Source organism: Chiloscyllium plagiosum, unplaced genomic scaffold (genome assembly GCF_037043375.1).
Source record: "Chiloscyllium plagiosum isolate Xiang-an unplaced genomic scaffold, Cpla_swu_hap1 HiC_scaffold_33, whole genome shotgun sequence".
NCBI lineage: Eukaryota > Metazoa > Chordata > Chondrichthyes > Orectolobiformes > Hemiscylliidae > Chiloscyllium > Chiloscyllium plagiosum.
The window spans coordinates 44,925,050-45,069,228 of record NW_028270171.1 but is presented as its reverse complement, the minus strand read 5'-3'; positions in this window follow the sequence as shown (position 1 = coordinate 45,069,228).

Here is a 144,179-nt window from a genome sequence, read left to right as displayed (position 1 = left end):
CCACTTCCCGCTCCTCCGCCCTTGAGCCCCGCCCCTCCAACCGCCACCAGGACAGAACCCCACTGGTCCTCACCTACCACCCCACCAATCTCCATGTACAGCGCATCATCCGCCGTCACTTCCGCCACCTCCAAACGGACCCCACCACCAAGGATATATTTCCCTCCCCTCCTCTATCAGCTTTCCGTAGAGACCACTCCCTCCGCGACTCCCTTGTCAGATCCATACCCCCCACCAACCCAACCTCCACTCCCGGCACCTTCCCTTGCAACCGCAGGAGGTGCAACACTTGCGCCCACACCTCCCCCCTCACTTCTCTCCAAGGCCCCAAAGGAAACTTCCATATCCGCCACAGATTCACCTGCACCTCCACCCACATTATCTACTGCATTCGGTGCAGCCGGTGTGGCCTCCTCTATATTGGGGAGACAGGCCGCCTACTTGCGGAGCGATTCAGAGAGCACCTCTGGGCCACCCGGACGAACCAACCCAATCACCCTGTAGCACAGCATTTCAACTCCCCCTCCCACTCCACCGAGGATATGCAGGTCATTGGACTCATCCACCGCCAAACCACAACAACGCGACGGTCGGAGGAGGAGCGTCTTATCTTCCGACTGGGAACCCTCCAACCACAGGGGATGAACTTGGACTTCACCAGTTTCTTCATCCCCCCTCCCCCCACCTTGTCTCAGCCGAATCCCTCCAGCCCGGCACCGCCTTCCTGACCTGCAGTCTTCTTCTTGACCTCTCCGCCTCCACCCTACTCCGACCGATCACCTTCACCTTGACCTCTTTCCACCTATCACATTTCCAACGCCCCTCCTCCAAGTCCCTCCTCCCTACCTTTTATCTTCTCCTGCTGAACACTCTCTGCTCATTCCTGAAGAAGGGCATGTGCCCGAAACGTCGAATCTTCTGTTCCCTAGATGCTGCCTGACCTGCTGTGCTGTTTCAGCAATAAAGTTTCAGCTTTGATCTCCAGCGTCTGCAGACCTCACTTTCTCCTCAAACCTGTGCTGTACCGGGCAGGAAGATCGCTGAGAGTCTCGCACTCCTCAGGGATACGATTGCCTACGTGCAGGACAGGGGGGTGGACACCTGCCTCATCAACCTCGACCAGGAGAAAGCCTTTGACAGGATATCGCATACATATATGAGGGATGTCCTCTCCAAAATGGGCTTCGGGGAGGGAATCGCTAATTGGATCAGACTGCTCTACACCAACATTGTCAGTGCAGTCTCAATCAATGGGTGGGAATCAGATAGCTTCCCAGTCAGATCTGGAGTCAGGCAGGGCTGCCCTCTCTCTCCTGCCTTGTTTGTGTGTTGCATAGAGCCATTTGCCGAGTCCATCAGGAAGGATGCGAGCCTGAAAGGGGTGACTATTCCTGGCAGCGGGGGTCTGCAGGTTAAGGCCTCCCTGTACACGGATGACGTCGCCGTTTTCTGCTCGGATCCGCTGTCCGTGCACAGACTCATGTGCATTTGTGACCAGTTCGAACGGGTCTCGGGGGCCAAGGTAAACCGAGGCAAGAGCGAAGCCATGCTCTTCGGGAACTGGGCCGACCAATCCTCGATCCCCTTCACCGTCAGGACTGACCACCTGAAGGTGCTGGGTATTTGGTTCGGGGGGGGCTGGGGCGTGCGCCAAGACCTGGGAGGAGCGGATCAGGAAGGTGAGACAGAAACTAGGCAGATGGGAGCAACGGTCGCTCTCCATCGCGGGTAAGAACCTGGTCATCAGGTGTGAGGTACTCTCAGTATTGTTATACGTGGCACAGGTCTGTCATATCCCCAGAACCTGTGCCGCCGCAGTCACCCGGGCCATCTTCCACTTCGTGTGGAGATCAAAGATGGACCGGGTCCGAAGAGATGTAATGTACAAAGACCGGTGCAATGGGGGAAAAAACACACCCAATGCCACCCTCAACCTGATGGCCACCTTTGTGTGTGGCTGCATCAAGCTGTGCGTGGATCCCCGGTACGCAAACACCAAGTGTCACTACGTACTGAGGTTCTACCTGTCCCCGGTGTTGCGAAGGATGGGCCTGGCTTCGCTGCCGCGGAACGCTCCGAGTAGTTGGACCGTTCCGTACCACCTGTCCTTCGTGGAGAAATTTATCAAGAAAAACACCTTTGACCACAAGTCCATCAGGAAGTGGTCAGCACGTAGTGTCCTTGAGACCCTTCGGGAAAAGGAGAGGGCGGATCCTGTCGAGCGGTTCCCTGAGCAGACTGTCAAAGCCATTTGGCAGAATGCCTCATCGCCAGAACTTTCCAACAAGCACCAAGATATGGCTTGGCTGGTGGTGAGAAGGGCTCTGCCTGTGAGATCATTTATGCACGCCCGGACTCTCTGCCGCACCGCACGCTGCCCTCGAAGCGGCTGCGGGGGGGACGAGACTGTCACACACCTCCTTCTGGAATGTGCCTATGCAGAGGAAGTCTGGAGAGGAATGCAATGGTGTCTGTCGAGGTTCGTCCCGAGCAGCGCCGTGACGCGGGACTCCGTGCTCTACGGCCTGTTCCCCGGGACGCACACCGAGACGAACATCAACTGCGCCTGGAGGATCATCAACTCGGTGAAGGACGCTCTCTGGGTGGTCCGTAACCTGCTGATCTTCCAGCTGAAGGAGTTGACCCCGACTGAGTGTTGCAGACTGGCACATTCCATGGTCCAGGACTACGTGTTGAGGGACGCGCTGAAGCTTGGGGCAGCTGCCGCCAAGGCGCAGTGGGGAAAGACCACCGTCTAACATCTGCCTGCCTAATGAAGAACAGGGGGCCCACGCAGTCATTTGGGCTCTGCTGGCGACTGAGCTCAATGTAATCGCACTAACCTGTGAATATGAATGATTACCCTGTTTCGATACGTAAAGAAATGGAATGTTTACAGAATGAAGACATGTCCAATTGTATAGATTAAATATATATAATTAAGTATATTTTTGAAATAAAAAAAAAATGATCTGGAGTTTACCCATGCAGTCATTTGGGCTTTGCTGACGGCTCAGCTAATTACATGGGCATATGATCAAAAAATGTACAGACCTGTATAAAAATGATAAGTTTTGATCTCTGTTTGTACATGTTTACATATGTATGGCATGATCAATTGTACAGACCATCAAATTATTTTATGAATAAAGTATATTTTTTGAAATAAAACAAAATCTGGAGTTTAAGTGAATCCATGAGGAAAGGCATCATCACCCTCGTCTAAAAGCGGAAGGGGTGGGGGAGAGGGAGGAACTCAAAAATTGGAGACCAATCTCACTGTTGAATGCAGATTACAAAATTCTGTCAAAGGTAATCGCCAACCGGGTCAGGTCTGCTCTAGGGTCGGTGATTCACCCTGACCAAACCTGTGCTGTGCCGGGCAGGAAGATCGCTGAGAGTCTCGCACTCCTCAGGGATACGATCGCCTACGTGCAGGACAGAGGGTTGGACACCTGCCTGATCAGCCTGGACCAGGAGAAAGCCTTTGACAGGATATCACACACGTATATGAGAGATGTTCTCTCCAAAATGGGCTTTGGGGAGGGAATCTGCAATTGGATCAGACTGCTCTACACCAACATTGTCAGTGCAGTCTCAATCAACGGGTGGGAATCAGATAGCTTCCCAGTCAGATCTGGAGTCAGGCAGGGCTGCCCCCTCTCTCCTGCCTTGTTTGTGTGCTGCATAGAGCCATTTGCCGAGTCCATCAGGAAGGATGCGAGCCTGAGAGGGGTGACTATTCCTGGCAGCGGGGGCCTGCAGGTTCCGGCCTCCCTGTACACGGATGACGTTGCCGTTTTCTGCTCAGATCCACTGTTCGTGCGCAGACTCATGCGCATTTGTGACCAGTTCGAACGGGCCTCGGGGGCCAAGGTAAACCGAGGCAAGAGCGAGGCCATGCTCTTCGGGAACTGGGCCGACCAATCCTCGATCCCCTTCACCGTCAGGACCGACCACCTGAAGGTGCTGGGTATTTGGTTCGGAGGGGCTGGGGCGTGCGCCAAGTCTTGGAGGAGCGTATCAGCAAAGTGAGGCAGAAACTGGGCAGATGGAAGCTACGGTCGCTCTCCATCGCTGGAAAGAACCTGGTCTTCAGGTGTGAGGCACTGTCATTGCTGTTATATGTGGCACAGGTCTGACCTGTGCCGCTGCAGTCACCCGGGCCATCTTCCAGTTTATATGGAGGTCAAAGATGGACCGGGTCCGAAGGGACTCACTGTATAAAGATCTGGGCAACGGGGGAAAAAATACACCCAATGCCACCCTCACCCTGATGGCCATCTTTGTGTGTGGCTGCATCAAGTTGTGCGTGGATCACCGGTACGCAAACACCAAGTGTCACTACGTGCTGAGGTTCTACCTGTCCCCAGTGTTGCGAAGGATGGGCCTGGCCTCGCTGCCGCGGAATGCTCCGAGTAGTTGGACCGTTCCGTATCACCTGTCCTTCGTGGAGAAATTTATGAAGAAAAACACCTTTGATCACAAGTCCATTAGGAAGTGGTCAGCACGTAGTGTCCTTGAGACCCTTCGGGAAAAGGAGAGGGCGGATCCTATCGAGCAGTTCCCTGAGCAGACTGTCAAAGCCATTTGGCAGAATGCCTCATCGCCAGAACTTTCCAACAAGCACCAAGACATGGCTTGGCTGGTGGTGAGAAGGGCTCTGCCTGTGAGATCCTTTATGCATGCCCGGACTCTCAGCCGCACCGCACGCTGCCCTCGAAGCGGCTGCGGGGGGGACGACACTGTCACACACCTCCTTCTGGAATGTGCCTATGCAGAGGAAGTCTGGAGAGGAATGCAGTGGTGTTTGTCGAGGTTCGTCCCGAGCAGCGCCGTGACGCAATACTCCGTGCTCTACGGTCTGGTCCCCGGGACGCACACCGAGACGAACATCAACTGTGCCTGGAGGATCATCAACTCAGTGAAGGACGCTCTCTGGGTGGTCCGAAACCTGCTGATCTTCCAGCTGCAGGAGTTGACGCCGACTGAGTGTTGCAGACTGGCACATTCCATGGTCCAAGACTACGTGTTGAGGGACGCGCTGAAGCTTGGGGCAGCTGCCGCCAAGGCGCGGTGGGGAAAGACCACCGTGTAACATCTGCCTGCCTAACGAAGAACAGGGGGCCCATGCAGTTATTTGGACTCTGCTGATGCCTCAGCTAATTATATGGGCATATGATCAAAAAATGTACAGACCTGTATAAAAATGATAAGTTTTGATCTCTGTATGTACATGTTTACATATGTATGGCATGGCCAACTGTACAGACCATCAAATTATTTTATGAATTAAGTATATTTTTGAAATAAAAAAAAATCTGGAGTTTAAGCTTCAAACATTGCAAGGCATCAGGGAGGGGGAGGGTTCTCTGGATTCTGTGATTCAGGAGACAGTTACACTCCTTAGATCAACTGACTCAAATTCAGTCAGTGGTTAGAAAGCGAAGGGTATGGTTATGAATGAGGCTGATAGAGGGATCCAGGAGGTAGAGTTGCAGGAGCCTCAGCGCTTGTCCGTGTCTAACAGGTTCAAGAGTTTTGTTCCCTGTGTGGATGGGAATGGAGACTGCAGGGAGGATGAGCTGATTGCCACAGTACCGACTTGAGGGAAGCTTTCAAGGGGGCAAGAGAAGAGAGATGTTCTTGTAATTGGGGATAGTATAGTTAGCGGTATAGACGCTATTCTCTGTGATCTGGATTGAGAGTCCTGGAAGTTGCGTTACTTACTGGTGTTTGGATAAGGGATATCTCATCTGGGCTGAAGAACGTGGAGTGGGAGGGTAAAGATCCATTGGTCGTAGTCTGTGTAGGTACCAGCGACAGAGATAAAACTAGGGCAGAGGTCCTGCTAAGGGATATGAACAGCTCGGAGCTAAATTAGCACAGGGTCAGCAGGAAAATGCGTGGCTCAAAGTTTGGTGTGGGAGAAGTGGGTTTGTATCATGGGACATTGACGCCAGTACTGGCGAAAGAGGGCACTGTTCTGATCGGACGGTCTTCATCTAAAATGTGTTGGGACCAGAGTCCTGGCAAATCGCACTGTTGGAATATTGCGTGCAATTCTGGTCTCCTTCCTATCGGAAAGATGTTGTGAAACTTGAAAGGTTTCAGAAAAGATTTACAAGGATGTTGCCAGGGTTGGAGGATTTGAGCTATAGGGAGATGCTGAACAGGCTGGAGCTGTATTCCCTGGAGTGTTGGAGGCTGAGAGGTGACCTTATAGAGGTTTACAAAATTATGAGGGGTATGGATAGGATAAATGGACAAAGTCTTTTCACTGGTGTCGGGGAGTCCAGAACTAGAGGGCATATTTTTAGAGTGAGAGGGGAAAGATATAAAAGAGACCTAAGGGCAACTTTTTCACGCAGAGGGTGGCACGTATATGGAATGAGCTGCCAGAGGATGTGGTGGAGGCTGGTACAATTGCAACATTTAAGAGGCATTTGGATGGGTATATGAATAGGAAGGGATTGGAGGGATATGGGCCCGGTGCTGGCAGATGGGACTAGATTGGGTTGGTATATGCGGTCGACATGGATGGGTTGGACCGAAGTGTCTGATTCCATGCTGTACATCTCTATGACTCTATGGCTCTAAGTTATTGAAATCTCCAGCACAGACGCAGAGAGTATGGAAAGTGTTAGCAATCAAACTTCAAACACACAGAACAAACAAATAACAATGAGAAGAGGGATGGTTATTACAGGGCTGAATTGTTGTATTGGAATGCATGCAGTGTAAGGAATAAGGTAAATAAGCTTGTGACACATACACAAATTGGCAGGTCGCCATCACGGAGACATCGCTGCAAGAGGATCAGGATTGGGAGCTGAATATTAGATTAGATTACTGTACAGTGTGGAAACAGACCCTTCGGCCAAACAAGTCCACACCAACCCGCCGAAGCGTAACCTACCCATACCCCTAACCTACCCCTATCCTCCAAACAGTCAGTCACCTGAGGCGGGAATTGAACCCGGGTCTCTGGTGGTGTGAGGCAGCAGTGCTAACCACTGTGCCACCGTGCTGCCCACAAAGGATATGCATCCTATCAAAAAGATAGGCAGTTGGATCGAGGGGATAGGATTGTCTTATTAGGAAGAAATGACATTAAATCAATAATAAGAAATGAAGTAAGGTCAAATGGTGTAGAGTCTGTGTCAGTAGAATTGAGGAATCAAAAAGGTTAAAAAAATGTAGAAGGAGTTCTGTTCAGGCCTCCAAACAGTAGTCAGGAGCTGGGGTGCAAGATATACCAGGAGCTAGAAAGGCGTGCAAGAAATACAAAGTGACAGTGATCATGTAGGATTACATTACGGAGGTGCGCTGGGAATTCAGGTTGGTAGTGGTTTGCAGGAAAAGGAATTTGTGGAATGTCGATGAGTTGCTTTTTTGGAGCAGCTTGTACAGGCAGACTAGATAAGGGAGCTTAAGGTGAAGGAAATCATAGGAGGCAGTGATCATAATATGATTGAATTTACTCTGCAATTTCAGATGGCAAAGTCAGAATCAGTGGTGACGGTACTAAAGCTGAATAAAGGCAATTAAGAGGCATGAGAGACGAGCTGGATAGAATTAAATGGTAGAAGGGCCCAGCAGGAAAGACAGTGGAGCAGCAATGGCAGTAGAATTTTGGAGTAATTCAGGATGCAGCAGAGATTTACCCCGAGTTAAAAGAGGCATGGTACACGGAGAATGAGGTAACCATGACTGACGAGGGAAGTCAGGTATAGCAGTAAAGCAAAAGCGACAGGATACAATGTGGAAACGTGCAGTGGAAACCAGAGAGTTGGGAAACTTACAAAGACAAAACAGAATTTAAACAAAATAAAATAAGGAGGGAGATTATTAAATATGGGGGTAACGCTGGCCAGAAATATAAAGGAAGCCTGTAAGAGTTTCTTTCGATGTATAAAGTACAAAAGAGAGGCAAAAGAGGGCATTGGATTGCTGGAAAATGACACGAGAGAGATAGTAGTGGGGTCAAAGAAAATGGCGTGGGATTTCGATAATTATTTGCATCAGTTTCATGATGGAAGACACTAATAATGTCTCAAATTATTCAGGAGAGTGAGGGGCTAGAACTGAGTGTGGTCACCACCACCATGGAGGACATGCTAGGAAATGTTGAATGGCTTAAAGTTGGTTAAATAAACTGAACCAGAGGGATTAAATCTCTGTGTTATAAGAAAGTTGGCTGAAGAGTTAGTTGAAGCGATGGCGGTGAGTTTTCAGGCATCGCTCGAGAAAGGATCGATTCCAGACCATTGGAAACCCACTGGCGTGACATCTGTTATTACCCAGGGTGTAAGGAAGATAAGACAAAAAATACTGAACCTTTGTCGTGGGTAAGATCCTGGAATCACTTGTGAAGGATGAGATTTCTGAATACTTGGAAGTGTTTGGTAAAATAGGGCAAAGTCAGCATGGTTCCATCAAGGCAAGGTCTTGCCTGACAAATGTGTTGGAAATCTTTGATGAATAAATGAGCAGGATCGATCAAGTACAGCCAATCATGTTATCCACCTGGACGTCAAGAAGGCCTTTGGCAAGGTGTCACACAGGAGATTATTGAGTATGAAATGGGTCCATGGTGTGCGAGGCATGGTAGAGGCATGAACAGAAGATTGTCCGTCTGACAGAAAGCAGAGAGTGGGGAAAAAGTGGTCCTTCTAAGGATGGCAGCAGGTGACAAGTAGTGGTCTGCAAGGCACAGTGTTGGTACCATAACTTCTTACCTTATACATTAACAATCTAGATGATGGAACTGCGGGCACTCCAGCTAAGTTTGCAGACGAAACAAAGATACATAGAGGGTCAGGTCGGAGAGAGGAGGCGGAGAGGCTGAAGAGGAATTGGCCAGGTAAAAGGGTTGGAAGATGTATTCCAACGTCTGAAATTGTGAGGTCTGAAGAATAGAGGCATGTGCTATTTCCTAAATGGGGAGAAAATTCAGAAATGCAAAGGGATTTGGGAGTTATAGTGCAGGGTTTTCTTAAGGGGAGCTTGCAGTTTGAGGTAGTAGTTCGGAGGGTAATTGCAGTTATTATTGATGGCATTTAGATTAGATTACTTACAGTGTTGAAACAGGCCCTTCGGACCAACAAGTTCACACCGACCCGCTGAAACGCAACCCACCCAGACCCGCTCTCCTACATTTACCCTTTCACCTAACACTACGGGCAATTTGGCATGGCCAATCCACCTAACCTGCACTTTTTTGGACTGTGGGAGGAAACCGGAGCATCCGGAGGAAACTCACGCAGACACGGGGAGAATGTGCAAACTCCACACAGTCAGTCGCCTGAGGCGGGAATTGAACCCGGGTCTCTGGCGCTAAAAAAAACTGTGCCACTGTGCCACCGTGCCGTCCACAACGTTGCAATGTATTACAAGAGAGATTGAATATAAGAACAGGCTGTATACATCTTTGGTCAGACTACACTTGTAGTATTTCGCGCACTGTTGAGCCCCCTATGTCCCTGTTGTGTGTTCAGAAGATGTTCACGGGAATAGCCATAGGAGTGAAAAGTTTATTGTATGAGGAATGTTTGAGTCTTTGGATCTATACTTGATAAAGTTTAGAAGGAAGAGAGGAAATGTAATTGAAACATACAGAATACTGAATGATCTGAACAGAGTGGATGTTCATAAGATTTTTCCATTGGTTTCCATTGAGAGTAGGATGAAAGGATACAGCCTTAGCTTAAAAGGAATGCCTTTTAGAACGTTGATAAAGAGACTTCTTTAACCAGGGAATGGTGAATCTTTGCAATATATTGCCAGAGAAGGCTGTGGGAGCAGGTCATTGAGTATATTTGAGACGGAGATAGTCTTTTGATTATCCAGGGGATCTATGGTTACGGGGAGAAGGTTGGAGAATGGGTTTGAGAAACGTATCCGCGATGATTGAATAGCGGATTAGACTCGATGGGCAAACTGGCCTGATTTCTGCTCCTATGTCCTGTAGTCTTATGGTCTAAACCTTAAGGGGCATCTTGTATCGCTGACAATATAGATTCATGCTCTTCATGAAGTTCAGAAGCTGGTGGAAATAGTTTTCAAATGAAGGTATTGTGGCTGCTGTCGGGTGGTGGATAATATGACATTTAGTGCAGGATCACACACCAACTGCACTGTAATAGTGTGGGGACAGTTTATTCAAAACCTGGACTTCTCTATATCTCTCAATCGCCGAAGGGAGTAGGGTTGGGGTGGGTAGGCATAACGTCCTCAGAGGCATTTAAACTATCCAGCATCATCCATTATGAGTGAAACAACAGTCATGGAATTTATCACCTTCTCATTGTCTGTTAGAACATAAGGAGTGACTGTCCATCCCCCTCAAGGATCAAGGCAATCATCTATTATTATCTCATAGTGCGACAGATCAACCTTTATTCACTCCTCATGGTGCCATCATATCAGGGATTAATCCGGTAGAATTCCGGTTTATTCTTTCTGTGATAAGGAGATCACTCCTTTTAAGGAAGATAAAATCTGTCCACAATACCCCAAACACTGCCTCAACAACGCTCTCAGAGTTGATCGCAATAATTCCTTTTCCTCACTTAGTTGGCTCCATTTCCTTCATGTGACACAGGAAACCATTCATTTACAATGCACTGCCGCTGATGTGGAATTTAAAACATCCTTACATCTGTAGGTTAGCATCAACAAAGCCAGCACCAGAGGTGCCTGTCGAGATAGACATCACTCTTAGGGAGAGTCTCAATCACAAAGAATGCATCTAAAATAGGGAATGGCCGCCTACCTGAAAGGAATTCAGCTGCAGGAATATGGGATACATGCAGAGGAAGGGAGTTATCATTCCTTTTGATCTGCCCTCACGGGATGTGTACAGCCCTGGTCAGGCCAGACTGTTATGCCGACCTTGAACTGAGTGACTGATTCAGCTGCCCCACAGGACAGTAAAGAGTAAAACACAGTGCTGGGGGTTTGCAGTTACACAGAAACCTGACCAGGGAAGTTTGACCCATTGCCTTCTTGAATGGGCATGAGGCAAGCCAATATCAACAGAGTATTATTTTGTGCCTCTTGATTATGATTACACGGTCTTCCCATCTTTCTAATTCTATGCAGAGAACAACATAAACATCTCAAGTGCAATTATTTTGCGATGGACACGTGGTAAGAAGGGACTTGAAACAGCTATATGCGGAGATGAACAAAGGCACAATCGATGGTTTATTCAGGAGTTGTACTGAGGCTGAGAGGGAGACTGGGATGTCACGATTTTGGTACTGGACAGGATTGGTGAGTGGGAAGGGTATGGACATGTAAGCTTGTGCAGGCGAAAATGAATCAAGGAGAACAGTCTGTTTCACCCTCCCATATTGATGGGTAATTTGTAAACAACCATTTGCTAGTTATAAATTGTACAGAATGGAATATTTGAATGGAACTGAAAACATTGACTTGCACCTTTCCAACGTTTCCATATCATGGCCATCAATTCAGTTCAGACCGTTTCACTAGGCAGATAGAGTGACTTACCAGGAACACCAACTATCGCAAGGATAGGATAGTAACCAGCTTGAATAACCATCAGTACATCTTCAATCCGCGATGCTAATGATATCCAAGGCTGGGAAAGCCAGAAAAGATCCAAGGATAAACTCCTGTCCATTGCTGGAAATTTTCATTCGAACGTTCTCAGATCCTGATCCATTGTTGGAACACTCCAGTGTAATGTTCCGAGATTCTGATCTCTCCTCCCTCTCTGTGTGAAGCTGCTAGTCCCTGTTACTGGTGTGGGTGATGCTCCCGCTCAGACTATGGGATAACACATTGAATGCGTTCCCTTACTGATAGAAGAGGGAAACTCTCTGCGCACCCATAGGATCCATGGAGATTCATATAATCACAATCGCTGAACAAGTAGCTCCAGCTTACCACTTTCAATTTGATACTGTTTTACTAAAATTCAAAATGACTTTGAACATTTATGCATTCTGGATTTGATACGTAAGTGTGACTGAAGGAAGGAATGTTGGAGATTGCAGATTGTTTATGTGTAATCATTCAGCCTGCCTTGGATAGAGAAGGAATGCCAGAGGTTTAACTGAACATAAACATGCTTCTCTGCTCGCAAATGGAGAAATAAATCCGATAATTACTGATCAGTCATTGCAAAATCAGTAAAACATTGAGAGAACATCTTCTGTCCATGATGTGATGGCAACATGTGCCTAAGACAATGTTGGTTTTTAACAATGAAACGGCATGGATATGTTGACAGAGAATTGTACGTGACAAATACAATTCAGATTGTTTTTCCAGAATCAGAGAGGGCAGGTCTGGGTGTTGATGTTATCAATGTTAAGGAACTGTGATGAAGTATCATTTACTGACTTCAATTACATTGTGATTATGACATTGGGGAAAAGACAGAAGATGGAGAGGACTGGGGGACGTGGCTGTTCAAACTGGGAAGAGGTACATTGATGTTCCCTAGTTATCAGTATTGGAACGTTAGTTTTTATAAGTCATCTGAAGAACAAATTCAAGGATACAACTACATTGTGAAATGAGTAGTGACAATATTAATGAAATACATTTATGTAATAAAAAATACAGCGACAAAATGATTTTCTATACAGACCAAAATATGCAAAGTATAAGAAGATAAGGTTGTTAAAATGCATTCATAATATTGAGTTATATAAATTGAAATGTGGATTAGAAAACTGGGAAAGTGGTGTGCAAACTTTATCAATCATTATTTGATCCAGAGCAGAGATGTTGATTTCCCCTCTGTCAGTGATCTCCCTCACTGATGTCCTCTGGCCCAGTCTGTCACACAGTATCTGGAGGTGGGGTGGGAGTGGTGGGTGGGGTTATCATTTTCTGCTGCTCATGGCACAGTTTATTTTTAAAAATCTACCATCGCCATGTAACTAACCTACTGGTCTATTGGGTCCTGTTTAGCGGTCAGTAACATAGCTCTGTGATATTATAGGAAATAAATGATCTGGGATGACAGCCAGTATCAGCAGAGTGGTCACAGGGTATGTGACCCAGACAAAGGGCTTGCAGTTCAGAGGAATTTCTAATTAAAACTTCTAACCTCTGTCTGTCCGTATTTATCTATCCTCATGCTGTCTTCTGATCTATCTGACTTCACCCTCATCTAACACTCTTCCTCTCCCACTCAATGTGTCGCTCCCCTTTCTATCCTCTCTCAGTTTATCTCCGTTCACTTTCTTTTCCTCTGTTTATTTCTCTCTCACACCATCTATCTCCAAACTCTCTCTCTATCTCCAATTGTGCAGTTGAAGTGCTTGTGACCCCATAATGGGTTGACTGACCTCCACCGGCGTTATAATAATTCGGCAGTTCTCTGACCAAAAATAAATACTTTAGGTGCCTGGACAGATAAGCTGGTCCGGTGACAGGTACAGTGCGCAATCACCCATTACCTCTTCCTGTTCTTCTCTGATCTTCAGCTGCCTTGAAATGTCTGTGCAAACAAAATAGACTGAATGAAATTGGAGCAGTCCAGGAGACATTCCTGAGTGTGTATTTCAATCAGGATTTAATAGAGGATGAGATTCCAGAATAACCTAAACAATGAATGAAAAACAGGGCAACACAAGAAATAGCACCTGAGTACCACATGTGGCACCATGTAGGCCTCATGGTATTATCGCTAAATTATCAATCCAGAAATTCAGAGTTTGTTTTGTGGTGCCAGGTTCGAATCCCACCACTGCAGATGGTGGAAATTCAACTCAATAATTAAAAGAAAAGCTGGAATTCAGAATCTACTGATGAGAATGAAATCATTGCCAATTGTCAGAAAAGAAAAACCATTTGGCTCACTAATATCCTCCAATGTACTAATCTTCCATCCTCATGCCAGACCCAAAGCAATGTGATGACTCTCAATCGACCTCTGAAATGATCTAGCGTGTCATTCAGATATACCAATCGCTACAAAATCTCAAAGAAATGAAACCGGGTGGACCAACAGTTATCGATCTGACAACCGGAAAAAGTCAGTTGCAAACATCACTGTCGAACCTGCAAAATCTTCCTTTACTAACATCTGAGGGCTAGTGCCAATATTGGGACAACTGCCTTACAGAAAAGTCAAGCAACAGCCTGACATAGTCATGCTCATGAAATTATACCTGAGAGAAATACCCCAGACACCACCATCATCATCATTGGACATGTCCTAGCCCAATGTCAGGACCGAACCAGCAGAGGGGGCAGCTCAGTGCGATACAGTCTGGAGGTAGTTGTTCTGCGAGTCCCAAAATTAACTCCAAACCCAATTAGGTTTTATTGCTTTAGATTAAACGTGGGTAAAGCAGCCCTACTGATTACTATGTAACATCATTCCTCAGCTGGATCAGGACTCCTCCATGTTGAACAACACTTGAAGAAATCACTGACTGTGAAAACGGCACAAAGTGTATTCTGGCTGAGGAATTTCAAAGTCAGCCACCAGCAGTGGTTTGGCAGCAGTACTACTGATCACGCTGGTCGGGTCATAAAGGACATATCTACTTGACTGGGTCTGCAGAAGGTACTGAGGGAATGAACGAGAGGTAAAAAAAACATACCTGACCTCATCCTTACCAATCTACCAACTGCAGATGCATCTGTCCGTGACAGCATCGGTAAAACTGACCACCGCACTGTGTTTGAGTAGACAAAGTCACACGGTCATATTGAGAATACACTCTATTGTGTTGTGTGGCACTATCACCATGCTAAATGGCACAGACTTCAAACAGATCTAGCAACTCAAGACTGAGCACCCATAAGACGCTGTGGACCATCAATAGCAGAAGAACAATACTCCAGCACAATCTGTAATCTCATGGCACAACATATAAACCACTCGATAATTACCATCAAGCCAGAGGATTAACCCTCGTGCAATAGACAGTTGAACAATTGGAAAAAGCTGCTCAAATCTATTATGTACATAAAACGCATGACAAATTCTTCACAGCCAAATACCACCTCATCAGTCTACTCTCCATCATCAATAAAGTGATTGAAGGGCTCATCAACAGTGCTATCAAGCAGCACCTTCTCAGCAATAACCTGGTCAGTGACGCACAGTTTGGGTTCCACGGGTCCACTCAGCTCCTGACCTCAACACAGCTTTTGCTCAAAAATAGACAAATGAACTGAATTCCAGCACTTGGAAATCAAGGCTAAATTCATTCAAATGTGGCATCAAGGAACCCAAGCAAAAAGGATATTGCGAGCAAGTACTTCATTATTGGAGTTATACCTGAAAGAAAGGAAAACGGTCATTGTTGTTGGCGGTCAGTTATCACACTTCCAGAATATCTCTGCAGTAGTCCCTCAGGAAAATGTGGACGTAGGTTTGCTCCATGAGCTGGAATGGTCATATTCAGATGTTTCATCACCATACTAGGTAATATCTTCAGTTGCCCTCCGGATGAAACCTAGGTCCAAACATTTTCTGCTGTTTCAAGAATGGCCTTCTCTCTATCATAAGGTCAGAAGTGGGGATTTTCGACGATGACTGCACAATGTTCAGCACCATTCACAAATGCTCAGGTACGGAAGCAGTCCATGCCAAAATACAACAAGATCTGGACAATATCCAGGCTTGGGCTAATAAGTGACAAGTAACACTCGCACCACACAAATGCCAGACTCACCAATAAGAAACAATATAACCACTTGGTATTCAGCAGCATATTTCTCAATAAATTCCCCTCCCCACCACCCTATCAATACACTTGGGGTTACCATTGACCAGAAACTCAACTGGACTCGCCACATAAATATAAGAGCAGATCAAAGACTAGGAATACTGCGCGAATAACTCACCTCCTGTCTTCCCAAAGCATGTTCACCATCTACAAGGCACAAGTCAGGAATGAGATGGAATACTCCCCAATTGCCTGAATGAGTGTAGCCACAACGACACTGAAGAAGCTTGACACCATCCAAGACAAAATAGCATAATTGATTAGCACCACATCCACTCCATTCACCACCAACGCTGAGTAGCAGCAGTGTGTACAATCTACAAAACAGCACCTTCCAATCCTACGAGCACATCCATCTTGAATTACAAGGGCAGCGGGCTTTTGCGAACACCTTCACCTTCAAACTCCCCTCCAAACCAGTCAACATCCTGAGTTGGAAATATATCACTATTATTTCACTGTTGGTACTCCGGTATAAATAGGCAGCTCAGCACCACCTTCCCAAGGGGGCAACTTGGGATGGACAAGAAATGGTTGGCCCATCCAGCAATTCGCATAAACAAGAGTTAAGTTTTAAAAGTTCCAAGTTGAACACCTCGATGGGACAGGTTTTCTGATTTGAACATGAACAGGAAAGCAGTGTTTCTGATACTGAACATTTTAGACCTTTCTATTATTAGAAAGGTGTACAGTGTTCCATGACATATTGTTGCTGAGTGCGGTGATAAATTGCACCTATTTTATTAAATGAAACAATATTAGTGTAACAGGATCAATCCTTCAAAAATACCAGACTGAAAATGACAATCATTGTCGAGACAATGTACTCCCGCCAGATGAGACTCACAGATAGCAGCTTATATTCAACATATTACGGCGCTACTGGTTAACACTGAATCCTGCCACTGTCCAAATTACAGGGGTTACCATTGACCAGAAGGTGAAGTCAAATCAACGTACAGAAAGAATGGTTACAAGAGCAGGTCTGAGATTTACAATTCTGCACTGAATAATAGACTGCATGACAATACGGGCATGTGATATAGCAATAGATTTAGGCCATTCAGCCTATCGCTTCATTCTGAAACTGTACCATTTTGTCATGGTCTCTAAAAGTAGTGAAAATATCTTCTATACTCAAACTATATCAATCTTTGCAGTAATCAGTCAGTTTCAATCAGATGCATCACCCCCATTCTTCTAAATTCCATTGAGTACAGACATAGAGCCCTCAACTGCCGCTCATATAACAAGCCATCATTCCCAGGACAGATCATGTCCAACACCCATTGATCCTTCCCCAGAACAGCTCATAATAATCTAAATGCCGTCTGACATTAGCCCATTACATTCGCAGCAATATGTCTCCGCTCTTGGATTCTAACTCTCTTGAAATAAATGTTAGCATCGCATTTGCTTTCACACCTGCCAACTGCACCTGTGCATTAACCGTAAGAGAGGACGAGGACTCCAAACTCGTTTCGTGCTTCAGATTTCAAGAAGCCTTTTAGAACATAGTGTCTGCCTGTATTCCGCCTACTGAAGTGCAGCATCTCACATGTTCCCATATTGTGCTCCATCAGCCATGTGTTTTCCCAGAGTCTTAAACTGTCCAAGTCTTTCCGCCGCCTCCCCACTTCCTCAATGTCACCTGCCCATCCAATCACCAGTCCTTAGGTAGTCAGGAAGTGCCAATTACGTAAACCATCTTATCTGTAAACCTAGGAAAACTGCCGTCAGATGAGATGGTTTACGTAAATGGCACTTCCTGACTACCTAAGGACTGTCCACCATTGAAAAGGCACAACGCTCAAGATGCTTGACTCCATTTAGGTTTAAGCAGTGGCTTGACTGGAATTACACCTGCAAAGTCTTCACTCCTTGCACCACTGGCACTGACACTCTGCCCACCATTTTATTGTGAATTTATCCCCTTGTGGTGACAATGAACTTGATGATGCACGATCCCAGTCTATTAATGGCAATCTGTCTCAATGCTAACTGTGTGGTGCTTACATCAACCAATGTAATTGTGTGTTGAAGAGGGAGGTGGGGTGAGGAGATGTCGATCATGAATGACTGTGTGACTGTCACTGAGGGCTGACATCGGCCGCGAAAGCCCCAGATGTATCTGCGTCTGTTGTCACCGCTGAAGACATGGTCAGTCTTTCAGTGAGTCAAATCAAAGAAAGTGATGGGCCGGGAGAGTGTTCCTGGCTGAGCACTCAGATCCTGTTTGTACCAACTAGCAGAGGTATTCACATACAACTTCAGCCTCTCCCTCCTGAAGACAAAGTCCCAATGTGATTCAAGGAGGCCATCATCATCCTCGTAAGTGAGAAAGCACATGGAACGTGCCCTTATAGACTACCACCCAGTGGCTCTGACCTCAATAATCATGAAGTGCTGTGAGAGGCTGGTGATGGTCTACACCAACTCCAGTCTCTCAGCCTGACCTGCTGCCCTATAATTTGTCGACTGATGTAACGGTTTCACAACAGATGCTGTATCCGAGCCTGCACGCATCCCTGGAACATCTGGGCAACAAGGACACCTACACCACACTCCTGCTCATTGACTAAAATCATTATTCCTTACAGACTTATCACAAAACTCCTCGACGTTGGTCTCGGTTTGACCCTCTCCAACTGGATCCTCAGGTTTCTGAGCCACAGACCGCAATCGTGAAGATCGGTAAAATCACATCCTCCACAATGGCACTCAACACTCAAGCTGCGGAAGGATGTGTTCTCAACACCCGAAAATACTCCCTGTACACCCACGGCTGTACCCTCAGCCCACTACTGTCCTCCCTGTACACCCACGGCTGTGCACTCAGCAGCTTCCTCTACTCCCAGTACACCCACGGATGTGCCCTCAGCCCCTTACTGTACTCCCTGTACACCCACGGATGTGCCCTGAGCCCTTTACTGCCCTCCCTGTACACCCACGGCTGTGTCCTCAGCCCCCCACTATTCTCCATGCACACCCCCGTCTGTGCCCACAGCCCGTTACTGTATTCCATGTACAACGACGTCTCAGCCCTCAGCCCCTTACAGTACTCCAGGTACACCCACGGCTGTGACCTCAGCCCCTTCGTGTGTTCCCTGTACATCCACGGCTGTGCCTGCAGCCAACTACTGTACTCACTGTACACCCACGGTTGTTTCTGCAGCCCCTACTGTTCTCCCTGTACTCCCACTGTTGTGTCCTCAGCCCCCTAATGTCCTCCCTGTGCACCCATGGCTGTGTCCTCAGCCCCCTACGTACTCCCTGTACAGCCACGGCTGAGTTTAAAATTCCAAACAACGCCAGCTACATGTTGGCTGATAACAACACTACAGCAGTACGGATATCAAACAACAACGCGTCAGAATGTAGAAAAGCGATAGAGAGCTTGGTGGCATGGTGTGTTGATATTGACCTCTCTCATCCGGCAAACGTAGAGGACTGATCATTGACTTTATGAAGAAAGGAGGGGAACACACGTCTTCCACATCAACCGTTTGAGGGAGTGCAGAGCATCAGGTCCCTCGGAGTGATGGTAACTCACAACCTGTCCTGAACTTCTCACATAGATCCGACGGTAGGGAAGGTTCAACAATGCCTCTCCTTCCTCAGGTTGTTCAGGAAATTCAGCATGTGTTCCATCTCCAGATGCACCAATGAGAGCGTACTGTCCCGGTGCACAAGAGCCTGGTACGGCAACTGCTCTACTCAGGACCCTGAGAAACGACAGAAGGTTGGATGCACAGCCCTGGCCAACACGAACTCTAACATCACAACCATTGATTCAATTTACATGGCTCGTTGCCGCAAAAAGATTGCCAACATCTAACCTAGATTACTGAGGGAAGGGAGACAGGAAATAGCTGGGGCAATATCAGATATCTTTGTAACATCCTTGAACATGGCTGAGGTCCCGGAAGTATGGGCAGTTGTTAATCCCCTTGTTTAAGAAAGGTAGTAGGGACAATCCAGTCAATTATAGACCGGTGAGACTGATGTCAGGGGTAGGGAACCTGCTAGAGAAGATACTGAGGGATAGGATCTATTCTCATTTGGATGAAAATAGTCTTATCAGTGATCGGCAATATGGTTTTGTGCAGGGAAGATCATGTCTTACCAACTCAATAGAATTATTTGAGGAAAAGACAAAGTTGATTGATGAGGGAGAGACTGTAGATGTCATGTACATAGACTTCAGGAAGGCGTTTGGTATGTTTCCCCACGGTCGGGCTATGGAGAAAGTGGAGTCACATGGTGCGCTAGCTACGTTGATAAAGACTGGCTGGGCAACAGGAGGCAGGGGAAGGGAGTTTCTCAAAATGGAAAACTGTGACCAGTGGTTTAACTTAATATGTTTCTGGAAAAATATATGCATGATCAGGGAGCAAAGAGTTACAGACCCTCAGAAAATAGGCGATAGGTTTAGATAGAGGATTTGGATCGGCGCAGGCTTGGACCACCGAATGGCCTGTTTCTGTGCTGGGATGCTCTTTGTTCTAACATTATCAAAGACCCATCAGACCCCAGTAATGGTGTGCTCCAATCTCTTCTATCAGGCTAAAAAGTACAGAAGCTTGAAAACACAGAGCAGCAAGTTCAGGAACAGCTTCTTCCTGACTATTATTAGACTGTTGAATGTACTCTCTAATCTCAGATAATGCTGACTTGTTCATGTTGATCTCGCCAAGTACACTCCCTGTGCAGCGTAACCTACATGTCTCTCAGACATGATTTACAGCCATTGTTCTGTACATCCTTGCTTACTATGATCTGCCTGTACATCTTGGTACAGGTCAAAGTAAATCCACACCTCCCTCCCCACAGCTCCCTCCAGTGCTCACTCCGAGAGAGCACTGGTCCTCATCCCGAGGTCCTTCCATTCCCCATCCCTCGCTCACCGTGACTCCATCCCCAGCTCACCGTGTGCTTTGTATCTCACTATTTCTCTCACACTGTCTTTTTCCCTGTGTTTTTCTTTTCTCTGTCTTCTGTTTCTTTCCCTGAACTTCCTATCTCCACTTCTGCCTGTCCATGTGACTGTTTGTTTCTTGTTTTGTTTCCTTTCTCTGTTTAACTCACTGTCGTTTTGTTTCCCTCGCTATGTTTCTCTTTCTCCTTCTACGTGTCTGTCTCTTTCTCCCTGGTTGTGATGGTGATGGCTTCTCTATTCTTTTGAAGCATGTGATGGCTCTTTGGTTGGATATTGGTGATACAATAAATTCACTTGTGTTTTGGTATCTTGGACATAATTTAAATTTATTGGTTAAATTTCAATTGTTGTCAAAACAGCGAACAGAAATTAGCTATCAATTTAACAGCCAATTATTACATCTAAATATTTTGGAACTGTCTTATCCCAATACTGGCAACTGAAAGCATTCTATTCACATGCATAATAGTGTGGCGGTAACTGCTCTTCCCAGGACCAGAAGAAACTACAGACGGTTGTGTGCACAGCCTAGATTATCACGGAAGACAACCTTACATCCATTTATACTTCTCCTTGTCAGCGAAAGGCTGGCAACACCAAATATCTCTCCAAAACCGATAATGATCTCCTACAAACTCTTCCAAAAGGGAAGAGATACACAGGTTTGAAAACATGGGCCAGCATGCTCAGGAACATCTTCTTCCCTACCGTAATTAGCCTGACGAATTGATATCTCTAACTTTTCAAATAATATTAATCTTGCTAACGCCGATCTTGCTTTGCACAGCTCCTGTGCAGCTGTCACCTTGTGAGCCTCACTCTGTCTAAGTGCCCTGTGAGGCTCAAGGTCTTCTCAAGGGCAATCAAAAAGTGCAATAATGCTGGCCCAGCCAGCGATACCAATATCCCATTAATAAATATAAGAAGATGACGACACTCAGGGAAGACAGACAGTTGGGATCAAATCACATTTAACATGATCTTAGATATATACAGGTTTCCCTCGGTAATTGAAAGTAGAATGTTCCGACAAAACCTTTGTATAAGCTGATATGGCGTAAAGCGACGTAGCATTGATTTATGTGGGAAGGAAAAATCACTTTTCTTGGTAAAAGTGAAAACCCTCTTCGGATATCTTTTGGTTCGCGAAATCAGGACCTAATGGAGGTTTTTCGGAAAGGGAAGTGGCAAAACGCGGGGGATACATGTACTGGCATGGGCAAGACATTCAGGAAGATGGGAAAAGTTAAAAATAAATGAGGTGAATCTCACATTTTATTTCCATCCGAGCTGATCATCATTCCCTTTGTTTGCTCTTTTTTTCTTCTATCTCTATCTTTATCGATTAAACTCACTCCTCCTCCTCTTCTAAGCAGACTTTCCTGTCGCCAGCATTATTCACACGATTTTCCAGCTGCTTTCAGGTCAGAAAAGCTCCCCACCACTTTGTGTTCTTTTCTTGGCATTTTTAATGCAATTTCAGACCTCCAGCATCTTCCTTTATTTGGTTTAACCTTCAAATTTGTTATTCCATGGGAAGTCGACATCTCTGTCCAGGGCAGTATTTGTTAATCATCACTAATTACCCTGACTGTGAGGCCATTCCACAAGCCAATAAAGTCAAGCGCGTTGATATCGGTCTGAAGTCACACTTAACCCAGACTGGGTCGGAACATTAGATTTCTCTCCCAAAGCTCATTAGTGAAACAGGAAGATTTTCAGACAAAACGTGGGTTTTATGGTTGTTTTTCGTGAAATTCACTTTTATTCCAATTCTTATCATTTTTATTTAAGTTCTGCCATCAGCTGTGGTAGGACGTGAAACAAATTGCTTGAAAAAATGTCTTTCATTTAATAAGCGTTGCTCCTGAATTGCATCCATGGAAATTCCCACTATGATACATTGTTCTAATCATGAAGTAACGTCCGAGACAAGAACCATTTTGTGATTGAAATACTTGTAACTGGAAAAGTTGCCAGAAGAGAGCTTGAAAATAAAGTCTAAATTTTACCAACGTGCAGACAATGGTTTGTTCAGCCACAGCACTGACGCAGAGACGGAGATTGGGGATATTATGAGCTGGGAGAGGACAGGGTTGGTGACAGAGAGAAAACGAGACATAAATCAGTTCAGGGCAAAACGGGATATCGAGGTTGTGCACAGTTTTGTTCTCAGATGTCTGTAAGGGAATGGTCTGCAATTCAGATGAATGGAAACTGCAACTGAAATTGAAGATAAAAGTTTCTTTCTTTGACCAATATTGAAAACAGAAATTGCAATGAAGTTCAAAATTGTTTATGGGATTAATGAATGGACAGAAGTAGAAACCATCAACAATAGCGAGAACAGGTTAGTAACACACCCTCCACCCCGCCCAAAATAATAATCAGCACTGCTAATATCCGATATGGTAGAAATTCCCAAGAGAGTAAAATGTTGAAAAGACCCAAGGAAAGCGTCCTCCCCATTTGTGTAATTATCCAGTCCATTATTCTCAGATTCAGATCTGTCCTCTCCACGTCTGTGCAGCTGCTGATCTCTGTTACTGTTCGAGCTGATGCATCTGTTCCTACACTGGGATAGCGCAGAGTGAAGCCCCTCACCAATGGAGAGGGAAGCCCTCAGTGACACAGTTGTAATGCATGGAGACTGCCATCAATCACAGTCGCTGAGAAAACAGTTCAATACAACACATTCAGTTCACAATATAAATGGACTGGACTAGATGCTGACATCGCTGGCTATTGGTCACATCTCCAATCATCAATTCCTCTAGTGAAGTCAGTTGTGAGGGCGAATGATGGATATTTTCTTATGGCAGGCTGGATGACTCTGCCCTGTTGTACGTTTGCAATGCTGTCACCATCATTCCCAGTTTTTCTGCCACTCCAAAAAAAAGAGAAATACAATCAGGATGTTGTTACTGTGCTGATCTCTCCTCCACGGGAACAAAAGCGAGCGAACAGACTGTCACTGGGTGCAGTTGCCCTGAACATAGACAGGAAGTGTCGACTTCTCTGAATGTTCCTCTCCCTGCTCTAATACGGAAACGTTGGAACTTGCATACAGAATATGCTTCAGTAAATTATTTATACAAATTGACAAACAGCTTAATGCAGTTTTATTTGCTGTGAAGCAATATTTTTTACGCTTTTTCCCCTCAGTCCAAAACCAAAAGTGATAAGCACAATGAACTTATTCATTAAGAATTATGAATTAATGAGTTGGATCAGGGAGGAATGGGGACAATAGCTGTGGAGACTACATGGGGAGTACAATGATATTCTCCAGTCATCATCACTCTTTCTGACATATAAAATTAAATATAATGCACAACAAGGAACCATCCAACGTTGGGAGATGCAATGCTGAATGACAATGTGAGCTGAACATGATAATTTTAAATGCGATAAAGTGAACTATATTTTATATGCACAATTTAATCATTTGGAATACAGATTGAGTCGGGTCACCGCACCTGAAACATTAACATTGATTTCTCTTCACAGATACTACCAGACCTGCTGAGATTTCCCTCCAACGTCTGCTTTTGTTTGAGATTGATCATACTGTTCATATCTGGCAGGAAACTTACAATTAAAAGCAGATACTTATAACAAAATGTGCAGGGCTATGGGGACAATAATAGTAGAGAAATTAGATCACTTTCAGTGTGGAGACAGGCCCTTCGGCCCAATAAGTCCACACCGACCCGCCACCCAGACCCATTCCCTTGCATCTAACACTACGGGCAATTTAGCATGGCCAGTTCACCTAACCTGCACATTTTTGTGACTGTGGGAGGAAATTGGAGCACCCAGAGGAAACCCACGCAGGCACCAGGGGAAAGTGCAAACTCCACACAGACAGTCGCCTGAGGCAGGGATTGAACAGAGGGCTTTGGTGCAGTAAGGCAGAAGTTCTAACCACTGTGCCACCATGCCGCATCAGTCCGCCTGCATTGAAAGACACAATATGCTGCGTTTTGATCACCTTTGCTGTAATAATTTTATGTTATGCATTGAAAGCTTTTGGAGAGTGGGGAGACAAGCTTGTTCAGTGAAGGACACAGAGTGTCCCATCATCAATAATCTATTCCTATTATTTCATGCAGTTCAGCTGCCTCTAAAATGTATTTTCAAACAAAATACATTTCCTGAGATTTACGGGATGTTCAGATTTTTTTTTACTTTGTATCTTCAAGAAGAAACAGGTTTCGGCTGTAATTCAGGTGTCACAGACACACCAACTGTAATAGGAATAGGAAATGACCACATTGTCCAAATATTACCAAGTGCAACATGTAGACCTGTCAAGCAACATGAAATAGAGAGATAAGGGAAACATGAAATACAAACAGAAAATGCTGGAGAAACGAAAAAGATGAGGAAGCATCTGCAGAGATCAATATAATTAACATATGTGATATGAGGTGACACTGTTCTGGAAAGTCCTATTAGAATCAAAGGTTATTTTTTTGCATCTCTGCTCAGATGTTGCCAGATCAACTGAGTTTCACTCCAGCTCTTTTGATTTCATTCTTCTTTCTGAACTGTGACAAAGTGTCTGATCTGAATGATAGCAGCAAGCTGTTATCTCAGTTGAATCTCGATTAATTTGTTATGGACACTAAATGCGAAATTACGACTTTCCTATGTTTGACAGGGCTCTAAATATCGATGACGTATTGCATTGTGGGAACTTGTCATGAAAATGATGAAACAAAAGTTGCTGCAAATGCTCAGCAGGTCTGGCAGCAACTGTGCAGAGAAATCAGAGTTAAAGTTTCAGATCCAGTGACCCTTCCTCAGAACTGATGGTAACACGGAAAATGTTGGCTTATATGCAGAAGAGATGGATAGCTCTTAATGGAGACTGTTAGGAGCTAACAATAGGGAGTGAGTAATGGAAGGCTATGTGACAACTCGGCCCGGTGTATTGGTCGGGGGCTAGTACATTGGGGAGTTCAGGCCCGAAAATTATTGAACTTGATTTTGAATCCAAAGGGCTGCAGGGTCCGCAAATGGAAAATGAGGTGTAGTTCTTGCGTAGAACACTGCAGCAATCCTGACACAGAGATATTGGCCAGGGAACAGGATGGGCTGTTAAACTGGCAGGCAACTGAAAGCACAGAGTCATTTGCAGTGGCCCAACTTGGATGTTCTGTGAAGCGTTCACCCAGTCTATCCTTCATTTCCCCGATGTAGAGGAGACCACATTGTGAGCAGCGAATGTAGTAGATTGGATTGTGCTGCTTCACCTGGAAGTTATAGTTGGGCCCTTTGATACTGATGAGGAGGGAGGTAAATGAGAAAGTGTCACACCTCCGGCAGGGGAAAGTGAAGTGGACTTGAATAAAGAGTGTGTCCTGGAGGAAATGATGCCTCCAGAAGGTGGACAAGGGAGGAGAGGTGAATATGTGCAGGTGGGGCATCTCGCTGGAGGTGGGGGAAATGCGGGCTGATGATCCTCTGCATGTGAATGCTGGTGGGATAGCAGGTAAAGACAAGAGAAACTGAGTTTCGAGAGGGAAGGAAACGGGGACGCTAAAAGAGCAGGAGATTGGTCAGACTCGGTTGAGGACCCTGTTGACAACAGTGATGGGGAATCCCTTGATTGAGGAACAAGGTGGACATTTCAAAGGCTTCCTTGTTGAATTTAGCATCATCAGAATCAATGCGATGGAGATGGAGGAACTGGGGGAATGGAATTGAGTCTATGCAGGAAACCAGGTGTGAGGATGTATACTCCAGGTAGCTATGGGAGTCGGTGGGTGAATACTGGATATCAGTGGCCCCAGAAATGGAAGCAGAGATGTTGAGGAAAGGAAGGAAGGAATCGGAGATCGACCAGATGAAAGTGATAGAGTGGTTCAAATTCCAGGTGAAATCGATTAACTTATCCAATTCCGGACAAGAGAGAGAAGCAGCAGCGATGATATCATCTATGTATCAGACAAAGAGTTGTGGATGGGTGCTGGAATAGAACTGGAACAGGGAATGGTTGACGTACCACAAGAAGAAACAGGCATACCTGGGGCACACGTGTGTATCCATGGACTTTCTCTGTGTGGCACGAGCAGGCTGAAGCAATGGTAGTTCTGTTTGTGAATTTTTTGGGGGAGATAGAAGCGAGGTCTGCTATCAGAGGACCATCAGCTCTGGGGCAGTTTGGGGGAGGGGGCGAGTGGGACAGAAATCTCAAGATGAAATGTGGTCAGTTATTGTAGTTGATACAATGGCCTGATGTACCATGGTAGGGTCATTGTGCAGGGGGAGATTAGAGGAGGTATCCGAGAGTGGGCGTTCAACCTCTACAATGTCGAAATCAGTCCATCAGACTAGAGCAGCACGACCCGTATCGGCACAATCTTAATAACACAGTCAGTGTTGGATCTAAGCACACGGAATGGAGGCTGTTCAGACAGTGATAGGTTGGATTTGGTGAGGGGAGTGCAGAGAAATTAAGACAACCAATGTCATGTTGGGATTTCTCAATGAACCGATTTAGTTCAGGTAAAGGCCAGAGAGTGGCGTCCAAGCGGAAGTGTTGCAGCTGGGTAACGGGGTCTATGGTGCAGGGAGAGGAATCTTGTCGAAATAAATGGGTACTAAGTTGGAGACAGCGGACGATCTCAACTGAATGTCATGCATAAAATTCATAAAAGTGGAGGCACAGAGAGGTAATGCTCAGATATTTGCTGAGTACAGAATATTCAGCATCAGAGAGAGGAAGTTCAGGAGGGATGGTGAATAAACGACAGGAGGTGGAGTTGGGGAGGGCATGGAGTCAGAGGACAGTGTATGGGAGGGGAGGAAGGTTCCAGAGGGTCAAGAGCTTCTCCACGTTGTTGCAAATTGTGTGCCCAGTACATCTGGTTAGCACGACGAATGAGCTGGTGAATAGATTAGAATTGTGGAGTAGTGCAGCCTTGAGCCAACGTGATGTGACGCTGCTGGACAGAGAAAACGTTGATCTCAGTGGTACTGACATCGCATGATCAGTCCTCAGAAAGTAACTAATTGAAAATAATTGGGAAGGTAGTCTTAATGTAACGTCCTGATTTCACTGGAGTGACACTGAAGCAGCAAGGTCTTACTTTTCGGAGACTTTAGACCAAACTGTGAAAACATAATATGTCTTGATGCGATAAGCAGGACAAATTTATCCATGGTTTTGGAAGGAACTAGCAAGGGCAGAGTTTATTTGTCACTCCCAATAGCTCTGGGGAAAGTGTCATTGTTCGGTGAGGAAATTACCAGCGCAGAATTTCCTGCGATTCCCATTGACCACAGTTTAATCAGGATCCCTGATGTCACACGAGTCAAATACTACTTTCATGCAACGCAAGTTACTCTGATCTCACCACAACTGACATTGGAAAATCAGTTAAATGAAAAACGAACAAAAAAAAAGTACACGGCCTGTTTGAACAATGTGCTCACCCTACTCACAATATTTCAGGGAAAACATGCATGGATTTCTGATTCTGAGGAGAGGTTTGTCCTATTTGTGATGAGGCTGTTTGGTTAAGCGCTGTGACAGAGACAGAAAGACACTCCACTCTGATCCATGAGGAACACAACTAGCCTGTTCACCGTGCATCAGACAGTGACAGAAACACACTATTATCTGTTCCTATTGGACATTGATCATCTCAACCTCATCATTTTCTGATGGCAAATTGCACCACAGAAGCCAGCGGCTCCCGTCATCCCAGTTGGAAAGCCAAAAGGGGAAGGGATGGCCAGAGAAACTGGGAGTAACTGGGGAATTGATGTATCTAACAGGGCGATATTCAGAAATGACGAATGTGGGAAGCAGTGGAATCATGACCAATATTGTAGATGGTGTAAAAATGAGCTGGGTGGATCACAGTCAGGAGGAAAGTTTTAGGTCACAGGAGCATATAAAAAGATTATTCCGATAGCGAGATCAATGGCTGATGAACTTTAACACCGATAAATTGGGAAGATGAAAGTTAGAAGTAACAAGACAAGTGAGTACTCAAACGTGAGTATGAAAGAGGAGGGCTAAATTTGATTGTTTTTTGTTCCTTTTCAGCAGGGGAGGTTGAGGAGGGAACCAGGTACAGGTGTACAAGAGCATAAGGAGTATGGAGAGGATGAACAGACAGCAGCTATTTTCCTCAGTCAAAGGATAAAAAAAACAAAGGGACACGCTTTTAAAGTGAAAGGCAGGGGTTTGAGAGAGGATTTGTGGAATGCGTTTCGAACTGAGAGGGTGGTATGAATCTGGAATGCGTTGTCTTGGAGGGTGGTTGAGGCGGGTAACCTAACAAACGTTTAAAAAGCCTTTGGATGTGCACTTGCTGGCACAGACGTTATAGGCCTGTTTTTCATTGCATGATTGTGTGCAGTGGCAGCCATGAACACTCTGATATATTCTGAAGCAATAAGCAACGGAGTTGCTGCTTTGTTCCTTTGACTGGACTCAGTAAGTGGCTTCATCACAAAATAGCATCATCTCACGGAGCTTCAGCACTTACTCAATCACAGGCAGTCCAGCCATCTCAGGGAACATCCAGGGTAATTCATATGCTCAGTCCAAGCATTGTCCAATAATAACACTGATACTATTCTAGCTTTTTGCCACCATTATTATAGCTACAGCCATAGCATGAACACAGCTTTCCCCTCATTGTAATACAGACCTTTAGCAAAAAGAGTCTTATTTCTCTGAAGCATAATAAATTCTATCCCAGGTATTCACTTTGACAAACTGCAATTTTTCCTATTTTTGCTGCCAGTTGTTTATCACAGAATTCCCCAACCCACTCCACCTCAAACTCTTTCCCCTTTAATATTTTCTTTTGCATTATCTCCCTGATCTCACATCCGACACATTCTCCATCCTTAATTTGTTAATCCCTGAAAAACCTGTGCCTCGTCTCGATCATTTATTCCAACTCTCAACTCACATTTTGGACTGATTTAAGATGCAACCTGTCTTTTTTATACAGGTACCATCTGTCATAGAACATAGAACATAGAAGAATACAGCGCAGTACAGGCCATTCGGCCCTCGATGTTGCGCCGATCCAAGCCCACCTAACCTACACTAGCCCACTATCCTCCATATGCCTATCCAATGCCTGCTTAAATGCCCATAATGAGGGAGAGTCCACCACTGCTACTGGCAGGGCATTCCATGAACTCACGACTCGCTGAGTAAAGAACCTACCCCTAACATCTGTCCTATACCTACCCTCCCTTAATTTAAAGCTATGCCCCCTTGTAATAGCTGGAAGATATCTCAAAAATCCAAAAATCTGAAACCATCAATCCTGAACTAGCTTTTTAACAGCATGTTAAGCTATACTGTCTTCCTCATCCTTCCCTCTTTTCCACATGGCACGAGGAGTAATCCAGAGATTACAGAGGATTGCTCTCTCTCTCTCTCTCTCTCCCTCTCGCAATCTCTCCCTTGCTCTATCTCACACACACACATTCTTACACAAACAGACAGACAGACAGACATTACTTTGCAGAAGAATACAAATAACCTTAGAGTAATCAGAATGATAACTGGAATGTAGGATACAGATAAAGTGCGGATTAGAGAAATTGCGCTTCTTCTGGATGTCAGTTTGCTCGCTGAGCTGGAGAGTTCATTTTGAGATGGTGCATCACTATACTAGGGAACATTATCAGTGAGCTTCTGGTGAAGTGCTGGTATTATGTCCCACTTGATATATAAGAGTTTAGGTTTCCTTGAGTCAGTGATGTAACTTCCAGTATTGGTGTATTTATGTCCGGTTCATTTTCTCAGAGAGTGTTAGATGGAATCAAAATCGATGTTTGTTGATGGAGTTTCGTTTGGAATGCTATGCTGCTAGAAATCATCGTGCGTGTCTATGTTTGGTTTGTCCTAGATGGATGTGCAGACGCAGCATAAATGGTGTACTTCCTCATCTGTATGTAAAGAAAAGTAGTGATCGTGGGTCATGTCTTTCTTCTGGCTAGTTGTTGTTCATGTATCCAGGTGGCTAGTATTCTGACTGTTTTTCCAATGTAGTGCTTATTACAGTTCTTGCAAGGCTTATTCTTCCTGGAGGAGAACAGACAAAGATGAGAACGTATTGCGGTGCTCAAAAGTATGAAATAAAGTTGTAGAGTAAAACAGGAATACTCTGTTTCCGTTAGTTGGCATTCCAGCACCAAGGAATTCTAATTTCAAGATTGTCAGCAAAAGAGCCAGGAGTGAGATAAGGAAAACTTCTTTATTGAGAAAGTTGTTTGGATTTCGAATAGACGACCTGGGAGAGTTTCGGATGAAGATTAAAATGAGAACCGGTAATGTATTTGGAAATATGAATTCAACAGGCTGCTGAGATAGGGTTGGCAAACGTAAGGGGCTTGGGAGACATTCTTGGAGCTGATGTCAGCACAGTGGTCAATGGCATACTTTAAAGTTTTGCTCTCTATCATGTGTCTGATGCAGAAAAAGTCAGTACCAGATTATTTCCCATTGTAAATGCTCGCAAATATCTGATTATTTAATGCAGCATAAGCATTTAAAATGCATGTATTGCAAGACCAGCTTCATTAGAAAGTCTAATTATTGCTCAGAACATGAATATTTTAATTGTTGTATTCCAATTACTAAAACAAATCTGTCATTGCTTTGGCACAAATCTCTTTGAAAAGGTCTGACTTTTCACTCACACGATAATATGTTCATCGTTTTTGTTAACTGTCCACATTTCATATTAAATAACATTCTTTCTAAAAATTAATTTTTTTCAAATTATTGTTCATTAAAATTTGATAGCACAAATCATTTATTTAGTTGAATATTCACAGTGCATGTTGAATTATAGCCATTTCTAATTCGCTGGCAAACAGCTGAAGCTTGTACATTTCAGTGAGAAATTAAACTGATTGATTATATATAAATGTATAAGAACGCTAATTCTATTTGATTGTTCATTCGTTTGCTCACCCTGAACATGTAATCATTCAGAAGCCAACTACTTTCAAAATGTTGGAGTGACAATGCATTATTTTGAATCCTGACATTGTGTATGTTATTCTGATCTCCACAAGAGTTACATCCACGTTGTTTGTTCGATACAAAATAAAATGTACATTCTTTATTTCTGTGTTAGAAGATCTTCACAGGTGTTTATATTTTTGTTCCATAAATATAGAATCAATCTAATGCTTTTCAGAGATTATAGTTCAGTCGAATAATCATAGTTGACATCTTATTTTTGCCCAATTCATGAAACTTCGCACATATCTGATTAGTACATGAGTCACCTAACAGATTGTATCTGAAGAAAGCAGCAGCAAATGACATGTCAAGAATCACGTTAATAACTGAACTTGGCGGGGCCTGCCTGGTGTAGGACACCACACATACTGTACTGGCATTCAGTTGAATGTTGCAATGAACAACATAACTAGAAGTTTTGAGCTAACGCTTCTCCCTCGCGTCCTAATTTCACACACATCACTCCCTCACACATTCAACAATTGATAAGAGTCCACAGGCTGCGTGAAAAACAAAACACAGAACAGTACAGTACAATCCAGACCCTTAGACCCTTGACGTCCCGCCGAATCTTTATCCGACTCGAAGATCAGGCTAACTGACATATCCTTCATGTGCCTATCCAATAGTCACTTAAATATACCTAATGCAGCTGACTCTACTAACGCTGCTGGCACTGCATTCCAAGCACCCACCACTCTCTGTGTAATGAACCTACCTCTGACATCTCCTGAAACCTTCTTCCAATCATCTTAAAATTATGCCCGCTTGCGACAGCCATTTCCACTCTGCGAGAACGACTCTGGCTACCCATTACACCTATGCCTCTCATCATCTTATACATCTCTATCAAGTCACCTCCCATTCTTCATTGCTCCAAGGTGAAAAGCCCTAGCGACCTCAACCTTTCTTTGTAAGGCATGCCCTCCAGTCAAGGTGTTGCAGGCAGGATTGGCAGAGCATTTCAGGACCACTGACCGTGACTCAAGCATTTTTGGCTTATTAAGGAAAAGACGAAAAGAAAAAAAGGCTTGAAAAATAAAAATAATTTGGATGATAGAGGCAGATTTTATCAAACGTAAGACAGAATCTGGCCACCGTACAGTTACTTCTGGGTGAAACTGTTGCAGAACAGCGTGGGGGTGGTGGGGATCACATGCTCAAAATGAAATTGATGAGGGAGTCACCACAACATGTTACAACAAAGATAAAAATTAGGAAAACAAGCCCAGAAAGTATGGGATGTCTACAAGTATTCAGAACAGAATTGAAAATGAAAGAGAAGCTTAAAGCACGCATAAAGTGAGCAGGTCAATGGAGGTCGCAGAAGAGTAGAGAACGTGTAGGGCTAAACTCAAGAAAATAAGTAGAAGAGCAAAAAGCGGGGTGATTAAATCATTATTGGGCAGTATTATCAAGAATTCAAAGACATTTTTTGGTTTATTAAGGGTAAGAGGGTAACAAGAGAAAGAATAGGGAGAATTAGGGACCGAGGAGGCAACCTGTGCATTGAGCCTGAGAATATCAAACACGTCCTGGATATTGGTCTCCACTTTGGAGAAGCAGTTCCTGGACAGAAGCTGAAGGATAATTGGAAGTTGATGCAGTATAAAAAGTAGGCAAATCTCTAGATCTGGATGACCTGTATCTCAGACTGATGTGGAAGATGATGGAGGAGATTACAGGCTCTTAAATGTTGTGCTTTATTTTGTTTTGCCTCGGGCCACAGAGGTGGTGTAATCGAACAGGACAACATCTAATGTAGGTTCAACTTCCACACAGAGTGCTACAAAAAAAAAGCCATGGGATTAAAGACCACCAAGTCTCACATCAGTGGGAGGGAAACAATTGCAGAAAATTGTGAAGGCTGTTGAGGAATGATCACGAAATATCTTCAAGGCTAAACAAGGGTTACAGGGAAAACGCAGGAAAATGGAATGGAATGTTATCAGAATAAATGTACCCTAATTGAAAGCAAAAGCAGAGTCAGAGAGCGGATGGGCATACTGTCGCTCGTATGTCTAATGGCAAACTTTTTTTAATAGACTGTATTCACTGGAACATCAACATCTCTCCCTCCGGAGTGAGAAACAGTTTCGAATGCAATCAATAGTTACAAGGAGTTCATAAATGCAGTACTAGTAGACCGAAAAGACCAGAGGACGGCGACAACGCGGATGGGCTGTCAGGGTGAATATTTGCATCAGCGCAGTCACCATTACTAGGAGGAAGACCTCAGCAAGGCACCCCCCCCTCAAACCCAAGCATAGGCCTGGTGTTTAGGAGTGCCTAAGGTCCAAACAATACATCACTGTCGTGTCTCCATCCTTCCCGGAAGTGGTCAGCACGTAGTGTCCTTGAGATCCTTTGGGAAAAGGAGAGGGCGGATGCTGTCGAGTGGTTCCCTGAGCAGACTGTCAAAGCCGTTTGGCAGAATGCCTCATCGCCAGAACTTTCCAACAAGCACCAAGACATGGCTTGGCTGGTCGTGAGAAGGGCTCTGCCTGTGAGATCCTTTATGCATGCCCGGACTCTCAGCCGCACCGCATGCTGCCCTCGAAGCGGCTGTGGGGGGGACGAGACTGTCACACACCTCCTTCTGGAATGTGCCTCCGCAGAGGAAGTCTGGAGAGGAATGCAGTGGTGTTTGTCAAGGTTCATCCCGAGCAGCGCCGTGACCCGGGACTCCGTGCTCTACGGTCTGTTCCCCGGGACGTGCACCGAGACGAACATCAACCGTGCCTGGAGGATCATCAACTCGGTGAAGGACGCTCTCTGGGTGGTCCGAAACCTGCTGATCTTCCAGCTGAAGGAGTTGACCCCGACTGAGTGTTGCAGACTGGCACATTCCATGGTCCAGGACTATGTGTTGAGGGACACGCTGAAGCTTGGGGCAGCTGCCGCAAAGGCGCGGTGGGGAAAGACCACTGTGTAAAGTCTGCCTGCCTAACGAAGAACAGGGGACCCATGCAGTCATTTGGGCTCTGCTGACGCCTCAGCTAATTATATGGGCGTATGATCAAAAAATGTACAGACCTGTATAAAAATGATAAGGTTTGATCTCTGTATGTACATGTTTGCATATGTATGGCATGACCAACTGTACAGACCATCAAATTATTTTATGAATAAAGTATATTTTTGAAATAAAAAAAAGTGTCTCCATCCTTCCCTAACCAAACCTAAATGTGGAGTGGTCTATTAACGTACTGTGAGTGGTAGAATAGGTAGTAATGCTTTGGTTCCAGAGACATCGGTGAGCAGCGGTTCAGCAAAAGGTAAAGGTAAGCTCCGGTAAACTCTTTTTAACGCTAGTCTGACAGCAATGGAGATGGCAGTTAGGGCAGTTGCATGTTCCTCCTGCGGTTTGTGGGAGCTCGGGGAGATTTCCACTGTCCCTGATGACTACACGCGTGGGCAGTGCACACTGCTGCAGCTCCTGGAAGACCGTGTTCAGGAGCACTCTGGATCATCCGAGATACGGAACAGTTCATACATAAAAGCTTTAGTGAGGTGATCACACCCAAGTCCCTCCCTTCGCCATGTTTCTGTAAGGACTATAATGTTCCAGTCTCATGTAAAGATCCACGCCCTGAGTTCATCTGCCTTACCTGTCAGTCCAGTTCCATTTAATTAAAAGCAATTTAATCCAACAGGCTTTTCTTGCTTCCTGTCGTGTTCCAAGCAGAGAATAGCTGGGCGACCACCAGGAATGGCGAAGTGAGTAGGCAGAAAGTTCAGGAATCCCCTGTGGTTATTCCTCTCGAAACCAAGTATACCATTCTGGATACTGGTTTTGTGTATGTTGGGAGATGGGCGATAGGTGTCAGGGAATGACTGGTCAAGGGAAAGCAGCAGTAGCCAAGATGGTTGCACTGAATCTGGGGAGCAGCAGGAAAGGATGAAGGTAAACAGGGTCTTAGAGATAGGAGATTTGATTGTTAGGGGGGACAGATCGGAGATTCTGTGGCCTCAAACGGGCAACTCAGATGGTGTGTTGGCTCTCAGGTTTCAGGATCCAGGATGTTTCTGTGTGGCTGCTGAAAGTTCTCAAGGTGAGCAGCCAGAAGTCATTGTGCACGATTGTGCAAATGACACGGTTAGATATAGGAATGTGTTTCTATAGAATGATTAACTGAGAACTAGGAGAAAAGTTAAAAACCAGGACCTCGACAGTGATAATCTCCAGATTACTTCCAGTGTCATGAGCTTGTGAAGGTAAGAATAGGAGGATATCAACATAAATATATGACTAAAGAATTGGTGCAGTGGGAGGGATTCATATTTTTAGACCATTGGGAGCTTTTCTGTGACAGAGTTGACCTGTTCAGGACGGACTGATGGCACATTCACTGGAGGGCGAACCAATATTTTCGCAGCCAGTTTTACTAGTGCAACAGGGGAGTGTTTAAACCAGATTGGCATTCTATGCAGTTTTGGAGCAAAGTACATTGTGACCCTGCAAGTACAATTTCACCCCACAAAATCTATGTGTGCATGTGGGTCTTTGTCTGTGTTTGTTTGTCTGTCTGGGTTTGGGGTTGTGAGTGTGAGAAAATGTATGTATGTGTGTGGTGTGTTAAGTCTGAGAAGGGGTGCATGTGGGAGTGTGTGTGTCTGTAAGAGTGTGTGTGGGTGCCTGTGTGCACATCTGTGTGTAGCTTTGTCCGTGTGTATGTGAGAGTGCGTGTGTGTAGGAGTATCTGGGTGTGTGTAGCGCAATGGTGGTCACCTGCAATGTGACATGAACCCAAGGTCCCCGTTGAGGTCCCGGTTCTGTACCCATAGGGAGGGCCTCAACCGGGACATTGGTCCTACCAACACCACACTTTTCAACTCTGGTCTCTGGCATCTGCAGTCCTCACTTTTTCCATTACTGAGGGCTGACTCCTCTGCACACTGAGCAGGGAATTAATCTGCAGAAATTCATTGTGCGTGGAGCTGACTGTTCAGTTCTGGAACCTTGAATTTGATTAATTAAAAAAGAGATTACAACTCAACAATTATTCATTCAGTCGCAGAGTTACAGTTTTAGTTCATGAAAATGCAGCTTGATAACAAATAGTAAATGACAGAACAACTCTGAGGTACAGAGTATTCCAGTGCTATATTCCAGACTGGATGTCCTTTACCGTAATGGTGGGAATGTTATCGGGACCGACTGATGTGAAAAGGGTGACCTGGAGAAGTGGATATTTTTGCCATCACATAGATGTGTTTGAGGGAGGTCAGAGCGGACAACTCAATATTCTGTGGTACAAGAACTATAGGCAGCACAGGAGAGGAGTAAAAGAGGTGGTGTTGCATTGTTAGTTATGGAGTCAATGAGTTCAGTAAGGACGGATGATATCTTGGAAGTGTATTCAAATGACGCTTTGTGGGTTGAGGTTAGGATCAAAGCAATGACAGGCGTACTGCTACGAAAATATTATAGACACCCAGATAAAAGAAAATACAGCAGCAGGTATATAACCAATTCGCTGAGGTGTGTAAATACAATAATAGGATCATTGTAATCAGGCATTTCAATTCCAAACATTCATTCAGGCAGTGATAATTTGTAAAAAGATGGGACAGATGTCTTGACATTTATTCCAGAGAGCCTCTCATATAAATATGGAATAGATACAACAATGGGCGGCGCTGTGCCGGGCCTCACTGTGGGGAACGAAGCCAGTCAGAATTGGGAGATCATTGTCGGATCAATGACGTGACCCATGTACTTTAGCTTGTTAAAGAAAAGACCAAAAGAAAACATTTGAAAAATAAGAATAGCTTGGATGAGCGAGGCAGATTTTATCAAATAATAAGACAGGATCTGGCCACAGTACAGTTCCTTCTGGGTGTAACTGTAGCAGAACAGCGTGTAGATGGGGTGGTGATGGGTGTGGTGGGGATCACATGTTCAAAATGGAATTGATGAGAATGTCACGGCAACATGTTATACCGGGGTGAAAATTAGGAAAACCAGCTTAGTGAAGCTTGGATGTCTACAAATATTCAGAACGGAATTAAGAATGAAAGAGAAGCTTAAAGGAGAAATAAAGTGAGCAGGACAATGGGGGGTCCCAGAAGAGTAGAGACAATATAGGGCTAAACTCAAGAAAGTAAGTAGAAGAGCAAAAAGCGGGAAGGGGGGTGATAAAAAAAACATTAGTGGGCGATACTTTAAAGAATCCAAATACATTTTATCGGTTTGTTAGGGGTAAGAGGGTAACAAGAGAAAGAATAGCCAGTATTAGGGACCGAGGAGGCAACCTGTCCACAGAGCCAGATAATATGTAGTAACTTACTACATATTGGTCTTCACTTTGGAGAATCAGTTCCTGGATTCACTGTCTGTTCCTGCCAGAGTGACCTAAAGCAAATTGACACAGAAGCTAAGGAAGAGCTGGAGGTTGATGCAGGATAAAAAGTGGGCAAATCCCTCGATCTGGATGAACTGTATCTTAGAATGATGTGTAAAATGAGGGAGGAGACTACAGGCTGTTAAAATTTGTGTTGTTTTTTTGTTTTGCCTCTGGCCAGAGGGGTGGTGTGTTCGAACAGGACAACATCTAATGTAGGTTCAACTGCCACACAGAGTGCCAGAACAAAAGTCATGGGATTCAAGACCACCAAGTCTCACATCAGTGGGAGGGAACAATTGTCCAAAATTGTGAAGATTTTTGAGGCTGGGTCACTAAATGTCTTCAAGGCTGAGATGGACAGATTTTTAAACAAGGGTTATGGGGAAAGCGCAGGAAAATGGAATGGAAGGTTACCAGAATAAATGTACGCTAATTGAGAGGAAAAGCAGACTCAGTGAGCGGATGGGTATACTGTCGCTCACATGTCTAATGGTCAACTCTTTGTAATAGCTTGTATTCACTGGACCATCAACCGGTCTCCCTCCGGAGTGGGACACAATTTGGAGTTCAATAAATAGATTCGAGGAATTAATAAATGCAGTACTCATCGGCAGAAAAGACCAGAGGACTATGACAACGCGGATTGGCTGTCAGGATGAATATTTGCATCAGCGCAGTCACCACTATTAGAAGGCAGACCTCAGCAAGACACGCTTCAAGTCCAAGCATGGGCCTGTTGTTAAGGAGTGCATAAGCCCAAATGCTCCATTGGTTTAGTGTCTTCAGCGAGGCCAGGCCCATCCTTCGCAACACTGGGGGCAGGTAGAACCTCAGTACGTAGTGACACTTGGTGTTGGCGTACTGGGGATCCACGCACAGCTTGATGCAGCCACACACAAAGGTGGCCATCAGGGTGAGGGTGGCATTGGGTGTATTTTTTCCTCCGTTGCCCAGATCTTTATGCAGTGAGTCCCTTCGGACCCGGTCCATCTTTGACCTCCATATAAACTGGAAGATGGCCCGGGTGACTGCGGCGGCACAGGTTCTGGGGATAGGCCAGACCTGTGCCACGTATAATAGCAATGACAGTGCCTCACACCTGATGACCAGGTTTTTTCCCGTGATGCAGAGCGACTGTAGCTTCCATCTGCCCAGTTTCTGCCTCACTTTGCTGATACGCTCCTCCCAAGACTTGGCGCACGCCCCAGCCCCTCCGAACCAAATACCCAGCACCTTCAGGTGGTCGGTCCTGACAGTGAAGGGGATCGAGGATTGGTCGGCCCAGTTCCCGAAGAGCATGGCCTCGCTCTTGCCTCGGTTTACCTTGGCCCCCGAGGCCCGTTCGAACTGGTCACAAATGTACATAAGTTTGCGCACGGACAGCGGATCCGAGCAGAAAACGGCGACGTCATCCATGCACAGTGAGGCCTTAACCAGCAGGCCCCCGCTGCCAGGAATAGTCACCCCTCTCAGGCTCGCATCCTTCCTGATGGACTCGGCAAATGGCTCTATGCAGCACACAAACAAGGCAGGAGAGAGGGGGCAGCCCTGCCTGACTCCAGATCTGACTGGGAAGCTATCTGATTCCCACCCGTTGATTGAGACTGCACTGACAATGTTGGTATAGAGCAGTCTGATCCAATTGCAGATTCCTTACCCAAAGCCCATTTTGGAGTGAACATCTCTCAAAAACGTGTGTGATATCCTGTCAAAGGCTTTCTCCTGGTCCAGGCTGACCAGGCAGGTGTCCAACCCTCTGTCCTGCACGTAGGCGATCGTATCCCTGAGGAGTGCGAGACTCTCAGCGATCTGCTTGCCCGGCACAGCACAGGTTTGGTCAGGGTGAATCACCGACCCTAGAGCAGACCTGACCCGGTTGGCGATTACCTTTGACAGACGTTTGTAATCTGCATTCAACAGTGAGATTGGTCTCCAATTTTTGAGTTCCTCCCTATCCCCCTTCCGCTTGTAGACGAGGGTGATGATGTCTTTCCTCATGGATTCACTCATGGTACCTGCCCGAAGCATACTGACATACACCTCCAGCAGGTCCTGGCCAATCAAGTCCCACAGAGCGGAATAGAGCTCGACCGGTAAGCCGTCGCTACCGGGAGTTGTATTCTTTTCGAAGGACTCGAGGGCCTTGGTCAGCTCGTCCAGAGATAGCGGCTGGTCCAGCTTCTCCCGTGTTCTGTCGTCTAAGACCTCCGTGATAGATAACAGGAACGACTGGGAGGCCGTGCTGTCGGTCGGCTTCGCGTCGTACAGACTAGCATAGAAGGATTTACTGATCCTCATGATGTCAGCCTGAGATGACGTTGGCGAGCCATCTTCTTCCTTCAGGCTGCTGAGCACAGAGCTCTCTTTGTGCACCTTCTGGAAGAAGAAACGTGAGCACGTCTCGTCCTGCTCCACCGGGCGGACCCTGGACCGGAAGATTATCTTGGAGGCCTCCGAAGCAAAGACCGAGGCTTGCTGGCCCTTCACCTCCTTGAGGTCCTCCGTGACATCCACCCCCATCGTCTACAGCAGGTGCAGGTTCTGCATACTTTCCTGGAGCTGGGACAGTTTTCCCTGCCTCTCTCTCGCCTCCTGAACACCTTTGAGAATGAAGAACCTCTTGATGTTTGCTTTTCCTGTTTCCCACCAGTCCGCTGGGGACTCAAAGACGGACTTCACGGTTCTCCAACCTGCGTAGTCCCTCTTGAACTCCTCAATGTTTCCCGGGGTCAACAGCTTGGTGTTCCGCTTCCACATTCCCTTACCAGCCCGCTGCTCGTCCTGTAGGTGACAGACGGCCAGCAGGAGGCAGTGGTCGGAGATGAACACCGGCTTGACGTCGGTGGATCTGACCGAGAGGATGGAGACACTACAGTGATGTATTATTTGGACCTTAAGCACTCCTAAACACCAGGCCCATGCTTGGATTTGAGGGGGTGTGCCTTGCTGTGGTCTTCCTCCTAGTAATGGGGACTGCGCTGATGCAAATATTCACCCTGACATCCCATCCGCGTTGTCGCCGTCCTCTGGTCTTTTCTGTCTACTAGTACTGCATTTATGAACTCCTTGTAACTATTGATTGTATTTGAAACTGTTTCTCACTCCGGAGGGAGAGATGTTGATGTTCCAGTGAATACAGTCTATTAAAAAAGGTTTGCCATTAGACATACGAGCGACAGTATGCCCATCCGCTCTCTGACTCTGCTTTTACTTTCAATTAGGGTACATTTATTCTGATAATATTCCATTCCATTTTCCTGTGTTTTCCCTGTAACCCTTGTTTAAAAATCTGTGCATCTTAGCCTTGAAGATATTTCTTGATCATTCCTCAACAGCCTTCACAATTTTCTGCAATTGTTTCCCTCCCACTGATGTGAGACTTGGTGGTCTTTAATCCCATGGCTTTTTTTTCCAGCACTCTGTGTGGAAGTTGAACCTACATTAGATGTTGTCCTGTTCGATCACACCCCTCTGTGGCCCGAGGCAAAACAAAATAAAGCACAACATTTAAGAGCCTGTAATCTCCTCCCTCATCTTCCACATCAGTCTGAGATACAGGTCATCCAGATCTAGAGATGTGCCTACTTTTTATACTGCATCAACTTCTAATTATCCTTCAGCTTCTGTCCAGGAACTGCTTCTCCAAAGTGAAGACCAATATCCAGGACGTGTTTGATATTCTCAGGCTCAATGCACAGGTTGCCTCCTCGGTCCCTACTACTCCCTATTCTTTCTCTTGTTACCCTCCTACCCTTAATAAACCAAAAAATGTCTTTGATTTCTTGATAATACTGCCCAATAATGATTTAATCACCCCGCTTTTTGCTCTTCTACTTATTTTCTTGAGTTTAGCCCTACACGTTCTCTACTCTTCTGCGACCTCCATTGTCCTGCTCACTTTATGCGTGCTTTAAGCTTCTCTTTCATTTTCAATTCTGTTCTGAATATTTGTAGACATCCCATACTCTCTGGGCTTGTTTTCATAATTTTTATCTTTGTTGTAACATGTTGTGGTGACACCCTCATCAATTTCATTTTGAGCATGTGATCCCCACCATCCCCACGCTGATATGCTACAGTTTCACCCAGAAGTAACTGTACGGTGGCCAGATTCTGTCTTACTTTTGATAAAATCTGCCTCTATCATCCAAATTATTTTTATTTTTCAAGTCTTTTTTTCTTTTCGTCTTTTCCTTAATAAGCTAAAAATGCTTGACTCACGGTCACTGGTCCTGAAATGCTCAGCCAATCCTGCCTACAACACCTTGACTGGAGGGCATGCCTTACAATGAAAACTTGAGGGCGTTAGGGCTTTTCACCTTGGAGCAATGAAGAATGGGAGGTGACTTGATAGAGATGTATAAGATGATGAGAGGCATAGGTGTAATGGGTAGCCAGAGTCGTTCTCGCAGAGTGGAAATGGCTGTCGCAAGCGGGCATAATTTTAAGATGATTGGAAGAAGGTTTCAGGAGATGTCAGAGGTAGGTTCATTACACAGAGAGTGGTGGGTGCTTGGAATGCAGCGTTAGGAGAGTCAGCTGCATTAGGGTTATTTAAGTGACTATTGGATAGGCACATGAAGGATATGTCAGTTAGCCTGATCTTCGAGTCGGATAAAGATTCGGCAGGACGTCAAGGGTCTAAGGGTTTGTTTGTACTGTACTTCTGTGTTTTGTTTTTCACGCAGCCTGTGGACTCTTATCAATTGTTGAATGTGTGAGGGAGTGATGTGTGTGAAATTAGGACGCTAGGGAGGAGCGTTAGCTCAAAACTTCCAGTTATGTTGTTCATTGCAACAGTCAACTGAATGCCAGTACAGTATGTGTGGTGTCCTACACCAGGCAGGCTCCGCCAAGTTCAGTTATTAACGTGAATCTTGACATGTCATTTGCTGCTGCTTTCTTCAGATACAATCTGTTCGGTGACTCATGTATTAATCAGATATGTGCGAAGTTTCATGAATTGGGCAAAAATAAGATGTCAACTATGATTATTCGACTGAACTATAATCTCTGAAAAGCATTAGGTTGATTCTATATTTATGGAACAAAAATATAAACACCTGTGAAGATCTTCTAACACAGAAATAAAGAATGTACATTTTATTTTGTATCGAACAAACAACGTGGATGTAACTCTTGTGGCGATCAGAATAACATACACAATGTCAGGATTCAAAATAATGCATTGTCACTCCAACATTTTGAAAGTAGTTGGCTTCTCAATGATTACATGTTCAGGGTGAGCAAACGATTGAACAATCAAATAGAATTAGCGTTCTTATACATTTATATATAATCAATCAGTTTAATTTCTCACTGAAATGTACAAGGTTCAGCTATTTGCCAGCGAATTAGAAATGGCTATAATTCAACATGCACTGTGAATATTCAACTAAATAAATGATTTGTGCTATCAAATTTTAATGAACAATAATTTGAAAAAAAAATTGTAGAAAGAATGTTATTTAATATGAAATGTGGACAGTTAACAAAAACGATGAACATATTATCGTGTGAGTGAAAAGTCAGACCTTTTCAAAGAGATTTGTGCCAAAGCAATGACAGATTTGTTTTAGTAATTGGAATACAACAATTAAAATATTCATGTTCTGAGCAATAATTAGGCTATATAATGAAGCTGGTCTTGCAATACTTGCATTTTAAATGCTTATGTTGCATTAAATAATCAGATATTTGCTAGCATTGACAATGGGAAATAATCTGGTACTGACTTTTTCTGCATCAGACACATGATAGAGAGCAAAACTTTAAAGTATGCCATTGACCACTGTGCTTACATCAGCTCCACGAATGTCTCCCAAGCCCCTCACGTTTGCCAACCCTATCTCAGCAGCCTGTTGAATTCATATTTCCAAATACATTACCGGTTCTCTTTTTAATCTTCATCCGAAACTCTCCCAGGTAGTCCATTCTAAATCTAAACAACTTTCTCAATAAAGAAGTTTTCCTTATCTCACTCCTGGCTCTTTTGCTGACAATCTTGAAATTAGAATTCCTTGGTGCTGGAATGCCAACTAACGGAAACAGAGTATTCCTGTTTTACTCTACAACTTTATTTCATACTTTTGAGCACCGCAATACGTTCTCATCTTTGTCTGTTCTCCTCCAGGAAGAATAAGCCTTGCAAGAACTGTAATAAGCACTACATTGGAAAAACAGTCAGAATACTAGCCACCTGGATACATGAACAACAACTGGCCAGAAGAAAGACATGACCCACGATCACTATTTTCTTTACATACAGATGAGGAAGTACACCATTTATGCTGCATCTGCACGTCCATCGAGGACAAACCAAACATAGACACCCACGATGATTCCTAGAAGCATAGCATTCCAAACGAAACTCCATCAACAAACATCGATTTTGATTCCATCTAACACTCTCTGAGAAAATGAACCGGACATAAATACACCAATACTGGAAGTTACATCACTGACTCAAGGAAACCTAATATCTTAAATATCAAGTGGGACATAATACCAGCGCTTCACCAGAAGCTCACTGATAATGTTCCCTAGTATAGTGATGCACCATCTGAAAATGAACTCTCCAGCTCAGCGAGCAAACTGACATCCAGAAGAAGCGCAATTTCTCTAATCCGCACTTTATCTGAATCCTTCATTCCAGTTATCATTCTGATTGCTCTAAAGTTATTTGTATTCTTCTGCAAAGTAATGTCTGTCTGTCTGTCTGTTTGTGTAAGAATGTGTGTGTGTGAGATAGAGCGAGGGAGAGATTGCGAGAGGGAGAGAGAGAGAGCAATCCTCTGTAATCTCTGGATTACTCCTCGTGCCATGTGGAAAAGAGGGGAGGATGAGGAAGACAGTATAGCTTAACATGCTGTTAAAAAGCTAATTCAGGATTGATGGTTTCAGATTTTTGGATTTTTGAGATATCTTCCAGCTATTACAAGGGGGCATAGCTTTAAATTAAGGGGGGGTAGGTATAGGACAGATGTTAGGGGTAGGTTCTTTACTCAGCAAGTCGTGAGTTCATGGAATGCCCTGCCAGTAGCAGTGGTGGACTCTCCCTCATTATGGGCATTTAAGCGGGCATTGGATAGGCATATGGAGGATAGTGGGCTAGTGTAGGTTAGGTGGGCTTGGATCGGCGCAACATCGAGGGCCGAAGGGCCTGTACTGCGCTGTATTCTTCTATGTTCTATGTTCTATGACAGATGGTACCTGTATAAAAAAGACAGGTTGCATCTTAAATCAGTCCAAAATGTGAGTTGAGAGTTGGAATAAATGATCGAGACGAGGCACAGGTTTTTCAGGGATTAACAAATTAAAGATGGAGAATGTGGGGGATGTGAGATCAGGGAGACAATGCAAAAGAAAATATTAAAGGGGAAAGAGTTTGAGGTGGAGTGGGTTGGGGAATTCTGTGATAAACAACTGGCAGCAAAAATAGGAAAAATTGCAGTTTGTCAAAGTGAATACCTGGGATAGAATTTATTATGCTTCAGAGAAATAAGACTCTTTTTGCTAAAGGTCTGTATTACAATGAGGGGAAAGCTGTGTTCATGCTATGGCTGTAGCTATAATAATGGTGGCAAAAAACTAGAATAGTATCAGTGTTATTATTGGACAATGCTTGTACTGAGCATATGAATTACCCTGGATGTTCCCTGAGATGGCTGGACTGCCTGTGGTTGAGTAAGTGCTGAAGCTCCGTGAGATGATGCTGTTTTGTGATGTAGCCACTTACTGAGTCCAGTCAAAGGAACGAAGCAGCAACTCCGTTGCTTATTGCTTCAGAATATATCAGAGTGTTCATGGCTGCCACTGCACACAATCATGCCATGAAAAACAGGCCTATCACGTCTGTGCCAGCAAGTGCACATCCAAAGGCTTTTTAAACGTTTGTGAGGTTACCCGCCTCAACCACCCTCCAAGACAATGCATTCCAGATTCATACTACCCTCTCAGTTCGAAACGCATTCCACAAATCCTCTCTCAAACCCCTGCCTTTCACTTTAAAAGCGTGTCCCTTTGTTTTTTTTATCCTTTGAGGAAAACAGCTGCTGTCTGTTCATGCTCTCCATATTCCTTATGCTCTTGTACACCTGTACCTGGTTCCCTCCTCAACCTCCCCTGCTGAAAAGGAAAAAAAAAATCAAATTTAGCCCTCCTCTTTCATACTCACGTTTGAGTACTCACTTGTCTTGTTACTTCTAACTTTCATCTTCCCAATTTATCGGTGTTAAAGTTCATCAGCCATTGAACTCGCTATCGGAATAATCTTTTTATATGCTCCTGTGACCTGAAACTTTCCTCCTGACTGTGATCCACCCAGCTCATTTTTACACCATCTACAATATTGGTCATGATTCCACTGCTTCCCACATTCGTCATTTCTGAATATCGCAAACAAACCGTGATTTCCTTCCTGTTCTCCAGATGTTGGTTAAAGGGTGATTTGACAATTCTATTCTCTTGCTTTTCCTATTTGGTGAATTTATGAGTGATGTAATTAACACATTTTATGAGGGAGCCACAAATAGCATTTTTGACACAGAGTTGAATTCAGCATTTACACTCTGCCTATCTGCATGTTTTATTTAGAAGCATTGTAAATAATTTAGGATAAACTAGGGTTTGGCACCTTGCGCTGGAACATTAGCAATTTGCGTGGCACCGTTCTTTGTAACATTCCCTGCAATATCCAGAGCTGAAGAAATTTTTCATCTGCAGGATGGACATGGACTCATTCATTGTATGTTTTAATCAGCGAGCGTGATGAGGATAAATGTTCAAATAAATTCTATATTATGGGAAAACTGCAGAAGATCAAATCAAATTCTCATATCCACCTTGAATTGGAAGCAAATATATACTGTAAAAAAATCAAAAATATTGAAATACCACAGTAGGGGAGAAAAAGAACATGTCGCCTGCTCTTGATGGAGATATAGAAATATACAGTGCATGTACAACTTGAACTAGAATCAAGTGATAGAAGAGAGAGTAGAAGAAATCCTTTCTTAATTTTGAATGGAAACCAGATTCCGATTTTCTTGAACAGTGATGATTTCTCATCCAATCTCACTTCCTTAAAACCAAGCTTTTCCCTGACACTAAAACTTCATCTGCCATTCTTCCTCCTCCGTCCTACTCTTTTCTTACACTCCTACTTCCCTTGCATTGCCCCTCCTGCTGCTACATACTCTCCACTGATGATCTCCCTTCACACTTCTTCTACCACTTCCCCTGTTAGTTACATCAATTCCCCAGTTACTCCCAATTTCTCTGGCCATCCCTTCCCCTTTTTGCTTTCCAACTGGGATGACGGGAGCCACTGGCTTCTGTGTAGCAATTTGTCATCAGAAAATGATGAGGTTGAGATAATCAATGTCCAATAGGAACAGACAATAGTGTGTTTCTGTCACTGTCTGATGCACGGTGAACAGGCTAGTTGTATTCCTCATGAAACAGAGTGGAGTGTCTTTCTGTCTCTGTCACAGCGCTTAACCAAACAGCCTCATCACAAATAGGACAAACCTCTCCTCAGAATCAGAAATCCATGCATCAGTTTTCCCTGAAATATTGTGAGTAGGGTGAGCACATTGTTCATACAGGCCGTGTACTTTTTTTTTGTTCGTTTTTCATTTAACTGATTTTCCAATGTCAGTTGTGGTGAGATCAGAGTAACTTGCGTTGCATGAAAGTAGTATTTGACTCGTGTGACATCAGGGATCCTGATTAAACTGTGGTCAATGGGAATCGCAGGAAATTCTGCGCTGGTAATTTCCTCACCGAACAATGACACTTTCCCCAGAGCTATTGGGAGTGACAAATAAACTCTGCCCTTGCTAGTTCCTTCCGAAACCATGGATAAATTTGTCCTGTTCATAGCATCAAGACATATTATGTTTTCACAGTTTGGTCTAAAGTCTCCGAAAAGTAAGACCTTGCTGCTTCAGTGTCACTCCAGTGAAATCAGGACGTTACATTAAGACTACCTTCCCAATTATTTTCAATTAGTTACTTTCTGAGGACTGATCATGCGATGTCAGTACCACTGAGATCAACGTTTTCTCTGTCCAGCAGCGTCACATCACGTTGACTCAAGGCTGCACTACTCCTCAATTCTAATTTATTCACCAGCTCATTCGTCGTGCTAACCAGATGTACTGGGCACACAATTTGCAACAACGTGGAGAAGCTCTTGACCCTCTGGAACCTTCCTCCCCTCCCATACACTGTCCTCTGACTCCATGCCCTCCCTAACTCCACCTCCTGTCGTTTATTCACCATCCCTCCTGAACTTCCACTCTCTGATGCTGAATATTCTGTACTCAGCAAATATCTGAGCATTACCTCTCTGTGCCTCCACTTTAATGAATTTTAGGCATGATATTCAGTTGAGATCTTCCGCTGTCTTCAACTTAGTGCCCATTTCTTTCGACAAGATTCCTCTCCCTGCACCATAGACCCCGTTACCCAGCTGCAACACTTCCGCTTGGACGCCACTCTCTGGCCTTTACCTGAACTAAATCGGTTCATTGAGAAATCCCAACATGACATTGGTTGTCTTAATTTCTCTGCACTCCCCTCACCAAATCCAACCTATCACTGTCCGAACAGCCTACATTCCGTGTGCTTAGATCCAACACTGACTGTGTTATTAAGATTGTGCCGATACGGGTCGTGCTGCTCTAGTCTGATGGACTGATTTCGACATTGTAGAGGTTGAACGCCCACTCTCAGATACCTCCTCTAATCTCCCCCTGACAATGACCCTACCATGGTACATCAGGCCATTGTATCAACTACAATAACTGACCACATTTCATCTTGAGATTTCTGTCCCACTCGCCCCCTCCCCTCAACTGCCCCAGAGCTGATGGTCCTCTGATAGCAGACCTCGCTTCTATCTCCCCCAAAAAATTCACAAACAGAACTGCCATTGCTTCAGCCTGCTCGTGCCACACAGAGGAAGTCCATGGATACACACGTGTGCCCCAGGTATGCCTGTTTCTTCTTGTGGTACGTCGGCCATTCCCTGTTCCAGTTCTATTCCAGCACCCATCCACAACTCTTTGTCTGATACATAGATGATATCATCGCTGCTGCTTCTCTCTCTTGTCCGGAATTGGATAAGTTAATCGATTTCACTTGGAATTTGAACCACTCTATCACTTTCATCTGGTCGATCTCCGATTCCTTCCTTCCTTTCCTCAACATCTCTGCTTCCATTTCTGGGGCCACTGATATCCAGTATTCACCCACCGACTCCCATAGCTACCTGGAGTATACGTCCTCACACCTGGTTTCCTGCATAGACTCAATTCCATTCCCCCAGTTCCTCCGTCTCCACCACATTGATTCTGATGATGCTAAATTCAACAAGGAAGCCTTTGAAATGTCCACCTTGTTCCTCAATCAAGGGATTCCCCATCACTGTTGTCAACAGGTTCCTCAACCGAGTCTGACCCATCTCCTGCACTTCTAGCGTCCCCCTTTCCTTCCCTCTCGAAACACAGTTTCTCTTGTCTTTACCTACTATCCCACCAGCATTCACATGCAGAGGATCATCAGCCGCATTTCCCTCACCTCCAGCGAGATGCCCCACCTGCACATATTCACCTCTCCTCCCTTGTCCACCTTCTGGAGGCATCATTTCCTCCAGGACACACTCTTTATTCAAGTCCACTTCACTTTCCCCTGCCGGAGATGTGACACTTTCTCATTTACCTCCCTCCTCATCAGTATCAAAGGGCCCAACTATACCTTCCAGGTGAAACAGCACCATCCAATCTACTACATTCGCTGCTCACAATGTGGTCTCCTCTACATCGGGGAAATGAAGGGTAGACTGGGTGACCGCTTCACAGAACATCCAAGTTGGACCGCAGCAAATGACTCTGAGCTTTCAGTTGCCTGCCAGTTTAACAGCCCATCCTGTTCCCTGGCCAATATCTCTGTTTCAGGATTGCTGCAGTGTTCTACGCAAGAACTGCACCTCATTTTCCATGTGCGGACCCTGCAGCCCTTTGGATTCAAAATCAACTTCAATAATTTTCGGGCCTGAACTCCCCAATGTACTAGCCCCCGACCAATACACCGGGCCGAGTTGTCACATAGCCTTCCATTACTCACTCCCTATTGTTAGCTCCTAACAGTCTCCATTAAGAGCTATCCATCTCTTCTGCATATAAGCCAACATTTTCCGTGTTACCATCAGTTCTGAGGAAGGGTCACTGGATCTGAAACTTTAACTCTGATTTCTCTGCACAGTTGCTGCCAGACCTGCTGAGCATTTGCAGCAACTTTTGTTTCATCATTTTCATGACAAGTTCCCACAATGCAATACGTCATCGATATTTAGAGCCCTGTCAAACATAGAAACGTCGTAATTTCGCATTTAGTGTCCATAACAAATTAATCGAGATTCAACTGAGATAACAGCTTGCTGCTATCATTCAGATCAGACACTTTGTCACAGTTCAGAAAGAAGAATGAAATCAAAAGACCTGGAGTGAAACTCAGTTGATCTGGCAACATCTGAGCAGAGATGCAAAAAATTAACCTTTGATTCTAATAGGACTTTCCAGAACAGTGTCACCTCATATCACATATGTTAATTATATTGATCTCTGCAGATGCTTCCTCATCTTTTTCGTTTCTCCAGCATTTTCTGTTTGTATTTCATGTTTCCCTTATCTCTATATTTCATGTTGATTGACAGGTCTACATGTTGCACTTGGTTATATTTGGACAATGTGGTCATTTCCTATTTCTATTACAGTTGGTGTGTCTGTGACACCTGAATTACAGCCGAAACCTGTTTCTTCTTGAAAATACAAAGTTAAAAAAAAATCTGAACATCCCGTAAATCTCAGGAAATGTATTTTGTTTGAAAATACATTTTAGAGGCAGCTGAACTGCATGAAATAATAGGAATAGATTGTTGATGATGGGACACTCTGTGTCCTTCACTGAACAAGCTTGTCTCCCCACTCTCCAAAAGCTTTCAATGCGTAACATAGAATTCTTACAGCAAAGGTGATCAAAACGCAGCATATTGTGTCTTTCAATGCAGGCAGAGTGATGCGGCATGGTGGCACAGTGGTTAGAACTTCTGCCTGACTGCACCAAAGCCCTCTGTTCAATCCCTGCCTCAGGCGACTGTCTGTGAGGAGTTTGCACTTTCCCCTGGTACCTGCGTGGGTTTCCTCTGGGTGCTCCAATTTCCTCCCACAGTCACAAAAATGTGCAGGTTAGATGAACTGGCCATGCTAAATTGCCCGTAGTGTTAGATGCAAGGGAAGTGGTCTGCATGGCGGGTCGGTGTGGACTTATTGGGCCGAAGGGCCTGTCTCGACACTGTAAGTGATCTAATTTCTCTACTATTATTGTCCCCATAGCCCTGCACATTTTGTTATAAGTATCTGCTTTTAATAGTTTCCTGCCAGATATGAACAGTATGATCAATCTCAAACAAAGGCAGACGTTGGAGGGAAATCTCAGCAGGTCTGGTAGTATCTGTGAAGAGAAATCAATGTTAATGTTTCAGGTGCGGTGACCCTACTCAATCTGTATTCCAAATGATTAAATTGTGCATATAAAATATAGTTCACTTTATCGCATTTAAAATTATCATGTTCAGCTCACATTGCAATTTAGCATTGCATCTCCCAACGTTGGCTGGTTCCTTGTTGTGCATTATATTTAATTCTATATGTCAGAAAGAGTGGTGATGACTGGAGAATATCATTGTACTCCCCATGTAGTCTCCACAGCTATTGTCCCCATTCCTCCCTGATCCAACTCATTAATTCATAATTCTTAATGAATAAGTTCATTGTGCTTATCACTTTTGGTTTTGAACTGAGGGGAAAAAGCGTAAAAAATATTGCTTCACAGCAAATAAAACTGCATTAAGCTGTTTGTCAATTTGTATAAATAATTTACTGAAGCATATTCTGTATGCAAGTTCCAAGGTTTCCGTATTAGTGCATTGAGAGGAACATTCAGAGAAGTTCACACTTCCTATCTATGTTCAGGGCAACTGCGCCCAGTGACAGTCTGTTCGCTCGCGTTTGTTCCCGTGGAGGAGAGATCAGCACAGTAACAACATCCTGATTGTATTTCTCTTTTTTTGGAGGGGCAGAAAAACTGGGAATGATGGTGACAGCATTGCAAACGTACAACAGGGCAGAGTCATCCAGCCTGCCATAAGAAAATATCCATCATTCGCCCTCACAACTGACTTCACTAGAGGAATTGATGATTGGAGATGTGACCAATAGCCAGCGATGTCAGCATCTAGTCCAGTCCATTTATATTGTGAACTGAATGTGTTGTATTGAACTGTTTTCTCAGTGACTGTGATTGATGGCAGTCTCCATGCATTGCAACTGTGTCACTGAGGGCTTCCCTCTCCATTGGTGAGGGGCTTCACTCTGCGCTATCCCAGTGTAGGAACAGATGCATCAGCTCGAACAGTAACAGAGATCAGCAGCTGCACAGACGTGGAGAGGACAGATCTGAATCTGAGAATAATGGACTGGATAATTACACAAATGGGGAGGACGCTTTCCTTGGGTCTTTTCAACATTTTACTCTCTTGGGAATTTCTACCATATCGGATATTAGCAGTGCTGATTATTATTTTGGGCGGGGTGGAGGGTGTGTTACTAACCTGTTCTCGCTATTGTTGATGGTTTCTACTTCTGTCCATTCATTAATCCCATAAACAATTTTGAACTTCATTGCAATTTCTGTTTTCAATATTGGTCAAAGAAAGAAACTTTTTTCTTCAATTTCAGTTGCAGTTTCCATTCATCTGAATTGCAGACCATTCCCTTACAGACATCTGAGAACAAAACTGTGCACAACCTCGATATCCCGTTTTGCCCTGAACTGATTTATGTCTCGTTTTCTCTCCGTCACCAACCCTGTCCACTCCCAGCTCATAATATCCCCAATCTCCGTCTCTGCGTCAGTGCTGTGGCTGAACAAACCATTGTCTGCACGTTGGTAAAATTCAGACTTTATTTTCAAGCTCTCTTCTGGCAACTTTTCCAGTTACAAGTATTTCAATCACAAAATTGTTCTTGTCTCGGACGTTACTTCATGATTAGAACAATGTACCATAGTGGGAATTTCCATGGATGCAATTCAGGAACAAAGCTTATTAAACGAAAGACATTTTTTCAAGCAATTTGTTTCACGTCCTACCACAGCTGATGGCAGAACTTAAATAAAAATGATAAGAATTGGAATAAAAGTGAATTTCACGAAAAACAACCATAAAACCCACGTTTTGTCTGAAAATCTTCCTGTTTCACTGATGACCTTTGGTAGAGAAATCTAATGTTCCGACCCAGTCTGGGTTAAGTGTGACTTCAGACCCATATCAACGTGCTTGACTTTATTGGCTTGTGGAATGGCCTCACAGTCAGGGTAATTAGTGATGATTAACAAATGCTGCCCTGGACAGAGATGTCGACTTCCCATGGAATAACAAATTTGAAGGTTAAACCAAATAAAGAAAGATGCTGGAGGTCTGAAATTGCATAAAAAATGCCAAGAAAAGAACACAAAGTGGTGGGGAGCTTTTCTGACCTGAAAGCAGCTGGAAAATCGTGTGAATAATGCTGGCGACAGGAAAGTCTGCTTCGAAGAGGAGGAGGAGTGAGTTTAATCGATAAAGATAGAGATAGATGAAATAAAGAGCAAACAAATGGAATGATGATCAGCTGGGATGGAAATAAAATGTGAGATTCACCCCATTTATTTTTAACTTTTCCCACCTTCCTGAATGTCTTGCCCATGCCAGTACATGTATCCCCCGCGTTTTGCCACTTCCCTTTCCGAAAAACCTCCATTAGGTCCTGATTTCGCGAACCAAAAGATATCCGAAGAGGGTTTTCACTTTTACCAAGAAAAGTGATTTTTCCTTCCCACATAAATCAATGCTACGTCGCTTTACGCCATATCAGCTTATACAAAGGTTTTGTAGGAACACTCTACTTTCAATTACCGAGGGAAACCTGTATGTATCTAAGATCATGTTAAATGTGATTTGATCCCAACTGTCTGTCTTCCCTGAGTGTCGTCATCTTCTTATATTTATTAATGGGATATTGGTATCGCTGGCTGGGCCAGCATTATTGCACTTTTTGATTGCCCTTGAGAAGACCTTGAGCCTCACAGGGCACTTAGACAGAGTGAGGCTCACAAGGTGACAGCTGCACAGGAGCTGTGCAAAGCAAGATCGGCGTTAGCAAGATTAATATTATTTGAAAAGTTAGAGATATCAATTCGTCAGGCTAATTACGGTAGGGAAGAAGATGTTCCTGAGCATGCTGGCCCATGTTTTCAAACCTGTGTATCTCTTCCCTTTTGGAAGAGTTTGTAGGAGATCATTATCGGTTTTGGAGAGATATTTGGTGTTGCCAGCCTTTCGCTGACAATGAGAAGTATAAATGGATGTAAGGTTGTCTTCCGTGATAATCTAGGCTGTGCACACAACCGTCTGTAGTTTCTTCTGGTCCTGGGAAGAGCAGTTACCGCCACACTATTATGCATGTGAATAGAATGCTTTCAGTTGCCAGTATTGGGATAAGACAGTTCCAAAATATTTAGATGTAATAATTGGCTGTTAAATTGATAGCTAATTTCTGTTCGCTGTTTTGACAACAATTGAAATTTAACCAATAAATTTAAATTATGTCCAAGATACGTGATAGAGAGTCGAGGAATAGGGAGAGAGAACAGTTAAATGCGTGGCTACAGGGATGGTGCAGGAGGGAGGGATTCCGGTATTTGAATAACTGGGGTTCTTTTTGGGGAAGGTGGGACCTCTATAAACAGGATGGTCTACACCTGAACCTGAGGGGCACCAGTATCCTTGGTGGGAGGTTTGCTAGTGCTCTTGGGGTGGGGGGGGGGGGGGGGCGCGGGGGGGGGTGGTTAAACTAACTCGGCAGGGGTATGGGAACCCAGACTGTAGCTTTAGGGTGCAGGACCTGGAGTGTAGGGTGGTTAGGAACATGGCATCAATTTCAAAGGAGGGTGCCTGTAAACAGGTAAGTGGCTTGAAGTGTGTATACTTCAATGCAAGAAGTATACGAAATAAGGTAGGTGAACTTGCAGCGTGGGTTGGTACCTGGGACTTCGATGTTGTGGCTATTACGGAGACATGGGTAGAACAGGGTCAGGATTGGCTGTTGCAGGTCCCAGGGTTTAAATGTTTTAGTAGGGTCAGAGGTGGGGGTAAAAGAGGGGGAGGTGTGGCATTGCTTGTCAAAGATAGTATTACAGCTGTGGAAAGGACGATGGATGAAGACTCGCCATCTGAGGTAGTTTGGGCTGAGGTTAGGAATAGGAAAGGTGAGCTCACCCTGTTAGGAGTTTTTTACAGGCCTCCTAATAATCCTAGAAACATAGAAGAAAGGATTGCGAGGAAGATTCAAGAGAAGAGTGAAAGTAATAGGGTGGTTGTTATGGGGGACTTTAACTTTCCTGGCATTGATTGGGAAAGCTATAGCTCAAGTTCGTTAGATGGGTCAGTGTTTGTCCAATGTGTGCAGGAGGGTTTCCTGACACAATATGTAGATAGGCCAACAAGAGGTGAGGCCATACTGGATTTGGTTCTGGGTAACGAACCAGGCCAGATGTTAGAATTAGAGGAAGGTGAGCACTTTGGTGACAGTGACCACAATTCGGTGACTTTCACTCTAGTGATGGAGAGGGATAAGTGTGCACTATAGGGCAAGAGTTATAGCTGGGGGCAGGGAAATTATGATGCGGTGAGGCATGACTTAGGATGTGTGGCTTGGAAAAGTAAGCTTCAAGGCAAGGGCGGAATTGATATGTGGAGCTTGTTCAAGGAGCAACTATTGAGTGTCCTTGATAAGGATGTACTCGTCAGGCAGGGAGGAAAGGGTCGTGTGAGGGAGCCGTGGTTGAATAAGGAATTGGAATCCCTTGTTAAATGGAAGAGGGCGGCCTATGTGAAGATGAGGCGTGAAGGTTCAATTGGGGCGATTGAGAGTTATAAGGTAGCCAGGAAGGACCTGAAGAGAGAGCTAAGAGCAGCAAGGAGGGTACATGAAAGGTCCTTAGTTGGTAGGATTGGGGAAAATCCTAAGGCTTTCTATAGGTATGTCAGGAATGAAAGAATGACTAGGGTAGGAATAGGTCCTGTCAAGGATAGTAGTGGGAAGTTGCGTGTGGAGGCTGAAGAGATTGGGGAGACACTGAATGACTACTTTTCGTCAGTATTCACTCAGGAACAGGACATTGTTGTCGATGTGAATACTGAGTCACAATTAAGTAGAATGGATGGCTTTGAGGTATGTAGAGAAGAGGTGTTGGAAATTATGGTAAGGGTGAAAATAGATAAGTCCCCTGGGCCTGATGGCATTTATCCTATGATTCTCTGGGAAGCAAGGGAGAAGATTGCAGAGCCATTGGCCTTGATCTTTATGTCCTCGTTGTCTACAGGAGTCGTGCCAGAAGATTGGAGGCTAGCAAATGTGGTTCCCTTGTTCAAAAAGGGGAGTAGGGATAACCCTAGTAACTATAGGCCGGTGTGTCTGACTTCTGTTGTGGGCAAAATCATGTAGAGAATTGTAAGGGATAGGATTTATGAACATCTGGAGAGGAATAATGTGATCAAGGATAGTCAGCATGGTTTTGTGAAGGGCAGGTCGTGCCTCACAAACCTTATTGAATTCTTTGAGAAGGTGACTAAGGAGGTGGACGAGGGTAAAGCGGTAGATGTGGTGTATCTGGATTTTAGTAAGGCGTTTGATAAGGTTCCCTATGGTAGACTACTGCAAAAAATACGGAGGTATGGCATTGAGGGTGAGTTGGAGGTTTGGATTAGGAGTTGGCTGGCTGGAAGAAGACAGAGGGTAGTAGTGATGGCAAAGGTTCATCTTGGAGTGCCATCACTAGCGGTGTTCTGCAAGGACCTGTTTTGGGACCATTGCTGTTTGTCATTTTTATAAATGACCTGGAGGAGGGGTTAGAAGGTTGGGTGAGCAAGTTTGCGGATGATACGGAAGTCAGAGGAGTTGTAGACAGTGAGGAAGGATGTGGCAGGTTACAGCGGGATATAGATAAGCTGCAGAACTGGGCAGAAAGGTGGCAAATGGAGTTCAATGTAGTTAAGTGTGAGGTGATTCACTTTGGTAAGAGTAACAAAAAGATGGGGTACTGGGCTAATGATCGGATACTTGGTAGTGTGGATGTGCAGAGGGATCTTGGTGTCCATGTACACAGATCTTTGAAAGTTGCCACCCAGGTAAATAGTGCGGTGAAGAAGGCATATGGCGTACTGGCTTTTATTGGTAGAGGAATTGAGTTCCGGAGTACTGAGGTCATGTTGCAGTTGTATAAGACTCTGGTGCAGCCGCATCTGGAGTATTGTGTGTAGTTTTGGTCACCATACTATAGGAAGGATGTGGAGGCACTGGAACGGGTGCAGAGGAGGTTTACCAGGATGTTGCCTAGTATGGTAGAAAGATCGTATGAGGAGAGGCTGAGGCACTTGGGGTTGTTTTCATTGGAGAAAAGAAGGTTTAGGGGTGACTTGATAGAGGTGTACAAGATGATTAGGAGTTTAGATAGGGTCGACAGTGAGAATCTTTTTCCACGTATGGAGTCAGCTATTACGAGGGGACATAGCTTTAAAGTAAAGGGTGGTAGGTATAAGACAGATGTTAGGGATAGGTTCTTTCCTCAGCGAGTCGTGAGTTCATGGAATGCCCTGCCAGTAGCAGTGGTGGACTCTCCCTCTTTATGGGCATTTAAGCGGGCATTGGATAGGCATATGTAGGACAGTGGGCTAGTGTAGGTTAGGTGGGCTTGGATCGGCGCAACATCGAGGGCCGAAGGGCCTATACTGCGCTGTATTCTTCTATGTTCTATGTTCTATGTTCTATACCAAAACACAAGTGAATTTATTGTATCGCCAACATCCAACCAAAGAGCCATCACATGCTTCAAAAGAATAGAGAAGCCATCACCATCGTAACGAGGGAGAAAGAGACAGACACGTAGAAGGAGAGAGAGAAACATTGCGAGGTAAACAAAAGGACAGTGAGTTAAACAGAGAAAGGAAACAGAACAAGAAACAAACAGTCACATGGACAGGGAGAAGTGGAGATAGTAAGTTCAGGGAAAGAAACGGAAGACAGAGAAAAGAAAAGCACAGGGAAAAAGACAGTGTGAGAGAAATAGTGAGATACAAAGCACACGGTGAGCTGGGGATGGAGTCACAGTGAGCTCGGGATGGGGAATGGGAGGACCTCGGGGTGAGGACCGGAGCGCTCTCGGAGTGAGCACTGGAGGGAGCTGTGGGGAGGGAGGTGTGGATTTACTTTGACCTGTACCAAGATGTACAGGCAGATCATAGTAAGCAAGGATGTACAGAACAATGGCTGTAAATCATGTCTGAGAGGCATGTAGGTTACGCTGCACAGGGAGTGCACTTGGCGAGATCAACATGAACAAGGTCAGCATTATCTGAGATTAGAGAGTACATTCAACAGTCTAATAATAGTCAGGAAGAAGCTGTTCCTGAACTTGCTGCTCTGTGTTTTCAAGCTTCTGTACTTTTTAGCCTGATAGAAGAGGTGGGAGCACACCATTACTGGGGTCTGATGGGTATTTGATAATGTTAGAACAAAGAGCATCCCAGCACAGAAACAGGCCATTCGGTGGTCCAAGCCTGCGCCGATCCAAATCCTCTATCTAAACCTATCGCCTATTTTCTAAGGATCTGTAACTCTTTGCTCCCTGATCATGCATATATTTTCCCAGAAACATGTTAAATTAAACCACTGGTCACAGTCTTCCATTTTGAGAAACTCCCTTTCCCTGCCTCCTGTTGCCCAGCCAGTTCTTTATCAACGTTGCTAGCGCACCATGTGACTTCACTTTCTCCATCGCCCGACCGTGAGGAAACATACCAAACGCCTTCCTGAAGTCCATGTACATGACATCTATAGTCTCTCCCTCATCAATCAACTTTGTCTTTTCCTCAAATAATTCTATTGAGTTGGGAAGACATGATCTTCCCTGCAAAAAACCATGTTGCCTATCACTGATAAGACCATTTTCATCCAAATGAGAATAGATCCTATCCCTCAGTATCTTCTCTAGCAGGTTCCCTACCCCTGACATCAGTCTCACCGGTCTATAATTGACTGGATTGTCCCTACTACCTTTCTTAAACAAGGGGATTAACAACTGCCCATACATCCGGAACCTCAGCCATGTTCAAGTATGTTACAAAGATATCTGATATTGCCCCAGCTATTTCCGGTCTCCCTTCCCTCAGTAATCTAGGTTAGATGTTGGCAGTCTTTTTGCGGCAACGAGCCATGCAAATTGAATCAATGGTTGGGATGTTAGAGTCCGTGTTGGTCAGAGCTGTGCACCCAACCTTCTGTAGTTTCTCAGGGTCCTGAGTAGAGCAGTTGCCGTACCAGGCTCTTATGCACCGGGACAGTACGCTCTCATTGGTGCATCTGGAGATGGAACACATGCTGAATTTCCTGAACAACCTGAGGAAGGAGAGGCATTGTTGAACCTTCCCTACCGTCGGATCTATGTGAGAAGTTCAGGACAGGTTGTGAGTTACCATTACTCCGAGGGACCTGATGCTCTGCACTCCCACAAACGGTTGATGTGGACGGCGTGTGTTCCCCTCCTTTCTTCATAAAGTCAATGATCAGTCCTCTACGTTTGCCGGATTAGAGAGAGAGCTCAATATCAACACACCATGCCACCAAGCTCTCTATCGCTTTTCTATATTCTGACGCGTTGTTGTTTGATATCCGTACTGCTGTAGTGTTGTCATCAGCCAACTTGTAGCTGGCGTTGTTTGGAATTTTAAACTCAGCCGTGGATGCACAGGGAGTACGTAGGGGGCTGAGGACACAGCCATGGATGCACAGAGATGACATTAGGGGGCTGAGGACACAACAGTGGGAGTACAGGCAGAACAGTAATGGCTGCAGAAACAACCGTGGGTGTACAGTGAGTACAGTAGTTGGCTGCAGGCACAGCCGTGGATGTACAGGGAACACACGAAGGGGCTGAGGTCACAGCCGTGGGTGTACCTGGAGTACTGTAAGGGGCTGAGGGCTGAGACGTCATGGAATACAGTAACGGGCTGAGGGCACAAACGGGGGTGTGCATGGAGAATAATGGGCTGCTGAGGACACAGCCGTGGGTGTACAGGGAGGACAGTAAGGGGCTGAGGGCACATCCGTGGGTGTACTGGGAGTAGAGTAAGGGGCTGAGGGCACATCCGTGGGTGTACAGGGAGGACAGTAGTGGGCTGAGGGTACAGCCGTGGGGGTACTGGGAGTATTTTCGGGTGTTGAGAACACATCCTTCCGCAGCTTGAGTGTTGAGTGCCATTGTGGAAGATGTGATTTTACCGATCTTCACGATTGCGGTCTGTGGCTCAGAAACATGAGGATCAAGTTTGAGAGAGTCAAACTGAGACCAACGTCGAATAGTTTTGTGATTAGTCTGTAGGGAATAATGATTTTGAAGGTGGAGCTTTAGTCAATGAGCAGGAGTGTGGTGTAGGTGTCCTTGTTGCCCAGATGTTCCAGGGATGCGTGCAGGCTCGGATATAGCATCTGTTGTGAAACCGTTACATCAGCCGACAAATTATAGGGCAGCAGGTCAGGCTGAGAGACTGGAGTTGGTGTACACCATCACCAGCCTCTCACAGCACTTCATGATTATTGAGGTCAGAGCCACTGGGTGGTAATCTATAAGGGCACGTTCCATGTGCTTTCTCACTTACGAGGATGATAATGGCCTTCTTGAATCAGATTGGGACTTCGGCTTCAGGAGGGAGAGGCTGAAGTTGTATGTGAATACCTCTGCTAGTTGGTACAAACAGGATCTGAGTGCTCAGCCAAGAACACTCTCCAGGCCCATCACTTTCTTTGATTTGACTCACTGAAAGACTGACCATGTCTGCAGCGGTGACAACAGACGCAGGTACATCTGGGGCTTTCGCGGCCAGTGTCAGCCCTCAGTGACAGTCACACAGTCATTCATGATCGACATCTCCTCACCCCACCTCCCTCTTCAACACACAATTACATTGGTTGATGTAAGCACCACACAGTTAGCATTGAGACAGATTGCCATTAATAGACTGGGATCGTGCATCATCAAGTTCATTGTCACCACAAGGGGATAAATTCACAATAAAATGGTGGGCAGAGTGTCAGTGCCAGTGGTGCAAGGAGTGAAGACTTTGCAGGTGTAATTCCAGTCAAGCCACTGCTTAAACCTAAATGGAGTCAAGCATCTTGAGCGTTGTGCCTTTTCAATGGTGGACAGTCCTTAGGTAGTCAGGAAGTGCCATTTACGTAAACCATCTCATCTGACGGCAGTTTTCCTAGGTTTACAGATAAGATGGTTTACGTAATTGGCACTTCCTGACTACCTAAGGACTGGTGATTGGATGGGCAGGTGACATTGAGGAAGTGGGGAGGCGGCGGAAAGACTTGGACAGTTTAAGACACTGGGAAAACACATGGCTGATGGAGCACAATATGGGAACATGTGAGATGCTGCACTTCAGTAGGCGGAATACAGGCAGACACTATGTTCTAAAAGGCTTCTTGAAATCTGAAGCACGAAACGAGTTTGGAGTCCTCGTCCTCTCTTACGGTTAATGCACAGGTGCAGTTGGCAGGTGTGAAAGCAAATGCGATGCTAACATTCATTTCAAGAGAGTTAGAATCCAAGAGCGGAGACATATTGCTGCGAATGTAATGGGCTATGGTCAGACGGCATTTAGATTATTATGAGCTGTTCTGGGGAAGGATCAATGGGTGTTGGACATGATCTGTCCTGGGAATGATGGCTTGTTATATGAGCGGCAGTTGAGGGCTCTATGTCTGTACTCAATGGAATTTAGAAGAATGGGGGTGATGCATCTGATTGAAACTGACTGATTACTGCAAAGATTGATATAGTTTGAGTATAGAAGATATTTTCACTACTTTTAGAGACCATGACAAAATGGTACAGTTTCAGAATGAAGCGATAGGCTGAATGGCCTAAATCTATTGCTATATCACATGCCCGTATTGTCATACAGTCTATTATTCAGTGCAGAATTGTAAATCTCAGACCTGCTCTTGTAACCATTCTTTCTGTACGTTGATTTGACTTCACCTTCTGGTCAATGGTAACCCCTGTAATTTGGACAGTGGCAGGATTCAGTGTTAACCAGTAGCGCCGTAATATGTTGAATATAATCTGCTATCTGTGAGTCTCATCTGGCGGGAGTACATTGTCTCGACGATGATTGTCATTTTCAGTCTGGTATTTTTGAAGGATTGATCCTGTTACACTAATATTGTTTCATTTAATAAAATAGGTGCAATTTATCACCGCACTCAGCAACAATATGTCATGGAACATTGTACACCTTTCTAATAATAGAAAGGTCTAAAATGTTCAGTATCAGAAACACTGCTTTCCTGTTCATGTTCAAATCAGAAAACCTGTCCCATCGAGGTGTTCAACTTGGAACTTTTAAAACTTAACTCTTGTTTATGCGAATCCTGGATGGGCCAACCATTTCTTGTCCATCCCAAGTTGCCCCCTTGGGAAGGTGGTGCTGAGCTGCCTATTTATACCGGAGTACCAACAGTGAAATAATAGTGATATATTTCCAACTCAGGATGTTGACTGGTTTGGAGGGGAGTTTGAAGGTGAAGGTGTTCGCAAAAGCCCGCTGCCATTGTAATTCAAGATGGATGTGCTCGTAGGATTAGAAGGTGTTGTCTTGTAGATGGTATACACTGCTGCTACTCATCGTTGGTGGTGAATGGAGTGGATGTGGTGCTAATCAATTGTGCTCTTTTATCCTGCATGGTGTCAAGCTTCTTCAGTGTCGTTGTGGCTACACTCATTCAGGCAATTGGGGAGTATTCCATCTCACTCCTGACATGTGCCTTGTAGATGGTGAACATGCTTTGGGAAGACAGGAGGTGAGTTACTCGCGCAGTATTCCTAGTCTTTGATCTGCTCTTATATTTATGTGGCGAGTCCAGTTGAGTTTCTGGTCAATGGTAACCCCAGGTGTATTGATAGGGTGGTGGGGAGGGGAATTTATTGAGAAATATGCTGCTGAATACCAAGTGGTTATATTGTTTCTTATTGGTGATAGTCATTGTCTGGCATTTGTGTGGTGCGAGTGTTACTTGTCACTTATTAGCCCAAGCCTGGATATTGTCCAGATCTTGTTGTATTTTGGCATGGACTTATTCCGTACCTGAGCATTTGTGAATGGTGCTGAACATTGTGCAGTCATCGTCGAATATCCCCACTTCTGACCTTATGATGGAGAGAAGGCCATTCTTGAAACAGCAGAAGATGTTTGGACCTAGGTTTCATCCCGAGGGCAACTGATGATATTACCTAGTATGATGATGAAACATCTGAAAATGACCATTCCAGCTCATGGAGCAAACCTACGTCCACATTTTCCTGAGGGACTACTGCAGAGATATTCTGGAAGTGTGATAACTGACCTCCAACAACAATGACCGTTTTCCTTTCTGTCAGGTATAACTCCAATAATGAAGTACTTGCTCGCAATATCCTTTTTGCTTGGGTTCCTTGATGCCACATTTGAATGAATCTAGCCTTGATTTTCAAGTGCTGGAATTCATTCATTTGTCTATTTTTGAGCAAAAGCTGTGTTGAGGTCAGGAGCTGAGTGGACCCGTGGAACCCAAATTGGGTGTCACTGACCAGGTTATTGCTGAGAAGGTGCTGCTTGATAGCACTGTTGATGAGCCCTTCAATCACTTTATTGATGATGGAGAGTAGACTGATAGGGTGGTATTTGGCTGTGAAGAATTTGTCATGCGTTTTATGTACATAATAGATTTGAGCAGCTTTTTCCCATTGTTCCAGTGTCTATTGCACTAGGGTTAATCCTCTGGCTTGATGGTAATTATCGAGTGGTTTATATGTTGCGCCATGAGATTACAGATTGTGCTGGAGTATTGTTCTTCTGCTGTTGATGGACCACAGCGTCTTATGGGTGCTCAGTCTTGAGTTTCTAGATCTGTTTGAAGTCTGTGCCATTTAGCATGGTGATAGTGCCACACAACACAGTAGAGTGTATTCTCAATATGACCGTGTGACTTTGTCTACTCAACCACAGTGCGGTGGTCAGCTTTACCGGTGCTGTCACAGACAGATGCATCTGCAGTTGGCAGATTGGTAAGGATGTGGTCAGGTATGTTTTTCTTTCCTCTCGTTCATTCCCTCACTACCTTCTGCAGACCCAGTCAAGTAGATATGTCCTTTATGACCCGACCAGCGTGATCAGTAGTACTGCTGCCAAACCACTGTTGGTGGTTGACTTTGAAATTCCTCAGCCAGAATACACTTTGTGCCGTTTTCACAGTCAGTGCTTTCTTCAAGTGTTGTTCAACATGGAGGAGTCCTGATCCAGCTGAGGAATGATGTTACATAGTAATCAGTAGGGCTGCTTTACCCACGTTTAATCTAAAGCAATAAAACTTAATTGGGTTTGGAGTTAATTTTGGGACTCGCAGAACAACTACCTCCAGAATGTATCGCACTGAGCTGCACCCTCTGCTGGTTCGGTCCTGACATTGGGCTAGGACATGTCCAGTGATGGTGTTGGTGGTGTCTGGGGTATTTCTCTCAGGTATAATTTCATGAGCATGACTATGTCAGGCTGTTGCTTGACTTGTCTGTAAGGCAGTTGTCCCAATATTGGCACTAGCCCTCAGATGTTAGTAAAGGAAGATTTTGCAGGTTCGACAGTGATGTTTGCAACTGACTTTTTCCGGTTGTCAGATCGATAACTGTTGGTCCACCCGGTTTCATTTCTTTGAGATTTTGTAGCGATTGGTATATCTGAATGACACGCTAGATCATTTCAGAGGTCGATTGAGAGTCATCACATTGCTTTGGGTCTGGCGTGAGGATGGAAGATTACTACATTGCAGGATATTAGTGAGCCAAATGGTTTTTCTTTTCTGACAATTGGCAATGATTTCATTCTCATCAGTAGATTCTGAATTCCAGCTTTTCTTTTAATTATTGAGTTGAGTTTCCACCATCTGCAGTGGTGGGATTCGAACCTGGCACCACAGAACAAACGCTGAATTTCTGGATTGATATTTTAGCGATAATACCATGAGACCTACTTGGTGCCACATGTGGTACTCAGGTGCTATTTCTTGTGTTGCCCTGTTTTTCATTCATTGTTTAGGTTATTCTGGAATCTCATCCTCCATTAAATCCTGATTGAAATACACACTCAGGAATGTCTCCTGGACTGCTCCAATTTCATTCAGTCTATTTTGTTTGCACAAACATTTCAAGGCAGCTGAAGATCAGAGAAGAACAGGAAGAGGTAATGGGTGATTGCGCACTGTACCTGTCACCGGACCAGCTTATCTGTCCAGGCACCGAAAGTATTTATTGTTGGTCAGAGAACTGCCGAATTATTATAACGCCGGTGGAGGTCAGTCAACCCATTATGGGGTCACAAGCACTTCAACTGCACAATTGGAGATAGAGAGAGAGTTTGGAGATAGATGGTGTGAGAGAGAAATAAACAGAGGAAAAGAAAGTGAACGGAGATAAACTGAGAGAGGATAGAAAGGGGAGCGACTCACTGAGTGGTAGAGGAAGAGTGTTAGATGAGGGTGAAGTCAGATAGATCAGAAGACAGCATGAGGATAGATAAATACGGACAGACAGAGGTTGGAAGTTTTATTTAGAAATTCCTCTGACCTGCAAGCCCTTTGTCTGGGTCACATACCATGTGACCACTCTGCTGATACTGGCTGTCATCCTAGATCATTTATTTCCAATAATATCACAGAGCTATGTTACTGACCGCTAAACAGGACCCAATAGACCAGTAGGTTAGTTACATGGCGATGGTAGATTTTTTAAAATAAACTGTGCCATAAGTAGCAGAAAATGATAACCCCACCCACCACTCCCACCCCACCTCCAGATACTGTGAGACAGACTGGGCCAGAGGACATCAGTGAGGGGGATCACTGACAGAGGTGAAATCAACATCTCTGCTCTGGATCAAATAATGATTGATAATGTTTGCACACCACTTTCCCAGTTTTCTAATCCACATTTCAATTTATATAACTCAATATTATGAATGCATTTAACAACCTTATCTTCTTATACTTTGCATATTTTGGTCTGTATAGAAAATCATTTTGTCGCTGTATTTTTTATTACATAAATGTATTTCATTAATATTGTCTCTACTAATTTCTCAATGTAGCTGTATCCTTGAATCTGTTCTTCAGATGACTTATAAAAACTAACGTTCCAATACTGATAACTAGGGAACATCAATGTACCTCTTCCCAGTTTGAACAGCCATGTCCCCCAGTCCTCTCCATCTTCTGTCTTTTCCCCAATGTCATAATCACAATGTAATTGAAGTCAGTAAATGATACTTCATCACAGTTCCTTAACATTGATATCATCAACACCCAGACCTGCCCTCTCTGATTGTGGAATAACAATCTGAATTGTATTTGTCACGTTCAATTCTCTGTCAACATTTCCATGCCGTTTCATTGTTAAAAACCAACATTGTCTTAGGCACATGTTGCCATCAGATCATGGACAGAAGATGTTCTCTCAATGTTTTACTGATTTTGCAATGACTGATCAGTAATTATCGGATTTATTTCTCCATTTGCGAGCAGAGAAGCATGTTTATGTTCAGTTAAACCTCTGGCATTACTTCTCTATCCAAGGCTGGCTGAATGATTACACACAATCAATCTGCAATCTCCAACATTCCTTCCTTCAGTCACACTTTCGTATCAAATCCAGAATGCATAAATGTTCAAAGTCATTTTGAATTTTAGTAAAACAGTATCAAATTGAAAGTGGTAAGCTGGAGCTATTTGTTCAGCGATTGTGATTATATGAATCTCCATGGATCCTATGGGTGCGCAGAGAGTTTCCCTCTTCTATCAGTTAGGGAACGCGTTCAATGTGTTATCCCATAGTCTGAGCGGGAGCATCACCCACACCAGTAACAGGGACTAGCAGCTTCACACAGAGAGGGAGGAGAGATCAGAATCTCGGAACATTACACTGGAGTGTTCCAACAATGGATCAGGATCTGAGAATGTTCGAATGAAAATTTCCAGAAATGGACAGGAGTTTATCCTTGGATCTTTTCTGGCTTTCCCAGCCTTGGATATCATTAGCATCGCGGATTGAAGATGTACTGATGGTTATTCAAGCTGGTTCCTATCCTATCCTTGCTATAGTTGGTGTTCCTGGTAAGTCACTCTATCTGCCTAGTGAAACGGTCTGAACTGAATTGATGGCCATGATATGGAAACGTTGGAAAGGTGCAAGTCAATGTTTTCAGTTTCAATCAAAGATTCCATTCCGTACAATTTATAACTAGCAAATGGTTGTTTACAAATTACCCATCAATGTGGGAGGGTGAAACAGACTGCTCTCCTTGATTCATTTTCGCCTGCACAAGCTTACATGTCCATACCCTTCCCACTCACCAATCCTGTCCAGTACCAAAATCGTGACATCCCAGTCTCCTCCTCAGTCTCAGTACAACTCCTGAATAAACCATCGTTTGTGCCTTTGTTCATCTCCGCATATAGCTGTTTCAAGTCCCTTCTTACCACGTGTCCATCGCAAAATAATTGCACTTGAGATGTTTATGTTGTTCTCTGCATAGAATTAGAAAGATGGGAAGACCGTGTAATCATAATCAAGAGGCACAAAATAATAATCTATTGATATTGGCTTGCCTCATGCCCATTAAAGAAGGCAATGGGTCAAACTTCCCTGGTCAGGTTTCTGTGTAACTGCAAACCACCAGCACTGTGTTTTACTCTTTACTGTCCTGTGGGGCAGCTGAATCAGCCACTCAGTTCAAGGTCGGCATAACAGGGCTGTACACATCCCGTGAGGGCAGATCAAAAGGAATGATAACTCCCTTCCTCCTGCGTGTATCCCATATTCCTGCAGCTGAATTCCTTTCAGGTAGGTGGCCATTCCCTATTTTAGATGCATTCTTTGTGATTGAGACTCTCCCTAAGAGTGATGTCTGTCTCGACAGGCACCTCTGGTGCTGGCTTTGTTGATGCTAACGTACAGATGTAAGGATGTTTTAAATTCCACATCAGAGGCAATGCATTGGAAATGAATGGTTTCCTGTGTCACATGAGGAAATGGAGCCAACTAAGTGAGGAAAAGGAATTATTGCGATCAACTCTGAGAGCGTTGTTGAGGCAGTGTTTGGGGTATTGTGGACAGATTTTATCTTCCTTATTTGGAGTGACCTCCTTATCACAGAAAGAATAAACCGGAATTTTACCGGATTAATCCCTGATAAGATGGCACCATCAGGAGTGAATAAAGGTTGATCTGTCGCGCTATGAGATAATAAGAGATGATTGCCTTGATCCTTGAGGGGGATGGACAGTCACTCCTTATGTTCTAGCAGACAATGAGAAGGTGATAAATTCCATGACTGTTGTTTCACTCATGATGCATGATGCTGGATAGTTTAAATGCCTCTGAGGACGTTACGCCTACCCACCCCAACCGCGATGCTAATGCTAATGATAGAGCGGTCCAGGTTTTGAATAAACTGTCCCCACACTAATACAGTGCAGTTGGTGTGTGATCCTGCACTAAATGTCATATTATCCACCACCCGACAGCAGCCACAATACCTTCATTTGAAAACAATCAACTATTTCCACCAGCTTCTGAACTTCATGAAGAGCATGAATCCATATTGTCAGCGATACAAGGTGCCCCCTTAAGGTTTAGACCATAAAACTACAGGACATAGGAGCAGAAATCAGGCCAGTTTGCCCATCGAGTCTAATCCGCCATTCAATCATCGCGGATACGTTTCTCAAACCCATTCTCCAACCGTCTCCCCGTAACCATAGATCCCCTGGATAATCAAAAGACTATCTCCGTCTCAAATGTACTCAATGACCTGCTCCCACAGCCTTCTCTGGCAATATATTGCAAAGATTCACCATTCCCTGGTTAAAGAAGTTTCCTTATCAACGTTCTAAAAGGCGTTCCTTTTAAGCTAAGGCTGTGTCCTTTCATCCTACTCTCAATGGAAACCAATGGAAAAATCTTATGAACATCCACTCTGTTCAGATCATTCAGTATTCTGTATGTTTCAATTACATTTCCTCTCTTCCTTCTAAACTTTATCAAGTATAGATCCAAAGACTCAAACATTCCTCATACAATAAACTTTTCACTCCTATGGCTATTCCCGTGAACATCTTCTGAACACACAACAGGGACATATGGGGCTCAACATTGTGCGAAATACTACAAATGTAGTCTGACCAAAGCTGTATACAGCCTGTTCTTATATTCAATCTCTCTCGTAATACATTGCAACGTTGTGGACGGCACGGTGGCACATTGGCACAGTTTTTCTTAGCACGGCTGCCTCACAGCGCCAGAGACCCGGGTTCAATTCCCGCCTCAGGCGACTGACTGTGTGGAGTTTGCACATTCTCCCCGTGTCTGCGTGACTTTCCTCCGGATGCTCCGGTTTCCTCCCACAGTCCATTAACTGCAGGTTCGGTGGATTGGCCATGCTAAATTGCCCGTAGTGTTAGGTGAAAGGGTAAATGTAGGACAGCGGGTCTGGGTGGGTTGCGTTTCGGCGGGTCGGTGTGAACTTGTTGGTCCGAAGGGCCTGTTTCAACACTGTAAGTAATCTAATCTAAATGCCATCAATAATAACTGCAAATAGCCTCCGAACTACTACCTCAATCTGCAAGCTCCCCTGAAGAAAACCCTGCACTACAACTCCCAAATCCCTTTGCATTTCTGAATTTTCTCCCCATTTAGAGCTCACACTTTCAGACGTTGGAATACATCTTCCAACCCTTTTACCTGGCCAATTCCTCTTCAGCCTCTCCGCCTCCTCTCTCCGACCTGACCCTCGATGTATCTTTGTTTCGTCTGCAAACTTAGCTGCAGTGCCCGCAGTTCCATCATCTAGATTGTTAACGGAAAAGGTAAGTAATTATGGTACCAACACTGTGCCTTGCAGACCACTACTTGTCACCTGCTGCCATCCTGAGAAAGACCACTTTATCCCCACTCTCTGCTTTCTGTCAGACGGACAATCTTCTGTTCATGCCTCTACCATTCCTCGCACACCATGGACCCTTATCATACTCAATAATCTCCTGTGTGACACCTTACCAAAGGCCTACTTGACGTCCAGGTGGATAACATCATTGGCTGTACTTGATCAATCCTGCTCATTTATTCATCAAAGATTTCCAACAAATTTGTCAGGCAAGACCTTGCCTTGATGGAACCATGCTGACTTTGCCCTATTTTACCAAACACTTCCAAGTATTCAGAAATCTCATCCTTCACAAGGGATTCCAGGATCTTACCCACGACAAAGGTTAAGTATTTTTTGTCTTATCTTCCTTACTCCCTGGGTAATAACAGATGTCAGGCCAGTGGATTTCCAATGGTCTGGAATCGATCCTTTCTCGAGCGATTCCTGAAAACTCACCGCCATCGCTTCAACTAACTCTTCAGCTATCTTTCTTATAACACAGAGATTTAATCCCTCTGGTTCTGGTTATTTAACCAACTTTAAGCCATTCAACATTTCCTAGCATGTTCTCCATGGTGGTGGTCACCACACTCAGTTCTAGCCCCTCACTCTCCTGAATATTTTGAGACATTATTAGTGTCTTCCATCATGAAACTGATGCAAAGTAATTATCCAAATCCCACGCCATTTTCTTTGACCCCACTACTATCTCTCTCGTGTCATTTTCCAGCAATCCAATGCCCTATTTTGCCTCTCTTTTGTACTTTATACATCGAAAGAAACTCTGACAGGCTTCCTTTATATTTCTGGCCAGCGTTACCCCCATATTTAATAATCTCCCTCCTTATTTTATTTTGTTTAAATTATGTTTTGTAAGTTTCCCAACTCTCTGGTTTTCACTGCACGTTGCTACATTGTATCCTGTCGCTTTTGCTTTACTGCTATACCTGACTTCCCTCGTCAGTCATGGTTACCTCATTCTCCGTGTACCATGCCTCTTTAACTCGGGGTAAATCTCTGCTGCATCCTGAATTACTCCAAAATTCTACTGCCATTGCTGCTCCACTGTCTTTCCTGCTGGGCCCTTCTACCAGTTAATTCTATCCAGCTCCTCTTTCATGCCTCTTAATTGCCTTTATTCAGCTTTAGTACCCTCACCACTGATTCTGACTTTGCCATCTGAACTTGCAGAGTAAATTCAATAATATTATGATCACTGCCTCCTATGATTTCCTTCACCTTAAGCTCCCTTATCTAGTCTGCCTGTACAAGCTGCTCCAAAAAAGCAACTCATCGACATTCCACAAATTCCTTTTCCTGCAAACCACTACCAACCTGAATTCCCAGCGCACCTCCGTAATGTAATCCTACATGATCACTGTCACTTTGTATTTCCTGCACGCCTTTCTAGCTCCTGGTATATCTTGCACCCCAGCTCCTGACTACTGTTTGGAGGCCTGAACAGAACTCCTTCTACATTTTTTTAACCTTTTTGATTCCTCAATTCTACTGACACAGACTCTACACCATTTGACCTTACTTCATTTCTTATTATTGATTTAATGTCATTTCTTCCTAATAAGACAATCCTATCCCCTCGATCCAACTGCCTATCTTTTTGATAGGATGCATATCCTTTGTGGGCAGCACGGTGGCACAGTGGTTAGCACTTCTGCCTCACACCACCAGAGACCCGGGTTCAATTCCCACCTCAGATGACTGACTGTGTGGAGTTTGCATATTCTCCCCGTGTCTGCGTGAGTTTCCTCCGGGTGCTCCGGTTTCCTCCCACAGTCCAAAGATGTGCAGGTCAGGTGAATTGGCCATGCTAAATTGCCTGTAGTGTTAGGTTAGGGGTATGGGTAGGTTACGCTTCGGCGGGTTGGTGTGGACTTGTTGGGCCGAAGGGCCTGTTTTCACACTGTACAGTAATCTAATCTAATATTCAGCTCCCAATCCTGATCCTCTTGCAGCGATGTCTCCGTGATGGCGACCTGCCAATTTGTGTATGTGTCACAAGCTTATTTACCTTATTCCTTATACTGCATGCATTCCGATACAACAATTCAGCCCTGTAATAACCATCCCTCTTCTCATTGTTATTTGTTTGTTCTGTGTGTTTGAAGTTTGATTGCTAACACTTTCCATACTCTCTGTGTCTGTGCTGGAGATTTGAATAACTTAGAGCCATAGAGTCATAGAGATGTACAGCATGGAAACAGACCCTTCGGTCCAACCCGTCCATGTCGACCGGATATCCCAACCCAATCTAGTCCCACCTGCCATCACCGGGCCCATATCCCTCCAATCCCTTCCTATTCATATACCCATCCAAATGCCTCTTAAATGTTGCAATTGTACCAGCCTCCACCACATCCTCTGGCAGCTCATTCCATATATGTGCCACCCTCTGCGTGAAAAAGTTGCCCTTAGGTCTCTTTTATATCTTTCCCCTCTCACCCTAAAAATATGCCCTCTAGTTCTGGACTCGCCGACACCAGTGAAAAGACTTTGTTCATTTATCCTATCCATACCCCTCATAATTTTGTAAACCTCTATAAGGTCACCTCTCAGCCTCCAACACTCCAGGGAATACAGCTCCAGCCTGTTCAGCATCTCCCTATAGCTCAAATCCTCCAACCCTGGCAACATCCTTGTAAATCTTTTCTGAAACCTTTCAAGTTTCACAACATCTTTCCGATAGGAAGGAGACCAGAATTGCACGCAATATTCCAACAGTGCGATTTGCCAGGACTCTGGTCCCAACACATTTTAGATGAAGACCGTCCGATCAGAACAGTGCCCTCTTTCGCCAGTACTGGCGTCAATGTCCCATGATACAAACCCACTTCTCCCACACCAAACTTTGAGCCACGCATTTTCCTGCTGACCCTGTGCTAATTTCGCTCCGAGCTGTTCATATCCCTTAGCAGGACCTCTGCCCTAGTTTTATCTCTGTCGCTGGTACCTACATAGACTACGACCAATGGATCTTTACCCTCCCACTCCACATTCTGCAGCCCAGATGAGATATCCCATATCCAAACACCAGTAAGTAACGCAACTTCCAGGACTCTCAATCCAGATCACAGAGAATAGCGTCTATACCGCTAACTATACTATCCCCAATTACAAGAACATCTCTCTTCTCTTGCCCCCTTGAAAGCTTCCCTCAAGTCGGTACTGTGGCAATCAGCTCATCCTCCCTGCAGTCTCCATTCCCATCCACACAGGGAACAAAACTCTTGAACCTGTTAGACACGGACAAGCGCTGAGGCTCCTGCAACTCTACCTCCTGGATCCCTCTATCAGCCTCATTCATAACCATACCCTTCGCTTTCTAACCACTGACTGAATTTGAGTCAGTTGATCTAAGGAGTGTAACTGTCTCCTGAATCACAGAATCCAGAGAACTCTCCCCCTCCCTGATGCCTTGCAATGTTTGAAGCTTAAACTCCAGATTTTTTTTAATTTCAAAAATATACTTTATTCATAAAATAATTTGATGGTCTGTACAGTTGGCCATGCCATACATATGTAAACATGTACATACAGAGATCAAGACTTATCATTTTTATACAGGTCTGTACATTTTTTGATCATATGCCCATATAATTAGCTGAGGCATCAGCAGAGCCCAAATGACTGCATGGGCCCCCTGTTCTTCGTTAGGCAGGCAGAATTTACACAGTGGTCTTTCCCCACCATGCCTTGGCGGCAGCTGCCCCAAGCTTCAGCGCGTCCCTCAACACGTAGTCTTGGACCATGGAATGTGCCAGTCTGCAACACTCAGTCGGCGTCAACTCCTGCAGCTGGAAGATCAACAGGTTTCGGACCTCCCAGAGAGCGTCCTTCACTGAGTTGATGATCCTCCAGGCACAGTTGATGTTCGTCTCGGTGTGCGTCCCGGGGAACAGACCGTAGAGCACGGAGTCCCGCGTCACAGCGCTGCTCGGGACGAACATCGACAAACACCACTGCATTCCTCTCCAGACTTCCTCTGCGTAGGCACATTCCAGAAGGAGGTGTCTGACAGTCTCGTCACCCCCGAAGCCGCTTCGAGGGCAGCGTGCGGTGCGGCTGAGAGTCCGGGCATGCATAAAGGATCTCACAGGCAGAGTCCTTTTCACCACCAGCCAAGCCATGTCTTGGTGCTTGTTGGAAAGTTCTGGCGATGAGGCATTCTGCCAAATGGCTTTGACAGTCTGCTCAGGGAACCGCTCGATAGGATCCGCCCTCTCCTTTTCCCGAAGGGTTTTAAGTACACTACGTGCTGACCACTTCCTGATGGACTTGTGGTCAAAGGAGTTTTTCTTCATAAATTTCTCCACGAAGGACAGGTGATACGGAACGGTCCAACTACTTGGAGCGTTCCGCGGCAGCGAGGCCAGGCCCATCCTTCGCAACACTGGGGACAAGTAGAACCTCAGTACGTAGTGACACTTGGTGTTTGCGTACCGGGGATCCACGCACAGCTTGATGCAGCCACACACAAAGGTGGCCATCAAGGTGAGAGTGGCATTGGGTGTATTTTTTCCCCCATTGCTCAGATCTTTATACAGTGAGTCCCTTCGGACCTGGTCCATCTTTGACCTCCATATAAACTGGAAGATGGCCCGGGTGACTGCAGCGGCACAGGTTCTGGGAATAGGCCAGACCTGTGCAACGTATAACAGCAATGACATTGCCTCACACCTGATGACCAGGTTTTTTCCCGCGATGGAGAGCGACCGTAGCTTCCATCTGCCCAGTTTCTGCCTCACTTTGCTGATACGCTCCTCCCAAGACTTGGCGCACGCCCCAGCCCCTCCGAACCAAATACCCAGCACCTTCAGGTGGTCGGTCCTGACGGTGAAGGGGATCGAGGATTGGTCGGCCCAGTTCCCGAAGAGCATGGCCTCACTATTGCCTCGGTTTACCTTAGCCCCCGAGGCCCGTTCGAACTGGTCACAAATGCACATGAGTCTGCGCACGGACAGCGGATCCGAGCAGAAAACGGCGACGTCATCCATGTACAGGGAGGCCTTAACCAGCAGGCCCCCGCTGCCAGGAATAGTCACCCCTCTCAGGCTCGCATCCTTCCTGATGGACTCGGCAAATGGCTCTATGCAGCACACAAACAAGGCAGGAGAGAGGGGGCAGCCCTGCCTGACTCCAGATCTGACTGGGAAGCTATCTGATTCCCACCCGTTGATTGAGACTGCACTGACAATGTTGGTGTAGAGCACTCTGATCCAATTGCAGATTCCCTCCCCAAAGCCCATTTTGGAGAGAACGTCTCTCATATACGTGTGTGATATCCTGTCAAAGGCTTTCTCCTGGTCCAGGCTGATCAGGCAGGTGTCCAACCCTCTGTCCTGCACGTAGGCGATCGTATCCCTGAGGAGTGCGAGACTCTCAGCGATCTTCCTGCCCGGCACAGCACAGGTTTGGTCAGGGTGAATCACCGACCCTACAGCAGACCTGACCCGGTTGTCGATTACCTTTGACAGAATTTTGTAATCTGCATTCAACAGTGAGATTGGTCTCCAATTTTTGAGTTCCTCCCTCTCCCCCTCCCCCTCCCCCTTCCGCTTGTAGACGAGGGTGATGATGCCTTTCCTCATGGATTCACTCTAGAATCCTCATGGATTCACTTAAACTCCAGATTTTGTTTTATTTCAAAAAATATACTTTATTCATAAAATAATGTGATGGTTTGTACAATTGGTTATGCCATACATATGTAAACATGTACAAACAGAGATCAAAATTTATCATTTTTATACAGGTCTGTACATTTTTTGATCATATGCCCATGTAATTAGCTGAGGCGTCAGCAGAGCCCAAATGACTGCATGGGTAAACTCCGGATCATCGACTCTGAGCCAGAGTTCTTCCAGCATGCAACATTTACTCTAGACATGATCACTGGGAACCACAGTGGGGTCCACCACTCCGATATCATGGTGAAACAACACATCACCCGACCCTCCATCCTTATTTTATTTAACTAGTATTGAATTGCTCCTTTACAATTCTAACTTGTTTTTATACATCTGCTTATGCAAGTTGTAACCAATAAATTAACATGATTCAATTTAACAAATATTCAAATTTAACCCACTCCCTATTAGCAAATCAGATCACATCCTCCCTTTGTCAAACCTGCTCATTATCTTCTGAAAGAGTTCTGACAGACTTGTCAGCGGGGCCACTCCTTGATGAAGCCATGCTGACTCAACCCTATTTTACAATGCATCTCCAAGTACTCTGCAATGTCATTGCTAGAAATGCACTCTAAATCCCTAATAACGACCGATGCCAGGCTAATTGCCCTATGATTTCCTGCATTTTGCCTTTCTTCCTTCTTAGACAGAGGTTTTACATTATCCTTTTTCCAGTTCTCTGGGACTCTGATGATAGTTATTCCTGAACAGTCACGACCAATGGTTTCACAATCTCCTCCACTAATTCCTTCAGAACTTTGGTTGTTATCCTTCCAGCCTGTGTGATTTATCCATTTTCAAACATTGCAGCTTCCCCAGTACCTTCTCCTCAGCTCCGATCACTACACCCATCCCTCACCCTTGACTTGCTTGAGGTTCTGGAATGTTCCTAGTGTCTAGCATTGTGAGGATTGATGGAAAGTACTTATTCAGGCCATTCTCCAATTCTTTATTCTCCATTTCTCTGCATCCTGCCACAATTTCTGGTTGTCCAATGTTCACTCTCCCCTTTTATATATCTTAACAAAACTCCTGCAATCTCCTTTTCTAAAGCGAGCTAGCTCATATATTTCGTGTTCACCACTTTCTTGCTACTTCATTTGACCTCTGCTGCTGTATAAAGGCTTCCCAATCTTAGACAATCTGATTGAGAGCATTCCAGTTAACTGACTGTCGAAAGTATAATAATGTAACTATACTAATCCTATTGTCCATCGTTGGGTAGCGCGGTGACACAACACTGCTGCCTCACAGTGCCAGGGACTCGGGTTCAATTCCAAACTCTGGACCCTGTCTTTGTGGAGTTTTTACAATCTCCCCGTGTCTGAATTGGGAGAATTCACTGTTTTCTATTTCCACAGTATGTTTCTGTGTTTGTTTCAGGTTTCTGCCATCTGCAGTATATTTGCCTGTGTTTGATGGAGAATTGCTGCAAATATGACGGGTTTATTGTAAAAGTGGCACTGGTGCTCAGGCTCCCTGAGTGCTTGGGAATCTTGCCCAGCTACTTATGTGAGTGCATGTCCCTGATTATCTACTCTGTCTCTCTCGATCACTGAGTCCATCTGTCACTACATGCAGCCTTTCATCGAGCCACCCTGGGGTTCCCCATACCCCATCGCCTAGCACTGGATGCTCCCTACGCAGGGAGCGCACAAAGACATTGGACAATTTCTGACCCGCGAGGGATGCGGGGTTAAGACCCTGCCATTAAAAGGAACGGGATAGCTAAAATCCAATTGAACAGCAAAGCAGAGTAAACAGGCTGAATGGCACTCATCTGTTCTGACAATTTCTTTTGGGCTAACTTCTGTTTATCCTCGTCCATCGAAAAAAAGATGCTCCATATGTATACCTTGTCACGCAGGTTTGGTGGAGGTGATAGATATCACATCCGATGGTCATTGCGAATGATTCATTGGGCTCCACTTTCCTGGTTAATGAGATCATACTTAAGTTTTTATTGTCAAGTCTATCCATTTTAAAGTAATGGTATTGCCGGAGTTGTGCTGAAAGCATATTTGAATGTTGGAGAGACTAGATCATGCCACGTGCCTGTGAGGTTAGAAATAAGTAGGTAGCACAGTTAAAACATGGCCAAAGAGCTGGTCGGGTAGGCAGCACTTCCAATATGTGGATCATTTGGAGTCCCGGGTCGGTAGGATATACACAAGAAGGATGGGATGCATTTGGACTGGCAACAATCTCCGATATGTGGGTCATTGGGATTCCTAAGTCAGTACGAAATACACAAGAAGGACGGGATGAGCGTGAACTGTCAGCAATCTCCTGGCAGACAGATTTGCTATTGTCAGTCAGGAGGTTTTAAACTAGTGTGGCGGTTGGGGGATGGTAGGGGACGGGGTGGGGGGAGCCAGAGCAGTACATCCACAAGCAGTGACTGAAGAGGAGTTGGAGAATGATCCCAGTATAGCTAAGACCAACAACCTGGCAGAGAGCAGTGAACAAAATGGGACTGGAAATGTGTTGCTGGAAAAGCGCAGCAGGTCAGGCAGCATCCAGGGAACAGGAGAATCGACGTTTCGGAAATAAGCCCTTCTTCAGGAATGAGGAAAGTTTGTCCAGCAGGCTAAGATAAAAGGTAGGGAGGAGGGACTTGGGGGAGGGGCGTCGGAAATGTGATCGGTGGAAAGAGGTCAAGGTGAGGGTGATAGGTCAGACTGGGGTGGGGGCGGAGAGGGCGGGAAGAAGATTGCAAGTTAGGAAGGCGGTGCTGAATTCGATGGATTTGACTGAGACAGGGTGGGGTTGAGGGGAAATGAGGAAACTGGTGAAATCCGAGTTTACCCTCCCCCCACTCTGTCTGAACTTGTCCAGCCTGCTGGACAAACTTTCCTCATTCCTGAAGAAGGGCTTACGCCCGAAACGTCGATTCTCCTGTTCCCTGGATGCTGCCTGACCTGCTGCGCTTTTCCAGCAACACATTTCCAGCTCTGATCTCCAGCATCTGCAGACCTCACTTTCTCCTCAACAAAATGGGACTGGCAGTCTGAAGTGCACTGATTTTAATGTGAGCAGTATGACAGGCAAAACAGATGAGCTTGGAGCTTGGAGTTTGAATTAGTATATATAACTAAGATATAAATATTACAGAGATTTGGTTGAGAGAGGGATCAGAAAACTCTCAATCCAATGACGGAGCAGGCTCAATGTGCCAAATTTCTGCAACAATGTTTTCTGGTTGTATGGTTAATATTGGCTCTCCTCATTCCTTATTGGAGTTGTATCCTGGAATTTGATCTTAAAATGATTTATAAAGAGTAACATTTCAATACTGATGACTGGGAAATATCATGTTCCCTCTCTCCAGTCTCAGCAGCCATGTCCCCAATATCATAATCACACTGAAATTGAAATTGAATGGTAATTAATCGCAGTTGATTGACATCGATGACATTAACAGCAAGACCCTCACCTGCCCTCTCTGATCCTCGAATAACCATCTGAATTGTGTATCACGTCATATTTTCTTTTAACATATCCATGCCATTTGTCTCTTATCACTCATCTCGTCGTAGGCACATTTGCCAGTCAGATTACGGACTAGAAAAGTTCTCTCCATATTTTACTGACATTATAATCACTGATCAGAAGTTACAGACTGTATGTTTCCATTTATAAACGGAGAAACTTGTTTATGTTCTGACAACCCTTTGTCATTACTCTCATATCCAAGGCAGATTGAATGAGTGCACGCATTCAATCTACCATCTCCAATATTCCTTCCCTCTGTCACCCCCACATGTCCCATTCCAAATGTGTAGATTTTAAACGTTCTTTTGAATTTTAATAAAATCAATATTAAATTGAAAGGGGTTAACTGGAGTTATTTGTTCAGTGGCTGTGATTAATGTCAATCTCTGTGGATCCTAATTATCCCAGTGGAGAGTTTCCATCGTTGAATGATAAATGGGCTCTTTTCAATGTGTTACCCCATAGTATGAGTAGGAAGATCACTGACAGCACTCACAGGGACCATCAGCTCGAGAGAGAGGGGGAGTAGAGATCAGAATCTGAGAACATTAGGTTGAACTTTACAATAATGGTTCAGAATCTGAGCACTTGGAATTGGAATGTTCCAACAATGGATCAGAATCTAAGATCAGTAAACTGGAATGGTACAACAATGTATCAGAATCTGAGATCATTAGACTGGAATATTACAATAACAGACAGGAGTTTATCCTTCAGTCTTTTCTATCTCTCTTGGCCTTGGATAACATTAGCATCACGGATCCAGAATATCCTTTGGATCATTCAAGGTGGTTACTATCCCATCCTCGCTATAGTTGGTGTTCCTGGTAAGTCATTATATTTGTCGACTAAACTGCGTTGAACTGAATTTCTGCTCGTGATATATAAAATTTGGAAAGTGCAAGATAATGTCTTCAGTTCCAAACAAAATTTCATTTCATTTTTATTATAACTATCAAACTACTCTTTATAAATTACTCACTGATTTGTGAGAAGGAACCAGACTGTTCTCAAACTTCATAATCCACTTTCTCCTTCACAGATTTACATCTCCAGGTCCTCCCCAATCACCAATCCTGTCCAATACCACCATCATGATATCCCAGTCTCGTCCTCAGTCTCAGTGCAACTTCTGAATAAACCATTTGTGCCTTTGTTCAATCCGAATGCAATAGCTTCACGTTCCTTCTATCCACATGTCTGTTACTAAATAATTGCTCTTTGAGAATGTTTAACTTGTTCTCTGCACATACAGGAAGACAGTTTATGGTGGTCAAGCCAGTGACTCATGATCTAGAGCCACAGAATAATGGTCTGTTGATATCTCATCAAGGAAATTGGAGAGTTTAAAAGCAACCATTATCATTTGTTATAAAAACCAATCTGCGTGCCTCAAGTACTTTAAGGAAGTCATTGCGTCATGCTTCCCTCGTCAGGTTTCCGTGTTACTTCTGTGATGAACACGTGGGTGTACTGTACTTTTGAGAGAATTAAAAGCCTGTAATAACTACCTGACTGCACAAGTGTTCTGAAAAATAGATATAATGTAACATTTGGTCGAACAACCTGATTAGCTCATTGTCTCAAAACAAAAACAAATTCAGCAAAACATCTTGAATTATACCCAAAATACCCACCTCCAACCAAGTTTGATTTTTTTTATATTGTCAATCTTAAAAGCCAATGATACAATCCCCAATAGTTTGGCGGTACAAGACCATGGAAAATTGAACAGTTGAGAGGAGAACTGCCAAGCTACCAGCATGCAAAGACTGCCTGAAGAAGAGCTCTTCTATAGGTACTTTTATTGATTAGTAACTGGTGAAGCAGAGTCCCTAAGAAGAAAAGAAGACAGGAATATGGAGAAGAACCGAAGCTTGCTGGTTTTGAGATAAGAAGTTTTGTTTTGTAAATCTTAATTAGGAGTCTTACGGACTAGTATTGTGGTGGGGGAAGGTAAAAGACAGGTTAGAGGAAGAAGTTGTAAATAGTCATTCGTTTATTATTCTCTGTTATTCTTTAAGAAATAAAGTTGTTAAATTTTAGTTTAAACAGATTTGGACTCGAGAATTATCACAAATTACTGCGTGGGATAAATCTTTTCACTGTTGCTGATTTTAATTAAGCAGGAAGATTTATCCTGTGTTGTGACACTACAAACCAATAGCTCTGCGATTTACTCTTTACGGTACTGTGGAACAGCTGAACCAGCCACTAATTTCAAGATCTGCATAACATGCTGCCACGACCAGGCCTTCATACATCCTGTGAGAGAAGAACAAAGGCAAAGATAGCTCCCTTTCTCTGCCTGTTTTCTGTATTGCTACATCTCATTTCCACTCAGGTACGTGATCATCCCCTATTTTAGGTGTCGTCAATCTCATTGAAATTCACCCTGACAGTGACACACAGCTCCATAGGCATCTCTGCTGCTGGTTTTATTGATGCTGACGGACAGATGTAAGAGATTTATAAATTCCATGTCAGTCGTAGCGCATAGAGAAGGAATGGCTTTTTTGTGGCACAGGAAAGAAATAGCGATGTCTAAGTGAGAGAAAATATGTTTTGTGATCATGCCTGAGATTGCTGTTGAGGCAGTGTTTGGGGTACTGTGGATAGATTTCCTCTCACGTTTCACCAGACTAATCTCTGGGATGATGGCACCATGAGCAGTGAGTGAAGCTCAGTGCGAGAATAAGAGGTGATTGCATTGAACTTTAGGGGGATGGACAATCACTCATGATTACTTAACAGACTGATACGTTGATACGTTCCGTGGCTTTTTTTTCACTCAGATTACATGATTCTCGATAGTTTAAGAGCCTGCACCCAACCACTCCCACTCCATATTTCGACTGAGACAGAGGGAAATAGAGGAGAGAGAAAGAAAGAGAGAGAAAGAGAGAAAGAGAGAGAGAGAAAGAGAGAGTGAAAGAGAGAGAGAAATAGGGAGAGAGAGAAAGAGAGAGATAGAGAGAGGGAGAGAGAGAGGCTCAGGCTTTAGAATAAACTCTCCTAACATTAATACTGTTCAATGGGTACGGGATACTGCAATGAACGTCATGTTATCCATAATCTCGACAGCAGCAATATATTCATTGTAAAAGAGTTAATTATTTCCAGCAGTGTAGAGAGAAGGAAAGTCTTTTTACGACCCAGGAAATAAACAGAGATGTCCAAGAGGAAAAATACCTATTGTGATAATCGCTGTGAGTGTTGTTGAGGTCGTATTTGGGATTTTGTGGACAGACTTTCCCTCCTTTATAAGGAATGATCGCCTTGCCACAGAGAGAGTGCAATGGAGTTTCACCAGACTAATCCCTGGGATTATGGTGCCATGTGGAGAGAGTAAAGATTAATCTCTGGCGTTGTGAGAGAACGAGAGTTGATTGCATTGAACCTTGAGTGGGAGGGACAGTCACTCATGATGTTCTAAATAGACACTGATATGGTGAAAAATTCCATGGCTTCTTTTCTATTCGGGTTACATGACTGTCGGTAGTTTAGGAGCCTCTGAGAATATTCCCTTCACTCCACACCCAATCCCCCTTTCGCATGTGAGAGATAGAGGGCCAGTCTTTGAATAAACTCTCCCCACATTAATACAGTACATTTGGTGTTAAGTCCTGCACTGAAAATCTCGTTATGCGCAATCCCTACAGCAGCCACAATACCTTCATGCTCAAACAGTTAACTATTCCAAACAGATTCTGATCTCCATGGAGAACATGGGTGTGTCTTCTCGGAGATGGAAGATGCCTCCTTGAGACTTGTACAAATCATTTGGCTTCCCTCCTCACTGCCAGCAAGCTTGTTAAAGTAGCACACGTTCTACAAACAATGGAACCATGACTAACATCATGGACTCCTCTATCAGTGCAGTCTCGGTTTCATTGGTTTGTCATGTTGGAATATCAATGACCACCTCTTGTTTCTGTATAACTGTCTCGTGGGGATGAATAGCCTCCTCCTGGTCTCATGGAACAGGTTTAAGGGTTTGATTGGGCTCTGCCTGTTCCTGTTTCACAGCTCGATGCACTGAACAGACCACTCTTCTTCCTGTGTAACAGGCAGGAGTATTGAATGTGCAGTCACTCTTCCTGTTCCTGAATGCTAGCTCATACCCGTGTGCAACCAGCTTGAAATGCTGAATGAGCTCTTTTAACTGTGGAAATGTGCAGTGACTGGGCTGTGCTGTTACATAAATGTTACCGACACTTTAACAGCACAAACTGGAATGCTGTCCGGGTCTTGCTGCACATGGACGCAGAATGGTTCAGGAGCTGATGGGGGACAAAATGTTCTGAACATTGCGTGATCTTCAGTCATCATACCTATTTCAGATCTTATGATGAAAAAAGTCATTGATGGAGCAACTGAAGATGTTTGTGCTGAGGAGGCTAACGTGAGGATCCCCTGCAGAGATGTCCCAGGACTGAGAGGATTGTTGGCTACTGACCCCAAACCTTACTGTGTTCTGAAAGACCCGGCCGTGGGAAAGTTGCACCTGATTCCCATTCAGCTCAAATACATAGGTGGTCCCAATGCCATCCTCAGTCAAATACTACATTGGTATCATAGCCATTCACTCTTTCCTGAGACCCTGTGTTCGCCTCTTGTTCATATCAATAGGTGACAATGTATGTGCAGGGAGTGTTATCCTCTCACAGAAGGTAATTACTGTTAGAAATTATCTGGGCGAAAGAGCTAGGGGAGCTACATTACTGAAAGCATTTAAGGAGGAGGTAGATGGATTTTTGACATGTCAGAGAGCTAAGGGGTGAAGAATTGGGCATTAAAAGAGGGATTAATGTCAACAGTAGATCAGCCAGGATGGTATACAATGGATTGATCATCCGAATTACCTGATCCTGTTCCTTTTGTCCTCATATTCAGTAACTGCAAAGTTAATGTTAGTAATTTTCCTGAACGTTCTTTTATTGAACTTTGCAATCAGAGAGAGTGAAGTATTTTGTGAGTCATCTCTGGTTGAGGTATGGGGACTGTATTCACAGTGAATCTGGGTCTATAATATGACCAATAAATGAATCACAAGTTGCAGAGAGGAAACACTCTGTAATGAGACCAGAGGCATCTTTTGACACAAATAACAATTTCCAACCTACACCAAACCATGTGTGACAGTCTTGAGGGACTGAATGAGATCCTGTGTTACTGTTGACCAGGTGTCTGGGACAAGTGGCCTCCATGTGCTCCTTGCAGGAGGTGTGAGGAGTTGAATAGAACATCGCAACATAGGACTGAGCAGCAGGAGCGGGCCATTAGATACTTTATCACCGCTCCATGTGTTTTTGGTCTCAGCAGCACGTTTCTGTCTGTGTGTCATTTTACTACGTACCAAAAACACCTTTGAATAAATGAAAACATCCAGAAACCACAATCCTCTGGGGAAGGGAATTTCCACTTGAACAGCCCTTTGAGAATTTCTCATTTGTGTTCCAACAAATGTTGGAAGGTCACTATGTCCTTTTCCAGTCCCACTCCTCCAATGGTTACACCAATCTTAAATGCAACCAGTTTAGGAATGTGGCCAATGATTTGGATCTCAGAGTCGGTAAATTTCGAGAAAAATGTGAGACACAGAAAGTTGAACTCATAACAAATAGTAAAATGACAGGGTGCCCCAAATGTTATTCTGCCTTTGAAGTTACTCTGCTCACACAAGCTACTGCGAGTGGGATTTCTTTCTGGAACAGTTGGATTTGGCTAAATTCCCTTCGTTTCAGGCAGTGGAGAATTCCAATGAGTCCTCACTCGGAATCCTTCACAAGTGGTAAAGATAACTCAGAGATGTTCTGATCTCACACTTTGCTATCGGGCAGAACAAAGTAAGAGAGAGTGATCAATCGGCTGCTGCTTCTCAGCCAGGGAACATTTTTCTCCCTTTCTGTGTTGGAACAAACTGTAATGTCAACGGAACACCAAACTGGACCATGTGCGATCTCCTGGAACATTCTCTGGAAAACCTGATTATGGATTATATGCAGGTGCGCCATTGCTCTTGTTGTACACAATCCCTTCCAATCCCCAAAATGTCCCCACTTTATAATTTGATGACATGCTTATATGTGTCTGTGTAATTTGTAAATATTGGTAGGTGTCTTCATAGTATGTGTGTTAACATCAATGTATCTTTTCCTTAAAATTTATACTCTAGCTTTTGTCTCCCTGACAGGAGATAATATGCATCCAGCTGATACACTTTTCAGAAAGTCATGGATGGTTCAATACTATTTCTCAGCTAAGATCAAAGCTGATAGTCCCCCATAACAAAATGCCGGCTTTCCAGGAATGAGTAAAGGGAAACATCTTTGAAAATCTTCGAAAAGAATTATATCTTTTTATTTTATTTCAGGATATCAAACCTGCACACAGTGTATTAGATGTGGTCTCAGCAATGCCCTGTACAGATGCAGTAAAACATTCCTGCGATTAAAACTGATACCTTTTGCCAAAAACAGCATCATTCCACTTACCTCCCAAATCACTTGCTGCATCTGAATTCATATGATTCATGTCGCAAGAACATGGAAACGTCCTGTACACAGAATTCGGCAATCTCTCTCCATTTAAATTGTTTACCATTGTTTCATCTTTCATGCCAAAATAGATAACTTACCTTATGTTATTTCTGCTGAAGGTTTGCTCACTAACCTTCCCTGTCTGTATCACATTGCAGACTCACGACCTCCATTTGACGGCACATTGAATGGCCATCTTGGTATATGAGGTAATTGAGCTCCAAGCCATTCCCTCCTCATCCTCCAGATCTTTGATACAGATTGTTGATCATTGATGACCCCACAGTGATCTCTGAGGCACTCCATCAGTTACAGCTCTGCAGCCTGAAAATAAACATTTGTCTCTGCTCTCTATTTCCTGTTAGCGACAGCTTCCCTGTTCCTGTGTAGCGGCTCAGGCGGGTTGAAAGGCCTCCTCCTAGACTGTGTAGTGTACTGAACGAGCTGAATTACTTCATTCTATATTCCTGTGTAATTCCTAAGAGGGTCAGAATGGTCTCCTCTTGTCTCATTGTAACGATCCTGTCTGACTTCATGGAGTGGTCCCCAACCCTCTAACAGCATCAAGGGGTAGATTGAGGGAACAATACATGGGGTAGGGACAGCAGTATATCTCTGTAACAGCCTCGAGGGGTGGATTGAGGGAACACATGGGGTAGGGGCAGAAGTTGCCCATTCGGCTGCACCATTCAGAATGCTCATGGCTTATCCGAGTGTGCCTGACCATCCATTTCCTGTTTCTTCACAATAAACACTGACCCTTCTGTCCAGTAAAGATCTCAGCCTGGAATATCTTCTATAACCGAGTCTTCACTGCTCCCTGAGGATGAGGACACCACAGGTAGCACAAGACTAAAGTGAAATGGACGTCCTCATTTCATTGTGGGACAACTGTTATTTTAAAACTGTGTTGACTGAACGTAAAATCACCACCTCTTTTCAGACATAAGGACAGAATAATTATGAATAAAGATAAACCATTCCGGACTCCAAACCTGTCCAACATTCCCACTGACCCTTTCTAATCAAATATGTATCACACCCAGTCTCTGCTGCTGTCTCAGGAAGAGAATGCCTGATAGCATAATACCGCAGGAGCATTAAGGGAATGAGCAGATTGAGGCCATTCAGCCTATCGAGTCTGAAATACTGTTCATTAGTTTCTTACTAGTACCTCGACCTCATTCTTCTGTCTTCTCCCTGGAATCCTTGATCCCCTTACAAATCAAAAACATATCGAGTTGTGTCTTAATGACACTATTGTCTGTGCCTCTGTGTGCCTGTATGTGAGTAAGTGTTTGTGCGTGTGTGTGTGTGCCTGTGTTTTTGTGTGTTTGTATGCATCTGTGTGTCTGTGCCTCTGTTAGTGTGTGTCTGTATATGTGTGTGTGAGTGAGTGTGTGTGCCTGCGTGTGCGTCCGTGTGGTTGTTATCTGTGTGTTTCCGTATCTACATCTGTCTGTCTGTGTTTCAGCCTGTGTTGCTATCTGAAAGAAGCCTATTTGTATGTGACGGTATATGTCTCTGTGTGTTTATACGTGTTTGTGTATATGCTTATCTCCTTGTAAGTATTGTGTGTGTTCGTCTGTGTATTTCTGTGTCTGCGTCTCTGTGCAATGAGGTATCTGTGGTTTTCTTTGGAAGTGAAAGGACTGTTGTGACTGTTGTGGGAGCTGCCAGTGGGTTTTAACTGAGAATTGTGTTTCACTGAACATTGCTCCTTAACTGGTCAGTAGAACGTGGATGTTTCAAGTTCTCCACACGAGGCGTCCTGGTCCTCTCCAGCTTTTTAAGATTCCTCCCCACATGGCGGGGTGAGGGGAGTGAGGGAACGGATATCGGGCACTCCACTACCCAGCATGGACCTTTCTATCCTATTCCAGGCGGTTTCTCCTGGAATGGGAGAAAGGGGTGGAGGGAGAGTGTGAATGGGTGACCCTGCTGTTTGTGCTGGTGTAGGTGGGGAAAGTTGTGAGGTGTCTGGAATGAGTCAGTCGACAGTTTTGAATCCATATAGTATTATTAGTTGCTGAATTCAGTACTGAGAGTGGTAGTGTCTGAGCCTTATTTGGAGACAGAGCGTGAACCTTGTTCAGGGTTAGGTGCTATAACAGATATACAGTGAGTGTGAGGGAGCAGAGAGTATATGGTAACTCTTATCCTAACAGAACGAGGAGGATATTGTTGCTTGTCCAGTTTTGTGGGACATTTCTTCAGATCATCTCAGCGTCGAGGTGAGCCTCCGAAATGTCTTGTCCAGGTCGATCACTAATAACGATACAGACCTGTCCCTCAGCTTCCACAGAATCAGTTAAGGTAGCGTTTACAGATAGCAAGGAGAAGCAAATATTGGTATTTTATATATCAAAACCAAAACAGTAGCAGAAAATCTGAGCATCATATGCTCTGGAAATTAGAAAGACAAGTAATGTCGGTACCTCAGTCTTATTGAATGGTCACAGGTTGTATCTAAGCTGCGTTAACTATGACAGCTGAAGCAGTGAAAAATAAGTTCCGTAAGTGTATATGAGGTAGGTTGAAGAGAATGTTGTGAAGCAAACTAGAGAGCAGGTTATTTCGGATTTCATGTTGTGTGGTCAGAATGACGAATTACTAACCTAGATCTGAAGCAGCTTTTAAGGGATAATGGCATTTATAAGGTACATTTTGCAAGGTGTCTGTATACAATATAGAATGCTTGAATATTCTAGTCAAACATCATGAAAGACTGGACGCTAGAGTGTCAAGATATCTTCAGTGCATTTGGAAAGTACAATATAACATTCAGTGGGAGACAAGCAATGCTTGTTAGAGTCATAGAGTCCAAAAGCACGGAGACAGGTCCATCAGCCCAAACTGGTCCATTCCGACCAAAATGTCCATCCATGCTAACCCCACTTCCATGCCATTGTCCCATGTCCTTCTAATCCTTTCCTATCCGTGTATTTGTAGAAATGCCTTTTAAATTTTTTTAATGTATCCGCCTCAACCACTTCTCATTCCATATGTGTAACAGCTCCTGAGTTAAAAAGTTGTCCCTCAGGTTCCCTTTTATTCTGTCCCCTCTGACCTTAAACTGATGCGCTCTAATCTGTGATGACCCAACTCTGGGTAAAAAGACTGGGTGCATTCACTCTATCCATGCCTGACATGATCTTATCAACCTCAATATGATCCTCTCATTATCTCATGCACACAAAAGTAAAAGGTCCTAGCTTAGAACATAGAACATAGAAGAATCCAGCGCAGTACAGGCCCTTCGGGCCTCGATGTTGCGCCGATCCAAGCCCACCTAACCTACACTAGCCCAATATCCTCCATATGCCTATCCAATGCCCGCTTAAATGCCCATAAAGAGGGAGAGTCCACCACTGCTACTGGCAGGGCATTCCATGAACTCACGACTCGCTGAGTAAAGAACCTACCCCTAACATCTGTCTTATACTTATCACCCCTTAATGTAACGCTATGCCCCCGTGTAATAGCTAACTCCATACGTGGAAAAGTTTCTCACGGTCAACCCTATCTCAACCCCTAATCATCTTGTACACCTCTATCAAGTCACCCCTAAACCTTCTTTTCTCCAATGAAAACAACCCCAAGTGCCTCAGGCTTTCATCATACGATCTTCCTACCATACCAGGCAACATCCTGGAAAACCTCCTCTGCACCCGTTCCAGTGCCTCCACATCCTTCCTATAGTATGGCGACCAAAACTGCACACAATACTCCAGATGCGGCCGCACCAGAGTCTTATATAACTGCAACATGACCTCAGGACTCCGGAACTCAATTCCTCTACCAATAAAAGCCAGTACGCCATATGCCTTCTTCACTGCACTTTTTACCTGGGTGGCAACTTTCAAAGATCTGTGTACATGGACACCAAGATACCTCTGCTCATCCACACTACCAAGTATCCGACCATTAGCCCAGTACCCCATCTTTTTGTTACTCTTACCAAAGTGAATCACCTCACACTTAGCTACATTGAACTCCATTTGCCCCTTTCTGCCCAGTTCTGCAGCTTATCTATATCCCGCTGTAACCTGACACATCCTTCCTCACTGTCAACAACTCCTCCGACCTTTATATCATCCGCAAACTTGGTCACCCAATCTTCTAACCCCTCCTCCAGGTCATTTATAAAAATGACAAACAGCAATGGTCCCAAAACAGATCCTTGCGGAACACCGCTAGTAATGGCACTTGTCCAACCTCTTTCTATACCTCATACCATTGAGACCTTGGCAACATTCTTTTAAATGTTTTCTGCACTCTTTCCAGTTTAATAACATCCTTCCTATAGCAAAGTGAGCAACACTGAACATAACGGTACCAATATGGCCTCAACACCATCCTGTATAACTGCAACATAACTCCCTAATTTCGATACTCAGTGATACAAACCGAATAAGGCCACTGTGCCAAAAGCTTTCGTCACTGTCTACCTCGGAATCAACTTCCAGAGAACCATGCATCTGAATTCCAAGGTCCCTCTGTTCCACTACACTCCTTAGGACCCAACCATTCACCATGAAACTCCAAACTTGATTTGACTTTCTAAAATGCAAGAACTTACACTGATCTATATTAAAATCCATTTGCCATTTCTCAGCCACTTCTCCAGCTGATCAAGATACTGCTGTAATTTCTGAAATTTCTGATAACCTTCCTCACTCTCCATGATGCCGTCTGTTTCAGTGTCAACTTCAAACTTACAAATCATGCCTGTACATTCTCATATAAATCATAGATGTATGTAATGTGTAGTGATCCCAATATCAAACCCTGAGGCATTTCACTATTCACAGGCCTCCAGTTTGGCCAGCATGTATCCAGTATTAATCTCTACTTCCTACCATCAAAGCAATTTTGTACCTAATTTGCCAGCTCCCCTTCAATTCCATGCGATCTAACCGTCCAGAGCGGCGTACCATGTGGAACCTTACTGAAGGCCTTAGTGGAATCAACCCAGACGACGTATACCACCCAGACCTCCTCAACGTTGCTGGTCACTTTAGCAAAGAACTCCAACAAAATTGTGAGTCATGATCTCCCTTGCATAAACTCCCATGCTGAATTTAATGAAGGGCTTTTGCCCAACATATCGATTTTCCTGCTCCTCGGATGCTGCCTGACCTGCTCTGCTTTTCCAACACCATTCTCATCTTACTCTGCACCAGACCCTGTCTTTCCAAATGCACGTATATCCAAATCTCTCCGAATCTTCGAAAGTAACCTACCCACTAGCTTTTAGGATTACTGGTCTTTAGTTCTCAGATTTATCTTTGTGGCATTTCTTGTATACGGGCTCAGCATTCGCTACATTCCAATGGTCCAGGACGGCACTCATTGGCCAGCGATGATAGAAAAGAGCCAAGCAGAGCTCCCGCAATTTCTTCTCTATCCTCCTATCCTCCTGCGGTGTTCCTGAATATAACTGGTCAGGACCAGGAGGTTTTAGAAAAACTGCAAAGTCTGAAACATGCATCTATTTATTTCAGGTGCAAACACCAAAGAGTGAGAAAGTGACTCAGTGATGGTTAACATAACAAATTAGAAAATATGTTAATCAGAAGAAGTGACTTCACAAGAATTCCAGCTATTGTGGAGACCTGAGAATTCTCAGAAATTAACGATACAAAAATGGAAGGCCAAGAAATCAAAAAGAGAACATGCATGCTAACAAACAGGAACACAGAGATTGCATCAATCTGCGATCTATATTTCAAAGGAAACAAAATAAAAGCAAGATCAAATGTGGAACTTTGTAATCGGGAGAGGAGAAGTCATTGTGGAGAACTGGGAAATGGCCAAGAAAACAAACAGTTACATTGCATTTGTCTTCATGGAGGAAGATCCAGAAAATCCCCCAGTAATACCAAGTGATCATATCGGACTCCTGGAGCAAAAGACATAACGTCATTTTATATCAGTAACAAGGTAGTACTTGAACGTGGAGCTGGATTGAGCATTGCTAAGTCTGACGAAACAGATGTACTTCCTATAAAAATGCCAGAAATAAATCACCAATAGTAGTATTAATTGCACTGTCAATGACTGTGTTTTATTTTCCTGCACATTCTGCAGAGACCGGAAACTATTGTGGATAAATGTGAAACAAGCACTGTACATGAATGGAAGGGATCCAAACAGATCAAGGGAAAAATACATAGTGTGGAGAGCTGCAGACCAGTTAATATGAGAGTTGTAGTGAAACTGTTGGAATCTATTACACAGGATGACATTTTTGCTATTTAGAAATTTAACAGCAACAATGGAGAGAATCAGCATTTCTGATACAGACATCATACTTGATAAACTTCTGAATTGTTTGAAGTTGTTTCTTACAGCATAGATAATGGGGAAACAGTAGAAGTGGTATATATTGGATTTTAGGAAGGGTTTCTATAAGAACTCAGTGAGTTCGTAAATGCAATGAATGTGAAGGGTATTTGGAGGAATATATGTCAGTGGAAAGTTAATGTTTGATTCACCTTCATTTTAGAGAGTCAGAACATTGATGTAAAGACATGTTGAAGCAGTTTCACAGCGTGTTGGTGGGACTGTACCTGGAGTATTGTGTACAGACTTGGTGGCTGAATCTCAGAAAGAATATACTGACCACAGACGAAGTGCAATGGACATTCTCCAGATTAATCCCTCAGATGGTGAGATTGCCTCATGATGAAATTCGGCCTGTGTTCTCTAGAGTTTCCAAGAATTTTTGGTGGGTCACAGAGAAATTTAAAAATTCACAAAACATATGACAAGTTGGCAATTAACAGAACGCTTCCCTCACTGTCTATTCAACATTCAAGGCAAATAATGGCAGGATCTGGGACAGGCCAAGTAAGACTGCAATAAGATGGAAATTCTTCACTTGGAGGGGACTAACTAACACAGGGGCATGGAAACCTACTGGCAGGCAAGATTAGTGAGAATCTCTAGATAGTCTCCAAGTGTGTCCAGCGGAACAGAATAACCATTGAACAGGTAGGACACATTAGTGACTTGCCAAGTTGCATTCAAATCAACTTTAGTGGTAAGAGACAGACAGTGGTGGTACAAGGCTGTTTCTGTGATTGGAGGCTAGTGTCCATTGGTGTACCATGGGGATCAGTGCTGTGTCTCTTAATATTTGTGATTCGGAGGTGTTGGTGTTGGACTGGGGTGGACAAAGCTAAAAATTGCATAACACCAGGTTATAGCCCAAAAGGTGTATTCGGTGGCACTAGCTTTCGAAGTGCTTCATCAAAGCGCATATCCACGTGATGAAGAAGCAGCACTTCGAAAGCTCGTGCCTCCAAATAAATCTGTTGACTATAAGCTGATGTTTTCCGATTGTAAACCTTCTCATAAAGGATGCAGCTGTGAATATGGACGAGGGGTGGGGAGTGTCATAAGTAAGTTTGTGCTTGATACAAAGATTGACCGGGTAGTTGGCAGTGAGGAGGGAGGCCTTATGTTGCAGGAAGATACAGATGGAATGGTCAGATAGTCACATCAATGGCAGATGGAATTGAATGGAATATGAGGTCATGCATTTGGGAGAAGGAACCAGGCAGGGGAGGACTCAATGAATGGCAGCATACAAGGAAGCTCAGATCATGCTTTTCCACACATCCCTGAATGTGGCTGGACAGGGTAACACACAATTTGAGAAAGCGTACGGGAGCGCAAACACAGCTTACACACATCAAAGCATAGATTATAAGAGCTATGCAGAACTTTCGTTAGGCCAAGATGGAATGCTGTGTGTAGCTCTGGGAGCTACATTACAGGAAGGACGTGATTGTAGTGGAGGGTGCAGAGGAGATTCACCAGGATGTTCCCTGGGATGGAGCATATCAGCTGTGGAGAAAGGCTGGGTAAGCTCGGGTTGTTTACATTGGAGCGGAGAAGGCTGAGGGGGATGTGATTCAGACGGATACGATTACGAGGGGCATGGAGAGCGTGGATAGAACAGCAACTGGTCCTTTTAATCAAAGTGAAGGGTTTGAGGTTTAGTGAGGATTTGAGGACTGTTTTTCACCCAAAGTGTGCTGTGGTCTAGGATGCACTTTGTGAGAGGGGAATTGTCACAGTAACCTCAAAACCATGAGAAAATACATGGTTGTGCACTTGAGATGCCAAAAAATTCACAGCGACGGGGTTTGTGTGGGAAAGTGGGGCTAATGTAGTACATTTCCAAAACTGCACCTAACCATCGGAGTGGCCTTGATCTGGCCCTGTGCAGCAGGTCCGAAGGGCTGAATGGAACATCAGAACATAGGGCTGAGGGACACGAGTGGGCCATTCGGCCTTTGACACTAATCCACCAGTAAATGAAGTCGTGGCTCATCTCATTGTTGTCCCAGCTGCACTTATCTCTCCATGCACCATTATCCCTGATTCACGTGTGGAAAATCAGACGAAGCTAGCCTCAATATAATATAATGATTCAGCCAAACCAAACTTCTGGGAAAGAGAATTCCCACTTGAACGAATTCCCACTTTGTGATTTTTTCTCACTCCATTTGTGACTGAGGATGGAGGGTGTCACTCTTTCCTTTTCTAGTCCCACTCTTCCAATTCTCACAAAAAAATTTAAATGTAACCAGCTTGGTGATATGGCCGATGATAAAGGTCTCAGACTGGGTCAGGTTCAGTGATAGGAACAAGTCAGGCAGATTTCTTTAGTCAGCCACAATTTACTAACAGAACGAACGGAGATGTATGTTGGATCTGTTGGTAGCACTGCTGCCTCACATCACCAAGGAGCAGGGTTCAATTCCAACCTCAGGAGACCCTCTATGTGGACGTTGAACATTTTCCGCATGCCTGTGTGGGATTTCTCCCAGTGCTCCAGTTTCCTGCCACAATCAAACGATGTTCAGTGTAAAGTGAATTGCCCAGAGTGCCCAGGGATGCGTCGGCTAGGTAGGCTTGTTATGGGAAATGCAGGGTTACATGGATAAGATTGGGGGGCACGTCCAGGTGGGATGCTGTTTGGTGGGTCAGTGTGGACTTAATGGACGGAATGTCCTGCCTCCACACTGTAGAGGTCCTATGACAATGACAACAAATTTGGACTATACAAACACCCAGTGGGTAGAAACCTGATCCACTCTCCTCAAGGTGTTGTATGTTTTTTTTCTCTCATTCCAAGAGTAACCTGTGAAAGCCTTCATAATATAAGTCCTTCACGCCAGGAATACGTGAAATGAAATATCTCTAAACTGCTTCCAAAGTAATTATACTTTTCTCAAATAAGGAGACAAAAAAACCTAATCTTAGTGGGCGGCACGGTGGCACAGTGGTTAGCACTACTGCCTCACAGCGCCAGAGACCCGGGTTCAATTCGCGCCTCAGGTGACTGACTGTGTGGAGTTTGCACATTCTCCCCGTGTCTGCGTGGGTTTCCTCCGGGTGCTCCGGTTCCCTCCCACCATCCAAAGATGTGCAGGGTCAGGTGAATTGGCCATACTAAATTGCCTGTAGTGTTAGGTAAGGGGTAAATGTAAGGGTATGGGTGGGTTTCACTTCGGCAGGTTGGTGTGGACTTGTTGGGCCGAAGGGCCTGTTTCCACACTGTAATCTAAATCTAAATCTAAATCTAAATCACACTCAGATCATAATATTTATAATTGTTTCCTCAATGTGCTGTGCGTCTTTGGAACACTCTTTGCCACGGAGCAATGGAGACAGAGATATTGAATTTTGTTTTGGGGCACAGACGGAAGGTTCATAAATAACAACAGAGTTAAGGATTATCGAGGAATGGGCAGCAATGTGCAGAGTGGGGGGAAATGTAGACAGTGGTATCAAATAACACGGCTTCAGAACCTCCAGGAATATAATGCAAAATGAAATGATAATATCGATAACATGTTAAGGGGGAATACAAGACAGCGGCGATCCAGAAGGTCTGCTTTGCTGGGCTCTGCATCAATGCATGGGAAAAGTGTTTCTCTAAACCACACCGTCCCCGCCATTTACTTAAAATTCAACACTCGAAGAGCGCTAAAATCTTTCCTCATCCCGTTTTGTCAAATGGAAATGATAAAACACGGGAAAGGATCGACTCAGTCCCAACAAGTGATGCACCCAACAGAAGCATCGAGTATAAGACCATAAGACATAGGAGTGGAAGTAAGGCCATTCGGCCCATCGAGTCCACTCCACCATTCAATCACGGCTGATGGACATTTCAACTCCACTTACCAGCATTCTCCCGGTAGCCCTTAATTCCTCGTGACATCGAGCATGCCTGAGACCATAGCTGCAACCCACTCTGCACATTCCAAGGACCCAGTTACTCACCAGGCCTTGGTCACTGAGTTCACCAAGTTACGTGAAATGATTGAAGCCATGATTGAAGAAGGGTTCAGCAGTGGCTAGAGCCGCTCTCAGCCGCGCTCCAAAAACATGAGCAGCAACTTGACAGCCTTGGAAACAGAACAGACGATGCCAAGGGCTGAACTGCAGCGATGGAGCCCGTGATCGATTCCTGTCGGGAGAGGATCGTCGGTCTGGAAAAACAGATCTGCACCTTAAATGAACAAGATGACGACCTCGAGAACAGAGGGAAGATGTAGAACATTTACATCGTCGGTTTGCTGGAGCGGACAGAAGGTGATTAGCGGGTGATTTTTTTTCAAGAACTGGCTGCAGCGATCCCTTCACTTCGAAACTGACGAGGGACCGGTGAAGAGTGAGACAGTTCAACTGTGTGAAGCCAGGGGTGTAACTTGCTTGAGTGATTTAGAATTAATAGAGTCCCTACAGTGTGGAAACAAGCCCTTGGACCCAACAAGTCGACTTCGACCCACCCAGACGCATTCCCCTGCCATCCTATATTTACCCTGACTAATGCTCCAACCTACATATCCCTGAACACATTGGGTGATTTATCAATAGCCAATTCATCAAACCTGCACATCTTTGCATCCTGGTGCCGTGAGGCCGCAGTGCTAACTACTGAACCACCACGTGTTATTTGAGGGAGAAAGAATGACATGATTTGATTAAATAACTCATAAGTATGGTCTACCTAGTAGAGGCCTCTTCGTTTTTGTTTGTTCAGATCAGAGATTTGATTTAATAAAAATACACCTTTACCAGACTCACACAGATCCGATACAGAGAAGTGGGTGCTGATTGCTTAGAATACACTCTCTGTCAGTACCCTTTATCATTAGTTGGAGTGTGTCCCCTGAGACGAGACTGTGCAGCTTTGTGATGTCTGCGAGAGAGAGAGTTGGGCGTTCAGAACATCTCGGAGAGATGGGAGGACATTTGTGAAAAGGCTCGAAGGATTTTGATCTCTAATAGGACCCATTCCATGCAGTTGCAAATTCTTCATAGGGTCTAGCTGACACCAGATTGTCTCTCAAAATGCGAAGTGGGATTATCTTCAGCATGTCGTAAATGCAGAATGACTACAGGCACTCTTTCTCATTGCTTGTTGTCATGCTGCAGGCTTCATATATATTGGAGCACTGTGGTAGCTGTGATAGAGTAGGTATTGGGGACTGAATTGGAGATGGACCTGTTTTTTCTTTTCCTGGGCCTGCTCAGGGTACCTTACGCAGATGCACATGAGGAAAAAATATATCCTTACTTTCTGTGCTACGAAACATGTTCTGTTGTGTTGGATATCTGAAAACCTCGGGTCCGTTGGGTCGTCGTAAGTTCTTCATGGAGAATATCCCTTTGGACTTTCTCACTAGCATGGTGCATCACAAAAACAGAGATTTATATAAGACATGGCAGCCCTTTTTGGATTACCACGATGCAGGTTTATCTGTCACATTAAGAAGGGCTTTTATATAGCCATGACGATATTGTCTAATGAATCTAATATCCAGCAAGAAACAATTATGAACATAAAAATGTGTATCAGTTAATGCTCTTGAAGAACGAGAGCTATCGTTTTGTTATGCTGAGCTGTACTATTGATTCATTATTTATTGTTTATTTTGTTTTCTTCTGTCCATTTAGTGTTTTTAACTTTTTTTATATGTACATGCACATGAGTGTAATTCTGTTCAGTTATTTGAGCTGTGTTGTTATTGGGTTATTATAGTATTAGAAATCTCTTTTCAATAAAATTACTTCTTTTTTAAAAAATAAAAAGAATAGAGTCCCAAAGAACTCTCTTTCGAGGGACCACTCATGCTGGTTTACCCTGAGCGTCACCACATCTTGGGTGATGGGGTGAGGTTGAGGTTGAAAAAGCGTCCCCTTCAGAGTAACCTCTGTCAGTGTGAGGAACTGAACCTGCACTGTTGGCCTCCCACTACATCACAAACCAGCCGTCCAACTAATTGAGTGGGAGACAGAGCAACTGTCACAGACAGAAACAGTCACAAGCAAAGGGTAAGAGAAACATCCATAACAAGGAAAATGGTACAATTCAGATAACGGTCAAGATAACGGCTGAGGGTAAAATCGTTCTCGGCTCGAAATTGTATTTCATAACAAGGCGTGTTTAGAAGCTGTCTTTGATTTAATATTATTAAGGTGGGTCAAGTGACATAAGAAGAATTACTAAGTGTGATGGGAATCTATAACCATAAAATAAATGTAGATGTTTTTGTTTGGTCTGTGTAAAGCATGCTGACTGTCGTATGAATGTATAAAGCAGATGGAATATATTGTTAGGAGAGTGCGTTCCATGGGAAATGCCCTCGAACAGGCACTTGATGAAAACTGGGGTATAAGTGCCGGAGTGCCATCTGGTCAATCATGATGGGTGGGAGAATTGGTCTGGTATTTAAAGAGAGGGACACCATGGGGTGGGGTGGGTAGCTAATGAGATGAGTTCGATAAGATAGCACCAGGAAACTAGCCCAGCTTCGTACAGACAATCCCTCTGTCACACTCAACGAAAATGAAACTGAGACAAATTACAGTTTTATACAGCTCAATGTGTCGAAGACTCTGCAGTCCTCCCTCCCAGTTACAAAGCTGCAGGACAAATGCTCATTCAAAACTCTCTATTGCCTGAACTCGTACTATTATACCATTCACTCATAATTCTTCATAATACTGACCCGGCTTGCATGATACTGTCGAAATGTCTTCATTTCAGCATCCTGGAAACAGTGAACACATCTTTCCATGACATTTTTTCTCAGTCTCCCCCTCCCTGCCTCTATCCCAAAGTACACGTATTTACAATCATACGGTTCTACAGACAGAAACAGGCCCTTCTGCCCAGCTGTTCCATGCCGAACAAAATGTCCATCCACACTCATCCAATTTCTCTGCCCTTGCTCTGTATCCTTTAATCTTTTCCTATCTGCGTATTTGTCCAAATGCCTTTTAAATGTCGTTATTGTACCCACCTCAACCATTTCCCCTGGCAGCTCAGTCCATATGCATACCATACTGTGTGTAAACAAGTTGCCCTTAAGGGTTATTTTTTATATTATTCCTCTCGAAGCATTAACGGATGTCCTTTAGTCCTCGATTCCCCAACCTTGCGAAAAAAATGAAGTATTCACCCTTATGCACGTCTCTCATAATTTGATAAGATCTTCACTTCTTATTGTGGTTCTGTTCGCCAAGTTGGGAATTTGTGTGGCAGACGTTTCGTCCCCTGTCTCGGTGACATCCTCTGTGCTTGGGAGCCTCCTGTGAAGCGCATCTGTGATGTTTCCTCCGACATTTATCGTGGTTTGTATCTACCGCTTCCGGTTGTCAGTTCCAGCTGTCCACTGAAATTCTGCTCCACAAATTCCCAGCTCGGCGAACAAAACTACAACAACGATCCCCCGAGCTACAAATCTTCTCACAAACGATCTACACTTCTATAAGTACCCTCTCAGTTTCCTAGGCTGTAATAAAATAAGTTCTAACCGGTCCAACTTCTCCCTATAACTTAAACCCTTTAGCCCAGGAAACATACTCTGAAATTTCTTCTACACTCTTTCTAATTCAATAATATCCTTTCTAGAGCAAGGAAAGCAAAACTGAACCCAATACTCCAACTGCAGCCTTACCAACATCCTGTAAAACTGCAACATAGCGTCACACCCAACTTCTATACTCAATGCCCTGATGAAGGCCTGTGTGCCAATCGCCTTCTTCACTGTCCTGTATATCTATGACTCTAATTTCAGACAACCGTGCACCTGATCTCTATGTCCTTTGTTCCACTACACTCCTTAAGGCCATCTCATTCATCATTAAACTCCTACCTGGATTTGACTTTCCAAAATGCAAGACGTCACCCTTTTCTATGTTAAACTCCACATGCTATTTCTCAGCCCACTTCCGTTGCCAATCAAGGTACTGCTGCAATTTCTGGTAATGTTCCTCATTGAATCCCTCCTATTTTAGTGTCTTCTGCAAACTTACTAACCTTGCGGTGTGCATTCTCGGCCAAACCGTTGATATAGATAACAAACAGCAAAGGACCCAGCACCGACCCCTGAGACACTCCTCTAGTCACAGGCCTCCAATCCGACAAGAATACCTCCACTAGAGCCATTTGCTTCCTAACGCCAAGCCAACTGTGTTACGAATTTGCCAGATTACCTTGGAGTCCATGTGATCTAACCTTCTCGACCGGCCTACCATCTCGAACCTTCTCAAAGGCTTTACTGAAATCCATATAAAGTATGTCCACCACCCTGACTTCATCAACTTTCCTGGTCACTTCCTCAAAAAACTGAACAAAATTTGTAAGGCATGATCTGCCATGCACAAAGCTATGCTGACTGTTCCAAGTCAAACTCTTTCATTCCAAATGCATGCATATCTTATCGCTCAGAACCTTCTCAAGTGGTTTACCGAAAACAGGTGTGAAGCTTACTGGTCTATATTTCCCAGGCTTTTCTTTGCAGCCCTTCTTGATTAAGGGCACAACATTTGCTACTGCCCAGTCTTCCGGGACCTTGGCCCCTGAACTGTCTTCTTTCCCCTCTTGCAGTGCTCTTGTATATATCTGGTCAGGACCAAGAGATTTACCTGACTTTATGCATTCTGATATGTCCAACAGCACCTCTATTGTGATATGAACCATACCAAGATATGACAACTAACCCACCCAAAGGTCACAGATCTTCACGTCTTTCTTCATGGTAAACACAGAGGGGAATTTGAGGCCCTCGCCCATCTGTTGTGGTTTTACACATGAATGCCCACTTTGGATTTTAAGGCGTCCTATTTTCTCTGTAGTCGTTCTTTTTCTTTACTATAGTGAAAGCACATCTTTGGATTCACCCTATTTTTCTCAGCCAAGGCTATGTCATACCCCCTTTTCGCCCTCCTGATTTCCTTCTTCAGTGAACTCCCGTATCCCTTGTGTCTCTCCAGAGATTCCATTGATTCCAGTTGCCTGAACCTGAGCCACGCCTCCTTTTTGCTGGTCAGATCCTGATTATCTCTTGTCATTCAGGGTTCTCTCTTCCTGTCTCACTTTCCCTTCACCCTCACAGGAACATATAGACCTTGAACTCGAGCTATCTCACTTTAAAAGTCCTCCCACTTACCAGAGATCCTTTTTTCCTGGAAACAAGCTACTCCAATAAACCTTTGGAAGTCCCTGTCTAATTCCAACAAAATTCGCCTCGCCCCAATTTAGAACTTGAATCTGTGGACCAATTCTGTTCCTCCCATAAGTAGTTTAAAATTCATACAATTCTAGTCACCGGTCCCAAAATGCTCCCCCACTTTACCCCCGTCACCTATCCTGCCCTATGTCCCAACAGTAGGTCGGGTTTGTCCCTTCCCGAGTAGGACCCTCTACATGCTGTTCGTGGAAACTTTTCTGAACACATTTAACTAATTTCTTTACATCTAAGTCCTGAACCCTCTGGAAGTCCCAGTCTATGTTAGTATAATTAAAATCACCTATTATGACTATCCTTTTGTTCCTGCAAGTCTCCCTAGCCTCCCTGCATATTTTTTTCTCTAATTCCCATTGACTATTTGGAGGCTTATAGTGCAACCACTATAACATCGCCAACCCCCTCTTACTTCTTTGCACCATCCACAAAACCTCCCTCAACATTATCTCAGTTATTTCATCTTTAAATATTGGAGTGGTATGCGCCTGAATCAGAACCATTGGTATTGAAACTGTTTCATTTCACATCTCTCCCTTTCAGTGATGTTCACACCCACAGCACACCTCGTCAAGGCGCAATGGAGATATAAAGCTGTAAAAGGATGCAAGCTGCACATCCTGTTACTGCCAGCATTGGCTGCAAGTTTCCCCACACTGGGCAGTGATCTAACACAGTGTTACCGAACAATGCAAAAGCCTGGGGTTATATATGAATGAACCAGTGCGCTCTGCATAGCTCCTCACGCTGGACATTTAGCGCATGATTATAATCAAGCATTGGTGTGGACTGCACAGAGTTCCACTCTGGACATTGCTGGGTTGCATTCAGCAGTTCACTAGCTGGATCTACACAGTGCTCCATACAGAACGTACAATGGATGGGTTGATTATGTGAGTTGGATTGCGAATGTGAGAGAACTAAACATCTGGCAATGCCTTTATTTTGTGTTTTCATTCTTATGATTGGACCGTTCAAATCCTGACTCATCAGTTTAGACCCGAACCTCTGGATGAGTGATGATGACTGTTGTTCTAGCATCTGGGTCTGCAACATGACCAACAAATGCAGCAGAGGCTGCAGAGAGGACAGTCTCCGTAAAATGGCATGAGGCATCACTATCACATCAGCGGTGCTCTTAGTGAATGGTGGGGCAGGATTGTGTGGACCACGAATGTAACTTATTCATTTATTTCTATTTGTAACAGGCAAACTCCCCTCCTCTCCGTGCCCAAAGCTGGTGGGGAGTGAGTCACCTCTTGCTGTCCCTGTGTAACAGGATCCTGGGGCCTGACAAGCCTCCAGATTTCCCAGTGCCAGTCTCGAGCAGTTGAGTGACTGCCTCCTGTTCCTGTGTGCCAGTCTCGAGCAGTTGAGTGACTGCCTCCTGTTCCTGTGTCCCAGTCTCGAGCAATTGAGTGACTGCCTACTGTCCCTGAGTCCCAGTCTCGAGCAGTTGAATGACACCCTCCTGTTCCTGTGTCCCAGTCTCCAGCAGTTGAGTGACTGCCTCCTGTTCCTATTTCCCAGTCTCGAGCAGTTGAGTGACTACGTCCTCGTCCTGTGTCCCAGTCTCGAGCAGTTGACTGACACCCTCCTCTTCCTGTGTCCCAGTCTCGAGCAGTTGAGTGACTGCGTCCTGGTTCTGTGTCCCAATCTCGAGCAGTTGAACGACACTCTCTTGTTTCTGTGTCCCAGACTCGAGCAGTTGAATGACACCCTCTTGTTCCTATGTCCCAGTCTCGAGCAGGTGAGTGACTGCCTCCTGTCCCTGAGTCCCAGTCTCGAGCAGTTGAATGACACCCTCCTATTCCTGTGTCCCAGTCTCGAGCAGTTGAATGACACCCTCCTGTTCCTGTGTCCCAGTCTCCAGCAGTTGAGTGACTGCCTCCTGTTCCTGTTTCCCAGTCTCGAGCAGTTGAGTGACTACGTTCTCTTCCTGTGTCCCAGTCTCGAGCAGTTGATTGACTACGTCCTCGTCCTGTGTGCCAGTCTCGAGCAGTTGACTGACACCCTCCTCTTGCTGTGTCCCAGTCTCGAGCAGTTGACTGACACCCTCCTCTTCCTGTGTCCCAGTCTCGAGCAGTTGAATGATATCCTCCTGTTCCTGAGTCCCAGTCTCGAGCAGTTGAGTGACTGCCTCCTGTTCCTGTTCCCAGTCTCGAGCAGTTGAGTGACTGCCTCTTGTTCCTGTGTCCCAGTCTCGAGCAGTTGAGTGACTGCCTCCTATTCCTGTGTCCCAGTCTCGAGCAGTAGATTGACTGTCTCCCGTCCCTGAGTCCCAGTCTAGAGCAGTTGAGTGACTGCCTACTGTCCCTGAGTCCCAGTCTCGAGCAGTTGAGTGACTGCCTCCTGTTCCTGCTCCCAGTCTTGAGCAACTGAGTGATGCCTCCTGATCCCACGTTTGTGAAAGTAGATGTCCTACTCTTGCTACTGACTAACAGGCTCCAATAGCTCTGTGCTCACCTGCTGCTCCTGTTTAATGGAATTGAGGGACTGAATGGCCTCTTCACATTCCTTACAGCTTCTCTTGACTAAAAGCCTTTCTCCCGTTTCTGTAAAACACCATCAAAATCTGAGTGATGTATTTTTGTATTTGACTCTCAGTAATTGAGCAAACAAGTTGCCTGACAGAATTCAGAAGCTGAATAGTCTCCTCCTGTTCCTGTGTTATACACTCAAGAGTCAACAGAGTCTCCGTGATGTACAGCACGGAAAAGGCCCTTCGATCCAGTCATCCATTCTGGACAAATATCCCTAAATTAATCTCGTCCCCCTTGCCAGCACTTGGCCCATATCGCTCTAAACCATTCCCATGCACATACCCATTCAAATGCCTTTTAAATGGTGTAACAGTGCCTGCCTCCACCACCTCTTTTGGGTGCTCAATCCATACACACAGCAATCTCTCATTGAAAGGGTTGTGCCTCATTTCCCTTTATAAATCTTTCCCCTCTCACCTTAAACCTGTGTCCTTTAATTTTCAACTCGCCTATCCTGGGGTAAAGACATTGACTGTTTGCCTTATCTATGACCCTCATGATTTTATAAACATCTGTAAGGTCACCCCTCAGCCTCAACACTTGAAAATAGTCCCAGCCTATTCAAACTCTCCCTGTAGCTCAAAGCCTCCAACATATGCAACATTCGTTTAAATCTCTTCTTACCCTTTCATGTTTGACAACGTCTTTCCGACAGCAGGTTGGCCGGAATGAAAGGCAATATTACAAAAGTGGTCAAACCCATGTCCTGGACAGGTGCAACATGTCATGCAAACGCTTAGACTCAAAGCACGCACCAATAAAGAGAAGATCACCAAAGGCCTTCTTCACTACACTGTCTACCTGTAACAGCACTTTCAGGGACCTGAGAGCCTGTACCACCAGGTGACACTGTAGCTCAGTGACTAGCATTGCTACCTCAGAGCACAGCGATCTTGGTTTAATTCTATCCTTGAATGACTGCCTGTGTGGAGTTTGCACATTCTCCCCGTGTCTGCGTGCGTTCCTTCCAGGTGTTACGTTTTCATGCCACAGTACAAAGATATACAGACAAGTATAGTATGGCCATGCAAAACTGCCACAAGTACCCAGGGATGTGTGGGTGAGGAGGATTAGCCATGGAAAATGCAGGCTCAGAGGGATAGGGTAGGGTTTGTCCAGTAGGATACTGTTTAGAGGATCGGTGTGGCCTCGATGGGCTGAATAACCTGTTTCGTCACTGCAGGGATTCTATAATTTCAATGAAGCTTTCTTTGATTGGCAAATTTTGACAGAACCCTACCTACATGTCTTGCCCTGATTTGTCTTGCCAAAATGCAACACCTCACATTTATCTAAATTTAACTCCATCTGCCACCCCTTGGCTCACCTAATCAACTTTCCCCTTTGTTCGGAGATATCATTTTTTACTGACGACTACTCACAAAATTTGGAATTATCTACAAGTTTACTGACCATACTTCATATACTCAAATGCAAATGATTAGTATACGTGACAAGAGGCAGTGCACCCACTGTTGATCTTTGTGGCACACCACTGGTCACAGGTCTCCAAGTTTAATGAACAAATGTCCACTGTCACGCCCTGTCTCCAATATTCAAGAAAAGTTTGGATCTAAATGGCGAGCTCTCCCTGGATTCCAGGCAGTCTAACCTTGTTAACCAGTCTACCATGTAGAACATTTTGGTTTTCTTACTGAATTCTATAACGACAACATCCACTGTCCTGCCTTCATCAGTCATCTTCATCACTTCCTCAAAAAATTCCACCGAGTCAGTGAGACGTGATCTCCAATTTACAAAGCCCTCTTCTGTCCTTGTCTTTCCAAATGCATATACATCCTTTCCCTCAAAATCCCCTCCAACAATTTAGTCACCGTTGACGTCGGGCTCACCAGTCTATAGTTACCTGGTTTTTCCTTCCTTTCTTAAATGATGACACTACGTTAGCAGCTCTCCAGTCTTCTGACACATCACCTGTGGAAATCAATGATACAAATCTATCAGCAAAATGCAGAGCAATCGCTTTCGTAGCTTCCCACAAATGTCTGGGATACAACTATTCAGTCCCAGGGATTTGTTCACCTTTATGTGATTTTAAGTGTCCAACACCTCCTTGTAATATAGATACTTTTCAAGCTATCACCATACACTTATTCATTCTCTCGCTCTTGTAACTCCCTCCACATTAAATACTGAGGAGAAATACTCGTTTCATATCCCTCCCATCTCTTGTGGTTCCACACATAGGTAGCCTTACTGATCTTTAAGGTTCCCTAATCTCTCCCTAGTTAAGCTTTTGCCATGAAAAGATTTGTAGAATTTCTTGAATACCTCGATAACCCTATTTCTAAAGCCAACTCGTGTTCACATTTTTCTGGCCTGATTTCTCCGTTGACTATACACTTACTGCCATTATACTCCTCTGGAAATCCACTTGATTTCAGTTCTGTTTACCTGACATATGCCTCCTTTCTTACCTTGACCAGAGCATCAATATTTCTAGCCATCCAGCACTCCCTTCACCCACCAGCCTTGCCCATCTCACGAATGGGAACACGTTGGCTCTGGACTCTCTGAAACCAAGTTTTGATTGCCTTGCATTTTCCAACCATCACTTTACCTGCGAATAGAGTATTCCAATTAGTCTTTCACAGGACTCGCCTAACACTTTCAAAATTGACCTTGTTCCAAGTTAGAACTTTATTGCTTACATCAGGTCTTTCCTATTCCATAACTAGTTTAAACGTAATATTTATGCGTAACAGACTTGAAATGTTAACAAAACACTTCCTGCCCCTCTGTATCAGGCTCGAGAGGCTGCATGGGATCCCCCTGTCCCTGTATAACAGCCACGAGACTTTAAATGACACATCAACCCCTGGATTACTAGCAGCCAGTAAACTGAATCTGATGGAGGTCCATCCCTTCTCAGTTACAGAAACAACGAACTTCAGGTGTCCTCTCAGTGACACCTCATACAGCTGTAGCGACAAATCCTTTTATTTTGAATGATTTTGTTGGCAAAATGAGCGAATATTCCAGAGTTCCATCTTTTCGAGTAACAGCAGGCTAATATGGACTGAATGGCCTTCTCCTATCCCTCTGTAAGAGGCCCATAGGCATAGAATTGCTTCAGCCTGTTGCTGAGCAGCAGTCTTCATTCTCTGCCTCAAGGTTATGAAAGGATTTGAAAACATGGCACTTAAAACCCGGAGTACCCTCACACTGGTCATTAAGTATCATACTGTAGGTTAAGGCATTTAGAAACTTGCCCATCCGACTTTTTTTATGTAGCCGATCTGTTATTTTATAACTGCTTCCTTTCGTAAACAGAGTGGAACATGTATAGATCCCTGCAGTGTTCTTAATACTCTCATACACAACTAAAAAAAAGATTAAAAATATTTAAAGATTTATGGTCCATCCCTCAGCAACTCTCATCCATTCCACCCAAAACCGGTAAATGTTCCCTTTTATTGTGATATGAATAGTGATGTATGGAACTGGAAAACTGATCCTATTTGTTCAGTGACTGCGATTAATGCCAATCTTCATGGATTCTAATTATCCCAGTGGAGAGTTTCGATCTTTTAATGATAAATAGATGTCGTTCAATGTGTTACTCCATAATATGAGCAGGACCATCACCAACAGCACTGACAGGGATCAACAGATCCGGAGAGAGGGGGAGGAGATATCAGAATGTGAGAACATTAGACTGGAATGTTCTAAACATGGACCAGAATCTGAGAACATAGACTGGAATATTCCAACAATAGACAGGAGCTTATCCGATTATATTTGGTATCTTTCTGCATTTTATTGGTTGTCATTATCATCGCAGATCTATTACGCTCTTCGCATTATTCAATATTTTTCTTATCCCTTCCTGACTATCGTTGGTGTTCCTGGAGAGTGTTACTGTCCATTTTTTTCTATAAACCAGTTATGACTGTATTATTGGTCTTTCATATATTCTACACTTCTACCCACTATTATTGTTCCTGTTGAAACTCTGATATTTACTCTACAGACCTCTACAACTACATCAATGAAGGTGTTCAATTACTGTCTCCCTCTGCTTTGGCAATGTTACTCGTGGGTCTCTATGTTGACCTACTCAGTTTCAGCAGATAACCGCAATGTATTGTATCTTTGCCTTTTTTAAAATATTAAGAGCATGGAGGTCACTGTCTGCTGTCCTGGTTACAGACTCCACTTCCTTCCAGTGTCTCCAACCCATCCCTGACCAATATCTGCGGCTGAAGCAGACGAGTCATAACTGTGGGTGAACCCTTTGATCGTGAGTTGATTCTTGACACCATGCCCTGACCATTTCTAACTTGAAATACTCACCACTCCACAATGTATCTCATTGGCTTATTCCATCTCCTGTTTGAACCTTGAGTTATGAAATACAGTCTTAATGAAGATAATAATCTGCTGCTGACGCTCCCGGCTTCAAACCTGCCCAAGCAAATCTGATTCGAACTCACACCAATTTCCCATCCATCTGTCATTCATGTGCACGCGGATATATATTGCTATTTTTATGGCAATGCATTTATTGAACATTTTCAAGCACTTTACCTCATCTGCCCATGAAAATTCTCTCGTTCTCTCTGTCGATTATCCAAAAGCCTGCCATTTGTTCGTATTTAAAAGAGTTTCCTCCATGTGCATTCCTTCTCAATGAGTTCGCATTCAACCACGCCAATCGCATGCACACACGCACTGTCTCTCTCACACTCTGATGAACACACGCACGCACAGAGAGCAAACCTTCCCATTGGAGATAGTAATCTGATGCGAGTATAGTTTGCATATGATCGTAAAGTTTGCAATACTCTCTATGCTGGGCAGATAGTGCAGTTTACTGAGCAACACACTAGCATGGTCTGCACAGCTCTCCATGCTGGGCAGATAGTGCAATTTACTGAGCAACACACTAGCATGGTCTGCACAGCTCTCCATGCTGGGCTGTCATCTTGTCCCAGTTTTTGTTGTTTGTGGTGTTCTCTCAAGCAGATTGAGAATTTGATGTAACAAACCATTTCAGCTGATCTGACAATGCCTTTATTCAATGTTCTCATTCTCATAATTTTACTGCCGAAGATCTCACTTCTCCAGTTAGTCCCACTGTTCTGTCTTTTTTCCCATATTTCCGCAACCTCCTCCCAGTTAATGAACTGTCTGTTTCTGTCTTTAATATGAATCTCTGTCCCTCTGCATCTTTCCCTGGCCTTGGGTTTTGGCTATATTTTGTATCGAGTGCTGGCATTGTGTAGCTCAGAAACAGTGAAATGGTGTGTGTCAGGCTGTTTTTCACTTCCCGGTATGTCCCATGTGATGGCAATGGACAGGCATGTTTCAGAAGTTATGCGACACATCCTTGTAACTTGGAGTGTACCTGTGTTTGACCCACTCAGGTGACCTTGCGATCAGTAACACGGGGAAGCTCATGGAGTAAAGGACCAGGCACCTAAATTGTGTGACAATGCTGTCACTCTTTTTTTTTAAAAGGTCATTTTCTCTTTTTTTTTGAACAAGAGATCATAAAGTCCAAACTGCCGACTGTAAACGGCTCAAGTAAATAACTTTTAGGGTTTTAAAAAATAGCAGTAATAATGGCCAGCTCGCATAGACTAGGCTTTCTCGTTTTATTTCCTTATAGCTGTACGTCACCAGGTGCTTGTGTCCCAGAAGGATTGGAAGTTTTAGTAAATTATCCCTAGCTGCTATTCTCTCTGAAGCTTCACTTGATGGTATTTCTTCCTGGATTGGAGAACTGTATGTCTGAATGCGCCTTTTTACCATGGTGTGTTTTAGGTGATATTAGTATATTGGAACAGTTCATTTCTGGAAGGTTTTGTATCCACTGTTCGGTTAAGGTTTCCAATAGTTAAGTTATTCTAAAATCCTCTTCATTTTCTATGGATTTTCATTACAGTGTTTAAATATATTCTGTTTTAATTACTGGTGAGTGGTTTGGCGAGTAGCATCACATCTGGAACACCCACTTCACATCTACCTTTAAAATAAGAAAAGGTTCGCATCCAAGCTACCCACTTGAAATAGTTTGAGGCGGTCTGGTTGGTCTGTAGCAAACTGTAGACTCTTGTCTGGTTCTAAATCGATAATACCAAATTGGGTTTGAATTACAATCCCTACAATGTGCAAACAGGCCATTCGACCCAACAGGTCCACACCGACCCTCCGAGGAGTAGCCTCCCCAGAAACATTCCTCTACACTATTATTACACATTTATCCCGACTAAGGCATTTAACCCACACATCCCTGAAAACTACAAACAATTTAGCATGTCAAATTCACCTGATATGCACATCTTTAGATTGTGGGAGGAAACCAGAGCATCCAGAATACTCTCATGCAGACAGTGGAGAGTATGCACTGGGAGGCTATTGGGTTCAAAGGTCGTGAATGGTAGTTGTTAGTGTCTTTTGTTCCGGATGTTGAATTCGGTTGGTTTAAACAGTGTTTTGTGTATAAAGATTCTTTCAGTCACTCAGAGTTCTTTGGGTGTGGAAGAAGTGAAGTTGGGGGTTTAACAAAAGGTAATGAAGGCAAAGCTGTAGGAATTGACAGAGAAGCTGGAGGTGGGGTTGCGTTTGTCTATGAGAAAATGAGAGATAATTACAGCTACAGCTCGGCAATTACATTTGGTGGAAACGCCATCAGATTCTTTGGAAATGGCGAGAATTCAATTTCAAATGAGGCACCGTGAACATGAGAAGGAATTGAAACAGTTTGAATTATGATGAAGCGTAGTAATAAAAGAACAGAAAATGAAGAAGAAAGAGAGAAAAAGAGAGAAGAAAAGCAGAGAGTTTCAACTTCAAAAGTTAGTAATTAGAGAGGAAGGTTGACAGAGAAGGTGGTGATGAAGGTAGACAGTAGGCTGGATGAGGAGGATAGTGAGGATGAGCAACCCTATAGTAGCCAAAGGCCTGATGTGGATATGTTCAGATACATCCAGACATTATCTACATTTGATGAGAATGATGGGGGAGCCTTTTCAATTTCATTTGAGAAAGTGGCTAAACCAATGCAGTGCCCAGTGACCATGTGGATTTGTTGATTCAAACAAAGCTGATAGGTATTTACATCCCGATCAGAGGCGGTGTCTGGGGTGAAGGAGGAGGTGAAGAAAGCCATCTGAAGTGTATATGAGCTTGTGCCAGCAGCTGACAGACAGCGTTTCAGGAATCTAAAAAAGGGTCCCTGGTTAAACGCACATTGAGTTTGAAAGGATCAAACAAAGTAATTTTGAAAGGTGGGGAAGGGTATTAAAAACAGAGCAAACCTATGACACTGTTAGAGAGATTCTTATTTTGGAGAAGTTCAACAATTCACTTCCTGCAGCCGTGAGAACTCGTGTGGAAGGGCAGAGAGTTACAATGGCAAGGTTAGAAGCTGAAATGGCTGATGATGATGATTGGGTTCAGAAATCAAAGTTTGGTTTCTGTGAGGGATTGAGAAGAATGTGTGAGGTCTTCTTAAAACATATCCCTGTGAGAGTAAGGTTTACTGGCGTAGGCCAGGAGTAGCAGGTAAAGAGGTTCCTGCAGTAAGCGGTACAGAAGTATGGAATCCTTTTACACTGAGACGTGAGGAGCGATGTCATTCACAGGGAGTGTTGGAGAGATGAGAAGTGCTGCATTATGTAACTTGTGGTTGGAGTGTCCAGTGGAAATATCAACAGATTTATTCCACAATGGGGAAGGAGGCTTTCAGCTTGGTGTTGGCGTTAGAACATTTCAGCATTTAAATTGCGAATAACATACCTGAGACAAATCTTCATCAACGATTGTGACCCTTTAAAATTTTTTGGAGAAGTTGAGGGAGAAGAATGCCAGTCTGTTTCGATTGAGCATATTATTGCTGTCATTCAATTTGAAATCATACAGGTGACAGGGCGAGAAAACCTAAGTTTTGACACGTTGTGGAGACTTGAATGAAGAAAGACAAAGGCATTCTGTGGCAGGAGTAAAATGACTGAAATCGAAACTAGTTGTGAACATTTGTATGCTCAGAGTCAATGTAATATATATATGCACCTCTTCCTCCGCTACATTGATGACTGCATTGGTGCCACCTCTTGCTCCCGTGAGGAATTTGAGCAATTCATCAACTTCACCAACACATTCCACCCTGACCTTAAATTTACCTGGACCATCTCTGACACCTCCCTTCTCTTCGTGGACCTCTCCATCTCAATCAATGACGACCGACTTGACACCGACATTTTTTGCAAACGCACTGACTCCCACAGCTAACTGTCGGCGGATAATTTGGTTTATACGAAGGTTGCTAGGGTGGCAGGTGAGCACCAGGGGCGTTCTGTCCGTGTTACGGGTGGAGGGGTGAGGTCTGAGGGCGGAGGTGCGGGATGTGGATGAGATGCCTCTTCCCACCCTACTTCCTGCAAAAATATCATCCGGTATTCCCAAGTCCTCCGCCTCCGCCGAATCTTCTTCCAGGAGTTCCAGTTCCACCACAGAACACATCAGATGGCCTTCTTCTTTAGAGAACGCAATTTCCATTCCCACGTGGTTAAAGATGCCCTCCAAGGCATCTCATCCACATCCCGCACGTCCGCCCTCAGACCTCACCCCTCCACCCGTAACACGGACAGAACGCCCCTGGTGCTCACCTGCCACCCTAGCAACCTTCGTATAAACCAAATTATCCGCCGACATTTCAGCCACCTCCCACGGACCCCACTACCAGGGATACATTTCCCTCCCCACCCCTTTCCGCCTTCCGTAAAGACCGTTCCCTCCGTGACTACCTGGTGAGGTCCATGCCCCGCTACAACCCACCGTCCCATCCTGGCACCTTCCCCTGCCACTGCAGGAATTGTAAAACTTGCGCCCACACCTCCTCACTCACCTCCATCCAAGACCCTAAAGGAGCCTTCGACATTAGGTCTCCTCTACATTGGGGAGTCTGGACGTCTCCTAGCAGAGCACTTTAGGGAACATCTCCAGGACACCCGCACCGATCAATCACATTGCCCTGTGACCCAACATTTCACCTCCCCCTCCCACTCTGCCGAGGACATGGAGATCCTGGGCCTTCTTCACCGACGCTCCCTCACCACCAGACGCCTGGAGGAAGAACGCCTCATCTTTCGCCTCGGAACACTTCAACCATATGGACTTGAACAGTTCCCACATTTCCCCTTCCCCCACCTCATCCCAGTTCCAAACTTCCAACTCAGCACTGAGCCAATAATTATCTTACCTGCCTATCTTCTTTTCCACCTATCCACTCCACCCTCCCCCCGAACTATCACCTTCATTCCCTCCTCCCTCACCTATTGTACTCTATGCTACTTTCTCCCCACTCCCACCCTCCTCTCACTTATCTCTCCACCCTTCAGGCTCGGTGCCTGTATTCCTGATGAAGGGCTTCTGCCCGAAACGTCGACTTTACTGCTCCTCGGATGCTGCCTGAACTGCTGTGCTCTTCCAGCACCACTAATCCAGACTCGCGTTTCCAGCATCTGCAGGCATTTACAATATGCATTTCAGTCTACAAATAGAGGACGATTAGCAGGTCTACAATTAATCCATCTTTGTGTATTGATGGGTCATTTTATTAAAGGAGGAGTTGTGAGTATGCTATCACTGTAAAGAGGTTAGTTTCTCTTAGGTTGTTTTTGAAGAGAGGTTCTAAAGGCAGAGGTGCAGAACTGCTGTCTGAACACAGTTTAAGTAAATAACTGAGGAGGCCTTTAGCTTTCATTAAATGGTGGTAACAATCGAAGGGCAGCGGCCAGCTCTCCCTCACCAGGTTTTCTCGTTTTGTTTTTAGCTGCAGCAATCAGAAGCTGTTGGAGATCCCAGAATGGTTGAAAGTTTCAATACATGATCCCCAGCTGTTTCTCTCTGAGATCTCTGTCGATGTTGTTTCCCCCAGGATTGGAAAACTGCTGCAAAGATCTGTATTTGAATATATATTTTGTGCCAAGCGGTGTAAACCACAAAGGTACTGTATCTATTGTTTGTGTTAGTGTTCCAACATATAAGCTATCCCACAATGTTCTTTTCTTTGATTGTATTTTAACTAAAGCATTTAAATAGATTATATTTTGCTTAATGTTGAGTGGTTTGACCAGTCGCAACATATCTGAAACGCACACTTCCCATCTATATTCAAAATAAGGAAAGCTTTGGGTCTAAGCGACCTTCTTAAAATATTTTGCAGGGATCAGTAGCCGAGGGGTTTCTGATTGACTCCTGTTATTGAAAAGTTAGTGGAGGGGCTGGGGATGGTTTGTTGGAAGTTGTGCTGTGAGTGCCTCAGACATTCAGGGAGACCTGAGGATTTGGTGACCCAACTCTGGATGGAGCATGGGGACTGTAGTTGCAGCATTTGGGTCTGTAAGATGAACAACAAATGGAGCAGCGGCTGCAGAGAGTGGAAGCTCTGAAACCACGGAATGAGTGTGTGTGGGGAAAGGGATCTGCTGTCTGCACTCTGGGATTTCCAGGAACAGCTTCCCAAGCTTCACTTAACCCAGGAGCAGAGTGTGAGGGGACCCTGACTGAACAAGGAGCTGGTCACAGAGCGGTGTCATCTCCTTTAACACGACTTGCAGCTTCACACCAGGGGGACGATGGTGCTGCCGGTGGCTGTTAGGGTCACTGTTTCATTCAGCTTCTATGATCCAGAACTTTCCAGGCAGGACTAGGTGACATATCCATCATTTCCCAGTATCTCAACATCAATGTCACCATTCGGTGATGGAGGATATATATGGTGGATGAGGTAAATACATTGTTTCTCCCTCAGCAGATAACTGCCGGGTGTATCCAGTATAGTGGGATTCCTGATGGTGTACATGGCATCTGCAGAGTACTCATGTCAATGGGAAGAGGTAGAGGAACTGTAGGAGGTCTCTCTCTATTAATGTTACAGTGTGCCCATGCACAGTACATCATGTTGGTGAATACCCACTGTCCTGGCAGCAGTCACGACCTCTTCATTCAGAAGCAGTCAGCCATTCCCATCGTCATCGGGTCTCCACGTAGAAAGAAATGAATATATCTTGGATAAAGGCCGTCCCTTTGATGCACATTTCCAAACACCATCCCCACCACCAATCAACCACATCAAAGTATTCCATGTGTACGGAGAGCAATGGGGTCACTTGGAGTGTCTGGGAGCTGACGATCAGGGATGGAGCAAAACCTCCCATGTCTGAACGGATCTGAGTGAACCCCCCAGTGTACAGTATCATTAAGTCCTGTAATCCCTCTCCATTTCAGTAACATACTGCCTTCCATTATTCCTGTAAATGGAATGACAGGTTATATCTTGTTAAATTCCACCTGCCAAACTATTATCTATTGTCTTTACCTCTCTGAATCTATTTGCAGACTCTCCACCCTCTCTTGATAATTTAATCTCTTGCTTATCACAGCGACATAACAATTATTTGAAGAGGTGACAAGTAGGTTAGACCAGGGAAACCCAGTGGATGTGGTCTATCTAGACTTCCAAAAGGGTTTTGATAAGGTGCCTCACGGGAGGCTGCTGAGTAAAGTGAGGGCCCATGGTGTTCGAGGTGAGCTGCTGGCATGGATTGAGAGAATGGCTGTCTGACAGAAGGCAGAGAGTTGGGATAAAAGGTTCTTTTTCGGAATGGCAGCCGGTGACAAGTGGTGTCCCGCAGGGTTCATTGTTGGGGCCGCAGCTGTTCACGTTATATATTAATGATCTGGATGAATGTACTGGGGGCATTCTAGCAAAGTTTGCCGATGATACGAAGATAGGTGGACAGGCAGGTAGTACTGAGGTGAGGAGGCTGCAGAAGGATCTAGACAGTTTGGGAGAGTGGTCCAGGAAATGGCTGATGGAATTCAATGTGAGCAAATGCGAGGTCTTGCATTTTGGAAAAAGGAATACAAGAATGGACTACTTTGAAAACGGTGAGAAAATTCATAAAGCCAAAGTACAAAGGATTCTGGGAGCGCTAGTCGAGGATTCTCTAAAGGTAAACATGCAGGTTGAGTCTGTGATTAAGAAAGCAAATGCAATGTTGCCATTTATCTCAAAACAGTTGGAATATAAAAACAGTGATTTGCTACTGAGAATTTATAAAGCTCTGGTTAGGCCCCATTTGGAGTACTGTGTCCAGTTTTGGGCCCCACACCTCAGGAAGGATATACTGGCACTGGAGCGTGTCCAGCGGAGATTCACACGGATGATCCCTGGAATGGTAGGTCAAACATACGAGGAACGGCTGAGGATCTAATGATTGTATTCATTGGAGTTTAGAAGGTTAAGGGGACATCTAATTGAAACTTACAAGATAATATATGGCTGGGAAGAATGAACGCTAGGAAATTGTTTCCGTTCGACGAGGAGACTAGGACCAAAGGGCAAAGCCTCAGAATTAGAGGGAGTAAATTCAGAACAGAAATGCGGAGACATTTCTTCAGTCAGAGAGTGGTGGGCCTGTGGAATTCATTGCCGCGCCGTGCAGTGGAGGCTGGGATGCTGAATGTCTTCAAGGCAGAGATTGATAAATTCTTGATGTCACAAGGAATTAAGGGCTACGGGGAGAATGCGGGTAAGTGGAGTTGAAATACCCATCAGCTATGATTAAATGGCAGAGTGGACTCGATGAGGCGAATGGCCTTACTTGCACTCCTATGTCTTATGGCCTCATGGTCTTATGGACATCACCAAACTCAGCATCTGTATATCTGTTCCATCCTCCTGATCATTAATATAGACTGTAAATAGTTGAGAACCCAGCGCTGGTCACTGTGTGACCCGACTGGTTACGTTCTCTCTAACTGATTTATTCTGAGTGTCTGCTTCTTGTATGATACCCAGTCCTCCCCCATTCATGGGCAACATAGTTGAAGAGTTGAATAAGAACAAGGAGCATCTGTGAGGTATCCAACCCCTCGATGAGGCTGATGTCAACGCGGCCTCTATTCCACTTTCCTGCCATCTCTCTATCCTAAAACTCTAGTCTCTTGTTGTAGATTGCGCCACGTGAAAAAAATCCACTCCACATCTCTCCTTTCAATGATTTTTTGCATTTTACAGACCTCAATGAGATCTCCTTTCATTCTTATAAAGTCGAGAGTATAGGCCTAAACTGCTCAATTACTCTTCATAAGACAAACACATCAAATATGGAATCAATCTAATGAAGCTCTTCTGAATTGCCTCCAATGAAAATACCTCATTCTGCCGGAGACCCAAACTGTACTCCAGTTGCAGCCTCACTAATGCATTGCACAGCTACACCAACACTCCCTACCTTTCTACTATATCCTTTTATAAATAAACACTGAAATTATGCTTGCATTTCTCATTACTTGCTGTACCCGCAGGCAGGTTTTCTGTGAGATGCAAGCAGGCACCCAGATCCCTTAAGAACTTTGAACTTTCTCTCCATTTAGATAATAATTTGTCTTTCTATTATACTGGCCAACTCGAATAGCCCCATATTTATTCACTTTAATTTTCCTTGTTAAATATTGGCCCATTCTTCCAACCTATCCATATGTTTTAAAATCTCTTGCATTATCATTCCGAAGTAATGTCCCATCGATGTTAGTGTCTTCTGAAAATGTGAAATTGTATTTTCTCTCCCGTCAACCGAGTACAGTAATACCATCGATTGCAAATGGTTGAGGCATGAGAACTGAAATCAATGCCAAAATAAAATGACACATTTATTCCATCTGACTACATTATGTTGGTTAACCAATCCTCCATCCAAGCTAATAAATTACTCCTAAACCCATGTTGTCTGATCTTACCATTTACTCTTTGGAGAAGCGGCATATCCGATGCCTTCAGGAAGACCAGATATGTTCCATCTCCAGGATTCCCACAAACCACCTTATTTGTGACATCTTCAAATAACTCAAGCAAACAATTCAAACATGATTTAGCCTTCATAAAACCATGTTGACTCTGACGAATTGTGATTTGAGTTTGCAAATGTCCTGAACAATAGACTCTAAAAATTTGCCTTAAATTCCATAGTTTATTGTTACATTTTACTCCCTAATGTATACCATTATGACAAGCTCTTCCCTTTTGAAAACCTTCACCTTTTGCTTTGAATTCCTTTTTTATTGGGCACAAGGCTTTAAGAGATCTGCTCTAATTCTGGATCAATGGTGCTGGAAGAGCACAGCAGTTCAGGCAGCATCCGAGGAGCTTCGCTCTGCTCTAATTGCTGAGTAAGAGCCACGTGTAGCTGAATGGACTCATCATCCTGCTGGTGTACAATATCGATGGGCTGACGTCTTTCTGGTGTTCCCATGTGTAACAATCTCCAGTCACTGTGTGACCTCTTCCAGTTCCGATGTTACAGCCTTGAGGAGGCTGAATGGACTGATCCTGTTGCTGTTTAACAGGATACTGGTGCAGCATGGCCTACTGTTATAGTCTCGAGTGGCTGATTGGCCTCCTTCTGTAAATGTATCGGGGTTGAATAGCTTCGTTCTGTTTTGGTGTAACAGGTTCGAAGGCCTGAATATCCTCCTGTTGCTCCTGTGCAACAGGCTGGAGAACAGAATGGATTCCTCCATTATCTGTGTAATTGACTTCACTTGTTAACTCCTTCTTCAGCTATGTTCAAATAAGATCATCTTTAATTTTTGTAAACTCCAGTGGCTACTGGGTCAACCTGATCATCCTTTCGTGAAAAGTGAGCACCTTCATTGCAGGAATCAGTTGAGGGAACCATCTCTGAGCTGCTTCCAATACAGCAACATCCTTTCTTCATAGAATAGGCGAAATCGGTACACACTGCTCCAGATGTGATATCTCTGTACAGCAGCAGCAACACTTTACCAGCCTGCTGTAAACTTCCCACCCAGGTTAGAGCTGTCTCAGCCCTCTGGGCGAATACAGAGCATTGTTGGAAGATCATTGTCCTTCTCTACTCCATCAGCATTACGGGAGATCCTGAGAAGTTAAAGTTGTAGAAGATCATAAATGATGTGAGAGATGTCTACCATTAATCTCCCCAGAGCCCACGTCGCTCAGATTCCACAGAATCGAGTAAGGTGGAGCGCAAAAACAGCAAGGAGGAGCAAACATTGATGGGAGTTACATATCAAAGTGAAAGCTGCAATACAAATGATGGACATGTTATAAAACAGGAAATGAGATATGCACATTTGTGGGTACTGCAGTAATAACGTACTGTTTAAATTATATCTAAACCATGTTAACCTAATTGAATGCTAATGCTGGAAAATATGGATTTCTTGACCACGTGTGAGATGGTTTACATGATCATTATGTCGAGCACTGAGCTCGAGATCAGGTTATTTAGGAATTGGTATTGAGTGCTCAGAAGGGCCAATTGAAAATTTTGCTGTAAAGGACCTTTTGGAATCAGTGACCAAAATGTATTGGTTTTCTTTTATGCTGTTTGAGTACAAGACAATTTTTGTTTTATTTGCAGTAACCGTTATAAATCTGAGTCATGCAAGCCATGAAGGTGTGAGGAGAAAGGGGGGACGACAGATGCTGGAGATCAGAGTCGAAGAGTGTGGTGCTGGAAAAGCACAGTCAGGCAGCATACTGACTGTGCAGATAAATCGATGTTTCAGGCATAAGCCCTTCATCAGGAATGAAGCTTCTGGGGCAAGGGGGCTGAGAGATAAATGGGAAGTGGGTGCGACAGGGGGAGGTAGCTGGGATTGCGATAGGGAGATGAAGGTGGGGTTGAAAGTGATATGTGACGAAGGGAGACAGAACGCCTCATATACTGCATCCATTAAACCCAATGTGTCTTCTCTACATTGATAAAGCAGGAGGTCAACTTGTGATTAATTCAGAGAACATCTCTGGGACAACCACATTGAACAAATCCATCACCTTGTGGCTGAGCACATCAATTCCCCTTCCCACTCTGCCAAGGACATGAGGGTCCTCGGCCTGCTCTATCGCCAAACCCGAGCCACCAGAAGCCTGGAGGAAGAAAGCCTCCTCTTCTGCCTTGGGATCCTCCAACCACAGGGGATCATAGTGGATTTCCCCATTTCCCCTTATCCCACATTATCCTACTCCGAACTTCCAAATCAGCACCGCCCTTTTGAACGTTCCTACGTGTCCAACTTCCTCCCTATCAATCTGTCAACCCTCCTTCCTCTCCGACTATCACTTTCAACCCCACCTTCATCTTCCTATTAGATTAAAGGAGGCAGCTTAGAAAAATGCCAAGTGCTGCAGTAAGCCAGTGGATTCAGAGAAATGTAGGACCCAGCATAGGATGACCAAGAAACTGAGAAGAAAATCAGAAAGAGAAAAAGCGTGCAAATGAAAGAAAAACATAAAGACTGCGAAAAAGTGTCTATCAATGTATGAAAAAAACTAAAAACAAGGTCAAATGTGGAACAGTTGGAGTGTGTTCAGGATAATTTATTGCAGAGAACAGAGAAATCGCAGGGAAAAGAAACAGCTTCTTTGTGTCTATCTTCATGGAAGAATGTTCACAAATTCTTCCAGGAATACCAAGTGACCATGGGACTTGTGTAAGTAAAGTCTAAGATCATTCTTATCAATGTTGAGGTCATCTTTGAAAAGAAAGCTGGATTGAGTATTTATTAATCTGACAGACTAGATGTACTTCATACAAGAATTTCAGAGGAAGCAGCAATAGACATGTTATTTGCATCGTGGATTTTCACTTTATTTTCCGACACATTCCCGAAAAGCATTTAGCCAATCTGGATAAGGCAAAGGTTATAAATATTATCCAACACTTTAAGAACGGATGAAGATGGTGAGTGGTGAACTACAGACCAGTTATCTTGTCATCCTCGGTCACGTATCTGTTGGACTCGATTACAAAGGACATGCTACTAGATATTTAGAAGGTAATAACATAACTGGGGAGTGGGAGAATGTACCGATGAAAGGAAAACCAGAAGTGGCAAACGTTGTTTTGGAACGGTTTGACGATGATTCTTGTGGACATAGGCAATGATGAACCATTGGATAACGAATAGTTGGATATTCATGAAATTTTTTTAAAGAACTCACACAGCAAGTTCATAAGAAAAATTAAAGCGAGAGGTATTGGGAAGAACATATGCAAATGGGAAAGTAAAAATGAGGTTTACATTCATGTGAATGTAATTGGAAGATAGCGGATGTCGTGCACCAGTTGCATCGAGCGTTGGTGAGACTAAACGTAGAATATTGTGTATCGTTCGGAGTCCCAATCTAAGAAAGAATATATTGACTGGAGAGGAACTGCAAAAGGTATTATGCAGATTAATCCGTAAAATGGCAAGATTGTCTGATGGGGAACCTCAGCCTGTAATCTCGAGTTTCAAAACATGAGAGTTGATTGTAGTGAATCTTAGAAACATCGGAAGGACTGAATAACAGAGGGACATGAAGAAGTACAAGTCGGCGAGATAAGGGAGAATCCCACAATATTCTACACGGACGAGAGAATAGAATAATCAGCAAACAGTTAGTGTCCATTAGAAACCAAAGGGGCAATCTGTGCGTCAAGCTGGAGAACATTAATGGATTGTTACATGAGTCCTTCACATCTACTTTACTTGGGAGAAGGAGGAGGCAGGTACAGAATTCAAGAAGGTGGACTAGGAAGCTCTTGAAGAGATTGATGTAAAATACGAGAAAGGATTTGAGGTTTTGTTCTGTCTACATTTGGACTAATCTCCATGTCTGAATGAGTTGTATCACAGGCGGCTGTTGGGGTCAAGGGAGGAAAGACTCTGACTGAATATTTTAATTAGAATCTGACCATAGGGGAGGTGCCAGAGAACTGGAGAACTGCTAATACGATTCCACTTCACAGTAAGAGTGGGAGAGATAGGCCAGGTTACAAGAGATGAGCCAGCATTAGATCACTGTTAAGGAAACTACTGGATAAAATCGGGGAAGGTGAAAATCGAACTCCAATGAGAGTTACAAGGTTTGATCAGGGATAATCATCATGACTTTATCAGGAGGAAGTCACATCCAATGGATATGATTGAATTCGTATGAGGAGGTCGATTATTTAGTTTTGTAGGAAGGCCTTTGACAAATTCCCCCCTGGGAAACTGAAAAATAAAGTAAAATCTCACAATTTGATGGATAACTTGACAAGTTGCAATAATTATTCTTAGTAGCAGGAGACAGAGGGTGGTGGGAGAAGGCTGTTTGTGTGACTGGAGACCAGTGTCCCCTGGTGTACCACAGAGATCAGTGTTGTGTCCCTTATTGTTTGTGTTATTCATAATAAAATATAGACCTGAATGTGGAGGGGGCTAGGTGGAGCATGGAGGAGGTGTGATAATAAGTGTATGTTTGACATAAAGGTTGGCTGGGTGGTTCGCAGTGAGGAGGAAGGCCTTAAGTTACAGGAAGATGCAGATGCAATGGTCAGATGGGCACATCAATGGCAGATGGAATGTAACCCTGATAAGTATGAGGTGATGCACTTTGGGAGAAGGAACCAGGTGGGGAGGACTCAATGAATGGCAGCACACTGGGAAGCTCAGATTGTGCTTCTCCACACATCCCTGAATGTGATTGGACAGGTTAATGCTTAAAAATGTGTTGCTGGAAAAGCGCAGCAGGTCAGGCAGCATCAAAGGAGCAGGAGAATCGACGTTTCTGGCGGATTCCTGAAGAAGGCTTATGCCCGAAACGTTGATTCTGCTGCTCCTTTGATGCTGCCTGACCTGCTGCGCTTTTCCAGCAACACATTTTTTAAGCTCTGATCTCCAATATCTGCATTCCTCACTTTCTCCTAGACAGATTAATGGACGAGTTAAGAATTGAACCTTGGGTGTAGCGTTTCCTAATCAGGGCATAGATTATAAGAGCAATACCGGGCTTTGGTTCAGCCAAAATTGAGTACTGTATGTAGCTCCGGGAATCACATTCCAGGAAGGATGTGATTGTACTGGAGAGGGTGCAGAGGTGATTCACCAGGATGTTCCCTGGGATGGAGCATATCAGCTATGGAGAGAGGCTGGATAAGCTCGGGTTGTTTCCTTTGGAGCAGAGAAAGCTGAGATGTCCGTGATTCAGAAGGATAAGATTATAAGCGACACAGACAGGGTGGATAGACAGCAGCTGTTCCTTTTAGTCAGAGCGGCAAGAACAAAGGAGCACACTTTTAAAGTGACGAGTTTGAGATTCAGAGATGATTTGAACATTTTTTCACCTCGAGGTGTGGGGATCTGGGATTATTTCCTGAGAGGGGAATGATCACCTCTCAACCGTTAAAAAGTACTTGGACGAACAATTGGAAGTGTCATAACATTCCAGACTATGGGCCTGCTGTAGGAAAGTGGGACTAATATAGATCGTGCTGTATTTCTGTTGGCACAGAGGCTATGCTCCTGTGAGTGTATGGTGTGGAAGGTCAATTATTGAACAGTTGATGGCAGGAATTGATGGGTTTCTGAAGAATTATATTCATAAGGGTTATAAGAGTGAACTGTAATAGCTTGTTAAATTATGTCAATGCGAGAAATATGAGAAAACAAGTGCAGATTCCTTACAGTTTGAAACCGGAGAATGGAGAATGGGGAACAGGGAAATGGCAGAACTATGAAGACACTACTTCCGTTCTGTCTTCACAAAACTTTCTAACAATACAAGGAAAACCGAGCCTGGTGTGGGAAAATGATAGAGTACATGGAACAATAAACATAGTAAGTAAATGGTTTATCAGAAATTATTGTGGCTGAAAGTAATGGTCATAGACAACACTAACATTGATTTGTGAAATGGTAATTATGTTTGAGAAACAAACTGGGAGACAAATGAAAGAGAAGCAATGGATGTAAAACATTTTGATATTTAGAAAAATGTTGGTAAAGCTCCAAGCCCAATTTGCAAAATCAAATCTGAGTGGATTGGGGCTAATATATGGACATGTTTCTAGAATGGGACAACTGGCAGGAAACAGTGAATAGAAATAAACAGACTCGTCAAGTAATAGCCTGACATTTTCAGAAAGGTATGATTCTGTGAGTATGACTATGTCCCAGACTCCCCATTAGGTAATGGGGAGTCTGGGACATATCTCCTGTCTCATCAGCAGGACGGACAAGGCAGAAGTAGCGGTACAGTGGGATACAGTTGGAAGGGAATTGCTCTTGGAGTCCTCAACAGTGATTCCGTATCCCATGAAGTCTCATGGCATTAGTTTGCACATGGGAAAGGAAACCTCCTGCTGATTACCATGTACCAGCCTCTCTCAACTGATGAATCAGTACTCCTCCAAGCTGACCAACACTTGGAGGAAGCACTGCGGGTAGCACGGACGCAAGATGTACTCTGGGTGGGGGATTTCAATGTTCACCACCAAGAGTATCTCAGCGACAGCATTACTGATCGAGCTGGGCAGGCCGCAAAGGATATAACTGCTCGACTGGTTCTGCGGCAGATGGTGAAGGAACCAACAAGAGGAAAATACATACTTGACCACAGCCTTACGACTCTGCCAGTTGCAGAAGTATCTGTCCATGACAGTATCGGTAAGAGTGACCATCGCATAGTCATTGTGGAGACAAAGTCACACCTGTATATTGAGAATAACCTCCACCATTTTGGGTGGTGCTATCACGGTGCTTAATAGGGCAGAATTCAAACAGATCTAGCAGCTCAAATCTGGATGTCCATAAGGTATTGTGGGTCATCAATAGCAGTGGAATTGTTCTCCCGCATAACCTCATGGCCTGGCATATCCCCTTTGCAACAATTGTCATCAATCCAGAGGATCAACACTGGTTCAATGGAGTGTGCGGGATGGCAAGAGCAGCACCAGGCATACCTGACAATGAGGTGTCAGCCTGGTGATGCCACCAAACAGGACAGCGTGTGTGCCAAACAACATAAGCAGGAAGTGATAGACAGAGCTATGTGATCCCACAAGCAACGGTTCAGATCTAAGCTCTGCAGTCCTTCCACATCTAATCGAGAAACGTTGGGGACAATTAAACAATTCACTGGAGGAAGAGATTCCACAAATAACCCCTTCCTCCATGATGGAAGAGCCCAGCACTTCAGTGTATAAGATAAGGCTGATGCATTCGCAACAATCTTCAGTCAGAAGTGCTGAGTGGATGATCCATTTCAGTCTCCTCCAATGGTCGTCAGCGATTCAGTTACCAGTCATCAACCAATTTGAATCAGTCCACGCGATATCCAGAAACGATTGGAGATACTGGATACTCCATAGGGTCCATAATCTGACAACGTTCTGGCAAAAGTACTGAAAACCTGTGCTCCATAACCTGCCACTCCCCTAGCCAAACTGTTTCAATACAGTTCCAACAATGACATTTCCCTGGTTATGTGGAAAATTACACCAAGTATCTCCTGTATATAAAAAGCAGAACAAATCCAATCCGGCCAAATACCACTCCATCAGTCTACTCTCGATCATCAGTAAAGTGGTGGAAGGTCTCAGTGCTTTTAAGCAGCACCTGCTCAGCAATACCCTGGTCAATGACACCCAGTTTTGGTTCCACCAGCGCCACTCAGCTACTGACCTCATTACCGTGGTTCAAACATGGACAAAAGAGCTGAATTCCAAAGGTGAAGTGAGAGTGACAGCGCTTTAAGTCAAGGCTGCATTCGACCCTGTGTGGTATCAAGGGGCCTTAGCAACACTGGAATCAATGGGTATCAGAGGCAAAACCCCTGCTGGTTAGATTCATACCTGACACATAGGAAGGTGGTCATGGTTGATCAAGGTCAGTCAACTTAGCTCCAAGTCTATAGGAGTCCCTCGAGCAGTGACCAAAAACTTCCTCAGGGCTGCTTCATCAATGACCTTCCTTCTATTTTAAGATCAAAAGGGGGACTGTTCGCCAATGATTGTACAATGTTCTGCAACATTTGTAGCTCCTCAGACACAGTCCATGTTCAAACGTGACAAGTTCTAGAGAGTATCCAGGCTGAAAAGTGGCAAGTAATATTCAGCCCACACGAATGCCAGACCATGACCATCACCACTAAAATAAAATCTAACCTGCCCCTTGGCATTCAATGGTGTTACTATCACTGAATCCCCCAGTATCAGATTCCTGGTGGGTAATCATTGCTCAGACACTCACTGGCCTCGCCACATAAACACAGTAATTATAAGAGCAGGTCAGAAGCTAGGAATACTGCGGCGAGTAACTCACATCCTGACTTCCAAAAGTCTGTCCATCGTCTACAATGCCTAAGTCAGAAGTGTAATAGGAGACTCCCAATTTCCTGGATGAGTGCAGCCCCAACAACACTCAAGAAGCTTTATACCATCCAGGACAAAGCAGCCAGTCTGACTGTCCCTTCATCCACAATGCTCCACCATCAACGCTCAGCAGCAGCAGCAGTGTTTTACTATCTACACGCTGCAATGAAATGATTCACCAAAGATCCTCAGATACCATCTTACCAACTCACGACCATGTCCATCTAGAAGGACAAGGGCTACAGATGTATGGGAACATCATCATCTTCAGGTTCCTTCCAAGCCATTCACCATCCTGACTTGGAAATTTATCACCGCTCCTTCACAGTCACTGGGTCAGAATCCTGGGATTTCCTCCCTAATGGCATTGGAGGTCAACCACAGCAGGTGGACTGCAGCGTTCAACAAGGCAGCTCACCACCACCTTCTCAAGGGCAACTAGGGACTAACAATCAATGCTGGTCCAGCAGTGACTCCGAGATTCACGAAATAAATAAATACAAATTAACAGAGGACGGTTGCTGAGGTGTCACAGGGATCGGTGCTTGGGGCCCAGCTGTTCACAATGCCCTTTAAACATTTGGTTGCGGGAATCAGATACAATATATCCCAGCCTGCTGACAGAACTAACGAACGTGGGATTGTGAGTAGGTGAGGAGGATGTAAAAAAGCACCGAGAAGACTAAGATAAGTGGAGTGAATGAGTAAATATGTGACAGATGGAGAACAATGTGGATAGGGGTGATGGTGGGCCCTTTAACGGAAATGATAAATTGGCAGCCTACCATTTGAAAGGAATTGTTTGAAACATGTTGATCTACAAAGGGACGTATGTTCCTTTTTGTTGTTTCCTTCTGCATAAACCTCTGAGGTCCCTGCAGCGCAGTGAGTTCTGCAACCAGAAGTCAATACCGGGCATGGCATTGGCACAAAGTGGGGAGCTGCAACCCTGAAAAGGATCTGCATCTCCTTGTACACCAGTCGCTGAAAGTAATATTGCAGAAACAGAAAGCAGGGAGGAAGATAAATGGTGTGTTGACCTTCATTTCAGGGGGATGTGAGTCCAGGAGAAAAGGTGTCTTACTGCAGCTGTACAGGGCCTTGGTGAGATATCATCTTGAACATTGTGCAGTATTTTGTGCAGTTTTGGTCTCCTTACCTAATAAAGGACAAACCTGACATTGAGGGAGAGCAGTGAAGGATGACCAGACTGATCTCTGGGATGATGGGCTTGTTGTGGGAGCATAGTTTGGGGTGACTGGGCCAGTATTCCATGGGGTTAAGGAAAATGAGTGGAGATCTCAGTGAAATATACAAAACTCTGACAGGGTGAGACAGATTGGAAGCAGAGATGATAATTCCCCTGGCTGGGACTTCTAAAACAAGGGGCCACAGTATCAGGTACAGGCAGTCACTCTGCATTGAGATGTCTGCTCTCACTGACTGGGGAAACTGGGGAATTCGCTCGCACCTGGAAACTGAGACACTGATTATAAATAAGGATTTAGAGACAGTCAAGGGATGGTGGGAGAGCAGGGGTACGGTATGGAAATGAAGGGTCAACCATCATTACATTGAGTTGGGTAGCAAACTCGATGGACCAAACGTACTACTGCACTTCCTATTTTATAGCTTCCCAAGGTTACTCACATTAACGGATATGTATAACGTGTGGGGTAAGTGCATTGAGGAGATTTTTTCCATGAACTAGAATGGGGAGGCTCAATGTGTTGTATGACCTACTCCTTTCCCGCTGTTTCTGTGTAGTCTGTGGGAAAACTCTGTAAATGTTGTCACAAGCTTTCAGATGTTAGGAAGGGCTCTCTGCACTGTTGACAGGACTGTGTTCCCATTCCCTTTTATGACACTGATGCTGAGGACAATGTTCTGTCCGGTTTCATCCTTTCGGAGTAGTTTGATACAAATGAATTCCTTGCTTGGCCGTTTCAGAGACCATTGAAATGTTTATCACATGTTAGCGTCTTTGGAGTCACTTTTAGGCCAGCCCAGGAAATCATGGGAGATCCACTTCCTAAAAGCACATTGGAGAAGGAAATTCTGTTTACAATCCATATTGGCTCCAACGTCATTATTACTGACCCCAGATTTTAGATCTCGATATTTTATTAATTGTCTTTAACTTCCACCCGCTGCCAGAGCGTTAGTCTGGTCTGGATTAGTAATCCAGTAACATTTCCTCAACAGCACCATCTCCACATGGGGACCTATTGGAAACCACACTAAGCAGGTTGTTTCTGTGCTGCTAGACAGCTCTGTCAAAAAGAACTCCCACCAATTTGACTGTCATGATGGGACTGAGGAGGTGTTAATTGGTCAGATTGTAATTATTCCCGTTTTAGGGGATGGGACTTAGCCGAATAATTATCCACATTACCATGGAGATGTCAGACTTGGAGCTGGAATGAAGCAGCTTCCCCAGGGACGTGGTTTGCTGTGCAGCACAAGTCTTCAGTCCTATTGCAGGAATGGAGTCAGAACCAATTGTCTGTGTCGTATCTACTGTGTTCACCTGTTTCTTCATGTCACGTGCAGCGAATCAAATTGGTTGAAGACTGGCATCTGTGAGTTTGTGGGCATCATGATGAGGGTGAGGTGTATCATCGACTCCACACTTCTGGCAGAGGATGGTGCAAATAAAACATCCTTCTCTTTTACACTGATGTGCAGGTCTGTTCCATTATTTAGTATGGGGATGTTTGTGGAGCCCTCTCCTCCAGTCATTTGTTTAATCGTCCATTATCATTTATGACTGAATGTCACAGGACTGCAGAGCTTCAATCAGATCTGTTGGTCAAGTCCGGTAGCTTTAATGAGTTAGCATCAGGTTAAAGTTCATGTGATTCTGACTCTGACATGTTCACCCACACTCGTCACTGAGCCATAGATAGTGTTGATAGTAATGACAGACTGAGGTGTTACCCTGGCAAAAAGTTACAGGTTGTGGTTGAATGCAAGTCTGCCTCTCCTGATGTTGTGGTTTCGAGCTGCAATATCTGCAATGCAATTCTGCTGTCTATTCTCCAATTCTCACTGAGACCCATTCACCCATCAGCCCTGCACTCAGTGACCGAACCTGGTTTCTGATGTGGAAATACTTCCATTTTCAAACTCTCATTCTACTGAGGGTCTGTCTCCCCGGGTCTTGCTTCCAATCTGACACATTCCGCAAAAGCATTTAACTGATCTTAATTCAAATATTTAATTCACCTGAATCTTTTTCCTTGAGAAATGTCATCTTCAGTGTTTAAAGTGAATGTGTTTTCTCTGTTTGTCTCCCTGACCATGATTAAGAGCTCTGTAGTGTCAGTGATGCCAGCCTTATGTAGTTTCAGAGCCAATTAATTCTCTGGATTCCCAATCATCTTCACCACATTGCATGTTTTCTCTTTTGGTTTGATGCCTTGTCCTCCCATGAGTATGTTTCATGTGCTTGGGGTTGCATTTCTGGTATTATCTTCCGAATTATCCCCACAAACTTCTGCTATTGCGGCTCCACGGTCTTTCCTGCTCAGCTCCCCTTCCAATTAAAACTGGTCAGCTCCTCGCGCATGCCTTTGTAGTTACATTGTTTAATTATAACCACATTACATCTTGAAGAGAGCATTGCGTATAAACAGAAAGAAGGAGTTTTGAGAGATGGGCCACGAAGAATAATTGGTGGATTTCTTAACTAGATACAAAGAGAGAATGAGAGAGAGAAAGGATATAGATATGGAGATGTGGAAAATGAGAAAACTATATTATCGAAAGAAGTAGATATACTTCCCTCAATGTTTTGGCAATGCCTGTGTGCTGTGGTCCTTTGTACAGTGCACGTACAACAGAGAAATATGTTCAAATGCTGGGTCTGATGCCTGAACATTTCTCTCCAACAATGTAACAGACACTAGCTTTCGAAAGAACCCAGCAGGCCAACATAATTAATTCCTGGTAGAAAGGGGATTAACTGAAATAAGTTGGGAAACCAGAACCAAGAATTTATAACACACATCCTGATAAGAATGAGAGACTAGAGTTGGGAATCCCAGAAAAGGGGGAAAGTTGAGAGAAAGGGAAGGTATCACTTCAGATGAGGATCAAATAATGTTTTAATGCTTTATAAATTTTTTACATCATGTGGATCACTTTTCGTTAACTGTGTCTCCATTGTTCATTCAGAGTGTGTTGTACACATGTGAACAATCTTCCTTATCTCAACACACACTGATTAAACAGTGTATGGAAAATCATTTTTCCTCCATTTCAATCTGCCCTGTTTTCGTGCTAGCAGGATATATGAACACCAACTGGCCACCAAAAGACATGACCCACTCTCACTAGTTTCCACACATACAGAAAAAAGGACACCACGTTGACTGTGACAAAACACGCTCCCTAGGACAAAGCCACGCATGGAAGTTCTTAGAAGCATGACATTCTAGCCAGAAGTACATCAATAAACACATCAATTTAGATCCTATCTACCTTCCCTTGAACAAAAAAACTGGAAATGACATCACGCAACTTACGAAACCAAGACCTAGAAATAGAAAGACACGACATACCACCAGTGTGTCACCAGAGACTCTCACTGATAATGTTACCCATTCATGGTGACGAAACATCTGAAAACAAACCTTCAAGCTCAGCGAGTTAACATACATACTTATAAATTGTTATTTTTCTCTTAATCATGGAATTTGTGACTACTTTGTCACTCATGTTTTAACAGATAACGAGATGAGGTGAGCTTTTCTGGGTGTGTGGTTTTAATAACAGAGGGGTTCAACATCGACATCATAACAGTTTGAGGGCTTGTCGTATGGAATTTAGACAGATTTGAACAGATTTGGGGTACAAAAGGATCCAGTAGATTCCATCACTTGGCAGTTAGTGACCGAGATCTTCAAATAAAACAGGTGAGAAAATTCATTTAATTTTGTTTCCTTGTGTTTTGGGTAATTTAAAAGAAATGGCTTTTAATATTACTAAAAAGGTTCTGAGGTTTGAAGGTGGTACCCAAATTTGACAAAAAAATTGTAGAAAGACAAAGGAAGGCCATACTTTTAGAATTAACATTTAGATTAGAATTGAGTTTCACCAGAGACAAGAGGAAAGCTGTCACCATAATGGAGTTGGTCGAGCACTTTGGTGTATCAGAGAAGCAGGAAACTGCAGTCGGGTTCGAAAAAACTTAAATTGCAAATATGGCAACTGGAGTTAGAAGATAAAGAGAGAGACTGAAAGGGAGAGAAGATAGATAAAGAGAAAGAGAGGAAAAAGGAAGAGAGGGAGAATTTGAAATTCAGAAGTTTGGAATGAGATAAGAAAATTAAATTAGCAGGATGAAAATGAAGGGAGAATGTAAGGATGTATACAACTATGTTAACACATTGCCATATTTCGATGCGAAAAATCCCAAAACCGTTTTTATTTCATTTGCGAAATTGTCTTGGCAGATGGCATGTCCAGTGAACCTGTGGGTAATGCTAGTTCAGACTAAGGTGGTGGGTACAGCTTCAGAGGTATGTGCAGTGCTGTCACATGAGGGAGCAAGAGATAATGCAGATGTCAAACAGGCTATTTTGAGTGCTTATGAATTGGCACTAGAAGAATATAGACGGTGGTTCAGAAATATAGAGACGGAACCAGGTCAGACTTATATTGAGTTTGAAAGAATTAAACACAGTCATTTTGATCGATGGGTGCAGGCCTTAAAAATGGATAAGACCTGTGAGGCTTGAAGGGAGATTATTCTGCTGGAGGAGTTTAAAGACTCACTTCCAGAGACGGTAAGAATTTATGTGAATGAACAGGAAGTTCAAGAAGTGAGAAGCGCAGCAGAAATGGCAGGTGAGTATGCGTTGGTGCATGAGATGAAATTTAGCTTCTGGGAAGATTTTCATCCGATGAGGGATAGAAATTGGGAGAAGGGGAGATCCCACGCTACAAAACGTAGAGAAAAGCACACTGCAAACAGTTTACCACAGGTGAAAAAACAAGTCCAAGGAGTTGAAAGGAAGTGAAAGGCCTCAGGTGTTCACACTATAACTTGGTGGAACACATAAAAATAACAGTACCGATGGTTTAAGAAGGGCACTGGGAAAATGTGTTTTCCCTGCAGTAAGCTGGGACACACCGTGCTGGGGATTCAAGGAAGACACTTTGGAAAAAGATGTTATGAAGGAGTTTAAGCCAGTGGCATTAGTGAACCTGGTAAAGGAGACCCCAAGTGGAGCCGAGGAGCTGCAGGAGTGTGCACAGCCTGGACAGGGGCTGGGTATGGAGTCAGTGCCTGATCTCTATAAAGAATTCGCCTCCGTAGATAAACCTTAATAAGGGATGTGGGGGGAGGACAAGTAGTTATAATTTTCCAAGATACGGGATCTGCTCAGTCTCTAATAGTTGAGAAGTAAGGGGACGGAAAGGCACAACAGATCAGGCAGCATTCGAAGAGCAGGACAATTGACACATCAGGCATAAACCCATCGTCAGGAATGTGGCGGGGGGACAAGGGGGCTGAAAGATAAACAGGAGGGTATGAGCTGGGCTGGCGGGAGGGTCACTGGGAGGACGTTAGGATCTCCCCTTCTCCCAATTTCTACCCCTCATAGGATGAAAATCTTCCCAGAAGCTAAATTCCATACCTCTCAAGCTGAAGATGTAGGTGGGAGTGATGGTGATAGGGTGGAGGGGAGGGTGGAGTGGATAGGTGGGAAGGAAGATGGACAGTTAGCACAGTTCAAGAGAGTAGAGCTAAGTTGAACGGTTGGATATGGGTTGAGGATGGGGAAGGGGAGATTTGGAAATTGGTGAAGTCAACGTTGATGCTGTATATTTTGAGGGTTCCAGCTGACCTACCACCTATCCACTTCACCCTCCTCTCCGACCTTTCACCATCAGATATCACCTGCATCTACTGATCGCCTTCCAAGCTCCCTTCTACCCAGCTCCAACCCAACCCTCCTATTTAATTCTCAGCCGCTTTCCCCCTCCCTTACCCCCCACTTTCCTGATGAAGGACTTGCGCCTGAAACGTCAACTCTCCTGCCCCTCGGATGCTGCCGGCCTGCTGTGCTTTTCCAGCCCCACACCTTTCAACTCTGATCTCCAGCATCTGCAGTCCCCACTTTCCCTCCGCCTCGAATAGTAAGCGATGAAAGTAGTTTCACTCTTTCTGACATGTTGCTCAACAGTGTGATAATTTGTGGAATGGGGACAGAAATTAAGCATTCCCTGTGTAACATCAAGTTGGAGTGCCTAGTCAAGGTTGGGGAAGTAACAGTAAGAGTGAGTGATAGAGTGTCAGTTCCAGGAATACAGTTTGTTCTTGGGAATGATTTAGCAGGATCCAAGGTGGGAGAGGCACCCCTTGTGGTGGAGAAGCCAAAGTAAGACCAGGGAACAGGCCAATTGAAAGAAAAATACCCAGGGATTTTTCCAGACTGTGTAGTAACAAGATCCCACTGTCATAAGTTACAGCAGGAAGGAAAACCGAAAAAAAAAGCCAAAGGAGTTGATGCACGGAATTTTCAGGCTAAAGCATTTCTAGTGGCTGGAATGCACAAGGACATGGTTAATTTTTGTGGGACATCATACAATCCAAATGGTAGGTAGGTCACAGGCAGTAATAAAACCAGCAACGTTGTTGCCAATTCCTGTATTCGAAGAACCTGTCAGGTGGGTTATGATTAGTTGTGGAGCTCCCATTTCCAAAATAAAAGTGGAAACCAATATCTGCTGATCATAATGGATGTGTCTACCCGATTTCCAGGGATAATTCCATTATGGGGTGGTAAGGCAAAAAGGGAGGTAGAGGAGTTGGTCGCTTTCTTTACTCACTGTGGGCTACGCAGTGTGATTCAGTCAGACCAAGGGTCTCATTTTACCGATCAGCTGATTAAGGACGTCATGGATAGCTTCTGCATACAGCAGTTTGAATCAAGTGCGTCTCCTCCCGAATCCGAGGGGGCCTTGGAAAGTTGGCATCAGAAGCTGAAGACAATATTAACGGCGTACTGTCAGAATTACTCGAATGATTGGAATAAAGGCGTCTCATTATATTGTTTGCCATTAGAGATGCCCCAAATAAATCTACTCCCTGTACTTCCTTTGAGTTAATATTCGTACATGAAGTGAGAAGTCCTTTGAAAATTATTGAATATACATTGACAGGACCGAAGTCGGAAATCTCACCTGGATTATGTGTCTGTGGTGAGGGAGAGAGTAGATGGAGTAGGTGAGTTTGCTAAACAGTATCTGAAGAGGGCACAGCATAGAGTGAAGCAGGTGACAGATAAAAACTCTGAAACGTTGACGATTTCCCGTGGGGATGAGGTATTAGTATTGCCACCAGTGGAAAGAAATCCCTTCAAAGCCAGGTTTAGTGGCCCCTTTCAAATTAAAAAAATGTTGCGTCTAACAGGTAAACTATCTGGTAAAGCTACCGGATATGACAAAAAATGTTAGAGAATGTCATGTGAATGAATAGTGCTCCAGACACATTGAACACTGAGGAACAGAGTTGTGACCAGATGAACAAATGGTGCATTTTATCTGTATGATGTAGTGATCTTTAGCAAGTGATTTGAAAGCTCACATGTAACAGTTGGCTTAGCATGTTGAACGATTACAAGAAGCAAACTTGGTAATAAACTTAAAGAAAACAGAATTCACGAAGGCAGAGGTGACATTCTTGGGACATTACATTGGAAATGGAAGGTTGCCCCCATGGAACACAAAGACGAAGGGCTTTCAGGAATTTCCACGGCCATCCTCGAAGAAAGAGGTGCTTCGATTTTTGGAACTGAGTGGATTCTATCGGAAGTTTGTTGCAAACTTCAGCAGCGTATTGGCACCACTGATGGATTTATTAAAGAAGAACACAGAATCATGGTGGACAGAACAATGCCAGGAGGCTTTTGAGAATTTTAAAGCAGGATTAATCACCACACCCGTTTTAACTGCACGAAATATTTTGAAAATCTTGGAAAATTGTATTTGATACTGGGGATATAGGGCTCGGAGATGTACTGATACAGAAAGATGATGATGGAATTGAATGGCCAATTGGGTACGTCGATACTTGTCAATATCCACCAGAAAGAAACACAAAATTTCCATTATTGAAAAAGAATGATTAAGTTTCGCACTGGACTGACAATATTTTAATGTTTATATAACAAAAGAATGTTGGAGATGATTGTGGGTAACGACAAACCTCTCGCATTTTTTTGAATATTTAAAGACCAGAATATGAGAATATTTATTTGGAGTCTTATCTTACCGACTTTAAACTTACAAAATGTACATGCTGTGGGTCCTAAAATGTGATAGCAGATGTGTTATCGCAGATTTAGAGGAAAAAGTTTAGATACGTTTTGACTTATTACAGTGTTATATATGTGTGCAGAATTAATATGTCTGGTATAGCTGAGGTTAATACTTTTGTAATTCATAATAATGGAATTAAGAATGAGAGGAAAAGAAATGAAGCCATCTTTTCATTCTGCTGGTTCATGTTCTTTTTCTGAAGGGAGGAAGCCGAAAGCATGTCAGGTCCCTTTAAGACAGAATGGGTTTTGCTGAATAGAAAGTACTGCCACAGATGCCAGCTAAAGGTCAGCCTGTTCCACGTGTCACCATCGGCTGGGAAATGGATACCTGAGTTTTGGTTGCTGTTTTGACAATTCAAATACAACGAAAGAGTTTAAATAACGCTCAGGATACTAGAAGCCAATGGAATTTGAATATTATTGTTGGACACCTGGAAAGCAATCAAATTATGAGAATCATTCTTTCATGGGGAGTATATAAACCCAGCATTTTGAACACTAGAGGGAGAGCCACTGCCACCCAACAGCAGAGTAACTGCTGGAGAGCAGGAGTGCTAACTGGCCATCTCAAACACTTTCAATCAATGAAACTTGCCCATGTAAAAGCTACTTTCAATTGAAAAAAAAACATGACCCAAGGAAATCAGCAGCTGGAAGAGTGAACACAGCGGGGAAGATGGATTCCATGTGGTTTTGAGATTGTAATGTTAAATATGTGGGCTGTTGGACTAGCATTTTTTACAGAGTTGGAGTCAGATCGTAAGTAGTTAAGAAAAGAGGGGCTTGTATTTGTGAATAGTTGTTGTTTAGTGTTCACTATTAAAGTTAAGAAACTAACTTGTTATTTTTTGTTTAAATAGTGGAATGTAGGAGATCTGTGTCACTCATATTTTAACAGATTATGAGCTGAGGTGAGCTTTTCTGGATGTTTGGTTTCAATTAACAGAGGGGTTCGACTCCACTTTGTAAATCTCCATCCACGCTCACCCCATTTCCCTGCAGTTGGCCCTTGTCCTTCCAGTCCTTTCCGATCCACATATTTATCCAAATGCTTTTGAAATGTTGTTAATGTACCCCCGCCCCCAAAAACCACATCTGCTGGCAGCTCATCCACGTACCAGCTTCTGTGAAAAGAAGTGGCCCCTCAGGTTCCCTTTTATTCCTTCCCCTTTAACCTTACTCTGATCCCCTCTAATCCTCGATTCTCTACATCTTGGAAAGAGAAAGAGAGCATTAACCTATCGTTAACCCTCGTGATCTTATACAGCTCGATAAGGACTCCCTCAGTCTCCTACAAGCAAAAGAAAATGTCCTAGCTTGTCCAAACTCTCCCTATAACTCAGACCATTGGGTCCTGGCAACGTCTTTCTAAATTTCTTCTGCACTCTTTCTAATTTAATAACATCCTCCCTATAGCAAGGTGACAAAACTGAACACAATACTCCAAGTGCGGCCTTCCCAAAGTCCTGCGTAACTGCAACATAAATTCCCAACTTCTATACTCAATGTCCTACCTGATGAAGGCCAATATGCCAAAAGCCTTCTTCACTGGCCTGTTTACCTGTGATTCCACTCTTAGAGAACCGTGCACCTGAACGCTAAGTTCTTTCTGCCCACTGCACCCCTTAAGACCCTCCCATTCACCATGAAACTCCTACCTTGATTTGAGTTTCCAAAATGCAAGACCCCACACTTCTATATTAAATTCCATTTGCCATTTCTCGGCCCACTTCCCCACCTGATTAAGGTCCTGCTGCAATTACTGATAAACTTCCTCACTGATCACTCTCCCACTTACTTTAGTGTCATCTGCAAACTTACTAATCATACCTTGTACATTCTCAACCAAATCATAGATAACAAACAGCAATGAACCCAGCCTCCAGTCTGACAAGCATCCTTCCACTAAACCCTCTGCGTCCTACCATCAAGCCAACTGTGTATCCAATTGGCCAGTTTCCACAGTATTCCACGTGATGTAACCTTCCTGAGCAGCCTGCCATGTGGAAACTTATCAAAGGCCTTACTGAAATGCATAGAGACGACATCCACCGCTCTGTCCTCATCAACCTTGCTGGTCACTACATCAAAGAACGCTAGTAAATTTGGGAAGCATGATCGCCCACTCATAAGTCTATGCTGACTGCTCCGAATCAAACTCTGTGCAAGTAATGGGTGCAGTCAATGGTATGCTGTCCTTCATTGTAAGATGATTCGAGTACACAAGTAAAGCCATCTTCCTGCTGTTGTCGAGCCTTGCTGAGAGAGCGTTTGAGGCCCTCTCTACAGAGTTGATTTCCTTTGTCAGGAATGATCTTCTTTCCACAGACACGGATGATGGTAACATGAGGATAGAGTGAATAAGCTGAGTGTTTTATCTGTAGAGCTGTATCTTATTCCTGTGTAATTGACTCAAGGGGCTGAATGGCCTCATCCTATTGCTGTGTCAGTGACTTAACGGACTGACTGGCTTCTTCCTCGTCCAATTGGACAGGGCCATAGGCCTGATTGGGTTACCCCTGGTTCCTGTTTGACAGCTCGATGTGCTGACAAGTGTGATGATGCTGTAGCTTTAAGAGGTTATTTTGTTCTGGATTCTTTTAAGAGAGAGATTGAGCGATAGTTACCAAGCTGGCTAGTTAAGACCACTGGAGTAAACAACTAGGGAGGCCTTGGGTTTATTTTAATGCTGCCTGAATGGGTGTGGCCAGCTCTCACAGATTAGGGTCTCTGGGTTTTGGTTTCTCCGTAACATCAGAAACTGTAGGGGCCTCCACAGAGTTGGAAGCTTCAGTGACTATCTCCTGGCTGCTAGTCTCTCTGAATTTTCTCTTGATGCTGTTTTTAATTCCTGAATTGGAGAAATGTTTGTGACAATCTGTGTCAGATTATTCCTTTTGGCCGGGGGCTGTTTTTATGTGACTTTCCTTTATTGGAACTGTTCACCAGTAACAGTTCCTAGATCTATTATTCTGTTAACTTGGCCAATAAAATTAAGTTATTCTAAATTCCCCTTTCTTTGGTTTCATTTTATCTTCTGTGTTAAAATAAATGGTGTTTTGCTTCATACAGAGTAGTTTGACCAGTCACATTGCACCTGGGACAGACAGTTTACATTTCCTTTAAAATATGAAAACATTGGAGTTTAGTTTCCCGCCTTCAAATATTTTCCAGGCGCTCAGGTGTGGTCCATCACACTAGACTCCTTCTTATCCTGAGTAATTGGCTGGAGGCACTGAATGGGCTGTCCCTGTTCTTCTCCAATAGAGTCAATGGGCTGAATGACTTCCTCATATTCCTGTGAAACTAGCGTGAGGAGCTGAATGAACTCTTGTTTTACTGTGGCAATGTGCAGTGTCAGGCAGTGCTTTTACATGAATGTTACAGACACTTTAACAGCACAAGTCTCAATGGAGTCTGGGTCTTGCTGCTCATGGACACAGACCAGTTCAGGAGCTGACGGGGGACAAAATGTTCTGAACATTGTGGAATCTTCAGTGATCATCCCCACTTCTGATTTTATGGTGGGGAGCGCGGGGGCGGGGAGACATTGATGAAGCAGCTGAAGATGTTTGTGAAGAGGAAGCTACCCTGAGGATCTCCCACAGAGGTGACCCAGGACTGAGATGATGAACATCTTCCTTTGTGCCATGTTTGACTCCAAACACTGGAGAAATTACTCTGATTCCCATTAAGTCCAGTTTTTTTAAGTTCCTTGATGTCAACAGAAGTTAACCACTGCCTTGATATCAGGGCCAGTCATTTTTACCTGAACCCTTGAGCCAACCTCTTTTGTTCATATCAATAGATCATGATATAGGAGCAGCAAGTGTTTTCTTCAAACAGGTTGTATTGAATGTCAGGATTTCTGTTTTCAAGAGTGTTCCAGGAGCTAGATGACTGAAAGTGTTTGAAGAGGGGGTAGATGGAAATTGACCTGTCAGAAAGTTGAGGGATATGAAGAATTGGGTATGAAAGAGGATTTGAGGCCAGGAGCAGATCAGCCATGATCTTAGTGAAGGCAAGGCAGGCTTGAGGGATGAATGACTGCCCCTGTTGCTGATGTTCTCCCATTCTGTTATTGGACAGTTAGTGGGTGTTATTTTCATGAATGTTCTGTTATTGCATATTGCAGTCAGGGAGACCAGAGGATTTTATGAGCCATCTCTGGGTGAGGTATGGGGGCCGTATTCACAATGAATCTGGGTCTACAACATGACCAACAAATGGTGCATAAGTTGCAGAGAGGGGAAGCTCTGTGAAGAAAGATGAGGGGCCTCTTTCATACCCAATTACATTTCCCAAATCACCTCAGTGTGTGTGAAAGTCTTGAGAAGCTGAATGGTCTCCTCTGTTTGTGTGCACCAGGTTATAGGAGTAAGTGGCCTCCAACTGTTCCTGTCTAGCAGGTATGAGGGGCTGAATGGAACACAGGAACATGGGATTGAGGGAAGGAGTGGGTCATTAGACACTTCGAGCCTTCTCTACCAGACACTAAGATTGTGGCTGATCAGGTTGTGGTCTCAGCTCCACTTTCCTGTCTGCGTCCCATTATGCATGACTCACTTCCCTGTCAAATATTTTACTAACTTAGCTTGAATGGTCCTGTCAGAATTATTCGTCATCCCTCTTGTAGACTCAGAGAGTCATGCAGAACGGAAACAGACCCGTTAGTCCAATCTGTTCACTCCGATCAGATATCAAATCTGATCCAGTCCCATTTGCCAGCATTTGGTAAATATCCCTCCTCTTTCAGATACTTTTTAAATGTGCGATTGTAACCGCCATCACCACTTCCTCTGACAGCACTTTCCGTACATACACCACTCTCTGTGTGAAACATTTACCCTAAGGTCCCCTGGACTCCCCTCTGTTGGGAAACAGAACATGGTTGTTCAGAATATCCATACCCCTGATGACTTTATAAAGCTCTATAATGTTACCCCTCAGCGTCTATCAGTCCGGGGGAAACACCTCAATCTAACCAGCCTCTCCCTAAAACTCAAATCCTTCAGTCCTGCACCATCCGTGTAAATCCTTCCTGCAGCCAACCGAGTTCTACGCAGTATTCTTAAACTGGCCTCACCAGTATCATGTACAGATGCAACATTGCACCCAACCCCTATACCCAATGCTCTGACTGATTAAGGCAAATATGCCAAATGTGTTCTGCATCATACTGTCGACCTGCGACTCCACTTTCAAGGAACAATGTACCTGCAGCCCTAGGTCCCTTTGTTCCACCACACGCCCCAGGACCTTACCATTAAGTGTATAGTTTCTGCCCTGAGTTGCCTTCCCAAAATGCAAAACCTCGTATATATCTAAATTAAACTTCATCTGTCACTCCTTGCCCCTTTGTCCCATCTAATTGTGGTCTCATTGTATTCTGAGATAATCTACTATTTCACCTTTCTGATGGCATCTGTAAACTGGCTAACTATGCCTCCAATATTCATCTCCCAAACCTTGATATAAATGATGGAATGCAGCGAACTCAGTACTGGCTCTCGCCACACACTGCTGCTCACAAGCCTCCAGTCTGAAAAATATCCCTCTTCCTTGGAGCCAATTGTGACTAGCTTCCCCTGTATCCCATGTGACCGAAACTTCCTAATCTGCCTACCAATCGGAATGTTGTCAACACTTCGCTGAGGTCCATGTAGACAATGTCTACCAAACTGCCTTCAAACGTTTTCTTTGTCACCTCTTCATAAAACTCAATCAAATTAATGAGACATGATTTCCCATGCAGAAATCCACGTTGACGACTCTGATAAGTCCTTGCCTTCCCAACTGTATGTAAATCCTGTCCCTGAGAATCCCCTCCAACAACTCCCCCACCACTTACATCAGTCTCACCGGTCTATAGTTACCCTGCTTTTTGGGTCGCTGTTTCCTTTTCTCGTCCCACTCCTCCACTGCTCACAACAAATGTTAGATGTAACCAGGTCGGTGATATGGCCGATGATATCGGTCTCAGACTGGGTCAGGGTCAGTTTTAGGAACAAGTCGGGCTAATTTCTTTAATCAGCTGAAATAGCACGTTTATGATCCAGAGCAATGTCACTCAAACTATGATGGAAAGATGAATGGCAAACGGTTTGGATATTGGAAATAAAGAATCGATATTTCCCTTTCTAAAAACACTAGCGCGTGCAAACGCACACGCGCAGGAAGATGTGTTGGGTAGGCCAGAGGTTATTAAGGTGGACAAATCCCCAGGACCGGATGGGATCTATCCCAGGTTGCTGAGGGAGGCGATAGAGGAAATAATTGGCGCCCTGACAGATATCTTTGTTGCATTCTTAAAAACAGGTGATGTGCCGGAGGACTGGAGGTATCTTATGTAGTCCCCCTGTACAAGAAGTGTAGTAGGGATATTCCGGGGAACGACAAACCAGTGAGCCTGACGTCAGTGATGGGAAAGTTGCTCTAGAAGGTACTGAGAGATAGGATCTATTTATACTTAGAAAATAATGAGCTTATCAGTGACAAGCAATATGGTTTTGTGAAGGCGAGTTTGTGCCTGACCAAATTAATAGAGTTGTTCGAGGAAGTGTCCAAGTTAATAGCTGAAGGAAGTGCTGTTAATGTCATATACATGGACTTTAATAAGATATTTGATAAGGTTCCCCATGATAGACTAATGGAGAAATTGAAGTTATATGGTGTGCAGGGTGTTCTAGCGAGGTTAATAAAGAACTGGTTGGGAAACAGGAGACAGAGAGTAGTAGTTGAAGGGAGTTTCTCAAAATGGAGAAAGGTGACCAGTGGTGTTCCACAGGGGCCAGTATTGGGGCCATTGTTGTTTGTAATATATATAAATGATCTGGAAGAGGACACTGTTGATATGATCAGCAAGTTTGCAAATGACACGAAGATTGGTGGAGTAGCAGAAAGCACAAGGGACAGTCAGAGAATACAGGAGGATATAGATAGACTGGAGAGTTGGGCGGAAAAGTGGCAGATGGCTTTCAATCCAGACAAATGTGGGTGATGCATTTAGGCAAGTCTAATTCTAGAGCTAATTATACAATGAACGGAAGAACCTTGGGAAAAGTTGATGGGCAGAGAGATCTGGGAGTGCAGGTCCATTTTACCCTGAAGGTTGCTGCACAAGTGGATAGAGTGGTCAAGAAGGCATACGGTATAGTTGCCTTCATTGGACGGGGTACTGAGTATAAGAAGTGGCAAGTCATGTTAACATTGTACAAGACATTGGTTTGGCTGTATTTAGAATACTGTGTACAGTTCTGGTCGACACATTACCAAAAAGATCTGGAGGCTTTGGAGAGGGTGCAAAGGTTTACGAGGATGCTGCCTGGTATGGAAGGTGCTAGCTATGAAGAAAGGATGAGTAGGTTAGAAAAAAGGAGATTGAGGGGGAATCTGATTGAGGTTTACAAAATCATGAAGGGTATAGACAGGGTGGATAGAGACAAGCTTTTTTTCCCAGGGTGAAGGATTCAGTAACGAGGGGTCAGGGTTTCAAGGTGAGAGGTGGAAGATACACTCGGCAAGTACTTCACACAGAGGTTGGTGGGCATTTGGAACGCTTTGCCAGCAGAGGGGGAAGAGGCAGGCAAGACAGATTCATTTAAGATGCATCTGAATAAATGCATGAGTAGATGGGGAGCATCCAGGTGCTTAGGAATTGACCGACAGTTTTCGACAGTAGATTTGATCGGCTCAGGCTTGGAGGGCCGAAGGGCCTGTTCCTGGGCTGTAAATTTTGTTTGTTCTTTGGACTCGCGCGCGCACACACACACACACACACACACACACACACCCGATAAACAAAATCTCGACAATTTCAAGTTGAAATAACTTTGCCCAGATATTAGTGTAACTCATGACAAAAGTAAAAATTGAGAGATTGTCCAAAATGTTATTCTGCTTCTGAAGATATTCTAATCGCACAAGCTGCTAGCAATGGGACTTGATCCTGAAAGAGTTGGATTTGGCTGACTTCCCTTTGCATTAGGCAGTGAGGAGATTCCAATGAATTCTGGTCAGGGATAGCCCAAAGAGTAGCACGGAGGCTCAGTGGTTAGCACCGCTGCTTCACAGCACCAGGAACTTGGGTTTGATTCCTGCCTCGGGCGACTATCTGCGTGGAGTTTGCACATTCTCTCCTGTCTGTGTGAGCTTCTAATGGGTGCTCCAGTTCCCTCCCACAGTCCAATGCTGTGCAGGTTAGGTGGGTTGGTCATTCTAAATTGTCCACAGTGTTCAGGGATTTTTAGGTTCGTCACATTAGTCTGGGGTAAATGTAGGTCTGGGAAGGTTACTCATTGGAAGGTTGGTATGTACGTGTTGGGCTGAAGGGCCTGTTTCCACACTGCAGGAATTGTATAAAAACAAGAATGGTAATGATGACTGTAGAGATTTTCTTAGCTCGCACATATTGCTGTGATGAGGAACAATGAAGGAGAGAGAGTGCAATAGGCCATTTCTTCTCAGGCAGATTACATTTTCTCCCTCTCTGAGCTGAATCACACAATAATGCTATCCTCTCCCAAACTGGACCATGTGAGGTCTCCTTGTACATTGTCCAAACTATGTCTCCATC